Consider the following 144,179-nt stretch of genomic DNA (forward strand, 5'->3'; position numbering starts at 1 on the left):
TCTGGTACAGGTGGGTGGGACGTACCAGACGTGGGGAGCAGTGACCAGGTGATGGAACAATGGAAAGAGCTCAGCCCCCCTCCCCCTGACCCCACATGCTCAGAGGCGAAGTGTTGCCCCTTCAGCTTGCACGTGGGAAAACAAGCCTTGCCTGAAGGTTCAGGCTGCGTGGATTCCCGCGTCAGTTCTTCAGTTCTAGGAAGGCTTATGTTAGGAAGGGGCAAGACTTGCCAGGGGTAGACGGCATGTGGTTTTCAGCAGTTATTTCAGCCACATCCTCTGGATGTGGAAATCTCCCCTACAGAATGCTCCGTGGTTGCCATTGCACTAGGCCTGCCGCTCTGCCCCCAACCTGTGTCAGCAGCCAGATGAGCACACTGGGTACCCACAGACCAACTAGCAGGTTAGCGAGTCCACCTGGTGAGCTCATTCATTATTACCCAAGCCCTTCCTGCTGCAGTTTCTCCCGCCCTGCCCTCACTGGGAAAAGCTGTCTCCATCTCTTCAAGGGAGCTGCCAGGGGTGTCCAGCTGACTCCGTACCCCCAGGGGGCTCCCCACCCCTTCTCAGGAAGCAGCTACAAACCCATTGTCACGTATCTTCCACACCCCTGATCTCTGTGGTTGTGGACTGGCCTAGGCCTGTGTGGGGGGCACCCTCGGGTTCCCAGCGCCCAGCACTTTGTAGCCCCACCTCAGATTCCTGCCCCTTCCTGACATCCAAGCCTTGATAGGGGCAGGGACAGGAAAGAAACTGACCCTCCTCCCTGCCCCAGACTAAAAGTGACAGCAGCCATGCTGAGTCCTAAGGCCCACGGTGGGTACAGGAGGCCTGGGCTTGTAGAAATGGGTCCTCGTTCGTAAGGCTACTTTGAAGTTATGCTAGGCAAACACACTGATGTTGAGAAAAGCACAAGAAAACGCAGGGTTCGAGACCACCCTACTGCAGGACCGTCAGTGGTGGATGCGGATCCATTGTGACATATTGTCACGCGGAGTGTCGGTGCCTGCGCCACTCACGGCTTCGTGAGCCACCCGGAGCTGGGAGGAGGGTGGGGGAGGGCGGGGACTGCTTTGCACTATAATTTGCTTGGTGTGTTTGTTTCTAATGCACAACTTGCTCGTATAGTAAACGATCTATACCTTTGTAATATTTAACTGTAAAATGGAATTTTGACTTATTTGTTAATATAACTGAAACACGTTGAAGGATTCCAGTCCAATACCAGGCTTCATGGGCGGTGTGGGAGGATGGAGACCTTCCCCCACTGTGGCTGAGGGGGAGCGGGGCGGGGTCTCCGGGCAGGAACAGGACGAAGCCCACTGCCCCCCATCAGCTGCGCCGGGAATGGCCACAGAACCCAGGCCAGGGCAGCAGGTGAGGCTCCGCCCGCTGAGGCTGGGGCGCCAGAGGAATGGCGGGTAGGTCTGCGAGGGGCACCACCGCTCCTCCCCTCACAAGTGGCCCGGGATTTTTCACGAGTAAACGAAAGAAAGGGTGCAGCTCTTCCAGCTCGTCCCCAGGCTCAGAGGTGGGGATGGGGAGAGGCTGGGGGAGCATTGGCCGCTGCAGTGAGAGCTCGCCCCTCTGGGACCAGCGCTTGCTGGCACAGCGGCAGGTTAGTGGCAATCAGAACTGCAAAGCAGCAGCTATGACAGCTCCCCCGTTTTGCAGATGAAGCGACTGAGGTGCAAAGAGTGGGTGTCATCTGCCTGTGCACCTCCCAGGAGTTGTTTGTGGCCGAGTGAGGACCGCAGCCTGGTGTGTGTGTTGGGGGGGGGGGAGGGGTGTGGGTGTGAGGGTGTGGGGGGCCTGTCTTGCCAGCATGGTCCCCACACCCCGCCACCCCGCCAGCCAGGAGGCCTAGCCCACCATGCTTGTCTAGTTGGATCTTGTGGAGGGGAATTTTCATAAAACAGACCTTATTTTTGAGTGAAAGTGCCCACTTCAAAAACTAATCCCAAGATTTAGCCCTGTTCAGTTAGGTCGGTCTGCCTGAAACCCAACACCCAACAGGAAGTTCCATTTCCCCAGCCCAGCCCCGCCCCCGCCCCCACCCCCAGTGCCCGCTCTGCCTGAGGGGGGCAGCAGGTTCTTCGGGGCGCAGGATCCCAGCCATAGCTGCAGAGTTCCTCTCTGGGGTGTGCTGTGAGTCGCATCTGCCTGGGCGAGCAGGGCTGGCCCAGAAGCAGCGTCTGCAGGCTGACACTCTCCTCCCCTACGTGTGTTTGTGTATCTGGGGCGCTTTGTAGGGATGATGGAGATTATGAAGTGACCACAGTTTAAGCCCCTCCCCACCAGCCACACTTGGCGCCACAGCTGATGGGAGAGGAACTGGGTGCTCCAGAGCCCTTGACTCAAAGCTCCATCACCTCCACGCCACCAGGTACAGACCACTGCACCCAGCTTCCTCAGGGGAAAACTGTGGCACAGGGAAGTCGGGTACTTGCCCCAGGTCACACAGTTTGAAGGTTGCTGGGGGAAGCACTGCAGTAACTACAGTGGCCTGCAGGTGGCAGCAGAAGGGGAGAGTGGACATTCCTCTCCTGCCTCAATTGCTGCCAGAATTCAGGTTAGGTATTAGGAAGAACTTCCTAATCTCAGGAAGCCCACCCCTGGAAGGGTGGGGGAAATGTCCTGATGTGGAAGAAGTGTTTTCTCCCCTTCTTTAGCTACAATATGTGGCTGTGGGAGGGCCCTAGCCCTCTGAGTCCCTTTTTTATTCAAATCTTACATGGGCACCTACTGAGTTCCCGTGTGTGGCAGAATCACAGGTCCCATGGTCCCTAAAGGCCCTATTTGGGACGAGGGTTTGCGCCGCCTGAAAATTAGGTTGACATCTCTAGCCCAGCAGCCCCAGCTTCCCGGAGCCCTGGGCCCCCACATCCCCTGGGCCACCGGTGGGAGCCTAGGACATGAAGCAGTTGGTCCAGGATGAGGAAGCCACCTCGTTCCAGAGTCCGGAGGCCCTTGGACCCCAGAACTCCACTTCAGAGACTCTAGGAGTCCCTCCGACTCAGGCCACGTTGTAAGTTTCTCCAGTGCCCCCCACTGCAGCCCCCACGGCCCAGGACTGGCTGGCGATGGGCTGCGAGAGTGCTGCAGGCCTCGGGCCCCCGGGTGGCCTCCCGCACCCGGGGCTGTGCTTGGCACCTCCTGAGGGGTGAAGTGGCGGACCTGCCCCCTGGCCTCGGGGAGCAACCCCGCACTGCTAGGCTTCTCGCCCGAGGATGGCTCTGGCTTTTATTCCAGAAAAGGGCAGTCCTGGCAGGGTTTTGCAGGCCTGAGAGGATGGTCTGTGCCCAAGGAGAAAATTCCGAGGGTCTGAGGAGTGGGCTGTGAGGGCTGTCCCGGGCCTGGGCCGGCCCCAGTGTCACAGGGCAGGACCAAGCTGGACACAGACCCTGGCCGGCCTCATTCCTCCCTTGCCCTGGAATGCACCCCATAAGCACAGCCACCCAGGTCCCCCCAGCAGGGCCCATGGGCCAGCTCTCAGCCCCACCAGACACCCTTGGTCGACCACATGAGCAAGGAATGTGCCTCAGCGGTTGGCTCATTTTGGGGTCATTAATGAAATGAGCTGTCAAACGGACGGGGGTGGAAGGAGCCAGTGAAAGAATGAACTGTTCCTGTGGAAACCCAGAGCTCCCCAATCCCCCCCACGAGGGCTGGGGAGCTGGAAGGGGGTGAGGGGCCGTATCCCCAACCTTCGCACCCACACTGTGTGGTCCAGTGGCTCAAGGAGCCCGGAGCCGGATTCCAGGCTTCCTATTTTTAGTTCTGCAGCTAAATGCGTGCTGTTTGTTTTATATATTTATATTCACCCGCAGAGAGGGCCTGCCCTGGGCCAGCTCGTAGGAAGCCCTCTTGCGGAAGGGCGGGGAGCAGCCCTCGAGCCAGCTTTCTGGGCCACCCTTCCTTTGTGCCCATGCCGACTGCTGGAAACAGTGTGGCCTCGTGGGTGTCCTAATGGGTGGCAGCTGTTTGGGCCACACCACCCTACTCTGCGCTGTGGGCCTGGTGTCTGCGAGGCCTTGGCCAGAGTTCGTTCACTCACTCACCAAACATAGACCCAAGCCGCACCCCACCCCCAGGTGCCAGACAGCAAGAAGAAAAGGCACATAAGTCACAGCCGTGCCCTTGAGTTCATAGGGCAGAGAAAGAAGAAAACGGTGCTACCCCATGGGATGTTTGGGGGGCTGAGACAATGCGGAGAGATGAGTAGACTTTCCAGAGAGGCAGCAGGAAGGCCTTCTAAGCAGAAGGAACCACACGGCCTGGAGGACAGGAGTGTGGCTGAGCTGGAGAGGATGGCGTGGGAGGTGGAATGATGGCAATGGAGTGGGGAGGTGAGCAGGGCCAGGTCACAGGCGCTGAGGCCAAGCTGAGGGGCTCGGGTTTGGTCCTGGGGGCCCTGGGAAGCCCGGGCGAGGTGCCGTGGCACGTTCTGGTGGGTTTGTGGGAGGGGAGCGCCGTGGCAGTGTGGAGCGTGTGCTGCGTGGGGTGCTGAGACCTGTCCACAGGCTGCTGCAGTGGTCCAGGCAAAGGAGAGTGAATCTTGTGCAAAATGGTGCGCAGGGGAGCTAAGTATTCCTCAGGTATCTTTAGCACTGCAGTGACAGGAAGGACCCCATGCCCCTACCCTCAGGTTTCAGTGTCTCTCAGTTCCTTGGGGTCGTGGCATTTGATGGAACCTCTGTGGACACGGTTCTGTAATAATAGTTTTTGTTATTGCCAGCTGTGCAGTACCACCAACCCTGCCCTCCCCCTGACACCCCCATCCCCAGGTTTTTAGTGAAGTTTCATGTCCTGCTTCGGGACTGCCCCTGACCACACCTGAGGCCGCGTGCAGCCTCTTCACTAAAAGGTCCAGGGCTCAGACTTCGGTCCAGTTACCCAACTGTTCTCCATACATGACCCAAAGATGCAATGGCTGTAAGACCCTGAGTCTGAGGTTCCCAAGTGCTATGTATTACATTTTAAAATCACATTTTAGCTGCTGTGGTTCAATGGATTGAATGCTGGCCTGCCAACCAAAGGGTGGCCGGTTTGATTCCCAGTGGGGGCACATGCCTGGGCTGCAGGCCAGGTCCCCAGTAGGGGGCACAAGAGAGGCAACCACACGTTGATGTTTCTCTCCCTCTCTTTCTCCTTTCCTTCTCCTCTCTCTAAAAATAAATAAATAAAATCGTTAAAAAAATTCTCTAAAATCACATTTTAAAATTACACTAAATAATACACAATTATGGAAGAGAAAGATATTATAGATTACCAACAAGAACACAAGAAAAAATTGTTCTTAATCCTACCCCTTCAAGGATAACCATTGTTAATATTTCAGCATTTTTCTCCCATTCAGATCTTTATTTTCTATAAATATGTAAATGCTTTCATAGGAATAAACATTTTTCTAGCCAGGTACACATTGCATATACACCTTGTCAATTAGGATAATTTAAATATAGAAATAAAAGTAATGTAGAATGAAATAACTGGAAAGACAGGGTTATGGTTGTTTAGTCCTTTATATTTGGGGTGGTTTTTTAAAAAATATTTTATTTATTAAGAGAGGGGAAGGGATGGAGACAGAGAGAGAAACATCAGTGTGTGGTTGCCTCTCGCACACCCCCTAATGAGGACCTGGCCTGCAACCCAGGCATGTGCGTCGACTGGGAATCGAACTGGTGACCCTTTGGCTCACAGGCTGGTGCTCAATCTGTTGAATCACACTAGCCGGGGCTATTATTTTTTTTATGTTTTTGAAGTCTTCTGAATTGAGCACATTTGTTAAAGGTCTAGTGAATTTAACTTCTAGACCTGGATAAATATCCAAGCGGAATTGCTCAAGAGTGCGTGCTTAGACCAACTCATTTGACGTTAGCTGATATGTCACCTCTTCCAGGTAGCCTTCCCTGATAAGCCCATGCTGGGTTCAGAGCCTTCTCTGGACATTTATCTTTAGAATAACAACAGCAAATGCTGTGTGCCAGGCACTGTATGAATATTTTACCCTTTTTAGCTCAGCCTGTTAAGGTATGTACCACCATTACCCCCATTTTACAGAGGAGAAAACTGAGGAATAAGGATGGACTCCCCTCTCAATCCTAACAAGGGCAGAGCGATACCTGAAAAGGTCCAATTTAAGTTTCCCATCAGCTGAAGGTTATTGGAGGCTCCAAGGAAGAGTTCAATTAACTTGACAAAACAGGTGATGTTCTGCACCCCTGAGTCTGTGCCCCACGACTTAGACTCGCTACAAAGACTGATCACCATGGGGAAGAAGAAAGGAAAGAGAAATGAGAAAGTGCCTTTTTTTTTTTTAATGGAAGCAGCAAGGACACAGTCTCTGCAGCCCTTTCTCTGTTTCTGAGAGTGATTGTGTCCGCCTCTCTGAGTCGTGATGCTAACATTCCACAAATTTTGAATTCAAAATAGAGAACTCACCATCTCTGGACCCTGCGGTGACCCCCACCCATCCTGCCCCACTCAAGGGGACGCCCTGTGAACGAGGCCCCGGCCTCTGGGCAGCCCGACTCCCTCAGCCTGGGTACACACACGGTGGGAATATCGGCAGAGGGGGTGGCAGCCTTGCCCCGCCCCATCTCACACAAGTTCCATTTCTTTTTCCATGGAAACGACTCCGTCCTAAATCACTGACGCCTGAAATTAGAAAAATACGAGGCCCATATTATCATAAAACTATTTTAACACAGCAGGGCCCCCTCCGTAGCAGGAGGGGTGGCCAGGAGCCGCACAGCAGCCCCTTCCAGCCGCAGCCCCTGGAAATGCTCAGAGGGACGAGAAATTTGGTTTTCATTAGCAGTGAATGTGAAGAGTTCTGTCGCTCTGAATGGACCTTTGATTCTGGCTGGCGGTGGAATCTTTCCAGGACCCAGTGAGTTTTGTTTTGCTTTGTTTTTTTTTCATCTAAAATGGGCCAGGCCCTTCCAGCTTATATCTCCCTGAACTACACGGGCGCTGGGCAACACCCCAACCTCTTGACTTCTAAAGTCAACAGCCGGGGCGGGCAGGAGGGTCACTCGAGACCATTCGGCTTTATTGACTCTGAGGTTTTATTAAAAATGTTATGTTTCCTTGAGGTCTGCGCCAGACCCAACAAAAAGACCAGCCGGGGAGGGGCTGGTACGGGCCGAGGGGATTCTCACCACCTGGAAGACGGCCCACCTTGACCAGCCTTCTCCCACCCAGGGACCCTCAGAAATGGCCTCCACTTTGGAGTCTCCACAGAAAGCCCTCTTTCTTCCTTTCTGTCACTTCACGTGGAGGAACACGGGCCTGCTCTTTCCCTCGTTCCACATGCACTGGTGGAGCCCCTCCTGCTGTGTCTGGTGCTCGGGATGCAGCCGTGAATTAGTCAACGCCCCCCATTGGACAGAGGCCACGGACAAACAGGTAAGTGCAGGGTGTGACACGATTTCGGACAGTAGACAGGGCTCTGAAAAACGAAATGGGAGAAGGTGACGGAGGAAGCCGGGGGCTGCAAGGCGACATTGGGAAAGGTGGTCAGAGGTGGTCCGACTCCGAGGTGACTGCAGACTCCAGTGCATCTAGGGCAGCCCCGTCTCAGCTGCTGTGCTGGACGTGGTGTCCTTAACTGGAGCAGGTCGGCGGGGCGTCCGGAATTTGGGGTGCTGCTACTGACTTGGCAAAGAGTTTCTTCCTGATGTCCACCAGCAGAGGAGGCAGCAGCGCGCCTGTCCACGGCAGGGGCGGCCAAACACCTTCACTGCCCTGCCCGGGGGTCTGTTCACTGTTCCCCCTCTTAAGATCATTGCCAGGGACTGTCTTGTGTCAGGCTGCCCAGAAGCAGATGCAGAGCTGAGAGTTTGTGTGGCGTGGGCTTTCAGAAAGTGGACAGGGCAGGGAAGAAAGCTGACCCCTGGTGTCTCCGGGCTGGGGACTGGCCTCACGCTGGCCTCACAGGGCCTCTGGAGCATGAATTTCACCAGGAATTGCCCCCCAGGGCAGTCACACCAGGGCAGTCAGCCAGACCTTGTGGTTGGCGGGCCCCCTGCAGGGGTGTGACCTCCTTGCTAAGACCCCTACTGGTAGGCAGGGATCAGTGCTCCAGAGAAGGGGCAGATATGAGCTGTAATCGGCCTATACCCACGTGACGTCCACATGGTGGGCCTGGGCGATGTCTGCGGGATACCAGACTGATCAAGGACACTGTCATAGATGCTGCTGGAAAATGGCCCCCACACCAGGCCATCACCTCTGAGATAAAAGACAAGTGCTGCAAGGTGACCAAAAATTCACCCCCCCCAAAATAAAATGTCCGTGTTCTAATTTTTGAAACCCATGACTATTGCCTGGTTCGGAAAATGGGTCTTTACAGACATGATTAGGTTAGAGCTCTCAAGATGGGGATGACCCAAGCAGGTCCCAAATCTAATGACAAATGTCCTTATAAGACGCACAGAAAGAAGAGGATACAAAGTGACCGCAGAGGCGGAGTCTGGAGCCGGCGTCTCGCTGTCAGACTTCTGACCCCCAGCCCTCGGGGAAGACGCCTTTCTGTGGCTCTACGCCACCCCCTTGGGCCTCTCTGAGTTCTGGAGTGGCTGTGCCACACTTGGGGGTACACTCCGGACCTGTTTATCAGGAGACCACAGAGCTGTCGGTTTTCATTGTGTTAAAATACACATGACACGAAACTCACCATCCCGACCATCCAAGTGCACCGTTCAGGGGAGTCAAATCCGTTCACACTGTGATGTGCCCACGGCCATTCGTTCCGCCACTCCGTTCGTTTTATGCGACCGGAACTCCAAGTTCATGGAACAGGAGCCCCCACTGCCCCGCCCTTGCCCCTGGCAGCCATCATTCTGCTTTCTGTCTTGGTGACGTTAATTACTCTGACTCATATGGTGGGATCAGACAGTGCTGTCTTCTTGTGACAAGTTATTTCATGTAACTTAATGGCCTCAAGGTTCATCCATGCTGTAGCATGTGACAGGACCTCCTCGTTTCCTAAGGCTGAATAGCATATCATTGTATAACATACAACATTTTGCTTATCCATCTATTTTGTTTTATTTTTTAAAAGATTTTATTTATTTCTTTTTAGAGAGAGAGGAAGGGAGGGAGAAAGAGAGGGAAAGAAACATCAATGTGTGGTTGCCTCTCTAGCACCCCCTACTGGGGACCTGGCCCTCAACCCAGGCATGTGCCCTGACTGGGAATCGAACTGGCAACACTCTGGTTTGCAGGCCGGCACCCAATCCAATGAGCCGCACCACCCGCCAGGGCTTCTCCATCTATTTTAAATAACATTGCTATAAATATGGGTGTAAAGGTGTCTCTGCAGAACCTTGTTTTCCATTCTTTTGGGTTATGTATCCAGAAGTGGAATTGCTGAGTTATACACTAGTTCTATTTTTACTTTTTGAGGCACTGCCGCGCTGTTTTCCACAGTGGCTGTACCGCTGACGTCCCCACCTCGGTGCGCGAGGGTTCCCATTTCTCTGCACCTCCACCCACATTTGCTGCACCAAGCCACCAGTTCTGGGACAAAGAGACAAGCTTCCCTGCTCTTCGGGCCACTCGACCCAGAAGACAGCCAGGAATTTTGGGCGGAGTCTTCAGCAAACTCTGGTAGAAGAGCATTAGTGAGGACTCCCAGGATTTTCTGCAGCGAAGAACTATCCCCCCTTTGAAAAACAACCTCGGTGGGCAGCTGGGTCGTCAGAGACTGAGCGCCTGCCCATGCAGCACGGAGCAGCTGTACTTCTTGAGCTTCCGTCCTGACTGCGTGTTATCAGATCCAGCAGGTCGTCATATGGGGGTCACTACAGCAGCCGTTACAGATGGAAGTGACACGTTTGGAATTGGGACAGGGCAAGTCCTGAGAACTCAAGTAGGTCCCATGAAGAGGTGCCAGGTCCCCATGTCACCGTTTGTTGCATGTATACCTATCCCTCAGCAACACACGTGTAGCCTCTCAGTCACGGTTCCTAATGGTCAACTGTCCAGAAGGGTCTGGCTCATGGGCTGGCACACAGGACGATGAACAATGGATGTGGTCATCCCTTCATGTGGTGGAAGGAGGGCGACACACCAGCATTAACTCCCAGCTGGTCGGTCAGCAGCGTGGAAACAAGATTAGAAGATCTTAGGAGCTGGGGTTGGGGAGGCCTGCCTGGTGCGTGGGAGACCCCTCGGTGCTCACGGGGCTTTGTTCCCAACTACCGGCAAGTGAGCTGGGCTTTCGTTCTCCTTATGCACCCACGTCGGCCAGTCATCATCATGCGAAGGCGGCCCAGGCGCTTCTGGCTGCCGTGGGCGTGGGTGCAAAGCAGCTCTAGGAGCCTGAGGGGAGGCGTCCAAAGAGAGTCGCAGGTGCAGGTTGTTAGAAGCAAAGGAGGGGCTCGCAAAAATGGGTGTCAACTCCAGCCTCCTTCCCAGGTACGCCCTCCGCGCTTCCTGCCGCTCTGGGTGGCAGTGTCCCCTCTGAAATTGCTGTCCTTCCCAGGGTCGCCTTACTTGTGTGTAGGATCCCTGCAGATGCAGTTCGGGTAAGATGGGGTTGTGCTGGAGTGGGTGGGCTTTTAACGCGATGAGACCGGCGTCCTCGTGAGAGGGGCGGAGACACAGAGTTCATGAAGCCACGGGAAGAACAGGTCGTGGGAAGAAAACAGAGACTGGAGTGATGTGCCTACCGGTCGGGGACACCATGACTGCCAGTGGCCGCCAGGAGCCAGAAGGGAGGCATGGGACAGATTCTCCCTCACAGCCTCCAAAGGAACCAACTCTTCCAATGCTCTGATTCCAAATTTCCAGTCTTCGAAACTATGAGAGAATACATTTCTGCTGTTTTAAGTCACCCAGTGTGGGGCACATTTTTATGGCAGCTCCAGGAAATGAATATACCTGGACCACCTTGGTGACAGGTAACCGGGACAGCACACGGAGCCACCGAGCTCTGCCAGGGAGGTCGACAGGCCTGCACGTCGTCATTCTGCCAGAGCGACTCAGGAAGATACTTGCGTTCCAAAGTGAGAGAAGGAAGAACCACACACTTCCAGTGCCATCCGAGGGGCAAGGAGCTGCCTCCTCCGAACAGGGATCGGCTGGGTTCAGGCAGTGCCATTAGGTAAGGCTGGGAAACATACCCAAATGCTCCTGAGGTTGTTTTTGGAACCGAGTCTGGCCAGATGGTAGAGGCGTCGGGCTTGGCAGCTGGACCAAGGCCCAGGTGGGGGACGAGGAGGGAGCAGCTGGGCACCAGGTGAATAACTGGGGGAGGCCCCTCGCTCATGAATGCAGATGGAGGGAGAGCAGAGGAGGGTCTGGCCGAGTTGTCCCTCTGGGTGGGACACTGGCAGCCATATCACCTCCGTTCTGTTACCTGTTGTTGAACAGAACATCTCCCAGGCCAGAGGAAACTCTCAAAGAACAAGGACCCACTAGAAATGGTGTCTCCCCAGCCTTGCTCACTCCAGTGCTGTCTTGTCACTCTCCGCCATATCTGGCCATGTCAGCTAATTCCTGTTTTCCTCAACAGTTTTCTTTAAAACATCACCTCTTTCTAGTCTCTTCAACATCCCGACATATCCACATGCAAAAGAATGAGGCCGGACCCCCACTGCATGTCGTGCAGAAAAATCAGCTCAAACGGCAGCGAGGGCCGGAGGCTGGAAGACTCCCAGAAGATAACATAGGAGTTCAATCTTCATGACCTTGAATCTGGAAAAAAAAAAAAAACTTAACTATGACACCAAAGCACAACCAACAATAACAAAAAAATAGGTAAATTGGACTTCATCAAAATTTTAAAAAATTGGAGCATCAACAAACGCTATCGACCAAGTGAAAAAACAATCTGCAGACAGAAAAAATATTTGCGAATTTCCTGTCTGATGCGGGTTCCAGAACATTTAGAGAACTCCTAGAACTCAGCGACAAGTAGATAAACACCCTGATGCAAAAATGGGCCAAGGACTTAGACGAACATTTCTCCAGAGAAGTTATGGAAGTGGCTATGTGTGTGCATGTGTGCATGTGTGTGCATGCATGTACATGCGTGTGTGCATGCACATGCGGGCAAAGCCGCTGTGGTAGTGACAGGGGCGGCCTCCTGGGGTGTCGCACGTGAAAAGATGCTCAGTGGTGCTAATCACTAGGGAAGTGCAGATCCAAACTGTGATGGGAAACCACTTCACATCCACTAGAATGGCGAGAATTAAAGAAAAAAGAAAATAGCAAGTGTTGGTGAAAATGAAGAACTCAGAAGCCTCACACTTGGCTTGTGAAGATGTAAAAGGGTACAGCCCCTTTGGAAAACAGCCTGGCAGCTCCTCAAAAGGTTAGACACAAAGTTGCCATGTGACCCAGCAATTCCGCTCCTGGATGTAAGCTGAGGAGAAATGAAACAGGTATTCAGCCCCGGCTGATGTGGCTCAGTGGATTGAGTGCCAGCTGCAAACAGAGGGGTCACTGGTTCAATTCCCAGTCAGGGCACATGCCTGGGTTACAGGTCAGGTCCCCAGTAGAAGGTGTGCAAGAGACAACCATACATTGAGGTTTCTCTCTCTCTCTTTCTCCTTCCCTTCCCCTCTCTCTAAAAATAAATAAATAAAATCATTTTAAAAAGAAAAAAATAGGTATTCAAGCAAGTACTTGCTCACAAATATTTATAGCAGCACTATTCACAATAGCCAAAAGGTGGAAACAACCCAAAGGTCCAACAGTGGATGAATGGGTAAAGGACATGTGGTACGTCCATTCAGCAAACTATTCGTCAGCAATAAAAGTGCATGAAGTACTGATTTGTGCTACAACATGGATGAACCTTGAAAGCATTATGCTAAATGAAACAACAGGCTGCATATTACATGAATTCATTTATGTGAAATGTCCAGAATGAATAAATCCGTAAGGACAGAAAGTAGACTAGAGATTGACAAAGGCTAGGGGGAGAGGGGAAGCAGAATGACTGCTAAAAAGTATCCCTTGGAGGGAGGGGCAGCGAAAATATTCTGGAATTAGTTGTTACAGTTGCATAACTTGTGAATATACTAAAAACCACTGAATTGTATATTTTGTATTGCGTGGTATATAAATCATATCTTATTTTTTTTTAAAAAGTCTGCTTTCAAGTCTGGAGAAACGGGGACCCACTGGCATGACCGAGGCATTTACTCTCCATGTTAACAGGACCCACCTCAGAGTAATGCCGTCATCCTCAAATTTTAGGTTTCAGCAGAGTCTCCTAGAGAGCTTGTTAAATTTCAAGCTGCTGGCCACATGCCCAGGGTCTCAAATTTAGCAGGAGCCCAGGAATTGGCATTTCCAACAAATCCCCGAGGGGTCAGGGCCCTGCTGGACCCAGCCTGAGAACCGCTGAACTAAGTCCTGGGAGGTGCTTTGCGTCTGGCCCCCGATCAGGGCATCAGCATCGCCTGAGCGAGGTTTCATTATTCCCACATCCGGACCTGGGAGGTTTGCCGGACCAGCCTTATTATCTTGGCTTTTCAGTTGGGGAAATTGAGGCCCAGAGAAAGTAGTCATGGGGTCATCAGGACTGGAGGTGGCAGGGGTGGGACTTGCACCTGAGGATCCTGGTCCAGGACCAGGAGACTCTTCCCTGGCGGGGAGCCAGCACACTGCCCTCCGAACCCCAACACCTCCTGAAGCACATGTCAGGTGAGGCCCGTTCCAGACACCCGAACTCCCTCCCGCTCCTTCCCTCCCAGCACGAGCTGCCATCTCCCAGGTCCTTCTGAGGTGTTAGCTGAACCTGCCGCTCTGGATCCATTTCACTGGGGACGCAGCTTCCTGCCACCCCTTTCCCAGCCTGGAGCAGGTCCCAGCCCCGTCCTCCCTGCCACTCCCCGCCCCCTCCCCAGACCCAGGCCTTGGCCCTAGCAGGCTGGTTGTCACAGAAGGAAGGGGAAGGGCGGGCCCCAGGCTTCCAAAGGAGTCAGGTAACCTACTCCCAGGGAAACCTTCAGATCTCACGGGGGAGCCACTTCACAAGGTCATCTCATCGCTGTTGTCAGTTTCACAGAGAAGTGGCTTTGTCAGGCAGGGGGTCTGTCGTGGGCTCATTCCGTCCCATACCTCCTGGGCACTTGCTCCATGCCAGGGTTGTGCTGGGCTTCAAGGGAACACAAAGGTGATGAAAACCCAGTTGCACAAGGTCACAGCCAGGTCGGGAAAGCAACGCAGACCCTTAAACAGTCTCCCAGGGTGTGTCTGAGGCGTGACCCCATAAAGAACAGCTTGAACCATCAACCCCCAGAGGGCACAAGCCCAGGTTTGGTCTGCACCCAGAGGGACTGTCCCAAAGCATCCTGAGGACCAGAGGTTCCCCCACAGTCCCTGCTCTGTCTTTCCAGGTTGGGGCCAGAGGTAGTGGCACCTGGCTGACCCCATAAAAAATGAGCAGGGCATCACCTGTTTGGGCACAAGCTGACCTGTGAGACTGCCGGCCATGAGGAAACCAGGCCCTGGGGCTTAACCATCAAGACACGCTGCTTTGCCAAGGAAACCACTTCAGCAAGGGACGGTGTTCAGGAGGGCAGCAATGCACTGCATTTCAGCGACTCTAAAAGGTACCATTTCCCCTCTAACATCTCTGAAATCGGGGTGTGTCTTCACCGCGGCTGCTGGCCGGGAGCCTCCGGACGGAGCTGTTTCAGGCTCGGGCCCAGCATCGCTGTGGTGTGATGTGTGTCTCTAGCGCGGAAGAGCATCCTGGAGACCACAGAGGAGTGTCCTTCTAACTGCATGGAGCCACGGCTGTGGGCGCAGGGTGGGGAGGTGGATGTGTTCAGCAGCACCCCTCCCATGGGAGACAGAGTGGGGGCCCTGGCTCCTGGCCCAGCGCTGCGTTCTTCCCAGAAATGTACTTCAGAGTGGTCCCCTTGGGGCAGAGGGGTAGTGGAGGGCACAAAGGAGCCTTCGAGGGGTGTTGGACCCAGCCCTGGTTAGAGCCAGGGCTGGGCCATGGAGGGGGATAAAAAGCTCTGTATCGTAGCACCTGCCAATTCCCATGGTGTCAATATTCCCCGCATGGCCGAGGTCAGGTGACTGACAGTTTAAAGATGGTTTGCAAAATTCCCGACTATTTAACAACCACAGATCACGGAGGCGCAGGGACACAGGTAAAGACTCATCAGAGGTACTAAGATATGTGCGCCTTATCATATGTCAGCTTCAGCTGCAGGTTTTTGAGAGAGAGAGGACTCTGAGTCAGCAATGCTGGCAGGCCCAGAAGACCAGGCTGTGAAAAGCAAGAGCTGAGTCAAAGCAGCATTTTACATGTAAGGTTTATTTTCATGTAAATTTCATTGTATTTCATATAAATATTCCTTTTATGTATGCACAAGAGTGATATATAAAACACACACACACATATATATGATAGGCATCTTAGTTTAATAAAAGAGCTCCTTTATTAATAAAAAATTCTAAGTGATAAGAGTATTGTCTTAGTTTATATGACAGTACTTTTATTTCCTGTGGCGTATAAAATAGTGGCATGTTCATATTTAATGGTGTTGCGGATTTATTGAAATATAGTCATTCTTTTATGAGTATTCTCAAGAGTCGGCTAGAACACTGAACTAAGAATCAAAAGGTGAGTTCTAGGTCCGAATTTGCTGCTGCGAGACCTTGGGCAAGTCAGTCGGTCGTCCTCTCCAAGCTTCAGTTGCTCTGCTTCAAAAGTAGGGATAATAACACTGTTGACCTCATGTAGCTGCTGGGAAGACTGCAGGAGACACAGTGTGTAGTTACCGTAACAATAGAAGCAAAGCACACTGAGAACACAGCAAAAGCAGCAGCGTGTCGTCGCGGTTGCCGCTAGACTGGACTGTCCAAGTCCCCCTCTGTGAAACGGCCCCGAGCCCCGGGTTTGCTGGGAAAGTCCACTGAGCTAGCAGAATTGCTCCGCAGGCGGGAAAGTGCTCTGCTCACGCCAGGCGTTGTTAGGAACAGTCTGCAGGTTGTGGGCAACAGACACAAAACATACCAGGGTGACAAGACCAGGACAGGAACCATCGCTCAGGGGCAAAAGTGAAAAGGGAACCTCAAAAACACGCATCAAGGCTGAAAGCCCACTTCCACTCTTGGAAACATCTGTCAGTCCGTGGTTAGACCTGCTGTCCTAGCCTGGCCTCCTGGCCGTTTCGGAATGGAGAAGTGGCCATGGGAACAGCCTCTTCGTCTGAGAAGAGCTGACATCAAGGCTTGGGCAGAGGGTCAGGGAGAGGCGTCTGAAGCCGAACTGAAAGCGCTCCCAGAGAGGCACCTCCTGTGGCCCCACCCGATGCACAGCTGTCCTGTGGCCAGACCACGTGGCCCCAGGGCCAAGGACATGGTCTTTCACAGCCAGGAGAAGCTGCGTTCCAACCCCAGCTCTGCCCCTCACTGGCCCCGTGACCCTGACAACTCTCCTCTTTGAACCTCAGATTCTCCTGCTGAGAAATGGGGACAATAAAAACCTACTTCCAGGGTCGTTGGGAGGATTAAATCAGATAATGTCTGTAAGGCGAACTGCAGGGGCCTCAGAGAACATCCCTTTGACGTGGTGCCAGCACCAGGCAGACAAGCCAAGTCCACCATCCTCCATGCCCCCGAAAAATCGGTGGAACCAACAGGGCAATTCACGTTCCACGTGACATGGTTTGTGCTGGACAGAGAGGGAAGCACAGGGTGCTGTGGAAGGGCACCGGGCACTGTGGCCCGCGCGGGGATGCTGGGAGGCTTCCTGGGAGAGCGGCGTCACATCAGACGGGTGAAGTTAGCTGCGCAGTGGAGGGTGGACGGGCATTCCTGGGGCCAGGACGGCAGGGGCAGAGCCAGGAGGCATGGAGTAAGCACCCGTCCTGCTCACAGGGCTCCTGCTCCAAAGACAAACCCCTGGGTCGGGCGTCCCGGGGAAACCGGGGTTCTTCCTCATTCCGAGCCACAGTTGGAACTCAGCTGGCAGAGCCGGGCTGCTGCTCTTCCCTCTCCGGTTGCAGAGTGAGCTCCCCAGGGCCAGAGGCACTCACGGACTGCTGCCTCTTGCCCCAAATACTCGCCCTCTCTGTGTTGCAGGGGACTTAGTCTTCGGGCTGCATTTCCTGGGCTCCTTCGCCAGCAGGAAACACTCTGGTCTTCTCTGTCCCTCACCCACACCAGCTCCGCCTTTCCTCGGGGCTCCAGCTCCTCCCCTCCTTTGCCTCACCCTCATCCCCACCCCCAAACTGTCTCATTGGTTTCCCAGTGGGTTGTCTGGCCCTGACCTCGGGAAAGTCATCTCCAGGGCCCAGGACCTGGGCTGCCGTGTCTGCTGCTGTGCCCCCGGGTCTGAGAGAGGAGCGCGGCATAGGTACCCGTTTCGGAAATGAATAAGCAGCTCTCCACGGTTTGCAGAGTCTTGTCCTGTCTGCAAGACGCTCGGTCCACACAAGCCTACAGGCCGGTGGTTTCTCACCACCGCCCCCCGCTTTTGACGATGAGTAAAGTGAACCCCAGAGAGGCGGAGGGACTTGCCCGACATCACAAAGCCACGAAATGGCAGAACTGAGACATGATTCCATGTCTTTCTAACGCCAAATCCCTTCTTCTTCAACGTCATAAATTCTGTCCCTGTTGACATATTCTTTGGGCTGTTCCTCCCTGGGCGTGAATCCCTGTCCAGCTGCCCAATGGCTGAGGTCGCCCACACTGTTCGGGGGCCAACGATTCCCCACAGGGCGTTCAGAGTCTGCATCCGCCTTTCCTCTCTGGGCTTCAGCGGGTTTTTAATACTTTATTTATTTATTTATTTTTTAAAGAGGAAGGGTAGGAAAGAAGGAGAGAAACATCAAGTATGGTTGCCTCTCCTGCGTCCCCTGCCAGGAACTGGCCTGCAACTCAGGCATGCGCCCTGACTGGGAATTGAACCTCGACTGTGTGGTTTGCAGGCCCGCGCTCAATCCACTGAGCTACACCAGCCAGGGCATGGGCTTTGGTGTTTTCATCTGTGAAATGGGCGTTATAATAATTTATTCCTCAAAGTCTCCAACTGAGCCGGAGTTCAGTGAGCACAGACATAAATAAAATCGTTGTTATTTTATTTATGTGCATATATGTTAAAATAGTTCCAACACAAAAGTAAAACCTCAGTACATTCTCATTATAAAAAATGAAAACATTGCAAACAAAGTCAAAGACTTCCTGGCAGCCATGGTCGGTTGGACGGTTCCCAGATCTTTTCTTCCTCATCTGGACAGATGAAGGGGACCCATGAGATGAATGTCACCATCCCGTCCCGTGCCGTTTTAACTCGATCTTCCCCCTCAGCCCTGTCTCAGAGATGCCCCGTGTCTTCCCTCCTGCCTTCCACTTTGACCTCTGCCTGTCTGTGACGAGAGCTGGCAGGCAGTATCTCCAGTTTGCGGATGGAAAGACTGAAGTTCCCCAAAGTAAATGACAGCTGTCCAAGGTCACACAGAAGGAAGGGGTGGGGCCACATCCCAAAGCAGGATTTTTGACTCTGTTATGGCTGAAGACGCGTCTTCTGGGGTGAACTGCCCACCCAGGGACGGACCGCTCGGCACAGCTCCCCTCGTGCGTTCTTTCATCCATTCGTTCAGCCTTCGCCAGGGGCCTGCCACCAGCTGGGGCCTCCTGCTCCAGCAGAGTTTAAACCTGGCCTGGAGCAGCTAGCACGCCAGAAGGGGATGAGAAACCTACAGCTACTCCCAAGACAGTGCAAGTCACGTCCTTGCTGTGGAGAGAGAGATTCCAGCAGGAAGAGGAGAGGAGACCCCACAGGCATCTTCATGTCTGAACTGTTTATAGTTTTAGAGACAAACACACATTCTTTTGTTACTAAAAAAGTAAAAAGCACAAAGCCAGTGGAAATTCAGAGACAGCGGCACAGCCGGCCAGGTAAAGCCAAATGGGAGACCCCGTGACTCGGGGCTTTCCAAGGGGGCCCCCAAACCCTGGGGATCTAAGACACCGGCTCCCAGGCGAAGTCTCAGGCTGTGAAATTGTACAAGGATAGCGAGGAACTGTCAGCAGCTCAGGCCATTGAAAAGGCCCCCGAAACCCAGAGGGCATTTCCTCCTGCAGTGGATGTATTTATTTTACGGATCTGGCCAAACGGAGGGGAGAAACCCAGGCCACGCAGCGGAGGGGCCGAGAGGAAAAGGGGAAAAAAGAAAACAGCGCGAAGTGGTTTTTTACGAGCAGCACTAAATGCCCCACACGGCCAGTCTCCCGGCCCACTAACGAGGAAGACTCCAGAAAGTCTGGGGAACTGAGTCAGGGGAGCTTCAGGAAATCAGGTAAAGGTGGACAAAAATGCACGTGTGCCCACACACACCCTGTCACACATGTACACACACGTACACTCTCACACACATTCACATCCACACATGTTCTCACACACACATCCACACTTTCACACCCTCACACAGTGCTTTCACACACATGTACACCTCACACATGCACACATACCCACAAGCATGCACACACTTACACACAGTCCCCCACATTCACACACACAGAGCTGCGCTGACACACAAAAGGAGCTGGGGGAGAAAACAGACTCTTTGAGAAATCATCCCAAGAAGAATCCCTTGGTTTAGAACTTCCCATGGTCAGGGCCACGGGCAGCGAGGGAGAGGCAGCCACTGCCAGGGCTCAGGCCGGCTCCAGAAAACTCCCCAGGTGCAGTCACCTGTGGGGGGCACCAGGGTCTCACTCCCTTGTCCTCCACTCCCCCTCCCGCAGGGCCCGGGAGCTGAACCTACTGCAAGACCTTGTCCCCCCACCCCCACCCCTACAAACACACCCCCACTTCAGTTTCTTTTCCTCTGGGTGGAGGGCATCTGGACCGACCATCAACACCATCCAAACATCCTCTTGGTTTTCCACAGCTGCTGGTCCCCAGCCCCGGGCTGCGGTAGGAGACACTTTCCCCCACACCTGGCGTTATAGGTGGACCTGAAGATGCTTGTAAGTGCCAAGTGCTTGTGCCCCAGACTCTGTGCACAGAGTCTTGGCAAGTGGGCCGTGTTATTTTTCATGTTATGATATTAGCATCAGCAGGGACCTTGGGAGGGCTGTCTCGGGGTAGGTGGGGCAGGGAACAAAAGGACTGAGGAAGCCGGAGCAGCAGTGCTCAGGGAGAGCAGAAGAGGGTCCCGCGGAGATGCCGGTGGGGCCTGGGGGCCAGGAGGGAGGGTCCATTGCAGGGTCTGGCCTCGTGCAGCAGAGGGAGGGGTGCGGGCCGGAGTCGTTCCGCTCAGACTGGGAGTCAGACCGGGAAGCTGGATGTGGACAAGAGCCGGGACAGTGGGGTGACGGAGACAGCGCACTCGCTGCTGAGTGTGGGAGTGGGAAATGGCAGGTTCTGTCTCCAGAAGGAGGGGTGGGGGGATTGGAAGAAGCTTTGCCTCCAACTGTGTGACTGTGGGCTCACTGCTGACCCCTCTGTGCCTCAGTTTCCTCTCTGGGAGTCTGGGGGTCCCATCCCCACACAGGTCTGTGGCTCAGTCTGACATTTCCGACTGTGCCTTGCTTCACCCGCGGCCACCCCTTCTCTCTTCGGAGCCTCCGTAACTGGGGCAACAGCCAACAATTTCTGCTAATGGCCTCTCCTTCCAAAACAAACAAGCCAGGACTCACAATCGAAGTGTGTGTTGGGTCTGCCGCCCGATCTCCTCTAAGCCCCGCCTGATCTCTTTTAGGCCCAGTTGCACAAATCCTGGCCACGTGTGACTGTTGAGGAACAGTGCCAAGCTCTGGTGCAGCTGTAGAGGGATGTGTGGTTGAGAGGACAGGTGATCAGGCAGGTCCCAGACTGGCGAGTGCAGACTCCAAATTATTCGGGGTGCACCCCAGCCTTGTTCGAACAGCCGGGCCCCAGCAGCGAGTCTGCCAGAGCGAACAGTGGGATCCTCCAGGAGGAAGTGCAGGTCTCCGCCCAGAGCAATGGGAGCCGCTCTCTGAAGGACGGACAGGCCAGGGACAGTCACCAGAGCCAGCGGCCTCCGAATCTGCCCCTAGCTTGCACTCCCTGCCCCTTTAGGGGCCCAGGCTGAGAGCCAGAGATATCACCCCATTTTCTAGAGAAGCCCAGGGCAAGTCTTGCTCCCCAGCTGTCCAGGACTGCTCCCCTCGCCAGGGTAGCCAGGCTGGCTGGGTGCTGCGTGGGACACACCCGACCTCGCCTCCTTCCCACCAACCCTGCCCTTCGTCTGATGCTGACCCCACTTCACCTCCAGGTGACACACTGCTCCTTGGGGACCTAAAGGTCTGTACACAGCGCTCGACAGTGACAGTGGCTGAAGAGGCCAGGACCCAGTGGGGTGGGAGGCACCTGTATGAACTCAGCTTCAGCTCCCCCCCCAGAACTAGTACACAGGATCCCCAGGGCCCTGGCCCTGAGTTGGGCTCCCGGGCCCCTGACAACTGTGCCCCTGACGTGTGAGGCACAGTCCCAGGAGCCACAAGTCACAGGATGGAGCCCTGGTTCAGCGCATTAGGAGCTGTGCAGCCTTGAACAAATAATCAAACCTCTCTGGGCTTCTGTTCTCATCCCTGAAGAGGGGATAATACTGGCACTTACCCTATAGGCGGCATTGGGAAGCTATGAGCAAATTCGGGACAGCACTCAGGGCAGGGCTGGGTGCAGAAGCAGCACCACTATGGCCGTGAGGCCGAGGGCCGCCTGCTAACCACTGCCTCGCCCACTTTCAGGCTGGAAGCTCTGTCCTGCCTTCCTGGCCAAACTGCCCCTCCCAGCCAGAGTGGCCACGTGGGGTTGCGTAGTGGGTGCACTGCCTCAAGTTGGGTCTGAGATCCACCCAGACACCACTGCTAAGGCACTCGGGAGCCCGGGCCCAGCTTGCCCCAGCTGCTGCCAATCAAGGGCTCCGGACCCACGTGTGCCCGGCACTCCAGCCCCAGCTCAGCTCATCTGGAGTGGGGGGTGTGCATAGTGTGCACGTGTGCACAGGAACATGCCTGTGCCCACCCCGCCCCACACAATCCACCTCCACGGTGCACGCAGGCTGTGGAGACTCTGCCCGACAGGGCCACCATCTATGGGGGTTGCAGGAGCAGGCTCAGCTAGGGAGGGAGAGAAGAGAATGGTGATCCACTAGGGTCATGAAACTGTATGTAATGTATATAGTGGGAGGTCAACTTGGGAAATCTGAAAACCAATTTATTATTAGACGATATTAGAAAATGGCTGTTAAGTTCCTTAGGCACTGGTTATATAGGAGAATTCACATTCTTAGAAGATGGATTATTTAGGGAGCTGTGTCATGGTGTTTACAACTCACTTTGAAATGTTTCGGCCAAAATATAGATACAACGAGCTAGAGATCTAATATCGGAAAGTAAGAGAAATAGGCCACATGTCACCAACTGTCACACTGAGACGGGTGGTGTGCGGATATATATTGGGCTATTCTTGCATCTTTTTCACAATAAAAACATTGAAATGATAATTTTTAAAAAGGAAGTGGGGGTGGGGTCTCTTGGGCCATTCGAGGTCACTTTGTCCTCTCCCAACCTGCACTCTGTCTCCACTCCCAGGAGGGACCCTCCTGGGCGGACCTGCCTCCTCTGGGAGTGTGCGGGCTCCTCCCAGGGAGACACATGAGAGCCACTCAGAAGCCAGTGACCTGAGAAGGGTGTGTGTGCATCACCCTCCAGAACGTGACAAGGAGCTCACGTCCCCATCACCTCCTCACTCTCAAGTTACTCCTTTTGGGGTGAGAAATTCTAGAGAGAGATGTTCCCTGCTGTATGTTGCACAATAAAAATGGAAATAACCTAGCTGTCCATCAGTAGGGGATTGGAGGCCTACAGTTAATAATTGTCTATCTGCACATTCTGACACAAAGCTATGTCCATGCTATTCCAAGTGAATAAGCAAGTTGCAGAAAAATCTGTATCATATGTTTTTAGAAGAAAACACCACATCTAAAAGATCATTGTGTGTTTCTAGAGCAAGATCTGGAAGTGGTCCACTTGCACTCTTCCCAGAGGTCACTTGTGGTGAGCGAAGACGAAGAGAAACTTTCATTTTTCACGTCAAACACATTGTTGGAATCTGCTTTACAATCTGAATGACACATGCCTCAGAGCTCTTGCTACATGTCAGGCTATATGGTAATGCTACCTAATATTCTACCTGATACAAAGCACCTACTATGTGCCGAGAACTGTTCTAAAGGCTTCATGCGTATTAACTCATTTCATCAACATAATTTAATTCACACGTTATTACCGTCTTTCCCAGCTAGAGACGAGTGAGGCCCAGAACAGTTAAGTGACTTGCCCAAGGTCACAGAGCCAGTAAGAGCTGGAGCTAGGGTTAGACCCTGGGCAGTCCCTCTCCATCAACAGTGCCACGGCAACTCCATTACATCACGTAGAGGCCCAGAGACAGGCAGTGCCCAGAGTGTGGATGAGTTGGCCAGGGACTGGCAGGGGAGAGGGGGCGAGTAAAGGCCAGTCCTGTCATCGGCGGGGCTCCTGGTCCTGCTGTTTGTAGGTGGTGACGACTGAGTCCGGAAATCCCGTTTGTTTCACGCGTGCAGCAAAAGGAGGGTCCAGCCTGAAGACCCCGGTCCCAGCTGGGACTTGATGGCTCTAGGGCTCACCCCATCCCAGAATCGTGGGGGCCTGGACGGAGTTGTCACACTGTCCTGGAGCTGCGCCTTATAGTTCTGAGAATGAGAAGTGGCCCGCACTCTTAAGGAGACACACCCAGAAGTTAGCAGGGGCAGATCAGGGGCGTGAAATTGTGGGTAATTTTTATTTCCTTCTTTGTACTTTCCCACAGTTTCCAAATTTTTATTCGGTGAACATGCCTGGCTATTATTATTAGAAAAAAAGTAATGTACTTTTTTTTCTTGAGAAGAAAACAAAGACATATCGCAGAAAGTATTTCAGCCAGTGAGAGTAGACTGTGTGGCCCTCGTTCAACCAAGAAGAGGAAATGGGAGAAGGAGGGAGGAGGAGACCAGCATTGGTTGGGTGCTCACTTCTACGGCAAGTCTGGTGCCGGGGACGCTGCATCCATGATCTCTTCCATCCCGACAACTACCCCGGGGTGCAGCGCTACAGCACCCACTGTACAGATCGGGATACTGAGGCAGGGAGAGGGCAAGTGGCTTGCTTTATCCACTCGCCATGTGCCTTCCCGCGAGGTGGCAGAAAGTGCGATTTCAAAAACCAGTGTGTTTTAAAAACATCCAGAGCACCTATTACCCAAGGCCTCTTAGGGAGGGGTCACTGGTTCTTGGCGACACAGCTGCCCCTCCAGTCACTGCTGTGTTGTGACCCAGAACAGTGATCGATGACTATTGTGCGCCATTTTTTTTTAATGACAGAGGGTTGTTTTATGTTCTGTGTATACGAAGTTTTGTCTGGTGGCGTTAATGCCCGAGGTAGATACAGGGGAGGCGGTCTCAGTCTACTGTTTGGTGGCCGGGAGCACTGAAGACGGTACAGTCCTTGGGAAGCAGCAGGTGACGATGGGGCACGCGCTGTAAACAGGTCCAGAGCTTTGACCCAGGAGTCCATTTCCAGGGGTCTGTTTCCGAGAACGACTTCCTTCATCAGAAACAGAAAGCCACGTGTGTAAAGCCGGTCACGGCAGCGGTAACTGCAATAGTGAATCATTTATAATCCAACCGCGTGCTGGGAGGTGCTACGGGCCAGCGATCTTGCAACAATGGACAAACAGTCTGTCTCTACGTACGTGGCAGCCAGTCTCCAAGACGCCACCACGCTCTTTGCCTCTTGACAGTCACACCCTTACGCTGTCCCCTCTCAGCGCCGACTAGGGCTGACTCGGGGAGCTACAGGATGTGGTCACAGTGACCACGTGTGACTTCCAAGGAGAGGCCATAAACACTTTCCACCTTGGTCTCTTCCTCATTGGTTCTGGGGCAAGACGGCCACCATGTTGTGATAAAACCGGAGCCAGGCTGCGGAGAGGCCCATGTGGGGGGACTGGAGCCTGCTGTCCGAGGCCACGTGTGTGTGTCCTCCTGGGGACAGACACTCGTAAGCCCCAGCCAAGCTTTCAGAGGACGGCGGCCCTGCCCGATGTGTCGTGCGCCACCTCAGGAGGAACCCAGCTGAACTGCTGCCGAAATTCTTACCCCACAGGAACTCGGAGGGGTAGCCGACGTTACTGCTTTGGGTCCCTAGGTGTGGGGTGATCTGCTCCGCAGCTGAGGACCAACACCCCTACAATGCATGCATACCACACAGCCATGACAACGAACACACTGCTGTTACAACAATCTGGGTGAATTTCACCCTGATAACGTGAAGCAAAGGGACATTTTTTGTGACTTTATTGATTACAAAGTTGAACACTCAGAATGAGCCTGTGCTGTTGGAGTACATTGGGGTGGGGAGGGGTGAGGGACTGGGAGCCATCGGCAGGGCCTCGGGCGCTCAGCCTCTGCCGCCGGGTCTGCGGGCTGCTTAGAGCAGGTCACGTGTGTGTTTAGTTGCAAAAGGTCATCAAGCTGAACATTTGTGATCGGTGCGCTAGTCTCTTTGTGCACCATATTTCAATACAAACACATTTAAAAACGACCGTTTTATAGGTGCAGGAGCAGCTCTGGACACCGATGGCCGGGCTGTGGCCCTCAAAAAGGGCCGAACCTCAGGGGAGCCCGCGGGATGATTTGGGGCCTGGAAAGTGCACACCCCCAGGGGAGGCAGGCGGAGAGAACCGGGGTGTCTGTACTGTGGGGCAGGGAGTCCAGGTCATCTAAAGCCTTTAAGTATTTCATCGAGAGTATGTCACTGTCTTGTCAAGGAGAATAAAAAAAGTAAAAGCCGAGAGGTATCAGACGGTTCCCCAGGGTGTCTAACCAGAAACGAAAGCACAGTCCTCTAAGGAGCGAGCCTTTTATCCACTACAAATGTGGCCACCAGGGTAACTCCTTCCCAGAGATCTTTCAGATTGTTCAAGCGTGGTTTCTCCTCACCATTTTTGTTAAAGCAGAGAAGTGGAGGCCTGACCCCAAGGCTGGAGGTCCGGCTGGGTGGCAGCGACACCAGGCCATGCAGGGAGAGAAGGTGCCGGTGCCACGGTGGGCAAATGGGGCAGTAAGTATCAATTTGCTGTGAAGGGAGAAGGAAATTCGTGGCTCAGAGGATCCTTCCCGGGCCTGATAGGAACACAATCACTGCTAGGAACAGAATCAGAACAGCAGCCTCACCCTCAAATCCCAAAGTGGCTGCAGACTCAGAAGGACGTGGAGGAACCTTCACAGATCCCTGAACTCTGAACGTTGGATTTCCCATAATCACTCACCAGGATAGACTCCTCATTGTTCCCCAAAGAACTTACACATTCCAATACTCAGGTAGTGTCCTGAACACAGTCTACCTGCAGCTCCTCCCACATGTCGGTGGCAAAATCCGTCAGTGGCTCCCCAACTTGTCATCCTCCAAGTATAGCCTTAAAAGGTGTCCCTGATCTGTCCCCGCACTACAAGGCAATCCATGCACCTAGACTGGGTCACCTCCGGCCTCCAGGCCAGGGTCCCAGTGCATCCCTTACCTGGGAACTCCGTTCACCAAGTGATCCATCCTCACAGGGTGAAGGGCTTCCTAAGCTTCAGCGCTGGGGAAGAAACCACGAATGACCAGATCTGTGCTATGGAAAAACAAAAACTTCCGGTGGGATTAAAAAACGCAAGCAAACTTAAAAGACAACGGTGAGAAAATGTTTATAGCTAATGCCACAGACAGATGGGTAGAACATTTCATTGATAAAGAACCCACATAAATCCATTTAAAAAACAAAGGGACAATGGATAAAAGGGCAAAGGACATAGTAAAAAGCAAATATAAGTGTCAATATACATTTGGGGGAAAGAAAAGAGTGTTCAGTCTCCCAAGGGCCAAAGAGATGCAAATAGCGATCGGATAGCATTTGGTCGGCAGAGACTCCGCCCCCTCCGGGACAGAGACTCCGCCCCCTCCGGGCCGGCTAAGGTTCAGAGAGATGGCGTTGTCTCCGGGGACGCTGGGGTGTCCACTGGCGAAACACGTCCACGAGTCACTTCATGACATTTGTTGGAAGCCTGAATCATGTTCCTAGTTTTTGTCCATCTATTTTTTAAAAACGTTTCCTTCAAAACTTTCTGGCAAATATTTTGATGATATTTATCAATCTGCTTAAGATGTTCATGCATTCGGCCCACATTTCTGACGGTTTCCCCAGAAGCTGAACTCCAGCCAAGGACGTCTGCACCGGGATGTCCACTGCAGTGCACAGGAGTAACAACAAGAGCTGGAAGCAGCCTACCCGTCCGCAGGTGGGGAAGGGGTGAGTCCATTTTGATGTGTCCACGTGATGGACAGCATTGGGTCAACGGCCTGTGATAATCAAGAATTCCAGATGATGAGGAAACATGCTCATGATATAATAAATTTGTGATGGAGAGTCAGCCCTAAAATTCTTTTTTTAAATACATTTATGTTGTCTTTTTTTAAAGATTTTTTCAAAAATTTATCCTTGGAGGGGAAGGGAAGGAGAGAGGAAGAGAAATATCAATGTGTGGGTTGCCTCTCCCCCGTCCCCTGCTGGGAACTGGCCTGCAACCCAGGCATGTGCCCTGACTGGGAATTGAACCACGGTTGTTTGGTTCACAGGCCCGTGTTCAATCCACTGAGCTGCACCAGCCAGGGCAGTCCTAAAATTCTTAAAGAAAAAAATAAATCCTAGCCAATAGGCTGAAAAACACAAATGGGTTGCCTCTGGGTGGTGAACTTGGGGGGAATGTGTGTGTGTGGTCCTTTACCCATTTCTGTACTTTCCAAAATTTCTACACCTGCAGAATTACCTCGATAAACAGCTCTTTAAAACTGAAAAAATCTTCCTCCTTGATACACTGCCGATACACCTAGTGACAAGCACAAGCCGCTGTCCCCTCTGTGAACTGGCACAAGGTAGGCTCAGTAATGCCCATGAGTCAGTGACACATGGGGCTTTTAAGTCTTTTGTGCGTTATTTCCGACCTTCTGCTTTTATTGCCTGGTCGTTAGTGTTTATGTCTTTTCTCCCTGGCGATCCTGGAAGCTCCTGGAAGGCAGAAATCACATGTCTCCATTCATTCACACCCAGCCAATGCCTTGCACCCAGGAGACTGCTCAACACTGTTATTTTGTAATGAATTGGGCGTCTCATTTGGTTAAGTGCGTTTTAACACGAGATAAAGATATTTTACACAGGAGATAAAGACTCTGGGTGCCGAGGATTGTCAAACCCATTCTTTCTGAGGTCAGGGAACTCCCTGAACTCCAAGGAGAGGGGATCAACATGCAGTTCCAGCTGCAACTCTGCCCCTAGCGGGTGGTCTTTACCTGTTTAGGCCAAACCTGCTGTCCCATCCTGAGAACTCTTCTGGAGGAGTCCCCTTTCTGCAGCTCCTCTGGGCCTGGGGCCAGTCGCTCACCCTCAGTTTCTTCACTGATGAGCGAAGATGCTGGAGTATTTCTAGCTAGCCAGCCATCACCGGGATATCTAAAAAGCATCTGAGAAAGAAAGTTGGTTTAGAATATTATGTCGAAAGGTACCTTTAGAACATTGCAGAATATTTTTTAAAAACGCTCTACTGATAATCAGATCAATACAGCACACACCAGTGAATTGGGCTCCCATTCACTTAATTTACATTTTTCTCTTTATCCCCGATTTTTAAAATAATTTAAAAAGGCAATCTTGAGATTCTGGCATAGAATTCTTGGAGCATTAGGAAAGATCAGGAACAATTCCTTGGCGGTAAACTATCTAAGACCATGAGATGACATCGTTGAAATGACCGTTTCCAGTGAAGGGAGGAAATGGGGAGGGAAGCGGACTTCTGCTCCTTCCCGGGTCAGGAAACCTCCAGTTCATCCAGTGCTGGCTTACAGCGACCTCTGCAGACTGCCGGGAGATGAGCACCTGTCCCTGAGCCGCGGCTGAGGACAGGCCCCTTCTGCTCCGCCCGCCTTCCAGGATCCCCTCTCACCAAACAGGATTCCCCACACCCCGCCACACACACCCCTTTTACACAGAAATGGCACACCAGTGCACGGGCGCATTGGGCCCGCCAGCCCTGTTTTGCAAAGCCCCCGCTTTGCGTGCTTTGCAGGCTGGAGCTGGGCAGGCGTAGCCGCGAACCTCGTGAGCTTTCTGCTAGAAAAAGTCTTCTTGGGGACCTCGGGGCCGCTCCACTGCCGGGCCAGGAGCTCCGCCTTCCCGAACCCCACCTGAGTTCCTCCCCACGGAGAAAAGGGGACGGCATCAGCATCGAACCCAAGCGTTCTGGTGGCCAGATTACTGAACCTCTCCATGCTTAAATTTCCTTATCTAAAAAAAAAGGGGGGGGAGGGTTAGTAGCCCTCCCCACCTCAATAGATGATTGACAAGATTAAAAGATTTGAAACACCTATTTTTAAATGTATAATACATACATATAAGCTCAGTACATTAACTAGCACATAGTGTTTAATGAAAATTGTTTATTCTTATTTGACTGAGGAGATCAGAGAAAGAGGGAACATTCGAAGACACTGAAGTAGATTCGTTTTTTATTTTATAAGAAATGGGATCCGAAATACGTCACTGGCTTTCCCTGGTTTTCACGAAAGGACCCCCAGCGCCAGCTCGGCTCCCTCGATGCCACTCGTCCCCCCGGGGAAGTCTGCAGAGGGACCTTCTCCCTGGAGACGTGTCACCGTTCAGCTCTGAGCGCAGGGCCCCTCTCCCGAGAGAGGCTTCCCCTGCCCGTCTGATTCGCTCTGCATTGACCTGCTGGGCGTCGGCGCTCTACCTGCCCGAGCTCCGCGACCCAGCGCCTGGGCGGTGGCGGCGCGCCGCGGGTCCTGGGCACCAGCCTTCAGTCGCTGGAGCGTTAAGAGGCCTCTGCGCTCGCGGGGTCTGGGGGGAGCGGGAGGAGCCCGGGGACTAACGGCAGCACAAGCCTTGCTCTCCCTCCACCCACTGCCACCCAGACCGGGTAGTTTCGCCTCCCCCAGCTGCCTTGCGGGCTTACGAGAACTCAGGGCGTGCAGAAGTACTAAAGGTCTGCACGCGTCGGGCGCACCCGGCTCTGGGTTGATGGGGGCCAAAACGGGGTCCCGCCCCGCCCCCAAAATGTGCGAGCAGCGTGGGGGAGGGGGCTGGTCCAGCTCCTGGTCGGCGGTGGGAGCGAAGGTGCCGATCAGTTACTGCGCGGGGCGCGTCGGTTCTGCACAGGAAGGAGGGAAGGAGGCCGGAGGTGCCTTCGCTTCGCGCAGCAGCCCTGACCGATCTGATAAAGAGGAAGGAAACCCGCGACGCGGCGGAACCCAGCTGACAGCTCCCCAAACTGACGAGGCCCTGCAGCTGCCACCGACGAGTTTGCAGCCTTGGGCCGAGAGGAGGGGCGCCGGCCCCCCTGCCGGTCATTGCAGGACCACACCCATCTGGTGAACTGAAAGCCGGCACCGGCTGCGGGGACAGGGCGGGCTAACGCCTCCTGCAGCAGAAGGTGGTGAGACGGCCTGGGGGTGCCAAGCTTGGGTGCGCCCGGGGCCTCTGCCTCCTGCTCCGTGCAACAGGACCTGCCCCAGAGGACAAACACGAAGATGTTTTTGCTCCAGCCGGAGCTCTGGTTCCCGGGCAATCCACACCTTGGCCGTCAGGGCTCCACCCAAATGAGAAAAACAGAAGCACTTCCAAAGCCTGCGGAGCCAGGGCTCCGGTTTTGATTCTATCGCTAGCGGTGTGACCTTGAGCAAATTTCTTATCCCTGGGCTTCTCCATCCATAAAATGGGAATCAGAACCTCTACTGCAAGCTCGTTAGAGACTGAGTGCTGTGTAAAGTGCTGAGAATAGTTTCTGGGTTTTGCACATGTTTGTTACATTAAAGTTTTTTAATTTCAGTTTAGGCTGTGGGCTTGTTGCAATGACTGTAACTGGTTCCTTATTCTGGGGATTTTCTTGCTGCCTTTCAGGCACATATTTCTAGTTTAATGCCACTGCGATCAGAAAACACACTGGGTTGGCCAAAATGTGCATTTAGTTTTTTCCATACGATGACTCTAATGGTGCTTAGTTGTCTTGAACTTCATTCAGAACAATTTTGTTAGATTCTGTTGTGACAGCTGTCATATTGGAGTGCATTTAAAAAAATCAAAATTGGTGAATTTTTATGCAGCCATTTTAATACTGAAGATGGAAGAAGATACACAACATCTTGGGCATATCATGCTTTATTATTTCAAGAAAGGTAAAAGTATGCCTGAAACACAAGAAAAGATTTATGTACCCTGGCTGGTGTGGCTCAGTGGACCGAGTGCTGGTCTGCGAACCAAAGGGCCGCCAGTTCGATTCCCAGTCAGGGCACATGCCTGGGTTGTGGGCCAGGTCCCCAGCAGGGAGCATGCAAGAGACAAGCACACATTAGTATTTTTCTCCTCTTTCTCCCTCCCTACCCCTCCCTTTTAGTTATTTAAGTAAATAAAATCTTTAGGAAAGAAAGAAGATTCGTGCAGTGTATGGAGAAGGTGCTGTGATTGATCGAATGTGTCAAAAGTGGTTTGTGAAGTTCCTTGGTACAATAGACGTTTTGGTCAGATAATTCACTGCTGTGGGGCCGTCTTATGCATTGGAAGATGTTTAGCAGCATCCCGGGCCTCTACCAACAGCGGGAGAGAGCTGACATACTCAAAATACCCAAATCAATAAAGTTATTGGTGAAAATTAAAAATGCGTCTTTTATTTTACAGAAAAAACTAACTGGACTCTTGAGCCGACTGAATACTTAGTATGATTTCATTCCTTTGAACCTCGCTGATGCTTTGCTGTGTGGGCCAGCAAATGGTCTGCTTGCTGGCACTGCCGTGGCCCTAGAAAAACAGGCTGTGCGTTCTGCCGTAGTTGGGTGTAGTGTTCCAACGTCAGTGAAGCCAAGTTGGTTAACTGTGTCATTCAGAGCTGCTACCTCTTACTGGGTGTGTGAGGGGCGGGCGGCGGTGCCTGTTGAGGTGGTTACTGAGAGAGCTGTTAAAGCCTCCAGTCACGACCGTGTATTTGTCTAATTCTCCTTCAGCTTCACTTCTGCTGTGTGTATTCAAGGTTACTAGAGGCACGCAAATTTAGAGCTGCTGTCTTCCTCGTGAAGAACACTTTCGTCATGATAAAGGGACATTATAAATGTACTGTATAATGTCCTTCTTCATCTTCAGTAATACTTTTGGCCTCAAAGCCTGCTTTGCACGAGAAATGGTTACATCTGCTTTCTTTCATTTTCTGCCAAAGGGTGAACTACTCCAACCTTTCATTTCAACCTTTCTGCATCCTTACAAAGTTTGTTTCTGATGAATGTCACATGTTGGGTGTAGCGTCTTTAAAATCGAGCTCGACGCTCTCTGATTTGCCGTCACATTCTTCAGTCCACTTACACTCACGTGACCACTGGTGACATGGGGTTTGTAAAGAACCTTCTGCGGCTTCTCCAGCTTCCTCTGTCCCTCTCATCTAGTCCTCTGGCCCTTTCTTTTGAAGTCATTCGATGTTTTGGAAAATTCCAGGTTCCCCTTGAATCTTAGATTTTTAAAGTTATTTATTTTTGTAATTATCTTAGTAGTTATCCTAGAATTACAATGCTTATCTATGATTTATTATGGTTTTCTTAAATCAGTACTTTTACTTACCAAATAACATAAGGATCATACAAGTACCTGATTTACCTTCCTTCCACCCTTTACCACTGATATAAATTCTATTGGATATTTTATAACGGAGTATGTCTTCAAGACATTGTTGTTGTTTAAACAGTCAAGACTATTTGATATTTGCTTACACACATATTCACCCTTTACAATGCTCTTCACTCTTCCTTCCAGTTCTATACTTCCTTCTGGGGTCATTTCCCTTTGGGTTGAAGTACTTCCTTTAGTATTTTCACGGCACAGGCCTGCTGGTGCCAAATTCTCACCGCTTTCGTCTGTCTGAAAATGCCTTTATTTTGCCTTCACTTGTGAGAATATTTTCACTTACATATGGAACCTAGGTTGGCAGGCTCCTTTTCAGCACTTTGAATATTCCCATCTTCTGGCTTCCAAAGTTTCTCTTGAAAAGGTTGTAGGTCTTTAGATTTCATGACTTGGAATATTTCTTTCCAGCCCCTTCTTGCCTGTAAGGTCTCTTTTGAGAAATCTGCTGACAGCCTGATGGGGACTCCTTTGTAGGTGATTGTCCCCTTAGCTCTTGCTGCTTCCAGGATTCTTTCCTTCATTTTAATTTTGGCTAATGTAATTATGATATGCCTTGGTGTGTTTCTTCTTGAGTCCAACTTTTTTGGTACTCTCTGGGCTTCTTGGATTTCTTGGAAGTCTATTTCCTTTGCCAGATTGGGGAAATTTTCTTTTATTATTTGTTCAAATAGTTTTTCCACTGGTGGTTGTGACTTTCCCCCTTCTGGTACCCCTATAATTCGGATATTGGAGTGTTTAAAGATGTCCTGGAGGTTCCTAAGCTTCTCCTCATTTCTTTGAATTCTTGCTCCTTGACTCTTTTCTGTTTGGCCATTATTTGCTTTCTTCTGGGCCACTTCATTGATTTGAGTCCCAGTTTCCTTTTCATCTCTATGGGTTTCCTGTGGAATTCCATTCATTTCCCTTAATTTAGCCTTCATATGTTTCTCTAATTTGTGGCTATAATCCACCAGATCTGTGAGGAAGGTGATGACCAGTGTTTTAAACTGTGCGTCTGAGAGTTTTGCTATTTCTTCGTCATTTAGATTTATCTCTGGGGCTTTGAGTTCTGCCTGCGACATTTTTGGTCTGTTCTGGCCCTTTAAGTGGGAAAGCGGCGCCTTGGAGTCCCAGGTCGCTGGGTTGTGACGCTGTATGTGGGGGCGTGGTCAGAGCGGGGAAATGGCGGCGCCCTCTACTGCCGCTTGCCGCGGGGACCAGCTGGCCCCGGTCCAACCGCTCACTCCCTCACTCGCTCGCAATCAGGCAACCACAGTCAACTCGCTGCCACCGCCTCCCCACTGTGTCCTCTGTTGTCGCTCACCCGGTGGGCTGCTCGGTGGCTCACTAGGTCCAATCCTGGGTTTGGAACCCGCGCGACTGGATTTGCACGTCTGGATTCCGCGCCCGGGTCCGACCGAGCCCTCCTTTGTAAGTCCTCACCTGACGCCGGTTTCGCCCCTTACCGGTCGGGCTGAAGAATTTGTTGTTAGCGGACTTCCGAAAAGTTCAGTTTTCCGTATTCTGGTTGTGTTTTCTGATGCTAATATTTAGTTGTCCCTAAACTTGGTTGTGTGAGGAGGTACGGCACATCCAGCTAAACCTCCATCTTGGCCCAGACATTGGTTTTATTGTTACTCCTTCAAACGTTTTGTGTTCTCTCTCTCTGGGTGTCTTTGGAATTGTCCGGGTTTTCAGCAATTTGACTATGATACTCTTAAGTTTAATTTGTTTTTATTCCACATGGAGTTTCTTGAGTTTTATGAATGTGTGGGTTGATAGGTCAACCGTTCTGGAAAATTCTCAGCCATTGTTTCGACAAATATGGTTTCTGCCTCAGTTCTTTTCTGCCTGGGACTTCAATGACAAGTCTCAAGATTGTGTTCCTCATGTCCCTTACGCTCTTTTCTGGTAGTATTTGTCACTGCTTTGTTTCTGCGATCTTTTTACTCTCTTTGCTTCGGTTTGGACTTGTATCCATCAGCCTGTCTTCAAGCGCTAGTCCTGTCTTCTGCGGTGGCCCTTTTTCTGAAGCTATACAGTGAATTCTTAACTTCAGATCTGTGCTTTTAAGCTCTTTCTAAAAAGAGAGCTTTACTGAGGTATAATTTATGAACTGTGAAGAATGCATCCATTTTAGGTGAACAAAAGTAAATGTGTTTTAGTAAATTTATGGAATTGAGCAACCATCAGCGCAGTTCTTATTTTTGCTTTTTCCCTTTATAGAATTTATTTTGGATGACATTCAATTTGAACTTTAACTCAAGCACTTCACTAATTTGCCAATCAACCTGATGATACACTGATTATCCAAAACTTTAGCAAGGCAGAATTGCTCTCTTCCCATTTTTTTATATATATAACTGATATATCATGAAGTTCAGCCCTTCAGATTATGCATGTCAGTGGTCTGCAGCAGTCACAAAGGTGTGTGATCATCACCACTATTTAATTCCACAACACAGTCATCCCACCAGAAAGAAAGCCCCTCCCCACTAGCAGTCACTGTCCACTCTTTCCTCCTGCAGCTCCTGGCAACATCCGTTTATTGTCTGTCTCTACCCACTTGCCTGTTCTGGACGTTTCCCGTAAGTGAAATCACACAATATGTGGCCTTTTGTGTCTGACTTCTTTCATTGAGCATAATGTTCTTAAGGACTGTTATATTATAGCTTCTTTTTATGGCTGAATAGTATTCCATTTTTTATTTTTTTTAAAAAGACTTTATTTTTAGAGAGAGGGGAAGGGAGGGAGAGAGGGAAACACTGATGTGTGAGAGACGCATCGATCGGCTGCCTCTCGCACACCCCAAGCTGGGGACCTGGCCCGCAACCCAGGCAATGTGTCCTGACTGGGAATCAATCTGGCGACCCTTTGGTTTGTGGGCCAGCACTCAATCCACTGAGCCACACCAGCTGGAGCAGTATTCCATTTTTGGATATATCATTTTGTTTATCCATTCATCTGTTAATAAATACTTGTTTCCATTTGGGGGCTATTATGAAGTGGCCCAAATTTGGTTCAATTCTGATCATAAACCTAGGAGAGGGATTGCTGGATATGTTTAATTTTTTGAGGAACTGCCCAACTGCCTTCCAGATCAGCCGCACCATTCATTCTACATTTGCCACCAGCAGTGTATGCGAGTTCTAATTTCTCCGTGTCGTTGCCAGCACTTACAATAGTCCATCTTCTTGATTGCAGCCATTCATGAGGGTGTGCTTTGTGCTTCTGATTTACAGTTCCTGACAACCAATAATGCTAAGTGTCTTTTATGTGCTTATTAGCCATTTGTACGCATATCTTCTTTGGAGAAATATCTATTCAACTCCTTTGCTCATTTTTTAAATTGGGATGTCTTTTTATTGAGTTGTAAGAATGCTTTACATGACTGGAGACTAGACCCTTATCTATAATCCGTATTCAGAGCAGTTTCATCATTGCCAAACGAACCCCATGCTGTTTGCAGTCAATTCCGTCACTGCCAGGCAACCACACAGCTGCTATTTCGGGACGGTCTCTCCATCCTATATTAAGTTTCGTCTCCTAAATATTGTGAGATTGTGGGAGCTCTCACTCTGCCTTTTGGAAGCCCTTTGCTTGGCTTCTAGCATGCCACTGGGCTTCAGCAAGAGTCCTATGAGAAATCAGCCCCATATTTGGGGTGTCTCAGGCCCCCATGTGCCCTATGAACCAAGAGCCTTGGGATTTTCCTTTCTCCGTGCTGAGCCCCTCTGTACAGACCAAACCCAGGCCTCAGTCCCAGGCCCAGAATCAGCAAACGCCTCCCAGGGGAGAAAATGGCCAGACCATCAGCCTGCCTCAGAAAGACTTCCTCCTCTGAAATTTCAATGTATTGTCTTTACCGCTTCCACAGTGTTCTCATGTTTAGAACACTGCATTTTAATTCCGTTTCTGACAGTTGGAGCAGGAGTGTTGTGTTGCTGTGCTCTGCAATTTCCTCCCCACGACTCACTGGAAGCTTTTAAGTCTAACTTCGGATGAGTTTCCTCTCCCTCTCCACCCCAGACATGTTAGCTGTTTGATGAGACAGTTCTTCCACGTAAATTTCCAAAATCCATTTATCTAGTTTCCCAGAAAAGAAAAAACCTGTTGTGATTTTGTTGGAAATATGTTCAATTTACAAATTACTTGAGACAGAACTGAAGTCCCTGTAAGTTCCCCCCCCCCCAAACATGGCAGACCTACCCACTGAACAGAGCACCGTTCTGTCCTTTCATATTATACACTGTCCTCCCTAAGGAACTGTGCATTCTTTATTGCATTTCACCCTGAATATCTTAGTTTATCTTTTAAAGCACTTTCTATTTCTTTAGGCGAATACATTCATCACAAACAAAAGGATACATTAACAGTTTCCCACCCAAGTTTTCCTCCAGAAGAAACCAACATTCCTAGTGTATTCATTGCAATATGGTAAATATTAATACACAGTAGTTGTATCAGTTTTTGTTCCTCATTCTTGTTTTTAGTAATCTGGCTGAGTTTGCTTGTGATTTCTAACAGTAGGTTTAGATTTTGTTTGTGTACATGCATTCATCTGCAAAGAACAATCACTGGCCAGTTCTCTTCAGTGATTTTAGTGCATTAGCCGGGGGGCCTCTCACACAGGCGCTCTGGGAACCAGCTGGGTGACGGGGACAATGGAGGGCCATCCTGTCTTGATGACTGGGCTTCTGTTTCATAGTTACATACGAAATTCGCTATAGATTCTCAGCAGGTGTCTTTATCAGGTTAAAATATATTATCTCTGGTCCTATTTTGCTAAGAATGAGTATCATGAAAGTTTTTATGGAATTATGCACCTACTGAGACGATCCAGTTCTTCTCCTTTAATGTGTAATTGTGCTGAATCACCCACTTGTGGAAAAAAAGTCATCTCAAATACAACACTTTTACCCCAAGTTGTTATTTATTTTCATGAGGGGGGAGAAAAAAGAACTTTTTATGATAGTGAAAATATACTTTATTTTAATACAACAGCTGCCAGCAATATACTGGTTCCAGAGAGACAAAAGAAAATACAAGCATTCTCTAATAAGCTTTCATCTGCCTTTTCAAGTAATTCTAAAGAAAATACTCCAATTCTGTTCAACATTATGACTTAGGGAGTTGAAATTTTTTTTCCATGATAAAAATATAATTTTGACAGCTCCCAATATTGGTAATTTGTAAAGAATGGAATAAAAAAAGCCCATATAGTATATCAATAATGAATGCTTCCCTCTCTTTGAATCAAATACAATTATAACCAGTGTAAGAAATTGGTTGACAATAAACTTGATGAAAGTTGTATCAAAATGTTCATGAAAAAATACAGTTCCATTTCTTATCACTTTTACCTTATAGATATTTTCTAAGTGGATACTTTAAATGCACAGAAATAAAAGCTATCTACATGCAACTCTGGAGATTCAAAACTCAACGGAAGTAAAACTGCCTGAATTCTAGAGGCAACCGACTTAGGGTAAAGAATAAACGTCAGAAATCTCAACTGCTCACAGGTTTACAGATAACTGTGTGAGCCAAAGTTACCAAGAAATAAAATCTTGCGTGAATTTTATCACAAGTCAACAATCCTAGTAAAAGATAACAACTGTATACAAAAATTTGCATTTGCATTTATTTTTTTAAGGAAGTCGTCAACTGAAACAGCAGAGAGCTTTCCAACTGTCCAACACAAAACTTCCCAGAATCCCTTGGGAAACGGGCAGGGCCTCCATGCAGATGCCAACCTCCTTGTTGGTTTAAATGAAGGAGATGATACGGTAGTTGCAGAAATAATATCAGGTGATTTCCACTACGTGAACCCACACACTACTACATGGTTACTTTTCTCCCCAAATCTCCTAAGACTTAAGCTATGAACTTCCTACAAATAGCAGATGGGTTAGACAAGCATTTGCTGGGATCATCCTATTTTCTGGCTTTTGTCAATTTGCTAATCTCAATTCCATTGGACTAACTTCCCTGATAAACTAATAAGGTCTTTCTATACAGAAAAATAACTTTGCCCTCATCAAAATCCTAACTGACCTACCTTCCTTGGCCATCGAGAGGACAGGCAAGAGAATCAGGGGATAAATATTTTTTTAAAGGTAGAGAATAAATATCCAAGGTAAAAATACTTCACAACTGAGTTTCAGAACGTACTTTTCATCATCACTCTCCTTTGAGGAATGGTGGTCCTTCCTCATCAGCCCTCCACTCCACACCACTCAGTTCCCCATTCACCGGGAAGCACGGACACCCCTTCTTCTGCATCTTCTGCTCCCTTTGAGCTTGGAGGCAAGGTTCGGTATCACCTGCATGCCAAGTCACCACTATTTAAAAATTTAGAGATGGAAAGTGCTGATTGGCTGTCTGTGTCCTGGCGCAGACGTGCGTTTCCCCCACTGAAGCTACTGCTACAGCATCTCTGTAGATAACCTGATAGTGCTTCTTCCTGGAGCCAGATGAATCAGCATCCGATACTCAACTGCAAGAGGTGGGTGCGCACTTTTGATCGGCAATAAGGAGTTTTAAGAAAGGTAAAGCAAATCTCCCTGAGCCAAATGGACACAACATGGAGCTTTTCTTATCTTTCTCCACTAAGCTAATTCCTGACAGGTTAAAAAATGCAGTATGCTCATAAAAACCCGGCTGCTTCCATAAAGGCAGTGTTTACTGAATGTCAGCACATCAAAGGGAGGAGATCATTGCCATTTTAAAGCAAGACACTTATGATTTCCGAAAATAACCTATGAGAAATAGCACTTCTTAAACAAGTTAGGCATAAAAAAATTACCCAAAAATCTATTGTTAATCACAACCCCAGCTTTGGAGCAATACTCAGAAGGTCTAGTTTTATTTTTAAAATGAAAAAATACATGGCAAGCTTTTGTTTTATTCTCCCCAAGTTCACCCTCCCTTGTCGGAGCACACAAGTCACTCCTGGTTTGAGACTTCCGTTTGAACGGCAAACAGACACGCCGAGTGCTGCTCCTCAGTCTGGCTGCGGAGAAATGTAACTGAAGGAAACACTATGATCGACATTAGGCAAAACCGCAGTGAATGCACCCTCACCCTAACAACCATAATTTAGTCCAAAGGAGGGAGCCACCCTCTACCCAATGTTGAATGGCAAATGAGGGTGGGATGGAAAAGCTGCCACTCTGTGCGTTTTATCTCATTTTTAACACAGGGTGGACAATGCAGTCTTTAGATTACCCACATTACACGTGCTTTAGAAACAGAAGTCTACCTGACTGTTTGACAGACCCACCCCGTTAGGTCAATTTCTGTGTTAATTTCTACCTTACTAACCACTGTGCTGCTAAAGCCAAATCAACTAAAATACCAGTATATGTAGTGTTGCTCAGAAGACCTACAAACAGCAAGGTGCACATCTACCTGAAAAGGAGCCTTTTAAAATAAAGGGAGAGAGTGGTAGCATTCCAGATGAATGGCACCGGGCAAAGTACACAGAGCAAATACCACATCCAGACGGAGTATCAGGTGCCCACTGGCTTATTGTGTATGGATAAAGTTCTTGAGAAAGATTGAGAACATTATCCCTCCCTCTAAACTTTTAGCTTCTCCATAGGGTCAGATGCTACAACTGGTATAATGGACAGATGCTTTTAGGAAAAGTGAAAACCCACATACGAAGTAAAACAGCAAAATCTCTAGTGACCTGGGCGGAAGGCTCCCCCCTCCGGTGGTGACCCCCTTCAGCACACATCCGGGACAGACTAAACCTAGACGGAGCGGTGTTTTGATACAGTAGCAATCCTTTCATATACTCTCACTGAGTATTACAAGACTCCCCCAAACACATAAATATTCCTGTACCATGCATTATGCACCAGTGTGGGGCGGACTGATGAGGTCATGGTTGCTATTTCCACAGCTGAACGCCACACCTCAAAAGTCCTGCCGTCAATACACAGTGAATGGACACCACGGTGAGGGCTCTGGGGAGGCGGCAAACTCCCTCTGATGTAACAAGTTTGTGGTGAAGGGTCTCCAATGAGAGGAGAGGAGGGTACGGGGCAGGGGAGGTAGGCAGGGTAGAAAATTTTAAAATAATACTGCTTAGGAGTGTATGTTCAAAGATAGCTACTATACCTCATCTATCCTTTATCCTAATCTTGAGTAACTGCCATGTTCATGCAAAATAAAGTTTCTACTTTATAGGAAGAGAATCAGTCTGTTAGGAAAAGCATATTCGTAATCAGGATGAGATGTGAAGACATCTCTCTCATAGCGCTCTTTTACTTGGTAAGTCTTTTGGCTACATCACTATACGCTATTTCGACCTCCTTATCGCTGGGGCAGGTATTGGTGAACTCATCCCTACTATAAGCATTAGTTAGGTATCTCCAAATGCCGGTCATCCTTTTTGGAATATCAAAGTTGCGGTATTTTTTGGCCACCACCTGAAATACAAAGAGATTAAAAATTAACATTTATTTGTCAGGTTAACCAGAATATCTTTGATTTTAAGAAAAACTGAGTCTGTGAATCTCTAAGAATGGCTTCTATTTGAAAGCTTAAATGTCCTCTGTACCTCTCTCGTTAATTCCGCCAGAGAAGGGGGGGCTGAAATTAGAAGTCCCCTTCATTCTAACTGGACTCTTAAATACTGATGAGGACAGCAAACCACATGAGATTCCAGGTGCGACACTGACTGCCGACCCTGTGCAGCTGCCCGGAAGGGAGGCCAAGGGGAACCATGGGTGCACATCAATTCTCTCAAACACACAGTTTCAGATCTGTTTGCCTTGACCTCGACCTTTACCGCATGACTAGCGTGCACTGCAGTTGTCCATCCAGCAGTGTCTCACACGATAAATGAACAACAAATATTTCTGCCTTGGAGAGAAAAGGCCAGGGGACCGCGGGACAGAATTTAATGATACGTCACTGCTGCAAACTGCAATTCAAAGTAACCTATTACACCTTTGAATGCAGTCACAGAAAAATATTCCTCTTTCTCCTGTGCTTCAATTTTAGAACAATTCCCCATTTAATTAACTCTACGCTGTTTCAATGATTGCCTAAACAGCATTAAATCGCACCACTCGGGGTTCCCAGCCCTGCGTGGGAAGATCGGGAAAGCTTACACACAGAAGTGCCGTCCTAGTTCGAATCAGCCGGGGCCCGCAGCCCTACCTTGACGATGTGCAGTTTGGGCAACAGGTTGCAATCAGCCAGTGTCATTTCATTGCCGTCCAGGAACTTCCGTGTGGAAAACTTAACGTCCTCCATACTGTTCTCGTCGATCTCATCCAGGAGGGGGGAGTTCAGGTACTCATCCAGTTTCTGCAGCGTCTTCAGGAGGCCTCGCTCCAGCGCTGGAAGAGACGCGGGGACACCGTGAGAAGGAAAAGCGCCCGAGCCCCGAAGCACGGCTCTCTCGGTCAGGAGCTTCGTCCAACGCCTCCTCTGACAGTGACACTAAGAGCAGACACAGTTCCTGCTCTCCTGGGGGGGGGGGGGCAGGTAGTGTGAGACAAACAAATCAGTTCCGACAGACGGAAAAACGAGTATGAGTTTCAGATAGTGGCTGCTGTAAAATCTTGTGGATAACTAAATAGCCCACATACGAACACATTATGGCCCAGCATGATTGATGCTTAAACTGGAAAAATGGGTAAGAAAAAGCAAGCCCATTATTTTCAACCTAGGGAAGAAAATCCTGCCCAAAGAGATTTTTTACTCTCAATGTTTAAGTCCGACTCCCATGAGAATATTTGGACTTTGCACCAGCAAACGTGCTAAGAGGCCCCGGTGCAAAGAGAAAACCTGGAGTCTTCGTGCTGCCTCGTGTGACCCAAGACGCCAGCGACAGTGACTCGCATGACAACATGAAAACCAGAGGTCGGGTCAGAGAGCCGCACGAGTGTCTCCCGAGGCCAGTAGATCGAGATGCTGTAATTGTTATCATTTAGAGAGAAGTAGCGACGTCATTAGAAATATGGAGTAACCATAGACACACCTTCTACTCTCCTTTCTTAACGTGACTTTCCGGAGCCAGCTTCACCCCCATTTCCAGAATGAATGAGCTCACACAAATGATTGCAGTGCTTGACTGTAAAAGTTAAACCTTATGAAGGGACATCTATGCAGTCATGAATTCGAATAAAGTTGGACCCACTATGGGAAAAGGCAAAGTCTCACACGCCGCCTGTGAGGCATTTTACCGGCAACACAATGTACCTCTTCCTCCAAACGGGCCCCGCCCACTCATCCCCTGGTCCTTCCGAGCAGTGCAGGCAACAGACGGCGGTCATAGCTGGGTAAGGGGCTGCACACATAAAAAGGGATGCTCGGATTTTTTAAAGTCGGTGGGACAGAGAAAGACAAACTCAGAGGGACCTCGTCTGGCTGTGCTTCGCAGGTGCTGCGCTGTCTGCAGAGTGAAGCTCTGCGGCAGCCCGTGTCGGGCGGGCTTGTCGGCGCCCTTTCTCCAACGGCAGCCGCTCACTTTGTGTCTCTGTGTCACATTCTGGTGATGCTTTTGCACTATTTCAAACCTTCTCAGAATCATCATATTCATTCGGTGATGTCTGACCAGTCGTCTTTGATGTTACCATTGCAATGATTTAGGGCCACCACACACCGCACCCATGTCACACAGTGGGGCTCACGTCACACAGTGAGTCTCATCGGTCCCTGCTGTGTGTGTCCTGACTGCTCCACTGCTAGCGCCCCCCAGTCTCGCTCCCTCCCTGTGGGCCTTCCTGTTCCCTGAGACGCAGCAATACTGAAATGAGGCCAATTCATAACCCCACCATGGCCTCTACGTGCTCAAGGGAAAGAAAGCATCCCATTCTCTCTCACTTTAACACAGAAACCAGAAATGATGGCGCTCAGTGAGGAAGACACGCTGACAGCCGGCAAAGGCGTGCTGAAAGCCAGGGCAGGCCGAACGCCAGGCCTCTTGTGCCAGACGATTAGTCAAGTGATGAATGCACGCGAAGGAAAATTTGTTGAAGTTCTGCAGCTCATGGATCAAGGAATAATTTCGACTTTCAAGTCTTATGTAAGAAATACATTTGTAAGGCTATAGCTGCCATAAATTATGATTCCTCTGATGGATGTGGGCAAAGTAAATTGAAAACCTCTGGAAAGGATTCACCATTCTGGACGCCATTAAGAACGTTCATGAGTCATGGGAAGAGGTCAAAAATAGCGTTAACAGGCGTTTGGAGGAGGCTGATTCCAGCCCTCACACATAACTTTGAGGGGTCTAAGACTTCAGTGGAAGAAAAACTGCAGATGTGGTGGAAACAGCAAGAAAACTAAAATTAGAAGTTGAGAGAGCCTGGCGACGTGGCTGAATCACTGCAATCTCACGATAAAGCTTAAACGGCGGAGGGGCTGCTTCTCATACGGTCGGGCAGACAGTGGTTTCTTGAGATGAAACCTGTGCCCGGGGAAGATGCTGTGAAGACTGCAGAAATGACAGCGGAGGGTTCAGAATATGCCATGACATAGGTGGTAGAGCAGCAGCAGGGTTTGAAGGACTGACTCCAGTGCCAAAAGAGGTTCGACTCTGGGAGAAATGCTACCAAATGCTCCGTCTCTGCTGCGGAGAAATTGTTCAGGAAAGGAAGCCGGTCAATGGGGCAAACTTCCCTACGGTCTTATTTTAAGCAACTGCCTCCCTGATGAGTCAGCAGCCATCAATACGGAGTCAAGACCCTCTGGCAGTAAAAGATGATGACTCATAACAGACCTGCAGGCGTAACAGGCTGCAGTTTGAACATAACTTTTATACGTGCTAGGAAACCGAATGTTCCCGTGCCTCACCTCACCGAGATGCTCACTTCACTGCAGCGACCTGGAGTGGAACCCACAGCATCTCCAAGGTCTACCTGTACCATATTATCTAACTTACACGTACAACCTAGAAAACTAACAAACAAAACTGACAGATACAGAAGAGAGGGGTGGGTATCAGAGGGGAAGGAGGTCGGGAAGTGGGCAAAAAGAGGGTGGGGGGTCACGTGCACGGTGACAGGCCGTAACGAGAACGATCGCGGTGGTGGCAGCACACACAAAGATCAGGGCACTGTGCCGCACACCCGAAACTAATGTAATGTTGCATATCAATTTTACGATAAAAAAAATTGGGATAATGATTAGAATTGCCTTAGTTGACATGATAGCTAAAAATGAATGAAAGATGCATGAAAAAATTTTAAGAGCCAGTATCTGATAATTGAACACCCTGTCATTTTTAATATGCTTTAAAAAGTATATTAGTTATGTTCGGTCCTTCATATGGGCACTTTCTATTACTATTATATTTTAAGAGCTTTTTATTTTTAAACTTAAGGCTGGTTTACATTAAACTAATAGTCTACAAAATCATGAACTTCTTCCTTCTAGTTCTTGCTATTAAATTCATGTATAATCCCCACTTTTGTACTTCCTCTGAACATCCCCTAAAAGTTACGGCGCTCTGCCTAAGCACATATCGGGCACTTGGTCAGCATCTGGCCCAGACTGAGATAAGACAATAATTAAGTAGAAAAGTTTTGATTTCTTAATGTACGGATAAGGTTCAAAAGGAAATTAGATACTTTAAAATGTAGAACAGACACTTTTAAAGTCAGATGAGTGACAATATTTCCACTTGACTGTTACATCTTTGTGGAAAGCTGAGAATGAGGTAGGCACTGCATATTGCTATAGAACATAATAGCCATTTTAAAACTGTACAGAACTGGTAATAATTTTTACTTAGGTGAAAATCAAACGAACTGGAATCGTGGTATTGGTCAAGTTACAGGCAACATCAAGATCAAAGAACTACCTATGTTACTAATAAAAGGTCACTCTAGCATAGCCAGGACCAAGCTAGTTTGTTTCTTAGATGAAACCGTGGGGCAGTGGGGCACCGGGACCTCGTGAAATAAAGCTGAGGACTCAGGGAAGTTCAACTGAAGCGAAAGGAGTGACAGGGAATCGGGCCAGTTAGAAATGAAAGATGAAAATACAAAGGTAGTAAATATCACTCTTCATTAATTATATACAAAAGCTACTGATCATGCATACAAGTAAGCTGAAATGTAAAGTTTATAAATTAACAAGAAAATGCAATGTGAGAAATAGCTAAGTTAGTAAGGAGCCCAGGGCATGATGGAAAACCTTTCAAGGTTGTACTCAAAAGGAAAAAGAAAAGAAAAAAAAGAAAGAGACAGCGGACAGCGGACTCTAGAAGAACCAAGATCCAAAGTGCTTGTTACCCAAAGCTGGGAAAACAGAAGGCATACACGTGAGACGTAGGACTTGCTCCCTGGCACGATTACAATGAACAGAAGCACGGCCCGTAAGGAAGGTAACCCGGCCTGAACGCAAACACTGAAATAACACCTGAAATGCGCCTGAGTGTACGGCCGGTTTGAGCAAATCGGTAATCTCCAACCTATTCTAAATCAACCCTTTTTCTGAATTAATTCAAGTATATCCAATAGGAAAATAATATTTACAAGGTTTATACCATACAATGCCTATCAATCCAAATGTAAGGCACGGACTAAAAGTACACTAGCAAAACATTACAATGATTGTTCTTTCTGTAACTCTGGACTTAGCACAGCCCCTGCAATGACGCTGAACTAGAATAGCAATACCTGATTAGAATGTTCGGTGCTTTTTCATAGTTAAGAATATCAGAATAAAGGGTGTATTAGTGAACACAAAAAATGCTGAGTTGGTTTGATACAATTTTTATGTATCGATGTAAGAAATGGCAAACAAAACAAAGAAAAAAATAGAAGTACCAAAAGGTACTAAAGAGCACCATGCAATCCACACAAGTTTTGAAGACAAAACATCACACAGGAATTGGAAATTGGTTAAATTAAAGAAAATGCACAGACTAACCACTAGGAGGCAGTAGCAGGCCACCGGAAAGGAGCTCCTTGCCTTTTGCAGTAGGCAGCACTATTATTCTCCAATACCTCTGGAGTAACAATACCAGTATCTCCAAGATGATCTTTCAAACGCTCTCAGAAATATTAGTAAGTGCGATAGACCATACAGTCAGTTTTAATTAATCATGAAAATCAAAACTTTTTTTTTTTTCACTATGAAAATTCAGTAAAATTGAAAGACTAACCACATACACACACCAGGTCAGAAGTGTGAGGGAGGAAATGACTACTTTCATGTTACTGGGAATAAATAGTTACTGGTATAAACTTTTGGAGAACAAAACATTTTAACCTATTTGGAATCTAGCACAAGGACATTCACTGGCAGTGAAATCTGTCATAATAAAATAACTTGACACAATCTAAAAGTCTACCAACAGAGATATGGTTAAATAAAAATCCATATTATGGAATATTAAGCAGCATTTCTTTAAAAAATGAAGTAGATTCTATACTTTTAAGAATTCCCACCACATACTGTGAAAAAGACAACTGCATAATGCAGATATATAAATATACATTTATGTACATGGCAAAATTGCACAGAAAAAAGGATGCATGCTGTAGGGAAAAAGGTTACATCATGTGACTTACGGGGCACTGAATTTTTATTAAATTTATATTTACATTAATTTAACTCTTTTTAAAAGATTTTTATTTACTTATTTTTAGAGAGAAGGGAAGGGAGGAAGAAAGAGAGGGAGACACCAATGTGTGGTTGCCTCTCGCATGCCTCCGATTGGGGACTGGGTTAATTTAACTTTTTAAATAAGCAGGTATTACTCTATTACCAAATGAATAAATACAAAGCAGAAACCATTGAACATAACAAGTCCACATCTGTTGCAGAAAAACAATATAGCCCTAGCTGGAGTACTGGACTGCAAACCAAAAGGCGGCCAGTTTGATTCCCAGTCAGGGAACGTGCCTGGGCTGTGGGCCAGGTCCTCAGGAGTGAGAGGCAACTGCACATTGATGTTTCTCTCCCTCCCTTCCCCTCTGTCTAAAAATAAATAAATCAAATCTTTAAAAATAAATAATAAGATGAATTATATATTTCATTTACCCATCCATCAATCAATTTATCTAGCAATCTTCCTATCATCAGTGTTTCTCTTTATTTTATTCTTTACATCTTATTTACTTGTACCTAATCTAAGCACTGGCCCTTCTTCTTCTTCTTTTTTTTTAAGATTTTATTTATTTACTTTTACAGGGGAAGGGAGGAAGAAAGAGAGGGAGAGAAACATTAGTGTGTGGTTGTCTCTTGTGCGCCCCCCACTGGGGACCTGACCCGCAAGCCAGGCATGTGTCCCCACTGGGAATCGACCCGACGACCCCTTGCTTCACTAGCCCAACAGCACAGCATCTAGGCATCTAATCCCTTAGCTCAGAATGAGGTCTAAAGTTATCCAAACCTTTGTAAAGTACTGGATTTTGTAAAACATTTCATAGGCTGGTAAAACTAATCGAAGACCTGCCCATCATGATTTACCATATAAAATGCCAAATCCATCTCAATGTAAGATGTTTATTGTTTGGAGGAATAAGGAAGTGGACCATTCATTTCCTAGGCTTATTTAAGGCATTTAATAGCATGAAACAGTCAGATAAGAGACCTGCAACACATATACGTAAGGGAGATCCCATTAAGGTCCAAAATTATTTGGAACATTTGTTTCCTAAAGTCACATGGCAGGGACAGGTCCCTGTGGGGAGAAGTTGCCTGGCAACTGGAATTCTTATTTAGCAATAGGTAATTTAATACAAGGCCTTTTAAGTTATGCACTGTGCAATCCACTGTGTTGTCTGTTCTTATTGGTTACAAAATTCTAAGGACAGTAAGGGTAGGTGGCTACTAAAACAGTAACAAATTGATAGGAAAAAGCAGAATACAAAGATATACTTAAATGACTCACTTTCTCCCCTATTTTCTCTCAGCAATCCCATCCACCAAAAAAACACCCCAAAACCTAATTTTTTTAAGCAAACACATTTTTTTCCCTCTCCACCAAGTGTCAAAAGAAATTCAACCACCCTCCAGCTTCCAAAATCCACAAAGAGAAATAAAAACACTATGACTTTAACTAAGAGAGTCTGAAGACCTATGCAGCAAGAGCATCTGAGTATATAAACAATGTCATGGAGAGGAAAGGCAGAGCAGAATATAAACCGTCTGTGGAAAGGAGGGGCCCCAGTGTCACAGCCTACTTGGTGCATAAAGTGCTTACACAGAAATATCAGGGTGGGGGGAAGTCAACTCCTAAGGAAAGCTGCTTCCAAGCCAGGGCAGCCTCTGGAACACATTTCATCGATACAAGCCAGGCCTGAGCACCAGCCTTCCTCCCCCTCACTGCAGAGCGCATTTCATTCAATGAATATTCCGGGAGGCATTGAAATTCAACACTAAATGATAAAATGCTGCGACTTGAAATTTTAATAATAAAAAATAATAGCCTGAATAGCTTGGAAATGTGTTTACTGAAATGATAAAAGGAAATCAGCAAGTGTTTCAATTTTTAAAAAACTGTTTATTCTTGTTTAATCGGCACTGATTCCTTCCCCCACCGCCCCCCCCTTTTATATTCTTGGTCATTTGCTGCCATAAACTTCTATGCAAAAGAATCCCACTGGGCTGGTCAAGCACCTTCATTGTCCACAGTAGGGTCAGAGACAAAAAAACAGCAACAGCAGTCACTTCAGATCACCCTACACTCAGAACTTTCTACCATAATTAAACTTTGTAAGGGTGGTGCTGACCAACAGAAAAATAAGATGTCAAGAATTTTGCTAACAAGTGCTCTGCCGTGTTACAAAGCTTTTCTACTATGAGAAGACACACTTGTGACACAACAGCTTCTTTTAAAAAATTCCACCCTGGCTGGTGTGGCTCAGTGGACTGAGTGCTGCCTGAGAACCAAATTGTCACCAGTTCAATTCCCAGTCAGGGAACATACCTCGGTTGTGGGCCAGGTCCCCAGTAGGGGGTGTGTGAGAGGCAACCACACACTGATGTTTCTCTCCCTTACCTTCTCCCTCCCTTCCTCTTTCTCTAAAAATAAATAAGTAAAATCTTTTAAAAAGTTAAAATTAAAAAAAAAAAATTAAATCCACACAAATGTATGAGGCATGCAGGCTGGGTGAAGAGGGGTAAAGGGGAAGAAATTAGGGGACACCTGTAATATTGTCAACAATAAAAAAAGACATACATATTTTACATATTTAAATATCACGTAGTCATTATTTCTTCCTCAAATAGGAAATATAGTGGGAAAAACTCAACTGTCTAAAACAATGATGGATTAAAGTGTCTTTAGGAGCTGGCTTTTTTGGTTATTGTTGCTACTCTTAATTAAATACTAATGCTTTCTCTGTACAGTTTTCTCCAGAGAGAATAATGCTTAACATCCCAAAGAAAAGAAAACAGAAAATTACTGACTGGTGTGGGTTAAGACAATGTTCATTAAATGGGACCTCTTTCAAAGAGGCTTCCCTCTAATGCACCAAATGGTAGTCTGGTAGACAAAATACGACTGCCCTTTAATAAACAAAATAAGAAAATCACATCCACATTACCTAAACAATTCTCACCAGGAAACTATAACTTGAAATTAAAATCCTAGTTTTAGGAATGCAGAGAAATTTGCAAGTTGTTTCTTAGAACAACTCCAAAGGTTGCTCTTTAAGCGTATTTAGCACAAAAATCCACCGAGGCTGATTTTAGAATGCTGGCACCCAGCGATAAACAAAAGATTCAGTAATGGCTTAAACTAAACTCTATGAGTCCACTGTTTTTGATGCAACACTAATTCTTTGCATAGCTCCCTGCACAGCAACTTCTCAGAAGAATACGATAACCAATTCTTTCGATGAACACTTTATCACACACCTACTATACTGCCAAGTGCTGTCCCACAAACGAGATACACAAAAATTAGCAATTTAAGAACTTGTCCTGGCTTATCATCAAATCCCTGATCAAGTCTGAATGCCAGTTTTTAACACTTATTGGAATATCTGGATTCCAAAGTACTCAATTACAATCAGTCACAATAGGGTTTTTTGGTAGCCCTCCCCCACCCCCAGCAAGTGTTAATCATTTCTTCCTTTCTTTCTTTTTTATTTTTATTTTTACCTTCATTAGCCTCTGGCCTTGAGTTCTTAATATATGCAGAGAACTTGGCAAAGATGTCCATCCCAGCAGTATTTGATTCTGGGTGTTTTGGGGAAAGCTTTAAGTACCTAAATGGAAAAAGTGAGAATAGATTATAGATCCTCCGAAGATACATTAGCATAAATTCCCTCAATCAATAAACCATTGTGCTAGCAGTTACTAGACATCTTCTAACAGTTATTAATCCAGAAAAATGCCATCATCTGTTTTCTATGACACTTTTAAGGTGTGCTCTTTCCTTTGGAAACAAAGCTCAGGACAGTTTTTATTCCCATGTTAAAATTCTTGGCAACCAGAAGACATCCGCACTTCACCTGCGTTTTATAAACCAGAAGGCTGGGGAAACCGACTACGCCTCCGGAGACTCGTGCCAAGACAAAGGGCATCTGAGAAAGAGAGCCATCGGGGACATTAAGAGAACTTCCTGTGATGACGGAAACATTCTACATCTGATCTATCCAATACAGTAGACCTTTAGTGATACGTGGCTACTTGAATATGAATTTCAAGTAATGACAATTAAATCCAGCTAAACACTTGCTCTCTCAGTTGCACTGGCCACCTTCCAACTGTAGAGCCTTCTTAGACAGGAGCGCTCCCCAGACGCTGGCTGTGCTGAGCTCTGCACCAGCCCCAGGCGCAGGACCAGACAACTCTGCAAGCAGGAAAAGTCTAGGCTGGCCTGGGTGTCTTGTTCACCCACAGTTGGTTGAGGATAAAAACGGCACGAGGACAAAAAATCACTCACGTACTTCAGATCACCCTACACTCAGGATTTTCCAGAACCTGCCATATGCTAAATTTTGTAAGGGTGACATGGAGCAACAGAAAAATAAGATGTCGGGAATTTTGCTGACAAGCGCTCTACAAAGAGCGCGGGTGTTGTTACAAAGTTTTCCTGCTTTGAGAAGTCATTAGTGACACAACAGCTTAAACACACACACACACACACACAAATGCGTGTTTTACATATTTCAATTTCAAACACACATACCCACAGATTTCTTCCTCAAATTGGAAAATACATGTTTAAAAAGCTTAGTGCTCCACTCTTTCCTCTTGCCCCAGCTCCAGGGACTCATGGCCAGAGGAATTCGGGCTGGTTGAGCCACTTCATGGACGATTCATCAGCTAAATGGCCCTTCCCAAATTTCGCTGGAATCCGGGCTTGGGGCAGTGAGGCTTTAAAAAATATCTTAAACCGAATTTGTCATTTAGATTTATTTATATATTTTAAGGTGCCGTCTTACCGCTTTTCTTTAAATTAAAAATGAAGATGAAGTACTTACAGATAGAAATTTAGTTCAGTTGTAAGGTCCAGTTCCAGGTTAGTTTTATAATCATTTTCTTTTTTTTTTCACATTTTACTATTTTGAATTCAAGAAAAGGTATACCTTCTAAAAACTGGACATCTATTTGGGTAAGAAGAATATAAGTATCTTCTATATGGCTAAGAACCACATGGGTAAGAAGAATATAAATATCTATTGAACATCTATATGTTCATCTTTTTAACATCTCTCAGTTTTTAAGCTTAAAATTTTCTCTTATAAACAAAATCATTTAAGTGAGTTTTCCAGTGAACAATTACAGTCAATGAATTTCACCTGAGTTTACACAGCATGCATGTACATTTCCCCCCCATCTACAGAAAACTTGACCTCCACACACGTCTTTTCCTTCCTGCCTGAGCTGTAACAGTTAATCCCTGTTTCAACAAACCTGGGTTTCCCTCGACTGTAAAAACAACCGGCCTCCAATTTAAACGTTTTCACCGCTGGTAATACAGTACCTGCATTGATTCATTCCAACGAAAAAACAGTGCAAGGAACAAACGTGCTTCTTCAATACCTCTAAGTCTTTCTCTAGCCAAGTTTCCAAAATTAGCCTTCTTTACCCCAACCAATAATTCGTTGTACCAACTTTTTCTAATGAGGTAAACTTTGTAAGTCTCAAAATACCTTACAGGAAGGCAGGCTTGAATTACAGATCATTTATATGTTCAGTATCCATACATATATTCTTTTATTCTAATTATGAAGAATCTGTTATGTGTCAGGCCTTGCGCTGCTGGGGACGTAATGATGAGCACACAGAGGCATAGTTACTAGAGACCCATTTAATGAACAGGTAAGAATGAAGGACTGTCAGTCAGCATCTCCTTATCTGTATGAAAATAGATGCCATTAAAAAATTTTAAAAGCACTGTTCTTAAAAGCAGCTAAATGTGCCCTGTTCCTCCCTTCCGAGACAAACCATTAAATCTGTATTATGAATTTAACACATACAATACTTTAATACCTCAATCTCTCTCATTTTGCCTAAAAGGAATTTATATTCCAGAAAATGTATGCATTGGCCCCAAAGTCACCGGATTAGTTAAAAATATTGCCAAACTAAAATCCAGACTTCCTGTCCCCAGGCACAGTATTTTGTTGTCAGTGTTGTTTTGCAAATGAGGTTCTAAAATTTAAATCCAATTCTGAACCAGAAGTTCCCAATTTAGCTGCCAGCTTTTTTTGCATCCCCCCAACACTGGATTTTAGTCATTCATTCATTATTATTGGTTTTAGCAGATAGCTTGATAAAGCAACAATTTTCAATTATTGTAAATATTCATTTTAACATTTAACAAAAGAAAGGTAAATAATTAATAAAAGGCTATGTGTCAACAGCAGGACATGAGTAGCCAGGGTACTGAGGCTTCAGATTAGCCCCTCACTCTGTTACATCACAGACTATTAAGGTAGATTAAGGTAGATCTTTCCTTTTAGGAAGGATCTCAAACATTTTTCCTTCCTCATACTAATATAAATTCTGGTTATATAGCATATTAAATTACCCTTGAGAATTCAATTTTCATTGCCAATATTTTTCATTTTAAAAAAAGGCTTATTAATAACACTTTAGAGATCTCCTCTCCAAAATTATCTCGCTTTCTCTATCCTTGCATCCTTTCTTCAGTAATACACAGGCCTGCTTCAGCTAAAAATCCAGTTTCAAAGCTTTTTTGAAAGCTTTTTTTTTTTGGGGGGGGGGGAAGGGTGTGGAGAAGGCAAAGTACTTCATTCAAGCAAGGGGAACTAAAAATAAAAATAAAAGTAAAAAAAAAAAACCATAAACGCTTTTCCTACCGAAGAAAGAGAAAGTTTCTTTTTAAAACCTATAGTTACCTTAACCAGCAAAACTTGCTTCACTTAAGCTTTTCGTTAGGCTCTAAATTCAAAACAAGTCCAGAACAGACAGTTGCCTGTATTTATATTTGTTGTGATGAAATCATAAGTACTCACATAAAAACACTCTGTTCTCAGTGTCACCAAATGCCAAAAACGTGTTATTAGAAACGCTACATTCTTGTACAACAATTCTGCCTTTTCTCCTCACCCTGTCTGGAAACAATAAGGCTTTCGACATGGGTGTGAGGAAGACGGACCACAGTTAAGGACCTGAAGATCCCCTTGTCCTGGAGAGAAAGGGCAGTGGGCCGGGACGGTCCCTGAGTGCCACGGATCGATAGAGGAAAGGGAAAGGGAGGCATGTGAGGGTCCCAGGCACATCTCTGCCCACCCCCCCCCCGACACAATTCTGCACTACACGGGCCACACTGTTTGATGAGCACGTCACGCTGGGGGTTGCAGAGCCCCCGGAAGAAAAAGCACACCCAATCCAAACGTGCTGTTGCAACGCATATAAATAAAAACTCACCGTAGTAAACCTCACCTGCTTTTTAAAAAGGATTTACTAAATTCACTTTGACAACCACCTTCGGCCCAACTTGCTCATCAAGTAAAGTCAATTGTCTGGGATTTCTCTCCTACCCTTCCTCCATGCTAGAGCGAGCCTTCGACTCGGTACTCTCTAGAGTGGGGCCAGGACGGGTCTGTGGCCCATTAGGATGGGGGCAGAACAGCAGGAGGCGAGCGGCTGAGCTCTGCCCCCTGTCTGCCACCCACCCTGGCAGTCCGTGGAAAAATTGTCCACAAAACCAGTCCCCGGTCCCTTTCAAAAAAGTTGGGCACAGCTTTCCTAAAGCACAACCCCAATTAAAGACACATTCTACCTTTTTTATAAAAGTAAAACTCAACGAAATGAGACACAGAAAGAAGACAATAGGAGGAACACGGGTTTTGGGAGTCATAGAGACCTGGCTTTGAAAGTATGTCGGCTCTGCCACCGTTAACGCCGGACAAATTATTTGGACTGCTCATCTTCAGTTTCTTCACCAGGTCTTTGAGAGGGGAGAGATCAGCCACAGAATAACCCACAACGCACAGGACAGGGCACGTGACCCGCACTTCAGTGTTAGCGGCAGCAGAGGCATTAGCAACATCAAAAATACTGCCTTTTACATTAACGAACTGCACAGCTATTCAGAAGCTCTCTTCAGATTACAACTCCTAACATAAAAACAAAGAAATGGCCCTTAGAGAGAATCTAGCACACTCTGAGCCCTTTATATCAGGAAGACCTGCAGGTTTTAAATGATTTAAATGGAAGGAAAAGAACACCTTCAGTGAAAGCCTCTCTATGAATATGACCAAACAAAATGGGGCCGCAGCTTCTCTGTACAAAGAGCAAAGCGAAAACGTCCACTTCCAAAGTCCAATGCGAAAAGCTACCGTGTCTTACAGACACACCAGAGCGTGCTGATGTGGACTGTATTTATCTGAGTGTCCAGTCCCTCTGAGAAAAATAACAAGAAGGAACAACAAAAAATCATTTTTGTTGTTGTCAAAGGGGGCAAGAAGAAAATATGAGAAACCATCCATTTGACTGCAGTGGTACATAATGGTATCAGCACACTGATTTCAAAAACGTAAACGTCTGGAAAGAATTTACACATTCAACACCTCAGACAAGGCTTTAAAACAAAATGCAGTTTTCTTCAGAGAGACTGGCAAGCCATTCCCACTGTTTCTCTGCTTATACGTTACTGTTGACACCGCGGTCTACAGTTACAGGAGAGGAATATCGCTTTCATTACTGTCCGAGGACAAGGTGGCAGAGGTGGAACTCTCCTCGGGGCTGACAGCCCTTGAAGAACAAAAAGGGATCCAGTGGGTTCCTGATGCAGGAATCTTCCGGAAGTTGCTGCCACTAAGTTGAACACACATTCATAACAGCTCCTTACCGATGTGTGTGGACCTTCGACTTATGTTTACCAAGATGCTGGTTCTGATTTATGGTTATTCTACTAATACGCAAGGCCTGGAGGAGAAGTCAAGATACGGCTTTGCTAGTGTTGGTCTGAAGAAACTGCACTGGGGACGGTAGGAAGGTGTGGACTCCTGGTGGGTAGGGATAAAAGAAGTTTAAGGCTCCTAAAAAGACAGGAAGGAAGAGAAAGGATAAGCTTTTATAATACAGGATGAAGAAAATGAAAGTTTAAGCTTAGTATAAGATTGCTAAACAGTGGGCAATTCTGTCCACAATTAAAAATGGGCTATTTGTAGACAGAGGTCCACCTTCAAGAGCCCAAAAGAAACACTATTGATTCCAAATGATTCTTACACTCGAAATGACTGTTACTCCTTCACTCACATGCCGAATGCCACTTTGTAAAATTAAAGTTTAATTCAAGTACCATCTCTTCTCTAAAGCCTTTCCCAATTGCACTCACTTTCCCACACCACCACCGCCACCACCGCCCACAACTGACTGTGCTGCAGGAAGCATGTCTTATTCACTGTTGTGTCCACAAGGCTTTGTTGCCCGGTAACGATGTGCCAAACGGATGAATGAATGAATACTGAGTAATTATTTTAGAACACTCTGACCCAATAATCCCACTCCTAGGAAATTTACCTCCCTATGAAAAATAAGCGACGTTAACTAGCAAGGAAGGTTTGGGTTGGAAGAAAAAAAAATTCAGTTTTCAGGATAATGAAACTGGAAAATTCTAAAAGAAATCAATAATGCTTTAAACCTATGCTAAGATTACAGTACAATGCAAAACTGCATATTTGCAATACAGGTCATTGTCATGCACGTTCATCTAATCCTCAACTGCACGTTACATCACAGGCTACAGTACTTTAACGCTATTAACCACAGAGGACCTGAGGCCCTAGAGAAATATATAAACAGAAAATGATTCTCAGGGACACAGTCTGAAAGTCAATTCCCTGGGGCGGCAGCCTCAGAACATTACCTCTAAAATGACCTGATGGGATTAACAAGTACAGCTAGGCAGTTACAGAACAGCCACAGGGATGCAGAGTGCAGCACAGGACATGGAGTAGCCAAAGAACTTACACGCATGACCCATGGACATCAACACGTGTGGGGACTGCCTGAGAGAGTGGGGGGTGCTGGGCAGAGGGGGGCAAAGGGGGAACTGTGACAACTGTAGTAGCATAAACAATAAAATATAGTTAAAAAATAAAGAAATAAAATGACCTGACAGAAGATCCCCCAGCAACCTGCGGCCACACCTATGTAGACACGCTGCTGGGTTCGGGTTGAACGTGACCTTTCCCACCTCTTCTCCTCCCCAAACCTCCCTCTCAGTTTGGAGCCTACACCCCTCAGACACCCAGCCGGTCCGGGCCTGTCGCACTGCCCCGAACCTACTTTCACCGCGTGCCCTGCTGCTTCATCAGGGGCCTGCCCGTCCCAGTGCGGCTACTGGCCTGGCCAGAAGCCACTTCTGACATCTGAGGAGCAATAACTGTGATAAATGAAGAGAAGTCCCAGTCACTCCAATTTAATGTTGTGAGAATTTAACTCAAGTACCACCAGGAGAAAGGCCTCTAAGGGGCAAATAAGACAAAGCTTTGAAGAGATGGCAATATTTCCATCTGTATTTTCTCTGATACTCACTTGGGAGGGCATAAGACTTCTTCAAGAAATTCTTCAATCTTGTTTACATCCGTTTTGACTTCATTGTTGAAAGTTATAAATGGCGGGTGGGTCCCAGGAGCCAAGTTCTGCAGGTCGACAGGCTTCCTGTTGGGATAAATACAGTGATCAACCTCGGATCATTTCTTCACTCTAACTGAGAAGGCAACAGCACCTGAAATTCTCAGGGTGGTCTGCCTTTTAAAGTATGTAAAAATGAATAGAAACATTTTTTCTACTAAGTATAACAGCTGCAGTAGTACTCTGAGAAGAAGCAAACCTCCACAAAGTACATCATTTGTAAGAAAATTAGGAGAAATCTTTCTTTTAACCCCAAAACAAAGCCCCTCATTCTCATTCCCAGTTTAACTGAGGTGCTCATTGGAAACGGTGGTAGAGCGAAGGGGAAAAAAACTGAGAACTGGGAGAGTCAGCCTGTAGTCTCCACCTGGGTACCGACTGGCTGTGTGAAGATGGGGTAAACCCTGATGTATCTCGGCCAACTGTGTGTGTGCGCGTGTGTGCACGTGTGTGTGAGAAATAAGAGACAAGAGCAGCTGATTCCTACAGTCCTTTCAACCTCCAAATTCAGATGCCACCTCTTTTCCATTTTCCTAGAAGTCAAGACTGTACAAGGAGAAAGATCCTTTGTTCAGATCTGACTACCTAAAACTGAAATTGCCTCAATACCTGTAAGACAGCATAACCAAAGGTAAGAGGTAAATAGAACGGAAAAAATATCACAGTGAGTAAGAAAGGCTTTAAATACATATTAAAGATTTTATCCAAATTCATTTTAGGAGTCATCAAGAAATCAAATAAATGTGTGTCAAAAGAAGTCAGTAAGCAATAGATAAAATAAATGAACACATGGAAAAATATCAAGAGACTCAATTACCAAATTCAAAACTAAACAATGAATATTCTTCCTATAAGTTAGGAAAAATTGAAAATACATAGAACACTGATAAAGATGGCAAAACCAGTAAGCAAACAACCACTAATAGCAAGGAACATTAGTACCACCCCATTAAAAAGCAAAATGGCTCACCTAAGCCCACCGATGAATCCTGGAATCTACATGACCAGATGCAGTGTGCACCTTAACGATGCAGAACGTGCAGCTGAACCTGAATCTAGAATCACACCTGTTTGGGCAGCTGTCTCTCCAAGTGTGGTCCAGGCTAGGGGGCCCTTTCACTGTGAGGACCACTGAGGTAAACACATCCGCATTATACTGCACTGGGTTTTCTATGGCCCACTTGGTGAGTGATATCACGAGGTACAGCATACACAGGCACAGGCATGAAAATAAATATCTTCTATTGAGGCGGACAGATATGCAAAATGTAAAAAAATGCCACTCTTCTCACTAATTTTTAGAAAATATAGTAATTTTATTATTGATTTAAATTTTATATTAAAATTGTTTTGCAATAACGAATCATGCATTAAGAAAAAGATCAAAACTATGAACATGAAAATGATAACAAACTCACAACTATTAACAAATGAATCTAAAAACTAAAACTAAAACTAAAACAAACTAAGCAAACAAGCAGAACAGGAACAGAATCATAGGTATGGAGATCACATGGAGGGTTATCAGTGGGGAGGGGGAGGGGGTGAGAGGGGGAAATGGTACAGCGTTCAAGAAGCATAATTGGCAGGAACAAAACAGACAGGGGGAGGTGAAGAATAGTATAGAAAAATGCCCTGGCGTAGCTCAGTGGATTGAGTGCGGCTGCGAACCAAAGTGTGGCTGGTTCGATTCCCAGTCAGGGCACATGCCTGGGTTGCAGGCCAAGTCCCCACTTGGGGGAACACAAGAGGCAACCACACATTGATGTTTTTCTCCTTCCTTTCCTCTCTCTCTAAATATAAATAAAAATAAAATTTTTAAAAAATAATAGAAAAAGCAGAAGCCAAAGAACTTACATGCACGACCCATGGACATGAACTAACGGGGGCAGTGGGGGCGGGGAGGGGCGGGACTGCTGGAGGGAAGGGGCTACCAGACAGAGGGGAGCAAAGGGAACGAAACTGGAACATTAAAAAAATAAAGCATTCATAAGTGTTCTGTTTAAATGAATTAGTAAATGAGTTACCTTTTTAAATGTTTTAATTTCTTTGTTTTTTTAAATACATTTTATTTCCCTCCTTACGACAGATGCACAGAATTTGAATAAAATAAAGGATATCTGAAAGTGTATCACGAAGGTGAAATACGTCGTCATTAACAATAACTTCAAACAGAGGGCACCCTGAGCCCTGTGCTCGGCGCATCTTACCGACAGCCTTTGGCCTCACCCTTCACTCTCCATTTCACTTCTCCTCCCTCCCCACACCCCACCGCTTCCCATCCCTGTCTCTCAACTTGGATTTAGAAAGTGCCTCCTCTCTCTATCACATTCTCATCAATGATACAAAGACTTAATTATTCTATTAGTCCACATTTTCTAGCTCAGGGCCTCCCTCTCCCCAAATTTTGGAGCCTATCTCCCTCCCAGGGCAAAGAGAAGTAAGACGTGTTTCCTATGAACCTCTGTGAGAACCTAAGCTCCAGGAAGGACTTTTAAAAGTCAAGATTCTGCTTTGATTTTCAACTCCGGTCCTTTTACTGAGCATTCTTTACTCTGACAAGGGAAAGAGTCAGCACGAAATGGTCAGGACGCATGAAACCTGAGCAAGTCTTCCAGATGCACATCTATTTAAACAGGCCCACCTCCAGATTTCAGTACCTTTACAAGCACTCAACTCCAAATCAGAACTACTCCTTTTCTATTTCTCATCCCACTGCTTTCTTTCACTTATTCCTTTTCAGTCCTCGTCCTGACCACCTGTTCTTCTTTGACCATTAAAGGGCCCAGCATACCCACAGCCACAGTCATCTTTACTCTTCAAGTCACCCACTCACGTGTTCACATTTTTCCAACTTAAAATTTACTTCCTCCTCAACTCAGGAAGAGTCCAGAAACCCTGCCTGTTTAGGGTCTGTACCTCTATTTTCAAATCTTAACATCTTAAAGGTTTTTTTTTGAAGGTAGCAAAAGGATAAAAAAAGGACAACAGTATCTTGTCAAAGCAAATAGGGTTAATAAGGTTTGCACAAAATACACACGAGAAAGAGAACACACACATGTCCCATGCCTGGGGCCAGGAATGAGTAAGCATGTTCTTTAATCTTGTCCTATCCACCGAGTCACACCAGCCAGGGCATCTATAATAAATTATGACAGCTTTTAAGCCCTCCTAACAAAAATATTTATTAGTGGACAAATAAAGTTAGCATGGTAGAGAAGAAAAAACCAAAGACTGAATTTTAAAAACCTGATTAAAATCTCAAATTGAATAGTTCTGCCATTCACCAGCTACGTGACTAAGTCAATCCCGACCGCCTCGGGTCTGGATTTCCTCATCTGTGCTGTGGCTCTGAGACCTGGTTTGCCTGCGGCGAGCAGATCAAATAAGGCACCAGAAAGTGAACTGCACCCAAGCCTGTGAATGGCAGTTATGACTGCTTTCAGGACCACAGTCACAAACTGTTTGAGGGTGATGGTTCAAAACTGATGATCTAGCATTAACTGGTCGGTAATAAGCGATCTGATTAACATAGAGGCATGTAAGTGAAGTGAAACCAGGTATATGATTCCCAGGTTTCCACTAATGTTGGTGACTAGTGGACAGTCCATCTGGTTTCTGCTGAAAGGCTACATAGATTTTTTTAAGAAACCAAAGTGATAAAACTATTTTCCAGAATTAACTGTTAAGATGAAGGACAACCATGTTGTGTCCTTATTCCAAGCGAAAATAGGTTTGAGAAGAAACTTTAATGACTCTAAGTGGACTAGTGGACTTCAAATAAACGGACACGTGGTAAGCACTGAGGTGACTCTGAAGGTGTATCAAGTCATCAGGCCAACAGAATCCAAGACGCTTCCACTTCTAGTTCTCACCTGGCACTCTGAGGCCTCGGGTGTTTTGTTTGACCCACAAAGGCTCGTTTTACAGGTGCTTTACACAAACTTAACATTTCAGTAACTCCCTGTGAGAGAGATGAAAATGAACGAAGAGGCAATGGCTAAAAAATTCAAGAATCTTTGGTTTTATCATCAAGGACTTTACTAAATATTCAACAATTCAGTCAAACGAATTCAAATGTTTCCCTGAGTAACAGATATCTAGAAAAAGCAAAGTACACAAAATCCGTGCCTTGAGAGAGAGCATGAGTGTACTTCAATGTTTGTTATTTTTAATATTACTTACCAAAGTAGTCCTTTTTTTAATAGTAGCTTTTTAGATCAAAAATATATTCCATTCTCTCCCTCTTCTTCCCAGATGAAGAAAAGGAAATAAAGAGAAACAAACTAACCATAAACAGAGAGGAAAAGAAAGAAATGAAAAGGAGGAACCTTATAGGAGCTAATACTTTAAGCAACATAAGTGGCTTAACTTCAATTAAATTTTAATTTGGGACACTTGCAACAGTTGGACCACGCCGGGCTGCTGGCTCAGTCCCAGCTGCTCGGTGCCAAAGGAGTCGGGCACAGCCACGGCACACTGAAGCCCATTCTTAAACATGACCTGTCTGTAACTATCTGCCTCACTACATGAAGAAAAATACGTCAGGTAGTGAGTCACTAAGAGGTTTCTATGTATCTAGAAAATACTATGTATACAGAACTTCCACTTCCCTTTTGAAGGTCTTGATTTTTAAGGCAGGCATAACACTAATTCACACTAATCAAGAGAATATTGGACACTATAAAGCAATTAAGCAAAAAAAAGCAACACCACAAATCCTTTATTGTTCCAATTTACTCCTATTAATTATTCTTCACTGGATCTGCTATATTCTGATAGGAAGGTCACTAATTGAATCAGTGAATTGTGGACGCACTCAAGCTTGCGCCAGACCCTGGTTACTAAGCATCTGTCTATGGTACCAGCTCAACCAGTGACAGCATTTTATTTACTTTGATTCAATGTGGCATACTGCTAATCTTTGTCTACTTTAATGTCCATTTGTGGAGCGATTGTTTTAAAACAAAATAGCACCTGTGCAGGTCTCAAATACAGCTTCTGTAATTCTTCTGTAACAGATTTTATTAACATGGTTTGTAAGTGCAGTTTATACTGATAACAGGTTTAAAAATATTCACTAATATTTATCTTCGAAATTATCTCAAACATAAAGAACATAAAGACATGTGGCAACAAAATTCTCCCTTGGTGTGACTATACATCTGTCTATCCCTACGTCTTCCTCTTTTGCACAAACACATACACGTGTGGAGTGTACCTATGATTCAGGACGCGTCCTCAGGACATAGACCTTGAATTGTTAGGACTGTTCCAACAGGGCTTCATGTAGCTCAAGTCAAATTTACACTGGGGAAGGACAGAGTTTGTATTGCACTTTGCCGACAGGCCAGCAGCAGGAGGTGGGTGATCTCTCTAAAAGGCCGGCCTGCTCCACTCTGTTTAGCTTCCCTGCACGTCCCGGTCGCACTGCTGTTTCTGAAGATCCACCTGGAAATCACCACTCTCGGCCTGTTGGAGGTGTTTTCAGACAGCTGGGACCACAGAAACATGATAACGAAAGCAAACTATCTGAAGGATCTGCTTGGACATTGGATTTTGTTCTGGGTTTCCAACTGCCTTTTAAGATGTGCGGAACTATCAGTTTTATCGTTTCACTGTAACACCTTAAACTTTTACAGAATTGTTAGAAGTTGAAACTATCGTAATCTTCTAAAACTTTACGCCATTATTATGGCAACTTACACGTGGGTCTGACTCGCACAATGCTACAATTAGTATGTTGACATTTGAATCAGAAAGAACTCAGTTGTGATAGTGCAAAGGAGGAGACGGTTACAGCGTTTAAAGTAGGAATGAGAAAATGGAAGCGCACCTTTAAAAATGGCCTCCAATTTACTTTTTTTCTCTGACAATACCATGGGGTGGGGCGGAGGGTAAATTTCAGTCACTGGTAATACTGCAGATATCACTGTTTTTATAATAAAAAGTTAATTTCTTAAAGTTATCATTTCTACTCTCATTTCTCAAAACCGGAAGTTTACCCCAGCAAGTATGGGACAAAATATGACCCCATTCGGTACATCCACGTCAGTGTTTCAGCTCCTCTCTCGTTCTCTCTCCCTCCCTCTCCCTGTCCTCATACTCTCTTCCTTGCCTACCTCTCAGCATAATTATCTCGGCTCTACAGATGCTGATCTCTGATCTAGGGACTTCCAGGCTGAATGGAGACAGTGGAAATCTTCAAATAAAGACCTTGATCACTGCCAGAAACCTGTCAGCCTGAAAGGCTTTGTAACACCGTGTGATAAGAAAGTTCTATTCAAGGAACAGGTCTGAAATGATCTGATAAGAGTAGTAAAAAGTGCCCTGAACAGTGTTTAGAACATAATAGACACTGAAGAAACGTTAGCTCATTTTACCCCTCCTTTTCCCTGAATTTAAAAATGAGCTAACTGACCTCCCAGATGAGGCGGCTTGCCCAGGGCCCTGGACTCTCTGCAAACGGGGCCGGGTTTCTACCACACACAGCCATTTCCCTTTGATGACATGTGACAGCATTTTTACATGTGCACCCCCAATTTTAATGCTTTCACTTACATTTATCTGAAGCTTTTGTTGAAATAGTGATTGTTGCTAGAAAACCCAAATTCTTTTGAAGCCTAGGCAGTTCTTTAAATCTAAAAGTTCTATAATGCAGTTGTGGCAGGAACTGAAAATTAGCTTTAGAAATGACTCCCACTCCAGCACTGAGGCAGCACTGGCGGGCGAGCAAGGGGAGGTTCTTCCAAGTTTCCCGGGGGCACATGAACGCCACCAGCACGGTCATTAACACCAACTGCGATTCAGAGAGAACGTGTCGCACAGTGCCGGAACGGCTTGTTTTTTACAGATGAAATGTCACGTAACAATAATTTTTTCAGAGCATAGAGTGAGCTTCTAAATAGCTGTCAGGAGAGTTCTATTGCTCACCACTGGTTTCTTCCAGGATTAGTACTTTTCACTGAGCAGTTAAGCAATTACCTGGAAAAGCAGGAAAATAAACGCAGTAGGCGTTTTCTCCCCTACAGCTTTCTGAAGACAGTCCTATTTGGTTTTAAAGTTAAGAACACATGATGAAAGGTACTCTTCACTACAGGATTTTTATTCCTCTGTGAGGACTTGACTTCTTTCTGAGCCAATGTTCACTTTCTCCAGGGACTGTCTCTTTGAAATCTAACTAAAGACTGAAAGTGAGTCAACTCACTGAAAAAGATGGGAAAGATAAAGACCGAACCTAAATACAAAGCTATCTGTGAAAGGAAGTTGATGGCTAAGGGTGGACGGGACGCACCCTCACGTACAGCTTGTGTACTTTCTTTCAACCGCCCTTAGGAACCATTTTTAAATACACAGCAGACCTAAAATTTCTACAGAGAACTAAAAAGGACAGGCCCCCGTATTAGTGTTCTCTGTTGATTTTACACAAAGCCTGAGGAAATAAACATGCATTTTCTTTGAGTGGTAGTACTTTCCAAAAGGAGGCCCTGAATCTTTCCTTGGACAAGAGTTCCCAAGTGTCACTTTTGACATGTAAGGCACATTACTCTTAAACGTACACAAATGCTCAAGTATCAACCGACTTACAGGAATAATGCCTTAAAAGGTTTGCAAAAGTGAAACTGATGACTTTGAAACAGCCCTTATGTGTTCGCTTCCTTTTCTGAACCAGATTCCCATTGTTTATGGTGCCGTCACTGGTATGTCCCACCATCCAGCACTGCACTGAGCTGTTCAAAGAATTTTTGGAAGCATGGCCATCAACTCACTTGCTCCAACCCAAAAATGGAATAGGAGAAATCGTGTATTTTAAGACACAGCAAGGGTGTGTGCCTGGCGGCATGGTCTATTTTTAGGAGTTATGTTGGGGAACTTTCTTTGTGAATGCGTGGATGGAAAAAACAGTAATCAAAGGGTCACTACATGAACTATTTCATTCTTATAACAGCTCGGTCTGATGGGAACGACGTATGTCTTCGAAAGAGCCTGTAGTTTTGACCCTCACCGTCCCCAAGGCTTACCTCTCCACGCGTATGTGTAACTAATGGGGTTCCTGGAAGACTTCATGGCTTATTTTTAATAAATAAATTCCAAGTCTGCAATATTTCAAGTAAGTGCGCTAGCAGTAAGAAATAAACTGTAAGGAACTGCCAGAGGTCCCGGGGAACAGTAACCTAGAACTGGGCGTGAGAGTACAGCTCTCATGTCACGCTCACGCTGTGGTACCCAGAAGAGGGGTCACATACGTAAGTTCTGCCATCCATCGAGTCAGTATTCTCTTTTCTTCAATACTGCCCATAACTAATACGCTTAAAAAATAAGCAGCAAACTATGTTGTGTGTGGCATTTCTGTCAAGGGGAATATTATTTCCACTGCTGAATCCTAGATTTTCTGTTGGTATAACTGTTTCTGATCCTTGATTTAAATCTTTTCTTTTTTCAAGTATGCAAGTTCTTCACCTCAGGGGGAACACATGTTCCTGAGGAAAAAGCCAACCACGTATCAGGGTGGAGAAAGGGACAGCTCTCCGACTACCAAGACCAACCCCCGCCGTGGGTACCTGCCCTTACTGCACGGTTATATTTAACCAGCCCTGGTTACAAGGATCCCGGTTACACAGGCCATTAGGCCACTTGTTCAGCAAACTTGGGACCAAGACACCTGCTCTGAAAGCCTCTCGCGGGTCCATGTTTACACTGCAAAAACTCCACTGCATCCACACGGAAAGTTATCGCCTGGTGCTGCTCTTGAAATTTAAGGTAAACATACAATAAGGTCCTAAGAAGACTGCATGGCCACATGCAATTAACTGACATTGTGAGTTCCCATAATACTTAACACAAGTTAAATCTGTCCACACTCAGTCAAACTTTACAATGCACTGTCTTTAGAGAACAGATGCAAATAGAGTGAAGGGCTTAAGCTGACCCCAAACTGCAAGCACGTCTTACCTTTTCAGGTCAACAGTGGTGACACTGAACACAACTCCTTTGAGCCACAGAATCATGAAGAGCCTCTGGGAGAAGGGGCAGTTTCCTATGCTTTCACCATCACTGCCGGCCTGGGGAACAGAAGCAAACGTTACAGAACAGGTCGAACTGATGACACCCAAAATAACAGACTTTTTCCTGAACTTTTCATCAAGGATACAAGAAGGCAGGGAAAGTTGCACTGTGGAAGGAAGGGTGAGTATTCAGGTTTTATTATTCTCCTTTTCCATTCGCCTCATTCTCTTTTTTAAAATGGCCAGTGCAGCCCTAGCTGAGTTGTTGGTTGTTTGAAGCATCATCCTGTACACCAAAAGGTTGCAGGTTCAACTCCTGTTAAGGGAACATACCTAGCTGCAAGTTCAATCCTCAGTCAAGGCTCGTACAGAAAGCAACCAACTGATGTTTCTCTCTGACATCGATGTTTTTCTCCCTTTCTCTCACTCTTTTCTTCCTCTCTCTCTAAAATCAATAAACGTATCCTTGGATGAGGATTAAAAATAATAATAATAAAAATTAAAATGGCCAGTCTAGTATAGCAATGTCCAAGAGAAGTTACTGCAAAGACAGAAATGATCTCTATTACCACTGACCAATGTGGTAATCATTCGTGGCCTGTGGCTAAGAAGTATCTGAAATGTGGCCAGTTCAACTTAACTGAATTTTAAATTTTTATTCACATTTAATAAATTCTAATTTAAACGGTCACATGTGGCCCATGGCTATCATTCACACAGGACAGCAGAGGTCTAATCAGTCTTTAGGGGATGCAGAGACCCCCGCCCCAGGGCGAAGCCTATCATGGGTTTTATGAAATGTAGATCACTTTTCGTTCTATGAGATAATACTCTTTTTTTTTTTTTTTTTTTAGTTTTTAGGTATTTATTTCTACTGAGAGGCGGGAGGAGGAAAGACAGGGAAACATGATGTGCAAGAGGAACAGCAATGGGCTGCCTCTCGCACTGGCCCACAGCCCAGGCATGTGCCCTGCCTGGGAATGGAGCTGGCGACCTTTTGGTCCACAGTCCGGCACTCAATCCACTGAGCCACACCAGCCAGGGCAAGGTAACATTCTTTATAGGACAACATAAAAAGGGAAATTTGTAGATGTGTCTCTCTCTGAAGAGTTAAAATAATTGCCAGCCTCCCCGAATTGTTAAAAATATTCATTATAAAATTTACATGTCCTGTTTTACACATTCCTTCAGGGAGAAAAGAAAATAACATAGCTTTACAATGAGCTATTTGTAATCCACTTAATGAATGCAGCAGTTGACTTCCCCGAGTTCAACAATGAGGTAGAATTTTCCTAAAAACCAGAGTGGAATAAATCTTCAATTCAATCATGTATGTCCCAAGTTTAAAAGGGAGGGAGGAGGGGAAGGGAGAGGCGGGCTGGGGAGCCAGCTGCTGGAAGAGAACATTCTGACACCTGCTGGGGACCAACCCGGCCCTCCAGCCCTCTTCAGCAGGAAGTCTATGAAGAAAGCCAGAAACAACTTTCAACAAGTCATCCAAAGATGCCCGTAAAAGTACTGTTTACTATCCTAAAGTAACTCTGAAAAACCTCAGGAGCCCTTTGAGTAAAATGCTACATGCAGCTAAGTCATTCATTCCTAACTAATGGTGAAATGGGGGGTGGGAAAAAAACAAAAAGTTACCCGTCACACCTGATATAACTAGCAAACACACACAGGCCCATAAGGGTTCCAGAACCCCAGCCTAATCAGACAGCATGGGAGAGTTCTAACTGGGACTGAGGGGGAGGGTGGGTCATTCTTTATCAGAAACAAAACACACACAGAATTATAGCCAGAATGGATCTGATTAATTTCTAATACTATAACTTAGGCAAAATTTACTTCTGAAAGAAGTTCTAGTTCTCCAATTTGCGGGGCTGTCCAACCCACAGCCCATGGACTGCATGTGGCCAACACAAAGTTGTAAATCTACTTAAAACCCTTTTTTTTTTTTTTTGCACATCAGTTTTCCTTAGTGTTTGTGCATTTAAGTGTGGTGCAAGACAATTCTTCCAGTATGTCCCAGAGACGCTAAAAGGTTGGACACCCCTGCAAGTTTAGAGTAAGAACAACCTAAAGAAACCATTTAAATAATATTCCTGAACTGGAAAGCATTATGCTAAGCGAAATAAGCCAGGCAATGAAAGATAAATACCATATGATCTCACCTTTAACAGGAACCTAAACAACAAAACAAACAAACAAGCAAAATATAACTAAAGACACTGAAATAGAGAACAGGCTGACAGTGACCAGAGAGGAGAGGGGAGGGAATTCCAGGGGAAAAGGGGTAGGGTTTACAGGAACCAATATAAAGGACATGTGGACAAAAACTAGGAGGGGTGGAAATGGGAGGAAGAAATGGGTGCATGGGCTGGGATGGGAGTAAAAGACAGAAAACCGCACTTGAACAACAATTAAAATAAAATAAAATAACCTTTATTTACAAAAGCAAAAAAATTAATTAATTAAAATGAAATAATATTCCTGAAGATTCAAATTCAGAAGAATTCCTAGGGGAGGCCCAGAAATCCTCGTTTTGTGAGAGGCACCCTCACGCACAGGGGATCACAGAGTTGGGCATCTGCTGGACACCCCGGGAGCCGCTGGTGCGGGAAAGTTAAGTCGATACTCCTTCAGAGCACAAGCCAGTTCCCAGGACTAAGTCATTCTGCTATATAACAAACTGATACTCAAAGGTGCTTTTCTGAAGATGCTCACCATCCAAAGTGAAGTGAAGAACACACAGAGAAGTGATAACATACAAGTGAGTTTATTACAGATAAGAAACCGTTAACACATTCCCCTTCTATACGGCTTGATGACTAATATATTTACACAGGGTTGTGGCTTCAGACACCCAGATTTTATTATCATTGTTTTGCTTTTTTCCCCTCCCAGTTTTAACATGCTTAGCAGCAGAAGCATAAATACCAGAAAAGGATACCAAATTGAGACTTAGACTAAAAAAGCAGTAAAGTTTAGTAGACACAGAACAAGTCTGACTCAGTGCGCATCCTCTTCCATTTACTTAATCTGTAAAATTAACCTTTCCCAAACTGCCCGTCATAGCACCGTTAAAACAGTTCCCCTGGTAAAGATGATGTAATAAAGATGCCACATGTAGAACCTGGAAAACACATTGTAAAAAGCAACTGGCCAGAGAGGAAAACCACCACCCATAACGTCCTGCGAAGGCCGAAGAGCAGGCCCGCGGATCTCACACACCATCTCCTCCTGAGGACCTGGTCAGGGTACAGATGCTTCTGTGCTCTCACCTCCTTTGTCTATGATTTTCTAGGAAAGTTTGCCAATTCTTGCAGGTGTTATCAATCATAAGCCATTACGTTCTCACCCTCCTTATAAAACTACTTTCCTTTATGCATTCAAAACTAAAAGCATACATACTCTAAGACAGAACTAAAAAATTGCCTCATTAACTACTCCCAAAACTCATGAAAATTCAAATAAATTTGGACATACAACTTTTCCCAATTTTTAATAGCATTAGAAAATTGAGAGCTACCAGACAGATGTTTTTGTAAAGAACCGTGAAACTGGAAAACTTTGGATTTCTAGAAGTCCAAGTCAAAAACGTCCTCCCTTAGCCCTGGTTGGTGTGGCTCAGTTGATTTAAGTTCCAGCCTGAGAAGCAAAGCATAACTGGTTCAATTCCTAGTCAGGGCATGTGCCTGAGTTGCCAGCCAGGTCCCCCAGTGTGGGGCATACAAGAGGCAACCACACATTGATGTTTCTCTCCTTTTTTCTCCCTCCCTTTCTCTCTCTCAAAAAATAAATAAAATCTTAAAAACAAAATTGAAACACTACAAGTCAGTTTTCCTACCCTTGAACTGTTCAACAGTTTGTTACTTATTCATCTAGATTTTTTCTATATACATATATTTTTTCTTTTAAAAATGATCACTATAAATACATTTTTATGATTTATGCATTTTAATGCCAATTTAATGTGATCAACCTGCTGGAGGCTGTCGTGCTCCCCAAGACGGTGTCGAAGAAGGCCAACGAGGAAGCAGAGGCTTTCGACCCCCTTCCTAGTAAAAAGGAGCACCCCCCCCTCGCTGCTGGGGTGGAGGTCAGAGGAGGTCTAGGAGACAGTGGTCAGGACGAGCACCATCAACCAGAAGGGGCTGAGACCCCCTCAACCGGAGTGTCAGTGGGGGCCCCACACGAAGCTGGAGCTCACGCCCCCACCCAGCAGTAAAGAGGAGCCTCACACCCTGGGTGTCCGTGGAGGCCGGGTGGGGAGGCCGGGTGGGGCGTCTGGACTTCGATCTCCGCCTCGCTGGGACAAGGCGGTGTCACTGTACTTCCCCCTCCTGACCCCCTCTACTGCAGCGACGGAGAAGTTTACAGAAGGTTTAAACAAGACGCAGACTCTCATAATACAAAAACATCCAGGTGTAAACTGAAAATCACTTGTATTACAAGGAAAAAAGGTAATCAACAGAAGTCAACATCAAGATGACAAAGATGTTAGCCCTGGCCGGTGTGACTCAGTTGGTTGGACCGTCATCCTGTCATCCCGTAAACCGAAAGGTCACGGGTTCAATTCCAGCTAGTGTTCAGGTTTGATCCCTGGGGGGTGGGGGGTGGAGGGCTACGAGAGAGCAACCGATTGATGTTTCTCTCTCATACTGGTGCTTCTCTCTCCACCCCCCTCCTTCCTCTTTTCCTAAAGCAATGAAAAGAATGTCCTTAGGTGAGAATGGGGGGGGGGGGAGAAAATAACAAAGATGTTAGAATTATCAAAGATTTTAAAGCAGGTGTGATTAAAAAAAGAAAAAAACCTTCAATGAACAATTTTGAACAGCTTGAAACAAATGAAAAAATGGAAAACCTCAGCAAAGAAAGAGAAGACGTAAACAAGAACCAGATGGAGATTTGAGAACTGAAAAATACAATAAATGAAATGTGAAGTTTAGAGGACAGGCTCAAAGGCCACATGGAGGTGACAGAGGAAACAATTACTGAACTAGAAGCTCGAGCTACGGAAATTACCCAGTCTGAACAACGGAGAAACAGTGCACTGAAAATGGAAAGCTTCCTGTATATTTCCATATTTTGATGTAATCCGTCTAAATCAGTTTTGAAGGCTTCCTTGGATGCTATTAACCTAACAGTTTCGCATCTGTAAATTATTCTGTAGAAACACAGATGCGCAAAGGTAAGTAAGAGGGAGGAACACGGAAGCCCGGTTAACATTGGAACACTGGAGACCACCCAATGCCTATCAGTAAAGGACCCGAGAGACCACCCCCTGGGTGGAGGTCCGGACTAGCCATTTAGCCCTTGCTGGCCTGGGTGCAGGGAGAGCCGGTGTTCTTTTTTCCGTGGGGTGTGGGGTGGAGCAGCTACTGCCCACAAGCGCCCTGATTTGCTTAGGCTGCCCCCTTCCTGGCTGTTTGGTTAGAGAGCAGACTTTTGACAGAGTTTGTCTGAGGCTGTGGGTGTTTCCGGTTGCCAGTGTCTACAGCCCCCAATCTGTGACATACGAGGGAAAAACAAAAAAACAAGAAAATGCACCACCTTTGCAAACGCACAGGTCTCTCGGAAGTACTGAATTTAAAAAGCAAAATTAAAAAATGTATAAGATGTGGCCTATCCATACAATGGAATATTACTCGACAGTAAAAATCAATGAAGTATTGACACATGCTATAACTTGGGTGAATTTTGCAACATTATGCTAAATAAAAGGAACCAATCACAGAAGATGACACCATGCACAACTCTATTTACATGAAAAGTCCAAATAAAGCGAATCCACAGAGACAAAAAGTAAAGTAGTGGTTGCCTAGGGCTTGTGGGGCGGAGGGGGGAAGACCATTAAGGAGGAACTGCTAACGAGCACCAGGTTTCTTTGTGGAATGGTAAAAATGTTCCAAAATTAGACTGTGGTGATGGGTGAGCAACTCTGTGAACAGACTGAAAGCCACTGAACTGGACACTTTAAGTGGGTTCATGGTGTGGTCCGTGACTTCTGTCTCAGTAAGGCTGACTCAGAAGAACATAAACAGAGACTACAAATACCAGTATACACAGGCTGGACAAGATTTCCATTTAGGATACACAGTTTTAAAACTATGACTTCGTATTACAAAAAATATACATGTCTACGATGTTTTTTTAAAAATCAAAAAACCCAAATAATCAGAGCGAAAACTTGAATGATCCCAATGACACGGAAGTAACCACCAATTCCAGATACAGGATGAGTTAGCATTCCTCTGGGTTCTATTCTTATAAAGGGGGGAGCTCCGTGTAACCTGCTATCTGGGTCTCCACTCGCTACTCCACATTCCCCACCCCCTCCCTCGGGGCCTCTGTTGTAATTTTTTAATTGCCTAATACCAGTATTTAATCAGAAATGGCCGGATTAACTCCTCCGTTGCAGAAAACAGGTCAGCAGCAGACGCCACAAATACTTTAATGTTTTACTAATTAGAGGTTAAGGAACCGCTCACTTAGAAAACCTAGCTTAATCAGTTCATAGAATGTTAGATCTTAAGCCCCAAGGAAGAAGGGCTTCTTCAGCTTCCTTGCTTTCTATTTCTTTGTGTGGGGGGCTGGGAGTGAGGGGGTGATGAAGACTGGGGGCAGAGAGGCTTCCTCTTAAGGTTAGAATGGGCTCCTGACCATTACATCATTTCCCTTCACACATTTTCTAGGGAATGCATAAAACAAAGTGTTGCCAAAAGAATGGACTCAAAAACTTTATGGTCTCACCTTTAAAGTGGAGTCTATCTAAATTAGCTGTCTACCTACACAGAACAGTTGGCTTTGATTTAGATTAGCCTAAAAGTCACAAAACAAAACAACATGATAAATGGGCGGTCACCTGGTTTCTATCCTCTACTTCTTTGGTTTTTGCTACGCACATGCTAGAACAAAACTCTAGAGTCTAAAGGTTTGTTTAATAAGCTGTTATCCTTCCACACGGCCTGCAGAGCATGCGGGACACAGCATGGTTTAGGATCAGACCAACCTGGGTTGGAATCTGACTTCACCACTCACCAGCTGTATAATCTTCAGTAAATTAGTTCACATCTGCGAAACTTGACCTTATGCACCTCTTATTATGAGCATCAAATCAGTTAGGGTATACACACAGTTCCTGTACGTGGTAAGAGTTTAGTAAATGTCACTTAACTTTAAAGATGCTTCATGCACAAAACTCAGGCATTTACCTATCCCAAATAATCTATTAAAATCCAAAGTCATCAAGATTCAGTTACTAGGGTGCTGTTGAATGAAATAGCTAAAATTCACAATTTAGTCAGTTTTTTTTTTAGCCAAATGCCATGGTTTAGTAATAACTTTTTTTTATGTAAATTCTCTTAGAACATAGACTGAAGATGGACCGAATTTTTTTTTTAAGATTTTTTTCTTTATTTATCTTTAGAGGGGAAGGGAAGGAGAGAGGGAGAGAAACATCAATGTATGGTTGCCTTTCGTGCGTCCCCTGCTGGGAACTGGCCTGCAGGGAACCAGCCTGCAACCCTGGCATGTGCCCTGACCGGGAATTGAACCGCGACTGTCTGGTTCGCAGGCCCGCGCTCAATCCACTGAGCTACACCAGCCAGGGCTAGTAATAACTTTAAAGCGCATTCTCCCACCCATAACAATCCAGAGTTAAATCTGTTGAATGGAAGAGATAACTCATCTCCCAGTAGTTTGAAAGGTTATCTGCTTCTGTTTCATTTAGCAGATGACCAATTATGAATCAATAACCTAATGTAACCAATAGTTACATTTTCTTTAAAAAGCCTGTATACATGTACGACAGGCTTCACAAATGGGTCATGCAGAAGTTCCCTCTCTGCCCGTCCCAGGATGCCTTCCTCAGCCATGTTCTTCAGGGTCTGCACCGCCACACCATCACCCCTCCATTCATTTGGTGCAACATGGCAACATGAATTTGCACACTTAACATGACTAAAACCACAATATCCTCCATCCGAAGTGCCCGCTGCTCTGCCTGTCCTTCAGTTAAGCTCAAGGCTCACCTCCAAGTAAACTTTCTAGATCCCTGCAGCCCAAACCAATGATCTGTTCTCTCAACTTCGATTCCAGCTCCTCAAACTCTGTCAACAAAAACCATCAGAGGATCTTGTTAGAATGCTGATCCTCATTTAGTAGGTCTGGAGTGGGACCCAGGATTCTGCACCTCTTCCAGATCCCCAGGGAATGGCAAGCCTATGCCACCGATCATGACCTGCCCATGATGTGTCACACTGTTACCGAGTGTTATTCCTTCACTACTCACGCCTCTGCACTGTATCTGATTCTGAGCTAGACTGTAGTCTCACTGGGATGTCATACTTCTAGAAAGTCTCTTCATAGGACAACTTCTGTTGTCCTCTCAGTAATCTCTATTATCATATTATCATTACATCAAATGAGTTATCATGAAAATCTCTTAAAATATTGCCCAGCACTAGTGAGTGCTCAGTAATGAGCATCATATGCCAAGTAGAGAACAAATTCCTGACTTCATGGAGCCTGGGGGGAGAGGGGGGCAGAGAACGAGGTGATGGGATACCACTGAAGGGGTTTTGGTGCATGGGGCATACGAACGTAAAATCCCATTTTTATTTTCAGACAATAAACAACACTTGCTACCGCAGGGAAAACAGGCTGGGGGCATGGAGCTGATGAAGAATGGAAGGTGGGAGACCTACTGCAGAAGTTCCAGTGGAATGTGGCCTGGATTAGGCAGAGGCAATGCACATGAAAAATGCCTAGATCAGCCCTGGTGGGTGTGGCTCAATGGACTGAGCACTGGCCTATGAACCAAAGGGTCACTGGTTCAGTTCCCAGTCGGAGCACATGCCTGGATTGAGGGTCAGGTCCCTCATGGGGGGCATGTGAGAGGCAACCACACGCTGATGTTTCTCTCCCTCTCTCTGTTCCTCTATTCCCCTCTGTCTAAAAATAAATAAATAAAATCTTTTTTTTTAATGCATAGATTAAATTAAATTTGTAAAGTATAATCCCAATGTGGATGGCTTGGATGTGGCAAGTGAAGAAAAGAAAGAAATCAAGTAACTCTTAGGCATCTGATTTGAGCAACTGGGTAGAAGAAAGCCTCAAGATGGGGGTGAGTGTGCCTGCCCTTTGTTGGAAGATAAAAGGAAAATCCTTTAAGAGATAATAACATGTGTAGCCTTGGCTTGAAACTATTTCCCAGGTGTGAAAGGCTACAAGCCAAAATCAGCACTGTTAACACTTCGGGACACATTTGGGGAGAGGCAGGGGCAGGAATATTAACCTCGTACACCTCTGTACCATCTTATTTGTCTTCTTTTTCAGATTTAAGAAAATGTATTTAAAAGAAAATATTCCAAATGTTTACACATGATAACCTTCTTGTCCCTAGTCACTGCCAAAACATGAAAACTGCTTAAATACAAGAGAGCTGCTTTTCCCTTCATATTGCTTTTAAAAATGCTGAATGCAAAGTAGTCAAAAACTACTAACTGAAATGACGATGACAGCCAAGACAGACCCTGTCGAACACTTCTGCTCTGCTACATGTTGAAGCAAATGAAAACGGTGGCTCTAATCTGTACTAAAATCAAACCTGAAATGTCTCAGCCAGAACACTTTGTTGAAACAAAGCGTCGGGTATACAATGACCAGACTTGCCATCTCAGCAGCCTGAACCGTAACACAAACAAGTTCTGCTGGATGTTTACGGTCACTCCTCCCAGCCTCAAAATAATAGGAGCAAGGCTCTTCAAGCAAATTATAAGCCACATAATTAAAAATACTGAATGACAAGAAAAAGAAGTAGCCAAAGGCATATGACCTTTTCCTGTTGGATCAGTCCTGAATCTATTCCCCGTAAAACCTACAAGGGAGGAGGTTTACTACAGGAAACGAAAATGTCACCAAAATTGCCTGGAAAGAAGTTAACAGCTACTGTTTAACTGAACGGTTTATTTCTCACCTGGTGTGTACTACATGAAAGTTATTAATATACATTAATCCTCAATAACCACACGAAGTTAGGGTATTGCTTTCCTCACAGCTAAGGAAACGGATTGGGACACACTAAGGATCTGGCCATATGTCACACAGCTGAAGAGTGGCAGAAGGGAAGTCTGAACTCGGAGGACCAGCTATCAACCACTCGTACAGTTTCCTGCACCGAGGTAAGAGGGAGCTGCTGGATCTCAAAGGCTTGGTCTCACGATTCCTATGGTACAACCACCATCTCTCTCTCATGGACATCACCCATCAAGTAAAATAAATGGCCTGAACCACAACCATTCCAGCGTAATCCACAAACATTATTTCAAATTTTCTAGTAGCCCTATTTTTTAAAAAGTAAAAAGAAACAGATTAATTTTAATAGTATTTTATTTTAGTCAGTATATCCGAAATATTATCATTTCAACATGCAATAAACAAAGAGTGTCTACTAGACACTGACTTTTATAAAAGGACATTCTTTTCCTTGCACTAGATCTTTGAAACCTGGTGTATATTTTATACTTACAGTATATCTCACTTCAAACTGGACACTTTCAAGCACTCAACGGCCACATACACCCGGTGGTGGCACCTGTCAAACTGCACACAGAGGAACAGGCCTCTGAACAACCAATGTCACCAAGACCGTGCGCCAAAAAGGGCATGTACCGGACTACCCGACTCATCACTCAAGCTCCCAGACATTATTTATTCTGATTCAAACAACTTTGAACGAGTTTGCTTATCTGGCTTAGCAAATCACGACAGATTACAATAGAAAATTAAAGGAAATGGGCTGCATCAACAGAGCAAAGGAAACAATAGAAAACACACAAACACACACACGCACCCATCCGTGCATGCGCACACACAAGGGAGGTCAAGGTTCAAAAAGCAGAGCAGCTGAGGCCGCTCTGCAGAGGCAAAAACAGGCTTACACGGCTCGCTAGTTCCCCAGGCCATGGCTATCTTTCTAAATTTGTATTCAGAATGAACGCTCACATTAATTGGCAGTTAAATCAGCAATTTAAGAAGTCAAAGAGTTGTTAACATATTTCAGAAATATTTGTTTGAAATATTTTTAAATCAATTTGAGAACTCTGCACTATTTTTGCAATTTTTCTATAAATCTAAAACCATTCTATAATTATAAAGTTAATTTCTAAAAAACGAATTTGAGGCCTGTCGTATGACCAAGTAGATCCCATAGGATCAACCCTCGGCCCCAGGCCAATGACAACTTCAGGCAAAAAAAAAAAGCCACTTGACACTGGAAAACGAACAAAAGCAGGCAGATACAGGAGGGGCGTGGACACTTGGAAGAGGGAAACAGTGTGGACAAGTTTCCCCAATTTTTACCTTTCAACCTTGCACCATGCAGGGCAGCTAAAACTCCAATGAAATTCACGGTGCTGGGGCTTGAAGAACTAAAGGACAGAGTTCAGAGCCCCCATCACCACTGGGAAATAAGGCAGAACACCATAAAAAAAGAAAAGAGCCCAAGAGAGGGAGCCCTAAAATCTGCAGTTTGAGTTCAGCTGAGTTAACTACCTGCTTGGAAAAAAAAAAAAAGGGAAAGGAAAAAAAAAAGACGCCCTGACCAGTGTGGCTCAGTTGGTTGGGCCTCCTCCTCCAAAGCGGAAGGTCCAGGCTTGATTCCTGGTTAGGGCACATGCCTAGGTTGTGGGTTCAGTCTCTGTCGAGGTTTCTATCCGTTTCTTTCTCCCTCCCTTCCACTCTCTCTTTAAAAAAAGAAAAAAGAGGAATTTAAAAAAAACAAAACCAATACTGCTCAGAGATGAGCAGAACACAACATTTGCAATATCCAGAATACAATCCAAAATTATTCCCCATAGGCAGAAACAGAAAAACATCACCATTCTCAAGAGAGAAAATAATCAGAGACACATCCCACACTGATCCAGACGCTGCCATCTGCAGACAAGGACTGTAAGTTAGTTATTATAAACCATGCTTAAGGATATAAAATGAGAAAATACATTCATGATAAAGGAAGACAGGAGATCTCAGTAGAAAGGGCCCGCAAAAAGAATGAAAGGCAAATCTTAAAACTAAAAAAATGCACTATCTGAAACTTCTGAAAATCACTAAATGGTCTAAACAGTAGAATAGAGAAGAGAAAAAGGATCTATGAACGCGAAGACAGATCCAAGAAGTACTCAAATCTGAACACTAGAAAAACAAAAAACAAGTGAAAACATCAAGAGAGCCTCAAAGACTAGTGGGAAAATGTCAAAAGGTCTATACTTTGATCTGAGTTAAATTTTGTCAGGAGAGGAAGAGAATAAGGCAAAAAAATTTTCAAGAGACAATGGCCAAACTTTTCCCAAATTAAGACAAATGTACAGATTCAAGAAGCTTCATGAACATCAAATAGGAGTAATATAAAGTCACACCTAGGTTTATTATCATTAAAATGCTGAAGAGCAAAGAAAAAATAAAAACTTTCTTTAAAGTAGCTAGGGAAAAAAGACAACATACTACATATGAAGACAGAAATGATTTGAATGACAGCTTAATTCTCATCAAAAATACAAGAGGCCAGAAAATATGGAACAACATTTTTAAAGTGCTGAAATAAAACCAAAAACAAAATCACCCCAAATCTTGTATCCAACAAAAATATCTTTAAAGAATGGAAGTGAAGAATGGAAATGAAGACAATTTCAGATAAAACTATGTGGAATTTAAATGTCTGACATTTAATAATTAATTTTAGAAATATAGGAGACTAGTAATGTTTATTATATTGCGTTGGCCAAAAACTTTTTTTGGCCATTTAGTTTTTCTCTATAAAACAAAAGACATTTTTCACTTTCACCAATAACTTTATTGTCTTTGATACTTTGAGTATGTTCACTGCCTCCCGCTATTGGCTTCTAGTGGGCGGAGGCCAGGGGCGCTGCTGAACATCTTCCAATGCATGAAACAGCCCCACAGCAAAGAATCATTTGGCCAAAATGTTAACCGTACCAAGAAACTTCACAAACCACTTTTGACACATTTCATCAGTCACAGCATCTTCTCCATACACTGTACAAATCTTTTTTTTTTTTGCATTTCAATTGCATTTTTACCTTTCTTGAAATAATAAAGCATAATATGCCAAAATGTTGTGTATTTTCTTCCATCTTCAATATTAAAATGCCTGCACAAGAATTCACCAATTTTGGTAAGTTTTTTTTAAATGCACACTGTAATGACAGCTGTCACAATAGAATCTAACAAAATTGTTTTGAACAAAGTTAAAAACAACTTAAGCACTACTAAAGCCATTGTATGGGGAAAACCGAACAAATATTTTGGCCAACCCAATATTAAGAAATGCTTATATCATTGAAAAAATGTGCCTTTTATGATTAGTTATTCTCACTGTTGGTCACATACAAAAAACAACAACAACAAAACAGTTACCTCAAATGTTTTCACCAAGCCTCAGTCTTTTAACATCTTCTAAGCAGAGATAAACTCACTAATTGCCAGCCTTCCCTTGTTTATCATCTGAAGCCGAACACACTAGGGTTGGATAAAATTCTTAAGCAAGTCAAAATCCAGCAGCCCACTTTCTCTAAGGGCAGTTTAAAAATATATATGCACTAGTATAGACCAGGCTCAGAAAGAGTCCTGGGAGTGAAAGAAAACAATGAAGTGTTCAAAAAATACACTTCTTCCCTAGTCGTGCTATGGCAGCTGCCTAACTTTAGTAGCTAAAGGTTATCTCTCTTCATAAACAAGTCCCAAACCTAGAAATGACAAGAGTTCAGCAGTAGAGTCAGAAATCCAATTATTCCCTTTGTAAAAAAATCTAAGTTCTCCAGCAAGGTTTTTTTTTGTTTTTGTTTTTAACGAGATTATACTTTGGGTAAACAAAAGAAAATAAAGAATGCAAAGGATAAATAAGATATGTGAGGGACTTTAAAAACAGAATTACATGATATGATTACATACAAAAAATTGGCTATAAATATATACATTAGAGTATGTCTTCATACTGGACCTTTAAATGACTAGGAACAATGGATTAATAATGATTAACAATGAACAAAACACTGCAGCCGTAAAAATGCCATAGAATATTTTAATATAAAATACTAGCACTCAAACATGAAAGAATGAACCTTTCTGTGGTATTTTATTTTGAACTGTCCATGTTTAAAATTTTTGTTAAAATATACTGCCAAATAAGTTTCTTTTAAAATTATATACTCAGCAACATATTGCAACCATGAAAAGTGAACATTCAGAACTCTTGTCTCTCTTCTTGGCTGACCTAAAATCAACTTCAGATATCTGAATAGTACAAGATACCTTGCTTATTGAGATTTTTGCTTACCATTTCTTTTTTTAATCCTTACCCAAAGACTTTTTTTCCCCTTGCTTTCAGAGACAGGAGAGAGGAAGGGAGAGAGAAAGGAGAAAGAAAAGCACAGGTGCCAGAGAGAAGCATCGAGTGGTCGCCTCCCCATAGCGCCTGGACAGGAGACCTGACATGCCTGGACCAGGGATCAAACTGCAACCTTCCAGTTACCCTGAGTCCCAACCAACTGGGCCACACAGGCCAGGGCTCTGCTTACCATTTCAATGCACGTGTGCCTTAAATATGATAAAAGCAAATTTTCACTGAGAATAGTTCTGTATCTGTTTTCTCTTAGACATAACAAAACCTTCCCTCTTTATCTTTAAGGTGGTTCATTTGAAAACTGTATTTTTTAGTCAAAGAATTCACTCTTGAATAGTTTCCATTTTCCTAGCAAATTGCCCCCCTTATTACTGAGAATTTTTATTAACTCTGTTTATATTTGCTGTCTATTAAACTGCTTCTAATTATGAGAATTTAATTACCTAGATCTGACTTTGAAATCTCAGGTCTCAACTTTCTGCCTGGGCCTAAGACAACCAAGACTAAAGCTACTTTAGTACATAAAATAAATCTGGACTAGACTGGACATCACTTCTAAGAAACACACCCATTTTTCAGATGAGAACAACTTGAACCTGGTCTTCCAGTTATATAAATTGAAGATTCTAGACCTCTAAACCAATCTGTTATTAAGTTTAGACCAATATATCTAGTAAGTAGCTGGTCAAAAAACCCAAATTACATGTCTTCAGTTCAATAACTGAATAGTATTTTTTCTCTGTCATTTTACTGTGAAAAAATATAGAACACAACACCAGAAAGAGACAATATTCTCTACATGCTTCTATTCACAGACTTGGAATACTTCCATTCCCTTCTTGCCTGCAAGGTTTCTTTAGAGAAATCAGCTGACAGGCTTATGGGAACTCCTTTGCAGGTAACTACTTCCTTTTCTCTTGTTGCTCTAAAGATTCTCTCCTTATCTTTAATCTTGGGAAATGTAATTATGATGTGCCTTGGTGTGTGGGGTTCAACTTCTTTGAGCTTCTGGACTTCCTGGAAGTCTATTTCCTTTGCCAGATTAGGGAAGTTCTTCACTATTTTTTCAACTAAGTTTTCCATTTCTTGCTCTTCCTCTTCTCCTTCTGGCACCTGTATGATTCAGATGTTGGAACATTTAAAGTTGTCCTGGAGGTTCCTAAGCCTCTCCTCACATTTTTGAATTCTTGTTTCTTCATTCTGTTCTAGTTGTTTATTTCTTCCTTGTGGTCCAAATTGTTGATTTGAGCCCCAGTTTCCTTCTTGCCACTGTTGGCTCCCTGTACACTTTCCTTTATTTCGCTTTGCATAGCCTTCACTTCTTCCTCTATTTTGTAACCATACTCAACCATTTCTGTGAGCATCCTGATTACTAGTATTTTGAACTCTGCATCTGATAGGTTGGCTACCCCTTCATGGCTTAGTTCTATTTTTGGAGCCTTGATCTGTTCTTTCATTTGGGCCATATTTCTTTGTCTTGGTGCACCTATTAGTAAGGAAAGGAGCCTTAGGTATCTGCCAGGGAGGGGCAACCCACAGCACTGTGTGGCGCTGTATGTAGGGGAGAGGCCAAGAGGGACCAGTGCTGCTTGCTCAGTTTTCCGCCTGCTGTCAGTCACTTCCCCCACCAGCCACAAGAAAGTTAGGCCCTTCTGGTGCTGATTGCCAGGTAAGTAGGTTTGTGTATGTTCTAGGACCCTATGGGTGTCTTCAATGAACTCTCCTGTGAGGCTGGGAATTTCTCCCACTACCGTCACCATCAAAGGTTTTAAGGCTTTATTTCCTTGCACTGGAACTCCGGGTTGCACGGCTCCCAAGTTGTTTCTCCCAGTTTATCCGCACCACCCGATCTGCCAGCCACTGCCTTCCCACGCATCCTCTCTGCCCCAGCTGCCTGTCTCCGCCCCTCCTGCTGGTCTGGATGAATGTCTCTTCTTTAACTCCTTGGTTGTCAGACTTCCATAGAGTTCGATTTTTTGGCAGTTCTGGTTGTTTTTTGTTTTTAAATTTGTTGTCCTTCTTTTGGTTGTACAAGAAGGCAAAGTGTATCTACTTACCCCTCCATCTTGGCCAGAAGTCCCCCCCCTTTTTTTTAATTTGTGTGTTTTAAAGAAAGAATCCTTGTAAATGGTTTGGGGTTTTTTAAGGGACAAAGGAAGGCAGATCGCAGGACTAAACAGCTTCATAATTTTTTAAGTGAGCCAAAAGTTAAAAAAAAAAAAAACACGAAGAAGAAAAAAACAAAAAACCCAGACCCCAAAGCACTGGCTGATCTCACCAACTCTGCTTAAGCAACTTCATAGCTGTGACGTCACTCCTGGATTACAGATCTATATTTAGTTTATACCTAATATGGGTAAAGGCCCGAACTAACAGCCATTTCCTCTGTCCACAAAAAGAAACTTCCTTGCTTTTTTTCTATCAACAATGCAAAGCTTAGTGAAGGCCCCTCTGAAGGAGGAGGTTAAACACACACACTCAGAAAAATATTAACATCTTAGTACATTATTTTTTTTAAACTTGGACCACTTTAACACTTCCAAATTGGGAAAATAATTCTAAATCAAGTAGGTGATGGTCAAGTCTCGCTAACAAGTTTATAAATAACCCCTTTAAAATAGTTTATAAAATACTAATTAACCAGGACCCAAAAATGCACATAGGTGAGGTAATGGAAATGTTACGGTTTCCTTTCAAATTTAACCAAAAGAACTGAAAGCAACCACTCATCTGACAAACCACCTAGACTCACTGGTGGTTTAGAAATATATTTAAACAGTCTCCGGACTTTTAGTTTTTGGTCTTTTTTTCATTTTTCCGGGTGACTGAAGAGAACAAATAGTAAAAACAAAACTCTGGTGGGTAAAAATTCAAGTTTCAAGTAGAAAGAAGGAATATAAACAAACTTAAAAACTCTTAGTGGTTAAGAGTCGGCTCCAGATCACAAAGACCCTGGTACAAATCCCAACACTGCTTCTCCCCAGCCCTGCGACCACACGCAGGCAGTGGCCTCTGCGAGCCTCCCGCGTGAAATAGCATCGACAGCGCCTCCCTCAGAGTTCCTGTGCGGATTAAACTAGCCGACAAGCACAGGGCTGGGCACCTATGTCTGGTGCCTGGACCACAATACTATCCATTACCTATGGCTATTATTCTGACTTGCACAGAAAAGCAAAAAGGTACTGTTCATTTTTAAGTGTCGGTGTACTCTGACACAGGAATAAAAGGTTTAAAGAGGCTTGTGATATTATTATAAAATAAAGGATACTAAAGTCACTTTCTGATCCTTACATTATCTATCAATTACAGCCACGCTACATTTCTGAAGTTTTATCATCATCCCATTGTGGGATAAGGTGGAAAAAGGGTTTTGAATCTTAGGGTCTAGAAATAAATTAGGAACTAGGAAACTTCAACTCTTTCTCCCTTACCCCTCAAAAATTACCAAGCATAAAACCTATAAACCTACACTTTCTTCTGCCACAAATTAAACAGAGAACCTAATCTCTCCTGCGTTTCCCCTAAAGAAATGCCAGTGAATACGTCACCAGTTCAACTTTATAAGTGAATATCATAAAAATCAAGGAACAGTGAATGTCGCAGCAGCACAGTGAGCTGCGTGAAATAAATATGGATTACCCACAATTCAAAAGAACTTCTACAAAACCACTAGATCCTATATGCCACAGATCAGTCTTTACTTCTTTGGTTCTTTCATAAAAAAGGCTGAGAAGGGTGAGGGAGAAGAGTTGGAAAGAAAAGAGAAACAGGAAAAACATCCCCCCTAACAATGAACCCTCAACTTGAGCTGCAAGCACAGAGAGCGCTGCTGCGGCAGCCGGTCAGAGACGGCAGAGTCCAACCTGGCTGGTCATCCTGGTCGGCGCCAACGGGCCCGTGGGTCACTGGAGTTAACTCAGGAACAAACTCAAGTCTACTCTGGGGCTTTTTTTGCACTAAACCTGCTCTTCTGATAAAGAATAGAAAGTTCCCCAGCCTAGGGACAGCCTGGCAGATTAAAACCATATATATTGAATATATAAGGTAACCATGAGCCAATACAGTCTTAACTCAGAATTCCAACAGGCCCAAGGAATAAGAAGAAAACAAAGCTTACTATGTATCAAATGCTAAGAAGTTTTCTTATATGGACTCTTTTAATCTTTACAAAAGTCTAAGAGGTAGATACTATTTATTACCCCAGTGGAGACATTGAGGCAACTAGTGAAAGGGCAGAACCAGAATTGAAACACTGTCACTACAGTGTTGAAATGCTGTCACTACACTGTCGTTACTATGACAACATGACAATTTCCAAATGACAACTCAACTGCCTATGTGAAATAGTAATTCTAACCATCTTCAACACTGAAGTAGACTAGTGCCTTACATGGGGAATACAAATAATTCTTCGAGTCAGAACTGCTCCCTGGTTCTGACTTTGCAATATTGGACCACAAATATTACGAAGAACACAAAGAACCTTTTTACAAGCAGTACCAAGGCAGCACTGTCATCTGGCACAGGCATCCCTGCTGCATCTTCAGGACAAGGACTGCAACTCTTCATCCCAGTGGCTGTCAAGGCACATACTCCGGGCCACATCCACAGTCAGGAACTCTCCCTTCAATCCTTTTTATTTTGCAGCGGGGCGGGGGCGGGGGGGATAAATCTGTTCACTTCAATCTAAGAGTCATTTTTTTAAATTATCATCCCAGCTGGAGCCCGAACCTGCAGCCTAGGTATGTGCCTGGACCGGGGATGGAAGCCAAAGCCTTTTTTCGGTGTACACAACGATGCTCCAACCACCTGAGCCACCGGGCCAGGGCCAAAACAGAGTCACTTTGAGACACTAAACCAAAACAGCACATGTGAGCTGAACCCAATGACTTGCATTACATTCTCAGCCTATTTCTCAGGCTTCTTGTATGACTATTTCTATGAATTTAATAAGCATTTGCTCTTACAAAATCATATGATGCTTTATTTCTTCTTTTCCCACCAGCCTCCTCTGGAATCAACCCTACGCAAGGGGAAAAAAAAAAGCTTCTGTGTACTCCTTCAGCAAATATTTTACTAAAGAACAATGAAATGAATTAATACAAGTAATACACTTAACACAGTGTCTGGCACATAGCGAGCACCTCATAAATGTTTCCGTTATTTCAGTTAAGTATGTGTTATGTCGATTTAGTATGAAATACTCCTGCAATTGGAAAAGGCAACAAAAATACAAGTCAGTGGGAACGAGCAACAATTCTAAATATACACCAACCAGACCTCCAAGTCTGTGTTATGATGATTCGTGGGAAATATTTTCCCCTCTAACATCATGATGTCTAGTGTTCCTTCCAACATTATAGCTCGAATGGCATATATATATATATATATATATATATATATATATATAATTTTCAAATGCTTTCCCTTAACATGGATCCCCCTCCAGCTACCAACCTGTCTCTTCGGATTAGCCAAGTTTCCCATTACAGCTGGCTTTACACAGTGAGTCTACTCTTCCCTCCTGTTCACTCTTCCAGCCGCTCTGCTACGGCTTCCCCAGCACCATTCCACCAAAGCTGTTGCTAGTAAGGTTACCAGTGGCCTCCAGGCTGATAAATCAAATAGCTACTCATCTAACTTGACACAGCTGGTCATTCCTTCCTTCCTAAAACCTTCCCCTAGCTTCCTGGGTACTTCACTCTCCTAGTTTTCGCCTTCGAATTACTGCTCTATTGCAATACCTCTTGTTCTCCTCCATTACCCAACACCTAAGGGTTCACGTGCCCTCAGAATTTGGTCCCAGGCATTTTCCCTACTCTTCACTCATCCACAGAATGCTCTCACATACCTTAAATACTATGTCTCAAATCCCAAATTTCCCTACCCTGCCTAGACTTCTTTCTGAGCATCAGATCTGTGTATCCAGCTTTCTAGTAGACATCTCCATGTGACATTTCGGTCATCGCAAACTCAAGTCAAAAACTGAACACTGTCTGTTCCCCCTCCGTATCAACAAAAGATACCTGTTTCAACCAGTGATTCTAATTAGGCACCTACATCATTTCTCACACGCAACTCCTTTAATATCTTCCCAGTGACTGCACCTTCAAAACGTCCATTCTCTTCTCCCATCATCACCCTAATCCTGGCCACTATCATCTTTCTTGATTGCAATGGCCTCCAACTAGTCTCCCTGCTTCCACTCTTGCCTCTCTTCAACTCATTTTCCAGAGTGGCCAGACTGCTCGCCTTAAAATGCAAATCAGATCATGCCACTTCTTTGCTTAAAGCCTGTTGAAGAAATGCTCTTTATACTGAGAAAAAATTTCACATGATACAAGAATCTCCATGAAGAAGCTCATCCATTTCTCACTCTACACCTGGCATGTTCCCTCTATTCCAGGCACACTCTCAATTGGTTGGATTTACCAGCAGCCTTTACATATGCCAATTCCTCCAGCCTGGGATGCTCAAGCCCTCATTCCCGTAATACGATTCATCCTTCACGTCGTTCCTCAGAAGTCCCCACTGAGCTTCCATTGTAATCGAGTTTCCTGTCATTCTTTCTCAGGATGACCTATTCTTGTCTTTAATGTAATTATATACTGTCTTTGTGTATTTAATGTAAGCTTCTCCCATAAACAATAGGTTCCATGAGTTCTTAATATATTATCATTTTGCCCTCACTGGTGTGGCTCAGTTGGTTAGGCGTCATCCCACAAAGCGAAGGTCCCTGGTTCGAGTCCAGTCAGGGCACATGGCTGGGTTGCAGGACAGGTCCCCTGCTGGGGCGTGTGCAAGAGGCAACCGATTGGTGTTTCTCTCCCTCTCTTTCTCCCTCCCTTCCCATCTCTCTAAAAGAATTAAATAAATAAAAACTTAAAATATATACATATATTCTAATTTAATATGTCAAAAACTAAGCTCTGGATCTCTTCCCCATCAGAACTAGTTCTTCCCAACCTTCCCATCTGAGTTAATGAAATTCATCATTCTAGTTGTTCAGAACAAAAATCTTGGAATCACCTTTGACTCTTTTCTCTCACGGTCCACATCCAATCCATCAGGAAATACATCTCCATCTTCAGAACACATCCAGAATCTGACTACTTCTCTCACCTTATCCAAGCCACCATCACCTCATACGTGGATTACTGAATAGCCTCCTACACAGCCTCCTAATTTCCTATATAAATGTCCTGTTAAATAGAAAACAGCGCCCCTATCATTCTCCATACTCTTTATCCTACTTCATGTTTCCTCACAGCATGAATCACTTTCAGACATACGTTTGTTTGTCTCCCACAATTGAATATGAATGCCACAAGGTTCACTTACATACTCAAGCCACTAGAAGAGCGTCTCACCGTTGTTAAACAACTGCGTGAAAGAAGAACACATACTATTCTAGCAGGCAGGAATTGGACTTGCGGGGAGAGGTGGATGAAGTATTTCAAATAAAGGAAACACCACCAAAATTATTCCAGGAAGGCAGAGAAGTACATGGCATATTCGAGACCAAAGCAGCTAGACTAAGGCTAGCTAGTGGGAGATAAGACTGGAAACACAGATCGGGATCCTAATGTGAAAGGCTTTGCCAGATAAATAAGCTTGTATCTAATTCAATAAACAACTAGAGCAAGTGGGATCCATTTAAAATTTGAGTCCCGAAGTATTCATTTTATTTTAGATAGATAAAAATGATAGAACATGACATATAACTATTAAGGGAAAGATAAAGTTTCTTTAAACTGATAATAAACCATACTTAGTAGATTCAGCAACACAAACTACCCTTCAGCTGTTAGTATACAATGTCAACACTTTATTCATTTCTAAGTCAATTAATTATCTTATTTAGTTTGCCCAGAAAGTATTCAATTAATGTTTGCTTCCATTATGATCCCCATACTGCAATCAACTGTTCTTATATCTTCCAACTACTACATAGATATTGAGGGGGAAAATTAATACTAAAAAATAATTTGGATTTTCAGAACATAGCACAAAGGGAGGGTGTACCTTCAAACCATTTAATCAATACCTATAATAAGAACAATCCCAAGTGTTGACAGATGTCACAACATAAAATAGCTTGCTTTCCTCCAGCAAAGATCAAACTGGGTAAATGCTCCTTTAATGCTATTTAGGAAGATAAATCCAGATACAATCTGAGTTTCTGTGATAAAAACTAAATCAAGCAAATTTTCTTTAAACCCACTCAATACATGTTATGTGTTAGACTGCACTTGGAGTGCATTTTTCATTCATCCTAGTATTCTGCTGTTATGAAGAACATTGAAATATTATATATAATCTCTGTTCAATAATTCGAGCAAGTTTATAAACAAGATGAGGACACAACAAAATAGTAGCAGTGGCCACTTCTAGAAGAAAGGTTTGTGAGTGATTTTATTTGTGCTTTTCTGTGTTTTCTAAGTTGTACAGTAAACGTGTAGCTTTTATAATTGAAAGGAAAAAAATTAATATAATGCATACCAATGAATATCTTAGGAAACAAAAAAGAAATTAAATTATATTTCAAATTTAGGGCCAGCCTTTGAACTAAAACAGACTAAGGTTAGTTACTACTTATACTGAGTCATTGTTCTTTTTTGTTTGTTTTTAGCCTCCCCTGAGAACATTTCTTACTGCTTTTGGGGGTGCAGGGGAGGAGGGAGGGAAGGAGAGAGAAACATCAGCTGGTTACCTTTTCCTGTGCACCCCAACCAGGGATCTAACCCGCAGTCTGGGTTTGTGCCCAGACCAGGAATCAAACCTTGACCTTCAGTGCACCTGTGTACTGCATGACACTCCAACCAATTCAGCAACACCAGCCAAAGCAAAGAAGCCATTTTTTTAAAAAGCATATTTGCAATCAAGGCTCCTGCCGACAATTACAAAATGTAAATGAAGTCTATGTTAATAACAATTATCAACAATTTTACATGATTTAATGAAAACTGAACAAGCCCTAATTTTTACACCAAAATTTTAAAGATTTTACTTATTTATCTCTAGATAGAGGGGAAGGGAGGGAGAAAAACAGGGAGAGAAACATCAATGTACAGAGCTACACTGATCAGTTGCCTCTTGCACGTCCACAGCTGGGGACCTGGCTTGTAACCCAGGCCTGTGCTCTGACTGGGAATTGAACTGCCAACCTTTCAGTTTGTAGGCCGGTGTTCAATCCACTGAGCCACACCAGCCAGAGCTAAACCAAAATTTTAAATTCCTGTGTTCAATAAAATATGCTATAACCTAGAACATCAAGTAACATAGAACTTCACAGTCTTCATAAGTTTTTGTCTGGAAACTTTTCAGTTCAGTCCTGGGCATGTGTACATTCAAAGCCAAAATTTCATTTAATTGACCACCCTTTTCTCGTGATCAGTCAAGGGAGTCTGGTCTCGCAGCTACCACGCTCCCATGTTCCTAAGCAGCACAACAGACTGACTGGGTTGTCTTTAGTGTTTAAGGGACGCTCGCCCTGGTCAGCCATCTACCACCTGGTTTCCATGCCCAAAATAAAGCAGCTCGTTGTTAGAGGAAAACGTGCATAGAACTCACATACATTTAAACGTTCATAATCACCTCAGCTTCCAACAAATGGTTGTTCGGTATTGTATTCTCTAATGTTTGTTCAGATTCTTTTTGTCTTCTCTCACACATTCCAATAAATAACTACGCAGCCTGGTGGTAAATTTCAGTACGCAAATTATTACAGTTGCTTGACATTTTTACAATTCTATTATGAAAACTAAATCCTTTTCATAAGAGGAAATTATTGTCCATATAAAGTTAGAAGTAATCATTTTATTACAAAAAAAGGGGGGGGGACCTGTTATACCCCTTGCTCACAATCACTCTGTATTCAGCTTCCACAAAAGCAAAAAGAAAAAATCTATGAAACAAAATACATGCATGATGGCCCTGGCCCTGGCTCTAATACTGTTACTTCTTCAAAACATTACCATTAAAATGTAAGACGCTCCTAGTCCATCTTTGGCATAAGCATCAACAGTCTTATTTACCTACATTACGATATTTTCATAAAGTTAGACTACTAAAGTTTCCTGGGCTTATATTTTAACTAGAGGAAGAAAACAAACCACATAGGGCTACTTGATATTCCCAGTACCAATACTTGGGACTGAGCACTAAGGGATAAAAGCCAAGACTCAGTAAAGGACAAGCGGATTAAAAGCTCCAAGAAAATTCACCAAGAGATGTCCCAAATTAAATTTATTTCTGTTAAATCATACCCGACTGGTTTGTAACCATGACTTAATGTCACTTTCCTTCAGAAACTCCTTTTCCATTCTCTACAACGGCCTCTAAAAGAGGCCAACCCAACAAAATCTTAATTCCTGTCTTAATCACACTTGCCATCCTGCCTGACACACTTCCCGTTTATGGACTCACTAATTCCTTATTCAGGAGGCACCGGTGAGGCTCCAAAGCTCTAAAGAAACAGGAAAGAGGCGAGTCTGGCTCATCGTCCTTTCACTGGCTTCCAGGCACCTCAGGATCTCAGTCAACACCCTTCCAAACCGAATGTGACTTCCGCTGACCACCCGGCCGGGTCCTCCGCATCGCCTCTTTTCAACTGCTATTCATACCGTGTCCTGGTTTTCTCATGTGTTCAGCCCCCTTGACCCAGAGGTCTCCTATTTTTTTTTTTTAATTTTGTTTCTTCCTTTCCAGTGTGGGGCCCTTTCTCTCAGATTTTTACATCTAATCAAAATGATCACCTTGGCCTTTGTTAACAGTAGCATTGGTAAATCTTTGGTAACAGTTCAAATGAAACTTGGCAAAAACAGAGTTCCCATTAATCTCTCATTTCTCACATTCATTTCTATCTCCTGAATTTTCCCCATGGAAAACCTCAAATGAATGACAAGCCAATTACATCCAAGGTAACACTATATTGATGTTGAGTTCGTTTTTGTTCAGTCATGAGAATAAAGTTCTCAGCATCATTTCCCATAGAAAATTTATTTCACTTGTCTGTGTTTAAAAAGAGGAAGCTGAAGCCTGCCCTTGAAGCAGCACATGGAGAACTCCCACTTTCTCCTGGCAGAGCAGCTGAGAGTTTGCCCGCTTGTATGATCCATTCACACCTTCCCAAATCCACTGGGAAGCTACTGAATAGACAGCAACCCATAAGATAGAGAACTGTTGTGAGGACAAGTAAGGCTAGGAAAACTGTATGTAGTAGCAAAAACTTAAATTCGGTCTTAAAAGTCTCATCCTCAACTTTTAAATGACTCGTCTTCCTGGCACTGTGGATTTGAATCATTCCTAGTTCCTTCTTCTATCAAAATTATCTAGGTAGCAATCTACCTATTGCTTCCTGCATAAAGAGTCTACAAATGGTGTCGCAACTAACATTCCCATTCGTTGTTATTCCCAACACTTCCTACACTGGCTTTTCCAAGGCCAAGTTCATCTTTCCCCATCTCCTAACCCAACTTAATGTAATCCACACTTGAGTCCTTAAGCAGGCACCATGAAAGGGCTGTTCAGCCTTTGGCACCTCTGCACCACATTGGAAGAAGAGTTGTCTTAGGCCACACATTAAACACATTGTGACATGTAATCACAAAAAGAACCTCATAATCTTTTAAGTGAATTTATAACTTTGTGTTGGGACACATTCACAGCCGACCTGGGTTGCATGCGGCCCCTGGGGCTACAGGTTAGACACCCCTGTATGTTTGGTTTTCTTTCCAATAAAATGTATATGCCAAAAGATAGGAAATGTTTAATCATTTCTTATGCCTCCCATAGTACTTAACTCAGTATTAGGCACTTAGTTCATGTCAGCAGAAGTCACAGGTGATCAGACGGACGTGACTTTAATGATCATCTAGCCCAAACCTCTCTTCTATACTTTGTTTATATGAATTATGCTTGACAATCAGAATGTCACCATTTACTTTTTTGGGAAAACAGTTCTTAACTCTTGGGTTAGGAATCTGCAGGGGGAAATCTCACATACATCTTTTATGTAATGTCAAGGTTTTACAGAATTAATGAAGCCATTTAAGAATAATATACTATCAATAACAACTATGGGTGTTTACTGTATGCTAAGCGCTATTTCTAAAGCTTTACACAGGGTGGTATATATGACTGGGTCATATTTTCTGGCATTCCTTGCAGTTAAGATGAAACCATGCAATTAAGTTCTCCCCAGTGAAGTAGGAAAGAAAGTGACAGACAGAACTTCTGGGCCGGGGCCCTAAAGAGAAATATGCCTCCTCCATACTCTCCACTTCCTGCTGGCTGGGCCAGGACCTCTCGGCCACCAGCTCTGACTCCTCAAAGGACAATGCTCTGGGGTAGGTGGAAAACAAGCTGGGAAGAGCTTTAATCCCTATACGACTCTCAGGAGGAAAGCCACCCCAACATCTAGGACACCCTAACGGGACTGCTAGGCAAGAAAAAAATTAACTTTTACCTTATTAGAGACACTGTTTGGCATGAATTATTTATTGCAGCAGCTTAGACTACTCCAATGAATACACACAGATTACCAGTGAGCCCCCTCAGCAACCCTATGGAATTGTTACTCTTACTATCCTGATACTAGAGGTCAGGAAAATAAGGCACCAAGAACTTAGGAAATCTCCTCAACACGACTGGAAGCCAGGTCTAAGCCAGGCAGTCTGGCTCCAGGGTGCAAGCACATTAGAAACCCTGCCAAACATCTCAAAAGAAACAGCTATTCTTACGTGTTAAGCCACTGTGCCCATGTTTGTTTTGTTTTGTTTTGTTTTTATAACCACCACCCCAATTTCTTACTGACTAGCAGGGGTTTCTGCATCTAAATATGTACAAACAAAATGACACACAATTAGCATGCACTTGCTCCCTGTATACCAGTCACTGTTCTATGTCACATACATTAACCAATTTAATCCCATGAGGTTGGTCTATTAATATCCCAGTTGTGCAGATAAGGCACAGGAGGGTTTAAACAAACTGTCTGGAAACATGATTAGTAAGTGAACAAATAGGATTAGAAACCCAGGCTATTATGGGACTGAACTTTACCTCACTGGTTGGTGGTTCCCAACTGGGGCTGGCCATTATCAAAATATACACCTATCAGGTCGCTCAGGGTGTAGGAAGTGAGCACTCTCACTGTTGAATGTGACAGCCTTTGTGAACCTCTTTACTGTTTTGAAGGTCCCTATCCTTAACCAGACAGCTGCTATTATACGCACTGGTAATGGGGAGTCACCAGACTCACCAGCAAATAATTCCAAAACAATACTCCTAAAAAAAGGCAATGCAGCTTTGAGTCTGGTCACATTGGGTGGCTGGGCGGGGGTCCTAGCCTATTTCTCCTAAATTTAAAGCTACCTAAGCAGATAGGCTCAATATACTTTTCACTCATATGCTTTAAGTGTAGATAATAGTTTTCTGCTACAGAAACCTTTTGGCAGAATAATTAACACTGTTTAAAATACAACACTGGACAGCCATGGCCTCTGCCCCCTCATTGCTTTCAAAATAACTACACTGATGAGGGTATTTCCCCCATTTGCATTTCCTGCATATAGGTTTTGAGAAGAAATGAAAAATACTCTTTATCACAATGTATCTGTCCCCCCACCCCTCCCCCTTATTTCCCTTTGAAACAACAATACTGGTTTACATCAGCACAAAGTTTTGCCTATGCTGAATCACAGGACAAGCAAAAACATTTCACCTCTTGCTTCACAAACAAGGAAAGTCAGTCTCCGGGAGGAAAGCAACATGCCCAAGGCAACCAAGCCAGCAAGCAAAGCACCATGACTCGAGTCCTGGTTCTCTGCCACCACCGCGGTGAGAAAGGCTTACAACTACTGGTAAACAGGATGCTTTTAGCTGGTTCACAAATATTTTTTGGCCATTATACTTAAAAGAACCACATCTAATCCATACTTTCACAGGCATTATTACTTAAGGCTAAGCTATGGTTTTCAAGAAATGAGTTGTATTTAGTAAACAATAATACTGATATACGGCAAATATGGAAAACTGGTAAGGGGTATTCAAGTGACTCACGTGGGGGAAACAAATGCACCACCATGACCCTCTCCTTCTAATTTATGGGTTAAATTAACAATAAGCAGGGCATTAAGCACTGATCTCTTACTCTCTAATTCAACTACTTCGTTTTTTTTCTTGTCCTATTGTATTGGCTAGGACCTCCAGCACCATACTGAAAAGCAAGCATTACTGATAGTCTCCTTATCAGATCCTAAATGTAATGCTACTTCTAAAGTTTCACCACTAAGAATCATGTTTTTTGTTTGTTTTTAGTAGAGACACTGTTTCTGAGTTTATGGAAATCCCCTCCAGTGCCTAGCTCAGTAAAAAAATTTTAACACTTATCTCTGACCCACCCATTGCCCTTCTCCAGACTGCCTTCCACCCTTTCTCTTATTTCAGCTTCCTCCCTACATTCTCTGCACCTCGGAGCACTGTCTGCCACCCAAAGTAACTGAGACTCTTTTAAGATATTCTGGGGTTTCTAGAACTATCTGCTGTTTCAGTTACCTAGACCAAAGCGTCTCTAAAACTGATAACCTAAAGAAAACCCTAAAACTGACACTGTTTCGAGCCCTTGCGGATCAGTTCTTCTCTCCCTATCTCAAACACCCCCTTCAATGTCTTTCCCTCCTTAAAAGGGTCCTGCATTAAGAATTCGGGGGAAAATGAAACAAAATTGTTCTGGATTTCTGTTAACTTTCTCTTCAGAAAGTTAGCTCTGAATCAGTCTGCTGAAGTAGGTGACTCAAAGAATCTAGAGGATTTTAAAGGTTTGAGGGAGGCAGCTGGACCCACATGTTCTTCTACTCCTTCCTTTGCTCCAGTGAAAAATATTAAAGAAAAAAAAAAACCGAGAGAAAGGGGCAGGGATAGTATTTGTAAGCACACAAGGTAGTTACAGAATATAACAATTGAACAGACCGGAGGGGGGGGATCAACCCTCGAAAGCCCAAACAAGTTATGAATTTCTTTCCCTCCCTCACCATCTTTTCTTTCAAAACAAAAGAGCGGACACAACCTTCCCGAGGCAGCAACACGGAGGGGAGCAGCCAAAATGTTGCATCATACAAAACATTCCGCGTTTGAGAAACAAGAAAACCAGATGGTGGTTAAAATACCTAACGCAGGAAAACCAAGCTGGGAATCTCGGGCTTTTCCGGAAGCCCAGGAATGTCTGCTCTTTTGAAAAAAAGAAATTAAGACTGCATGGACAATTAAAGTTACGGTTTCATACCAGCGGGGAGAAAAATGCTCTTTCAGAAAGCGTCCAAAGTTCAGTTCATGTCCCCACTGGTTCGAGGGTTCGGCTCCCTGGCTGGGGGTGGAATCCGAGGGCTGAGGAGTGGGATGGGGGGGGGGGGCGTCGGGCGCCCGGCGTGGTGTGGTGACAGGAACTCCGAGGCCCCAGGGGGGGCAGCTGGTCCCACAGGGACGCGGGGCCACCGTCTAGCGTCCGCCGGAGCCCGCGCGGCTGAAGGCAGTGACGACAGCCCCGGAGTGCTAGCTTTCGGCGGTCCCGGTCCCACCCAGGCTCCCTGGGGCAACCTCGGCGGCGAAGGCGCGGGTGGCCGGGAGACAATGGGCCACGGGTCCGAGAGCAGCGCTTTCCTCATCCCCCGATGCTGGGCGCCGCGCGGGGGCGCTGCAGGGGCGCGAGGGTTGATGAGCGTCCCACGCCCAGGGACGCCGCCCCCGGCAGCCGGCCGGCAGTTGGGGGTGCAGCTGAGCGGGACGGGGTGCGAGCGCTCTCACCTTAACGAAGAGCTCAATGATGGGATCTTTGTCTTCCTCCTTCAGTCCGTTCAGCGGCATCGACAACGCCATGGCCGGCTTGGTGGACTCCGCGGACACTGGTAGCGGCTGCTGCTTCTGCTCCCGGGGTTCTCTGGAGTGGCCTCCAACCGCGCTGCGCCTCCCAGGAGCGCGACTCTGGGGCTGCCCCAGCCCGAGCTGCTTCAAGTCACCGGGCGGGACCCAGGGGCGGGGCCTCGATGGGGGCGGGGCAAGACCCGGAGTCTCAACTCTCCAGAGGAAATGGGACCGCCGGACCTTGGGGGGCGTGGCCTCGGGCGGGAGAGTAGACCACCGCCCCGGCGCCTAGAGGCTGCTGAGGGGGCGTGATCAGGCTCGGGGCGTGGCCTACGCGCTGGCAGAGGGTAGGACCTTGAGCCACTCCCCCTGAGGGGGAGGGAGGAAGATCCCCCGCAGGCCAGAGCCTGACACCGCCTCCCGCGGCAGCTGGGGCGCGGCCGGGCAGCTGCTGCTGGCGTTGCGCCCCATGACCTCACACCTTCAGCCTGCCTGGGGAGACAAGTAGGTTCTCCCCAGCTGTAGCCTCACGATTCATTTGCTTTTTCCTGAAGCGGCCACTTCCCCAACTCTGTTAGATGAGGCTGCTTTTTCCAGGTCAACTTTTTGGAAAGTTTTCATCCCCTTAGAAACATATTTCCTCATCTGAGGTCTTCGTTTTTCCCTTTGACTCTCTCATCACTCCTCCTTTGGGAGCCGGCCTAGCACCCAGGTGAATCTGATGAACACTTCAGTTGCCAGGGGAATACATCCCAAATACTTAGGAGGCCTGTGTTCCGAGCCCCGGATGATAAAAGTAGGAACAGGATCCCCCTCCTCTCAGAACTTAGTCTTGAACTGCAACCCCAGCGTCTGCAGGCCGCTAAGGACGCCCAAACTATTTATTGTCCATGCTTTTCCCTCCTGCCTGGACTGATTTCTTCCCTCCAGTCACCTGGCAATCTTGAGTGTGCATCAGCGCCTGAGTGCTACTCCCATATCTGCGTTATCCAGTTCTCTGATTCTCCTCCAGAGAAGGGAAACGTTCACATCTTAACAAGCACCAGGACAATTTTAATGTAGCGATCCTCTAACCAGAAAAATTGCACTGAGGACAGGGGCTGTGATGCTTTGAGCCAGTCGGTGGCACCCAATCAAGGTTTGCTGCTGTTGAATGACTGGGCAAATGTCGTTCCTTCTGGAGATAGTTACTTGTTCCCACTTCTGATTCTGTAATATTTGACTCACAGCTAGCTACTCCTCCCCCACTTCCCTGGTTAGGTTGGATGATGGGTCCCAGAACTGCCAAATATAGTTTGTCTCCACATCTTTAGTGTATAGCAATAAGTTTCACAGATGATTTCATGTCTGAACAAATTAAATGTATGCATAAAATACAGTGAAACCTACAAATCCCTCCTCTTCCAGATCAAAGCAAGTTGCTCACATATTCTTGTAGGGACTCTGATAAAGAGGCAGCGACTCAGGAGATTAGAATCACGACATGCTCTGGAGTCAGACTGTCCTGAAACTTCAAGGTCCCTAAACCCACACCCCTAAGCCTCAGTTTCATTACTCCTAAGGCAAGGACAATTACTGGTCCTTGAGTCTTGTTCAGTCAGTGATGGCTGTTATCGCTGCACTGGCCTTCTGTCGTCCCCGCTCACCCCTGACGGCCAGCATCATATTCGGCTTCCTCTATGACCAGCTTGTTTGTTCAAAAGAAGCACCAGGAGGCTGCCCCCTAAATGGGGACATGAGCCAAAAACAAACTGACCGCCTGACTGGACTCTGAACTGAATCCAGCGTTAGTTTCTTACAGAATCACAAGCTATTCCAAAGTTCCCTTTCAGCCTTCCTCCTCCTGACTACCTGAAAAAGAACCGAAATGATGAACCAAAAAGAAATCAATGATGCTTTGATCTTGGATCAAAGCAGATCCAAGAAGATCCACATCTGAAAGATCAAATAGAACCTCAAAGAAGGGCCAAGGCTGGCCCTGAGGCAAAGGACTACTTCAGGAGTGCTTTCAGAGGTGTGTCTGAGGGTTTATCAAATTTACTTTGAATCAGCGAGTATTAGCTGTGATGATGACCAGGATGATGACCAGGGTCTGGAGACTAAGCGGACCAGGGATTTTTTCAACCCCATTGACTAAACGCAGATCTGAACTGGGAGGAAGCCAGCGGCATTGTCCTCCACCACAGAGCTCTGAGAGGGCGATGCTCTCCCAGGCTCACCCAGAGGCTCTGATTAGAATCCTGTTCATAGTCACTCACACCAGCATTTCCCAAGTTCCACCCCTGTATGGCTCATTCATTCACAGGGATGGCAAAGCTGGTCTGTGCAGGGAGACAGAGGGAAAGAATGTTTATACAGAGGAGGATCCATAAGCACACTGCCCCGAGTCTCATCTTTGAACTTTGAAAGGCACGTATATTTTGCATTCTAAAGTCATGTTTTTTATAACACACACACCAATCTTGAAGATGGGCGGAGATGTGTTCTCCCTCCGCACCCTACACACCCTTCTGACCTAATCTCTTACTACTCTCCCTTTGGCTACCCACCCCAGCCAGGTGGCCTCCCTGCTATTCCTTGAACCAGCCCAACACACCCTTGCCTCGGGGCCTTTGCATTTGCTCTTCTCCCTCCACAGAACATTCTGTTCTCAGAATTCCTGCAATTCCCATTCCTTTGCCTCCTTTAGGTCTTTATTCAAACTCTGCCTTCATGGAACCTCCAGAAGCCTCTCCCGATGACACACTCCTTCCTCCCACTCCCGAGTCTGTGGTGCTGCTGGATGATGACGGTCTCAACCCCACTTTCTGCAATTTAGGCAGTAGAGTCAAGTGTTAGGGACAGTGGACTCTGGGGTCAGACTACCTGGGTTCCAGTCTTGCCTCTGTCATTCACCAGCTCAGATAACTTGTTTAACCTCTCTGCTTCAGTTTCTCCTCTGTAAAATGGGTCTAAAAATAGTACCTATTTAAGAGGATCGTTGATAAGTAAATCTGTGTTAACTGCTTGGAACAATGACTGGCGTGTGCTAAGCGCTCTGCAGGGACTAGCGATTGCTATTATATCCATCTGTCCACAGTCTCAACCACTGAGCTCCCATGCTGCCTGCCAGACACCTAGCTGGGTGGTTTTACATCTAATCACCTTTATTCCTCATGGCGTTTCAGAAAAATCATTTCCATTGTCCCCATTTAACAATTAAGGAGGCCCTGGCCAGTGTGGCTCAGTTGGTCGAGCATTGTCCCACAAAGCAAAAGGTCTCTAGTTTGATTCCCTGTCAGGACACACCCCTGGGTTGCGGGTTCAGTCCCAATACCACCCCCCCCCACCCCCCCACCCCCGTCCAGGCGTGTACAAGAGGCAACCAATTGCTGTTTCTCTTTCACGTTGATGTTTCTCTTCCTCTCCCCCTCCCTTCTCTTCTCCCTAAAATCTTTTTTTTTTAAAGATACCCTTTGTAGAATTAAAGAAGTTCTTTTAAAAAAAAACAGTTAAGGAAAGCGAGGGTTGGAGAAGATAAACGTAAGTTATTCAGCTGGGAAGATAGTGGAGCTGGAATTCACTCCACTATCTGGAATTCAGACCCACGACTATCTCTTCACTACACTGTATACTAAGGGGGTGTGGGAAAAGGTCATCTTCTACCCATCCTTCAAGGTCCAAGTCAAATATTCCACTGCTCCAAGGAACTTCTTTGTGCCAACACGTTGGTCTGGATTCTGTATCACCCAACGAGAGCAGTCAGGGTGCCAGTGTGATCTTCCCCAGCAATCTGCCTCACTTGAAATTCCAGGTGGGCAAGTTACTAAGTCATGCAATTTTTCTCATTCTGTAACAGAATGTAACAGGGGGAAGGATGAGGAGAGCAAAGGAGGTCAAATACAAGGTGGTAGAAGGAGAACAGACTTCAGTTGATGAGAGCGCAATGGGGTATACAGATGTTGTATCACAACAGTTGTTTTACTGTTTAGTTGCACACCTAAAATGTATATCATGTTTTAACCAGTGTACCCCAATACATTTAATTTAAAATACATAAATAAAGGTAATGCAAAATTTAAAAATTTTAAACCAAAATAAAAACAGACTGGAGGAAGAAAAAAAAAAGCATGCCCAACATGGGACTAGAATTTAAAAAATAATGAATGAGCCCTGGCTGGTGTGACTCAGTGGACTGAGTGATAGCCTGAGAAGCAAAGGGTTTTCGGTTCAATTCCCAGTCGGGGCACATGCCTGTGCTGTGGTCCAAGTCCCCAGATGGGGGCGCACGAGAAGCAACCACACGTTGATATTTCTCTCCCGCTCTTTCTCCCTCTGCTCCCCTTTCTCTAAAAATAATTCAATAAAATCTTTAAAGAAAAGGAAAGAGAAAGAAAATGCTTTGATAAACCAAGAAACATAATCTATTCTTAGTATAAGGAGACTCAAAGTCACCATGATACTTGGTGTTTCTATATGAATCTAAAATTTATTGTGATACTCCTATGTCATTTCTGCATGACCGTATGTCATCTTTCTGCAACTGTGTATCACATATGCATTTCTCTCTGGAAGGATACACAAGAAATTGGTAACAATATTTACCCTCAGAAGAGGGAACTGGTCACTGGGGACCGAGGTGTACATTTGTTTACTATGTACTATTTTGTTCTATAACAATAAACTTTGTTCTATGGGTATGTATTACTGACCCCAAAAAATGATTTTAAAAAGAGAAAAACAGTTGAAAGCATTCTGAGTGCAATGAAGTCTAAATTGGTGGACAGTCACCCTTCCAGTTCTGCAGCAGGAACCCTGGGCAGGGCTCATCCCCCTCACCATCTCGGCTGCCGCCCTGTCACGCAGTTGGAACAGAGGCGCTCCTGCCTCCTTGCTTTGCCTCTCACCCCTTCCCACCACAGCCAGCTGCTTCCCCGTGGGGACCGGTCTTGAGGACGGTGATCCAGCTTCTGTTCTGTGCCTGGTTCTCTCTTTCTCACCTTTCTTCTCTTCTCTCTCTCCCTCTCTCTCACATTAATACACACACACACACAAACACTCACACTATTAAAATTATTTGGGCACAAAGCAGATCTGTTCCCCTGGGGACAGAAACCCTACCCTCAGCTTCTTTCTGCGCTGCTCGCCTGGAGACTGTCTCGTCTTGGGAAAGTTACAGGTTTCGTTTTGTCACTTGGAAGCTGCTGCAGCCGGGAAGGGAACCAGGGAACCAGAACTGACTTGGAGCCAGGACCTTAATTAGATTGGATCCCTGTGGAGGCCATTAGCCTCTTGCTGCAGCTTGGCAGAGAGGAAATATTTCCTCCCCTACCCCAGTCCCCACTCACACACATCCCAGCCAAGATCTTCAATGGTCTACTACCCAAATAAGGTACTGTATTAAGTTTCTAATTATTATTATTCTTCCTTCCATTTGAACAGCTTGTTACTGCTTCCAGACGCTAGGAAATACTCTGAGTATTGTGAGTGGCCTCATTTGATCTCTTTATTCACTCATGCCACAAATTTTTATTGAATGCCTACTATGTGCCAGGTACTGTTCCAGACCCAGGACAGATGGCACCTTGACTTTCACAGAGTACATCTATGTGAGAAGTCATGCAATAAACCAATACCCATCCCCATATGCCTATGTCAGGAGGTCATTAGAGCTACGAAGAAGAATAAGGCAGAATAAGGGAATGGAGAGGGGCGTTGGAGGCATGGAGTGGGGACAGCCTTTCTGGTAAGATGACACTTCAGGGGTAAAGACTTGAAGAAAGTGAAGACAGTTTCTGGGTAAATAGTGCTTCGGGCAGAGGGAACAGCAAATGCAAAGGCACTGGGGCAGGAATTTCCTTGGTGTGTTAGAGAAACCGCACAGAGGCAAATGAAAAATCAAAGGTCCAGTTTGGTGAGTTGTTTGCTCAGACCTCCTGCCTCCAATTCAGTGGCTCTCGTGTTCTTCTCTGCCTGATGAACACTAAGAAGGTTTATCCAAGAGCTTAAAAACACTCCTTCGGCTGGATAACAGAAGGTGCCCCACGATGATAGATAACCCAGTCCCAAAAGAAGAAGATGGCTTGTACGAGGATATCCATATATCCATACATTATCCAAAAAGGCAAAAGAATAAAGAAAAACTCTTTAAACATACTAATCATTAACCCTGGCTGGTGTGGCTCAATAAATTGAATGCTGGCCTTTGAACCAAAAGGTTGCCAGTTGGTTCAATTCCCAGTCAGGGCACAAGCCTGGGTTGTGGGCCAGGTCCCCCCAGTGGGGTGTGTGTGAGAGGCACCCACACGTGGATGTTTCTCTCCCTTTCTTTTTCCCCCCATTCCCCTCTGTCTAAAAATAAATAAATAAAATATTTAAGAGTACTAATCATTAGAAGGAAGAACTAATGTTTTTTCACCGAATACTGTGCTTGCAACTCTCCCCATTGAGATTCCACGTATGAGGAAATCGTGGCCCAGGGGCAGAGGTGTGGCTGCTTTGAGATCACACAGCCGGGGGCTTAAGTTCAGGTGCAGTTTTATGCCTGTCTGCCCTCTAGACCGTCAGCATTGTGAGGGCAGCTCCACATCCCTCTCCTTCACCTTTGTACGACTGGCACATCCCACAGGGCTTGACCCCAAGCTGATGCTCGAAAACTATTGACTAACTGATCAAAGGTCTCTATCTTCAAAGCCTGTTCTGATTCTGATACTAGCAAAATATGATCCATCCAATCACTGAAATATTCTGTTAGAAATGATTATTTGCTTAGCCCCGGCAGATGCGGCTCAGTAGACTGGGTGCCGGCCTGCAAACCAAATGCTTGCCGGATCGGTTCCCAGTCAAGGCACATGCCTGGGTTATAGGCCAGGGCCTCCGCAGTGGGTGTGCGAGAGGCAACCACACTTTTTCTTTTTTAGATTTTATTTATTTATTTTTAGAGAGGTGAAGGGAGGGAGAAAGAGAGGGAGAGAAACATCAACGTGTGGTGGAATAATACATAGTGGTCAGAAAAGATGTTGAAGGTGACTGAGGATGGAGCTGCTGATGGGGGCAGGAACTAGTGGAACCAGCGATGAGGATGATGGCACTGTGTCTGGTGGCCTCCCCTCAGTGCCACTCGCTGCTCCCTTGGGCCACATCCCCATCCCACCCCCGTCCCATCTCCAACTTCTTAGCCAAACCCAACATAGCAGCCTGGAGGCTCTGAAATAACAACAATGACCAGCAGTAGTATTATTATTAGAGTTTACATTATTATTAGAAGTGTACCGAGCACTTAATATGTACCTGATTAAGTACCTTGCCTATACGATCTCATTTAATATGTACGAACAACCCAAGTCAAATATTATTGTGGCTCCCCATTTTGCAGAGGAGAAAACTGAGGCTTAGAGGCATTAAATCACACACCCAATTCAAAAACCTGGTAAGTAAGCAGGCAGAGCAGGGACTTGAACCCAAGTCTATTCTGACTCCAGATGGTGCAGTGTACGACACTGTCCTGCTCCCTGCCGACCCCTACAGCCACCCCGGGGGCAGTGCCCTGACTTCAGCGGTCTTCCCTCAGATGCCTGTTCTGCCCTTCGCCCCTGGACCTAAGACTATCGATTTGACCTTCAACATAGAGAAATAGCTTTCATCACAGAGCATCCCCATCAGAGCTGATGGCCTTGACTAAGATGAAGTGCCTATTTCCTACCGCTTAAAGGTTCAAGGACAGCCAGCTGTCACCCCAGGAGAACCTTGGGGTGCTAATCCACTTCCGAGACGCTTCCCTGACACATCAGGGCAAAACCCTACTAGCATCTTAGCGCACTACAGCAGCATTATGCAGGGTCGGACATGCTCCTCTCCAGCCATAATGTTTGATACGTTTCTTCCTCATCCTTGGGCGTTGACAGTTCATTTATTTGGTACTTTGAGGCCTGAACAATCAGTCCTTTAGATCGCAGCTAGGTAACAAACGGAGGAGGCATTAAACTATTTGAAATTCAAGCAGGCAACTGTATTTTTTTAAAGCTGAGCAATGTCCTTCATGCTTCAGAAGAATAACAAGTTCCCCAGCTCTGAACTGTGCCGAGTCTCAGCAGCGTGAGACCTGCAAGCAGAAGAAAGGGAAGCTCAGCCAGCGATGTTTTCCCAGCTGCATCCCCTGCCCCGGCCTCCACCTCCCTTATTTGGTGGTGGTTTGGTGCTACATAGAGGCTGGGCTTGTTTGTTTGTTTGCTTGTTTGTTTTCCACATGAAACAGTTGCTAATCTCCTTACACAGAGCTACACTTATTGTGATGTCCTATTTGGACCCAGACTGCCAGTCTTTGGGTGGACACTGTACACACAGGGAGACAGTCCCTGACAGGAGGACAACAGCCTCGCCCGAGCTGATCACAAACATGGGCAGGGGCCTGAGGCTGGAGCTCAACTCTTGTTGCCCACCCACCCTGTCTGGAGTGCCCCTTCATTTTCAGATGAGGCTTCCGAAGGGGTCCTTCTTTCCCTCTGGACCCTCCTAGACACTTCAACAGCTAAATCCAGACAGGGCAGAGACCAGAGTCCCTGTAGTCACCCAGCACAGCTCCAAGTGGGTGAGCACGTCCAAGGCCCGCAGAGTGCTGATATAGTACTCGAAGAGTGGCCTCATCCCAGAGCCACGGGTCGGGGTGGGGGAGGGGTGGGCAGGGGAGGGAGGAGCTGGACAAGGACAAAGAAGCTGAAAGGAGGCTGGGCACCTCTTCCTGCAGATCAGAAATAACGCTACAAGAATCAGCAGGAAGAGGATATTTATGTGACCTTAAAGTGTCCCCACAAATTGCTTATTACTTGCAAGGGGGGAAATCATAATTTATACCACGGAGAAACCCGATCACCCCTGAACCAAGGTGATTAGAACGAATCGGACGCCCTCCAGGCAGACAGATATAAGGGGTGTCTGGAAGTGGCACCCCACGAAGCATCCAATATGAGTTCTGTAATATTCCAGCCGGGAATGCAGAACCTGGACCTAATCACCAGGAGGCATCGGACACGCCCAAAGTGAGCAACATCCTCTAAAGTAACTGGTCTGTATTCTTTGAAATTCCAGTGCCATGAAAGGCAAACAAAGGCAGGTCGCTGCTCCAGATTAGAGGAAAATAGAGACCTGACGACTACAAAACAAAAACAAAAGAAGACGTGACAACTAGACGCAGTGCACGCCTTCGGCCTGGAGCTCGTACTGCAGGGAATAAAAGTCTGTAAAAGTGCTACTGGGTCACCCTGCCCAGGAAGCTCAGCTGTTTAGGGTTTCAGGTTTAATCCCCGGTCAGGGCACGTACAAGAAGCAACCAATGAATGCATAAATAAGTGGACCAACACATCGATGTTTCTTTCTCTCTCTCTCAAATCAGCTGTTTAAAAAGGTACTGGGTCAATTGGCAGAATAGGAATATGGATAGTAGATTCCCAAATTTCATAGCTGTGTGGTGATTACGTAAGAAGGTAAGTTTACCCTTTGGAAGTACATACTGAAGGGTTGACGGGTGAAGCGGGGTGTGATGTCTGCAATCTACTCTCAAATAGTTCAAAAATGGTGACATAACGGCAGGTGTGACTGTACCTACCTATTTATCTATCCATCCACCTGTATCTACGAAATCTCTACCCAAAAAGAGAGAATGAGAAAACAAGCACGGCAAAGTGCAAAACTTGGTGAATCCAGGGAAAGGGTCTTTAAGAGAGTTCTTTGTACTATTTTTGCAACTTTTCTGTTAGTTTGGAATGATTTTTCATTAAAATAAACATCATCGGGGCCCAGAGGGAGCCGAAACTGGATCTCCAACTAAAGTCCTGGGAATTCCCCCCCCCCCCCGCCCCAAGTGCACGGTGTGGGTGGCGACTCATTCTGCGACCTCTCCTTTGAAGGACTTTTCTGTGGCTCCCTCGGCTTCCCTCCTAATAGTCAGGAAGACACTCCCACCAGCTTAGGTCATCCTCCCTGGGGCCGCTGAGTCTGGCAGTGAGGGTGGAACCTTCCAGGCTGGCCAGCTCAGAATCACCGAGGCACCAGCTCACCCCCTGGTCTTTCCAAAGTGAGAAGGCAAGGGCTTCTGAGCCCCCGGGGCCCACTCTGAGGGGGAGGTGAGGAGGAAGAAGCGCTGTTGTGCGGGAGCAGGGACTCGGCCCAGCACCCCACCTCCTGTGGTCCTGAGTGGGGCTAGGAACCAGTGGAGCCGGAAAACACCTTTGCTGTTTCCTGCTTGTCAGGGGGTCCGAGGTCACCTGTCAAGTGCTCCGAGGACACCTGTCAAGTGCTCCCTGCTCAGTTCGTTGTGTAAATGTCTTTTCTGAAGAGGCGGCATGTGCATTAAGGACCCCAAAGCTAAATTCAGACGGCCTGGCTCAGGCACTAGCAACTCACTAGCCCCTTCACCCCCACGAGCCTCGGTTTCCTTCTCTGGAAAGTGGGGACAACACCTTGCCTCATAGGTTCCTTGAAACTACTGAAAGGAACACTTTGTGCAGGGAGTTGGCGCGCTGAATAACCCACAGATGCCCGCTGTTACTATCATTATTATTAACCACAGGCCCTGCCCTCCCAGAGCCCGCCAGCTGGCCAAGAAAACCACCAACTTCAGAAGCGATAGAACAAGCCTGATGACGGCTGGGATCGGGGAAGTACACCCGGCCACCACGCGCAGTGACAGCACAGAGCGGCCGCAGCCACCGTGGTCGTCTGCCGTGGGAGAGACAGGGTGGTGTCCCGGGGTCAGGGTGCTCCACACGCATGCGGACTGAGCACGGGCCGCGTGCTGGACACGGGTCAAGGCCCTGTGAATACCACGAAACAGGCTCTGCTCTCACAGAACGTCGGGTCTGGTGGGGAGCTCGACCACCAGGAGACAGACAAATGCATAAAACGGTGGGTAGTGATGTGCCATGAAAAAGTAGAACGGGCTAAGGGGATAGAATGTTAACCCATCTCTGAAACGGGCACACTACACGCAGCTAACTCAAGCCCTCATCACAAAGAGGAAGTGAAATAACGTGTGTGGGGGCAGGGGGAGTAGGTAGAAGAGGAAATAGGGGGAATAAATGGTAATGCACAAAAAATTTTTAATGAACTATTCAAAAACAAATAAATAAAACTATTCTTTGATGCCTGTCCCTCTGCCCCCAACAACAACAAAAAAAGCCCTGGCTGGTGTAGCTCAGTGGATTGAGCACGGGCCTGCAAACCAAACGATCGTGGTTCGATTCCCAGTCAGGGCACATGCCTGGGTTGCAGGCCGGTTCCCTGCAGGCCAGTTCCCAGCAGGGGACACATGAAAGGCAACCGTACATTGAAAAAAAAAAAGAAGAAGAAGAAGAAGAAGAAGAAGAAGAAGAAGAAGAAAAAGAATAATGTGTAGAAAGTACTCAGTAGTCCAGTGTCTGACATGGAGTTAGATGCTTCATGTGGTTTAGAAACGCTCAAAAAATGCTTATTGATTTGAATGGATTCTTTCACTTATTTATTAAGAATGTTTTAGGGTTATTTAACACTTATTCATTAAGAATTTTTTGAGAATTATTTAGTATGTACCAAACCCTGAGTGAACATCAGGATGACATGATCCAGCCGCGGTGTTCAAGAAGCTCATAATGACCCTGGCTGGCGTGGCTCAGTGGATTGAGTGCCGGCCTGCAAACTAAGGGGTCACCAGTTCGATGCCCAGTCACGGCACATGCCTGGGTTGCGGGCAGGATTTCCAGTAGGGAGCACGTGACAGGCAACCACACAGTGATGTTTCCCTCTCTTTCCTTTCCCTTCTCTCTAAAAATAAATAAATAAAGCCTGTTAAAAATAGTCTTTTAAAAAGCAGCTCATAACGGTCCAGCATGGGAAGGGCCTTGTATTACCCTACGTGGCCTCTCTCTCTGGTGCAGAGGTGTCCTGAGAAACCAGTGAAGAGCCGCTGCCTGTCCCCTGGTGGCTCCTGCAGTTCGATGGGGAGAAGAAACCTTACCAATATGAATGCTTTGCAAAGTGGGGCAGGCAGAGGGGCGTCTTCGCAGTTTCGCTCCCTCAGCTGCCCGGTGCCCACTTCTGGGAGACTCCCTGGGGCAAGTCAACCTTCCAGGGGAACCAGTGTCCCTCCGAATGGGGTGGCTCTTAAAGAGCCAGCTCAGAGTATGGGAGTAGGGGAGTCCAGAGATGGATCCCAAGGATGACAGCTGTGGAACCGGGGGTATCTGGGTTGTTCCTCTCTTTTTTTTTTTTTTTTTCATTTTTATGTATTAATTTTAGAGAGAGACATTAATTTGTTGTTCTGCTTATTTAAGCATTCATTGGTTGATTCTCATATGTCCTCTGACCAGGGATTGAACCCACAACCTTGGCATATCGGGGCCACCTGGCCAGGGCACCTGGTTGCTCCTCTTGACTTAACACACACACACACACACACACACACACACACACACATACACACTTTTTTCAGAGGTCACACAAGCATAAGGTAAGATAAATAAACAATACTTCAAGCAGCCCCATGGACCCGACAGCACCCCCTCTCCGCCTCTCCAGCCTCTCATTTGCCCTCTGCAGGACCTTGGCCATTTTCCTGGGTGGCCCTCCAAACACATCCTATGCATGTGTGCATTGGCTTATGTGGATATATCCCATGGAGGAATTTTAAGAATAGATTTTAATGTTCTTCTTTTGAGGGGAAGCCCATTAAAAAGCAAAATCTGTTTATTGTAGAGAATACTGGTGGAGAAAAAAAACACCAGAAAGTAGGAAGGCAGAGTGAAAAGCTAAGCTGCAAAGGCAATCACCCCTACCGTTTTCAACCCCTGGTTTCCATTTTAATAAGAAAAACAATTAACCTTTGAGCGACATGGTAGGCGCGTGGCTTTGCATTCTTTACTGTGTTCCAGCTGCCCCCTCCTGATGGCGTATTTGAAATAATGAGCCTTATTGCTACTTCCGATGGTAAAATGGAGACTTAGAGAATTCAAACCCTGTGAAGCAAGATCTCCTGGCCCTAGAGCCCCTTTACACAGCAGTTCCCCTCCTCCTCCCTGTCTCTCAGGCCCAAGGAGGGAGCCGCTTTCCTGGCCCTCAGACAAAAGCCCTGCTCCCCACCTTTGCCAGATCCAGTCTGCAGGTCTCCTTGCTGAGCCGCCACCCACCCAAAACCACCCCCCACCCCCCACCCAGCAGTGACTCAGGGCCCGATGAGTCTCCTTTCACTCCTCCCTGCTGTTCTCTCTTGCTAGGATGGGGGACTGGCAAGGAAGTCCAGGGCATGATTAAAGCACCGGCTTTGGGGTCAGGCTGCCTGGCTCCACAGCCCAGGTCTGCCCTTGCCAGCGGTACAACTTTAGGCAAATTCCTTAATCTCTACACGTCTCGCCTTCTCTATCTGTAAAATGGAGAGTGACAGCACTTCCTCATACAGCTGCCATGAGGATTAAATGCCCTGCAGGTAGTGAGCACTCAGTTCGGCTAGCGGTTATTGTTCTGGTCCTCCCAGCCCAGAGGTGACGTGGGGAGGATCAGTTCTCAGTTCTCAGGACCTTGTCTCCAGCCTCCCTGCTCAACTGCCCCTCCACTGCTCTCAAGCCCCAGCTTCCCCCACAGGCCCACAGATCTTTGCTGACCCTCTTCCTAAGCTTTCCTGGCTGAGGAAATCTTGCTCCTATTTCAAGATTCAGAGGCAAAGCCTCCAGGGATCCTCCCAGAAATACACCTCCACCCTCAGTCCAAATAAACCTCTTCCTCTTCTGGATCCGGCACCACCGGACATTAAACGAGCACATTGTAGTGAAGTTATTTATGTAACCCAGGGTCCCCCCCGCAGGTCGTCCAGCTGGCAAGGGTCACTAGTTTCCACAATACCCTATGTCTTGCCCAGTCAGACTGAAGGGAAGTCCTTAAATGTCTGGCTAGGGGCACAGTCTCTTCCTGTCCCTGGGGAAGAGTAAAGATGCATGGTACTCCAGGTATTGCTGGAAATTGTCTTGCCACCAGTAAAGTAGGGGCCCTTAGACTGAAGCCAGTGTGCCCAGCAGGAGGCAGAAATCTCCCAGGTCCTTTTGTTAATAGGAGAAACCTGGCTCTTCTTGCCGACACAGTAAAGAATTATGGATCAGCGAGCCTATTTGCATGTAAGCAGGGTTTATGAGCAATATATACTCATGGAAGAGAACGGGCCTTGCTCAGGTGGGGGAGAAAGGCATAAGTTCAGGGCATGGTGAGGGCAGCAAGATCAGGGGTGGCAAGAGCATCAGGTCCTTTGTCCTGAGGACTTATATCATTGGCGGGATGGGGATGAAGAAGTTACATATTGATTGGGGGGTAAAGGTGGAGCCAGATTTCTTGGGGGGCATGACTCTCCAAACATAGGTATGTGTGGGGGCTTGTTAGCGCCGATCCTTATCTTGCTCCAGACCCCATTTGTTCATCTTGTAAAACAGGTACATGACCGGAGACAGTTAATTAAAGTTGGGGCAGTTTCCCAAAGTTATTTATGGGCTCTTTCTGTAAGCACTAGGGACTCCTTTGGAACAGACAGTGACCAGAGGTATGCAATTAAGCAAAGTTGTTTTATGGGCTTCTTCTTTGGACACTATGGACCCCCTCCTTCTAGACTTTGGTATGAATACACAGTTTCAAGGCTTTCTTTCCCAGACAGTGGAAACCAGACACAGAATTTCAAGGACTGCCCTCCTCCCATGCTAACATAGTGTTACATGTGATGTTAGAACACCTGGCAATATTCTCAGACCAGGCTCAGGGCTGCTGAATTAGTGGGTGAGACATGTCTCCCTCCTCTTCCCTGCCTTGGTTTACTATCCATCCTACCTAAGTGCTAAAAGGCATTGCCTGGCAACCAGGATGCTAGATGCTGGCCAGCAACAGCAGTGTAGCCTCAGAGCTCTTCCTACGCTATGTTTCGCCTCACTTACATCATCACTGAACCACTGAGTCAACTAATCATGAGGCCGAGAGTGCCCTGAGACTCTGGTGGGGAAACAATGAGTTCCCTCAATGTTTAAGCCATTTGAGCTGGGTGTTCACATCTCCACTGATCATAACACGGGAGCTCATATTCAATTTATTGAGCACTTACTATGTGCCAGGCACTGATCTGAGAGCTTTACGTGCATAAACTCATTGAACACTCACAACTACCTTCGTGGGCAGGTGCGATCTGTGTCATAGGTAGTAGCACATTTTCTGGAGTGAGGCCGCCTGGGTTTTCACAGCTCTTCTACTCACTGTGTACACATAGCCAGCTGTTTTGCTTCAGTCTCCTCATCTGGAAATAGCACCTACTTCGTGCGGTTGTAGTAAGTACTAAAACAGGGTAATCCACACGGGATGCTTATGTCAGTGCCTAGAACATAGTAGATGTGGAAAAAGTGTGTCTTTATATTATTATTTCCATTTCCCAGACGGAACCAAGGCTCGGAGGTTCTCTGATGGGACCTAACGCCACACATGAAGTAAGTTTGTCAGACGCACATATTCTAGCTCTAGACCGTGCTGTCCCCACTGCCCCCGCCAGGACATCCCACCACCCTCCAATACACCTCCGCCGCGAGGCTGGGTGCGGCAGACCGTCTGGAAGGCTGGTGGGGCCCATGGAGGGAGCCACCACCAAACAGCCGAAATTTGAATAGTAACTCTCCCGGCTGTTAAAAGTCCAGGGAACGTTTCCACCCCAGGAACCTCGGGACTTTCGAGACAGGTTGCTCCTTCTTCGGGCTCTATTTCCCTACTCTCACGCCCTCCACCTGCTCTCAGGTCTCAGGTCGCCCCTTACTTCCTTACCTGAGGCCTCCCCACAGCCTTCCAGACCCCCGGGCCTTGGCCGAGGCAGGGCGAGGTGGGTTGGTGTGCCTCTCGCATGCAGGGCCCCACTAACCTATTTAGCTAATCAAAGGCCCTCCTCTTCCTAAAGGGATTCTGTCACACACACCCGCTCGCCCCCCACCTCCCCCCACACACACACCCCCACCACCCCCGTAGTCTGAGCATTTGCGGCTCTGGGTGGTGAGGTGGATTCAGGCCCTTCCCTCCCGGCTCAGCCTTATTCCAGTGAGTGTCCAGAGAACAAAGGATGAATTTAACATACTCCTCGCCTCCCCAACCTGGCTGCTCACCCCACCTCTCCATAAATCAGCCCTGAACCCAGGCCTCTTGGCCTTTCCTGTGCTGGGCTCTGGAAAAATAGCAGGTCGTGAGAGTCGCCCAGGCCGTTTTTGGACTTGGCTGAGTGGCCGGTGTTGGCTGGCCGTCCCCCGGGGGCCGGGCTCATTGCTCAGTTCCCCACATCCTACAGCCACCCCTCCCCACCCGGAGGAAGGGAGAACCCCGTCCCAGGAGATGAGTAATGGTTGTGGTGGATGGGCGGGTGCATGGTGCCCCCAGCTCGGGAACAGAGGGCTCAGGGCAGAGAAAGTCAGGGTTATCCCTGGAGCTGCCTGGGCTTGAATCCCTGGACACGGGAAGTTAACTCTCTGCTTCAATCGCCTCGTCTGTAAAGAAAACGAGGGTAGTAATAGTCCCTCCCCCGAGATTACAAGGAGTAGATGCATTGACACCTGCAGAGCACTCAGAAGAATGCCGGGTACATAAAAAGCACTAAGTCAGAGTTTGTCTCATGAAAAACATAAACTCAGGAAACATTTACGGGGACCCGCCATATGCCAGGCCCAGGCGGGGCCCTGGGGACAGGGTTCTGAGCAAGAGTGAGAAGGACCCAGTAGCTGCTCTCAGAGGGAGGGCACCTGGCCTCTCCCCTGGCGGGATGGAGCCATTCATTAGGGGGTGTGGAGGCTGGATCTGTTAGCAAACAGCACCCGGAGTCAAGTCTGAACTTCACTGAACAAATGGGGAAACGGAGGCCATGGAGGGGCAGGATGTTGCCTAAGGTCTTACAGCTGGAGAATAAATAACAACAAGCACCAACACTTATGGAGCACTTAAAAATTTTTAACATTTATGTATTCATTTGAGAAAGAGAGAGAGAGAGAGAAACATCGATTTGTTGTTCCACTTACCAATGCATTCATTGGTTGCTTCTTGTATGTGCCTTGACCAGGGATCAAACCCATAACCTTGGTGTATTGGGTCTATGCCCTAACCAACTGAGCTACCCAGCCAGGGCCTGGAACACTTTTCATGTGCCAGATACACAGTTGTATTGTTATACTTCTGTCATTGTCCCCTAACACAGAGATATTAAGTAATTTGCTCCAAGTCACACAGCTGGGAAATGGTAGAGCTGGGCCTGAACCCCAGGCTGCCTGGCTGTGCACACAGCAGAACGAGACTAATAATTAACCTCTGTTTACTGAGTACCCACAACACGTACTACAAAATACATCCTCTTCTTTCATCCTCACGCGGACTAAAGTAGGCACCGCCGCTGTCCCTATTTTATAGACAAAGGAACAGAGACCCCGGGAGATTATGTGGTTTGCCCAAATTCTCATGACTAGGCAGCGGCAGAGCTGGGGTTTCTAGAAACTAGGCCACCCCAGACCTCTCCCTTCCCAGCGGCGTTCTCCGGCCTGGCTGGAGCCTGGGTCAGCCCTCTCCGTCCCTTCTGGGCCGGGGGAGCGCGTGCGGAGAATGCACAAATGTAGAGGGCCCAGTTTAGACAAATGAGCATTATGAGCGGAGGCCTTCTGCCAAGCGGAGAGAGCCCTGTAGTGCGGCCAGAGCCAAGTGCATGCCGAGCGGGACCAGTCACAGCCGCACTCCCTCCGCCTGACCCCACAGTCCAGGGTTTTCTGGGAAGACTAGACTCCACCAGGCTCAGGTCACACGCTTAGGTGAGGGTTGAACTTTACAACAACCTTATGGAGAAGGTCCTAGGATTGTCCCCATTTTGCCAGGGGCAGGGTAGTGGGGTATTGAGAGGTCTGAGTTCAGAGCCAGCCTGCCTGAGTTCCGACCCCAGCTCTGCCGCCTGCCAGTCAGGGCCTCCAGCCACACAAGCTCCCCGGGCCTCGACCTTCTCACTCCTGGAGTACGGGTAGTGATAGTACCCACACTTCAGAGGGTGGATAAAAGAACTGGAGGTGCTAGGGCATGTAAAGGGCTTGGAGCAATGCCCAGCACATAATAGGCACTATGTGTTTGCCATTTTGAGGAGATCGAAGCTCAAGGGAGTTCTGTGACTGGGCCCACCTCCCACGAGCGCCACGTGGGAGAGCCGGGACTGGAATTCAAGTCTGTTCAGCTCCAAAGCAGCCCTCTCATCACACACTGAGGACACTGGGCTCCATGACGGATGAGCAGGATTCCTGGATGGAAGGGAGACAGGCGTATCAGGCTGAGCAAACAGCCTGAGAGGTGGGCACGGGCCGCAGAGCAGCCTCGCAGTGGCGCCAGAGTCAGACTCCCTTCCCCACAGCGCCAGCACCCAGCCCAGGACCCCCCAGCTGATGGCAATTCAGATCATTCCACAAGCATTTCCTGAGCACTTCCTATGTGCCAGGCCAAGGTGCTGGGCACTGGGAAAAGAAAGAGAAATCACAGTTGTGCCCTAAAGAAGCTCAGTAGTGCCGATGCACAAATTCATCTCCTCCAGGGCACTGGAGCGCTATGGTCCAGCTAGAGTGGACGGGAGCAAAGAGCAAACGCTCCCTTGGAGGAACTGGGGAAGGCTCTACGGAGGAACTGGCGTCTGAACTGCCCTTCGAAGGCTGAGCAAGTGCAGAAGGGGAAAAGTGAGTTGCTCCCTGTCTGAGAGCCTGGCAGGAGTCAGAGGGTACATGCGGTGGTGGGGGAAATAGCAAGTCCCATGGGTCCTGAGCACAGCAGATAGGACAGCAGAAGTGGTTCAAGGCCAGAGTAGCAGAGCCTCTGTATTGGTCAGACCCCTTGGGTTGCAAGAAACAATCCCAAAAAACACAATCCCAAGACATTTAAATGAACAGGAAATCTGTGGGCTCAAAACACTGAAAACTTCAGCTTATCTCCTTCAGGTAAAGTTGGATCTAGGAATTCAGTGATGCCTCCAGGGCATGGTCTCCCATCTCTCTGCTTCTCCCTGTGTTAGGCTTTACTCTGGAACACACCCTTTCCAAATGGAGGCAGCTCCTGGCTGATACCCTCTGAATTCCAAGCCCAGTGGAAGGAAAGATTCATTTCTCCAAATGTTTAAGTACAAGTTCTGGAACGGAATTTCCTCAGCTGGTTTGGGTCACGTGACTGTGCCCGAGTCAATCCCTGTGTGTGAAGAAGGGTGGAATTCTCCGATTGGACAGATTTTGGTCACATGCCTATCCCTAGGCATCAGGCCTCACCCCAACCACATGGACTGAGAGAATGGGGGAAGGATGGCTTCCCAGGAGTACAGGGGTTTAGAGATCACAAGGAAAAGGAATGGTGCTGAGTGGGCAAAAATGACAGTGTGGGCCTTGAGGTCATGGTCCTTTGGCAGTGGGGAGGCTATAAGGGATTTAATTGAGGGACTGATCAGCTTAGATTAGAGTGGGTGGGGCTTTGGGAGTGGAGAAGGGGGAGGGGATGGGAGCAGAGATACTTGGAGGAATATGCAAGTCCCTTTAAGAGATCCTGGAGGCTTGGGGCAGAAGGTGTGGAGAAGCGGGGAGATGCAGAAGATGCCTGGCTGGGATGCCCCGCTTGTTACTTGAAGGGCTGTTTCAAAGACCAAAACCACGTCACCCTCTTGCTATGGCCCTGCAGATGTCAGCAAGGGCGTGGGCTGAGGGCCCAACTCCTTGCCCCCCAGAACCCCATGACTAACCCTTTCCCTCCATCTGCCCCCACACTTACTTGCCACCACCCCCTTCCATCCCCCCAGGCCCCAGGGAATCTATTCTCCTGAGGTCCCTCTCGTGGGGCAGTCACCTGGACATCAGGCGGTGATGGGGGAGAGGGAGTGCTGAGCACCTCTGACTCTCTCAGCCTTAGCAGCCCCTTCCTTAGTTTCTGACCTCTCGCTCTTTGCCCCCGGGGCCTGGGACATCACCCCGTGGGCTCCAGATGGGCCAGCTCCTCTCCCTGGTGAAAGGAGCCTTTGTGAGACCTGCCTGAGAGCTGGCAGAGACTGGGCTGGCACACGTGGCTCTCCCAGAGGGTCCAGCCATTCCCGTCTCTGGCTGCTTGGGCCTGCCCAGAGAAGAGGGAGGAGGCCGGCAAGGGCTGGGGCTGCTATGGCGGGGTGGGGGCTGGGGGACTTCTGGGCCCCCAACAGCTGGGCCCCGAGGATAGGCTGCTTTCTGATTTCCATCTGCCTGGGGTCTGAGGGAGGAGGCTGCAGGGAAGGGCTGGCCACTAGAACCTTCGGAACCGTGGAGGAAGAAGGACTCATCAGCTGGGCCCCAACACGTTGGAGCCTTTGCCAAACTGAACCCTGTTCCCCAGCAGCCCAGCCAAAGCCGCAGAGCCCTGGAGGGAGAGACAAGGCACGGAGACCATCCAGGACAGGTTGTGAGCTTTGGGGGTGAGTGGGGAGAAAGGGAGGAACTTAGGATCTTCGTTTTCACCACAGACTGCAGGACGCCTGCCAGACGAAGCCTATGGTGATGGTGTCGACAGTCCTTGGCTACTATTTATGAATACTTGCTAAGTGTTGGGCATGGTGCCAAAACCTTTACATACGTTATCTCATTTAACCGTGAAGGCCGGCGTGTCTGGTTGTGTACAGTTGTCCAGGCTGCTCACTGCCCAAGGAGACCCAGCCCAGGGAGCTACGTGAGGCTGAAATCCGCCCGGTTCCACACGGCTCCACTCACCAACCGTGTTCCTGCAGATCCGTGTCTGCACAAAGGTGCCATGCTCCTATGTTACAGCTGATGAAAGGTAAGCCCCGAGAAGACGGCATGACTTGTCCAAGGCCCCATAACTGGTGAGGGGCAGATCTGGGATTAAAATCGCGTCTGTCTGACTGCAAAGCCACCCCATGCACCGCTCTGCCTTCTGTGTTCAGGCCCGTTCACATGTGTCCCCCTCCACCGTCTTTCCTCCAGACCAGCTGCTCAGAGCCCGCTGCTTAAACAACAAAAAAAGAAAGCATTGGAAGGCTCTGGGGCTCACCAAGAATGGAAGGAGGACTCAAAAAGGGCCTTGAAAAGGCCAGAAACCGGGACTACTCCAGGGATCCAGCAGCAGGCCAGTGGACAGTGCGTTTAGGCTACTTATAATAAATACTAAAGCTGGCCCTGTTATCAGAAGAGGGAGCGGTTGAGGCAGCCCAAGACAACCATGTCCGCGTCAGGGAGGGGGCTGGCCTGCCTGAGTCAGTTGAGCTCTGGTGGGGAAGCTCTTTGCAGGCCACACAAGGCAAAGGGAGCAATCAATGTGTGTCTCTCCTGTCCAGGGTGGGAAGTAGTGTGAACAGCGCCCAGCTTCTTGTCCTGGCTTTTTGCCACTGACTGGTTACATGTTTTTGGGCAACTCCCTTTTCCTCCTGGACCATTTTATCTATAGAAGAAAGATGATCGTCTTTAAGGCCAATTCTTAGCTCACTAAGGTGTGAGTAACCCATCCCTGAGGAATTTTAGAGATAAGAAGTTCCTGGAGCAATTGCTCAACCTGAAAGAGCGAATTCTAAATGGTGGAATTTCAGGCATCCGTGAAGACGAGGCTGGGCGGGGTCGCACCGGTCACCAGTGGAATCACGCGCACCTGACCTAAGAGGCTGAGGGGGGGGGCAGCACGTACACGGGGTACACAGGGCCCAGTCTCGTGCCTCCAGAGCCCCTGTCTGTCGTGAGAGGGCTCAGCAGCGGGAGGTCAGTCATATTCGCCTTTGCCATCGCACTTGCTAGAGGGACTTCAGGCAGAGGACAGCCAGCCAATGGAGACACGGAGCCTCTGGGCCACTCATGTCCCAGTGACTTTGTGGAAGGGACACAGAAATTTGTGACAGCAAACGAAGGCGCTGTGCAAAGAGAACATCAGTGGTTCTCTCGGGGCCTCAGTTTCCACCTCCATCAAACGGAGGTGAGGGCGCTGCTTCTGTGCCAACCCCATGGGGCCCCTCTGAGGGTCAGATGGGACGATACACAGGAAGGAAAAGCTGGAGATGGACTAGAATGTCGGCTTCGGGAGGTGGGGCCTGTGTCGGTCTGGCCAAGGCAGCCTGGTGTCCAGCACATAGTGGGTGCTCAGAAAATAGTTGTTGAATATTACAAGCTAACGTGTAGTATGTACTTATGTTTCAAGCACCGCCCTAAGAGTTTTCTGTGTATGTGCTCTTTTGATCTTTACAGGAATGCAGTGCTGTTATGAAGATAAAGAAACTGAGGCACAGCCCTGACCAGCGAGCGTGGCTCGGATGCTTGACCACTGTTCCACAAACCAAAAGTGACTCTAGAATAGGAAGTGAAACCGACTAGTCTTTCAAAATTTGGGCCACTTCTACCGCATTCCATTGCTCCAGCCGTCACAGACCCGCATTCAAGGCGAGGGCATGGAAAAACCTCCCCTTACAATGGGAGGCGTGCCAAGGCATTTGGGGATGTTCTGGAACCATCACACCCCCTGATCGCCAGGGAACGCCATTGCCCCGGTCACCTTCAGTTCCTCTTTCCACGTGACCTGCTTCTGCCAAATTCTTGATCTCGTTCAGCCCTTGTCTCCCTTGGAGGGACTTTCTACCCCACGGGCAGCCTGAAGGTGGAACGCAGCTCCTCTTTCTTGACTTTCCCAAGATTTTGTGTAAAAATGTGGTAGGTTTAAATTTTTTAAAACTTATTGATATTAGAAAGAGAGGAAGAGACAGAAAGAAACATCAATTTCTTGCCCCACTTATTGATGCATTCACTGTTGATGCTCGTGTGTGCCCTGACTAGGGATCGAACCTGCAACCTTGGTGTATCATGATGATGCACTAACCAACTGAGCTACCCACCCAGTGTAATGTGTGGTAGATTTTTTACTAACTCATGGGTGATGGGTGAGGGGAGTTGCACTGCATACCGCTGTATACCAATGACTTAAACCTGAGCATCAGACTCTCTGCTCTCAAGAGTCCTTCAGCTGTCCTGAGCCCTGTCTTCCTCTTGCCTCCACTCTATGGTCCCACCTGATTGCCAGTCTCTCCTCTGCCTTCAACTAACTCTCATCTCCTCTTTCATCGCCCTTTCCGATTCCACTTCCTTTAGTGCCCTCAACAGCCAAGTCCTCTGCTTCCTCTCCTTCCCGGTGCAACCCAACGGCACCCATTGGGCCCTCTTCCCACAATTACAATGTCTTCTGGCCACAAGACCTGCTGAACACCGGCAGTTCCCTCCCCTAAGAGGAATGCAGTTGCCAGAATGTTCCCCTTCTCCACTCTTAGAGTTGGAAGGGCCCCGAGAGATCCTCTGGCTCAACATCTTCCAGACCATGCTCCTGGAAGCGGGATTATTTCCTCCTACCTTGGTCAAAGATGTTCTGTAGAGGCAGCCTGGCCAGATGAGCGTGGGGAATTCCGGGTTCGGGTGAGGCGGTCCTCCTCTCCTGCAGCGCCGACCAGCACCTTCCACAGTCCCAGGCACACTCCGGTCACTTGTGTGCTGTGTGGTCACTAGCCACGCATGGCTATCAAGGCCTTGAAATGTGGCTGGTGAGGCTGAATTTTATATTTTAACTGATTATAATTCATTTTAATTTGAACAATCATGCACAGATAGTGGCTACCATGTTGGACAGCACAACCTCGGAGTCTTTAATACATTTTTTAAATAGATTTTATTGACTATGCTATTACAGCTGTCCCATTTTATTCTCCTCTTTCTCCCTCTCCGCCCTGCACCCCCCTCCCACCAGCATTCCCCACCTTAGTTCATGTCCATGGGTCATACACATAAGTTCTTTGGCTTCTCCATTTCCAATCCTATTCTTAACCTCCCCCTTCTATTTTGCACCTACCATTTATGCTGCTTATTCCCGGTACCTTTTCCCCCATTCTCCCCCCTCCTCCTGCCCGCTGATAACCCTCCAGGTGATTCCCATTTCTGTGATTCTGTTCCTGTTCCAGTGGTTTGCTTAGTTCATTTTTGTTATTTTAGGTTCAGTTGTTGATAGCTGTGAGTTTGTTGTCAGAGTCTTTAATTCTAAAAGTGGCTTTTCACAACAAATTTGGCTGACGTTGGGATCTCTGTCTCTTTGTCACGTTGTGCTCAGCAGCCCTTGTTGTGCAGTTTGAGAAATGCTCCTCTGGGCCAATTCTCATTTGACGGATGGGGAAATCGAGCCCAGAGAGGGAAGGGGACTTTCCCCAGGTCACACAGCAAGCTTGATGCCCAGCAGAGGCTTGAACTCAGGCCTCTTCTCTCTGCTTAATCCAGCTGTCTCTGGGTCTTTTGCCAGCTTTAAGGGCTGAAGCCAAAGGAAGGACAGACACCAAGTTTATTTAATGTTCAGCTCTGCAACAGGAACTGCCACGTACCTGGACTCCTATTGTCCTCTCAATAACTCCATGAGTAGTTACCCCAATACACACAAGGGAAATCTGAGACTGAGTCTTGGTCTCATACGGAGAGGAAGAGAATTGCCCAAAGCCATATACGTGGCCACCTTTGCAATTAGCAGAGTTGTGTCCGCAAAGCGCAATCGGCAGGAAAAAGGTGGGGAAACACCAGGAAAGAGAAGAATAAGCCTCTGTAAACAATGAACACATAATTGGGGTGGGGATAGGAGCACAGGGAACTGGCCTAGGCCCAGAGGAAAATCAGAAGCAGAGAAAACATTTGCAAAAACTAAAGCTAAAGATGACCTTAACTCTCCCTCTCCGGGGATGGGCGGCCTCTGGTCATCAGGCAGCCATTCTATAGGCTGGCTGGCAACCAATGGCAAGGCGAGGAGGGGCTAGTGTGAATGCTCTGGCCAACAGGGGCAGCCCTAACAAGTTGGCAAATGGGAGAACCAATCAGATCCTCTCGAATACGGCATTTGGATTTACAAGGTGTAAAATTGTTTATAGCAGCCAACCCCACGGAATGAGAGAACGGTTGGGTTTCCTTGACTTAAACTTGCGCAAATGCTGCAACCACAGACATGAGCAATGAGTAATGGCAAGTTCTAAAGAAGGGAATGACTTCAGAGTCCTCAGCCAATAATGAGTAATCAGGGACAATGGGTGATATTGTGCTGTGTGGGCGGTAAGGTCTCCATCTCGGGAGATAGTCAAGACTTCTTGTTTGGGAAGATGTGGGCTAGGAAGGGATTAGATCATCAGAGGGAACTGGAAGGCATTGCTTCCTCCTCCCTCCGCATTCCTCTTAAGAGAAGCCACCCACACCCCCATTCTCAGGGCCCGCCCCCACAGTACCCCGTGGCCAGTTAGGCTCACTGTCCTAGAATTGAGATTGAGCCCCAGACACACAGGTCTCTGGTGGGTGTCTGAACTTGACCTGTGTAGCTGGACCAGAAGCTTGGTGAAGGCCAGTGGAAGCAAGGAAAGAGAGAAAAAAAAAAATGGGTGCGCAGACAGGATGGTGGGGTGGGGGCTGTGGGTAATTTAACTTTTTATTTTCTGGTTTTGTTTCTGGCTCCTTGGGAGCTCTGGCTGCAGTTTCCTGGGGTCCTGCCCCACCCCCGCCCACTTGTTTCTGTGCCAGCTCAGTGGGTTCTGTCTTTGCCACTGCAGCGAGGCATGCATGTGTCTGGGTGTCTGGGTGTGGGGGAAATATATTCAACGTTGTGCCTGCAAGAGCTTGTGTGGCTTGTGAAGATACGTCCTTGACTGTGGATAAGCCACTTTTCTGTGACCTGCACCTTCCCACCCGTGACCTGAGGGGCTGGAGAAGACAGGGGGCTCCGTGTTGAAGGCCAGCTTTCTTTTGCCATGCTAGATCGCCTCAGGAAAACAGCACTCATTCACTGAGTCAGTCGTTCATTCTACAAATGTTTATTGACTGCCTACTATGTGTTCTAGGCCATGGGGAGGAGGCAGCATATAAAACAGATGAAAACAAACAAATAAAACCATTTGTGTGAGACTGGCCTCAGTTTTCCAAACTGGAAAAGCGGGGTGGGGTTGGACAAAACTCTCCTTGAAGTTCCTCTAGGTTGTAAGTGTCTGTGACTCACAGAGCTGTTCTGGTAGTGCTTCTTGCCCAGAAAACCTGCATCGGTACTGCAGCCTTCAGGGGGAGGCTGGGCGGGAGGCCCTGAACAGGAGAGGCAACGGCTGCTGGACTCAGGTTGCAGGTCTGCCAGCTGGCTTGGCCCTCGCTCCGTGCCCAGCTACTGGGCTTCCTAAGCAGCCAGCCTTCACCTGTTCCAGCTCAGCACTCCCTATTTGGTCTGGGGCTGCCCCACTGACCACCCTTGACCTTTGGGTATGATAGAATCCAGCAATACCAAGAAGGGTTTGAATACCAGCACCATCACTTTCTGGCCGTGTGACTTCCAACAAACTTCTTATTCTCTCGGTGCATCTTTGTTTTTCCCTGTAAAATGGGGATAATAACAGCATCTTACTCCACAGGTGAAGGGACCATGTATGGCAGGCGCATAAAGTATTACTTTATTACACACAGGCTCCCAGTGAAACCATGGGGCCGGCCTGGGATGCACAGTCGGAGCCTCAGTTCGCTGCTCTGTGGAATGAGGAAATAAAGGTGGAAGCAGAACAGGCAAAATGCCTCAACCTGCTTTGGGGCTCGGCTCCACCTCTGATGAGCTGGGTGACTTTGAGCAAATCTCTTGTCCTCTGAGGCAGATCCCTTCCTCCTTGGGAGCAAACCCCTGATGTTGTTGCCCGCCCCCCACCTGCCGGGCCTGCAGCAGAGCCCTGCCCCAGGAATGGGCTCCTGGTGGGTCTTGGCCATGCGGGGGGGGGGGGGGGCTCACTTACCCAGTGAGTGGGTTAGGTGATTCTGGCCAATGAAAAGTGAGGGGAATTCTACTGCGAGCCACTGGGAGAGTCTCCTCCCTCTTAAAAGTGGTAGCAAGGGAGGAAAGGGTTCCCTGTTTGCCTCTGGGTACTATGGTTGCCCCCGAAACTACTGCAGCCATTGTAGACTGCAAGGGAGACGTGGGCCGAGGCACAAAGAAGGAAGCCCCAAAGAGGGGAAGAACCTGGGTCCCTGAAGGCCTGTGGAGTCCCTGGATTAAGAAACTGGAACTTGCCCTGGCTGGTGTAGCTCAGTGGATTGAGCATGGGCCCGTGAAGCAAAGGGTCGCCGGTTCGATTCTCATTCGGGGCACATGCCTGGGTTGCAGGCCAAGTCCCCAGTAGGGGGCCCATGGGAGGCAACCACGCATTGATGTTTCTCTCCTACTTTGTCCTTCTCTTCCCCTCTTTCTAAAAATAAATATTTTTTTAAAAAAAGAAACTGGAACTTGGCAAACAACTTGTTTTTGTTTTTGTTCTGTCAGATAAATGTCGTTCAGCCGCTTTGGGTTGGCTTTTCTGTTCCTGGAGGCTGACAGAGGCTGATGGACCCTCCTGAGCCTCAGTTTTCTCGTCTGTGGGATGGAGGCAGTTCCCACCTCACAGTCACTGTGGACATTACAACAGAGAACGTGTGTGAAAAGTCCGGTGGCCTCTATATCACACGGGGCTGCCCCTGGGCTTCCTCTGCCCTGCCCAAGACCAGGGACCTCTTGGTCACATGGCCGACTCGCGTCCTGCCACTGCCGGGGCCCCAGCAGCCCACCGCGCTCCCAGACTTGCCTGGGTGGCCCCCGTGGGCCGGCGTGATGAGAGGCAATGCATATAGAAACCCAGCCACGCCGTGAGTCAAGGGACCAGGGCTGTGACCCTGGGCGCAGGGGCAGCCAGACCTCGGGTCTGAGTCACACTTTGCTGCGGCCTTGAAGTGTGTCTGTTGCAAACAACTGCCGTGAAGTGTCCCTGTCTCAGCTGTTTTGCCTGTGATCTGGGAATGACGGCAGCAGCTGCTTCACAGACGCACCATGTCTGAATGAGCGAGTGTGGTCAGGTGCTTGGCATCAGCGGGCACTCGAACATGGACATTCCCTTGGCCCTCAGCTCCCCAGCTTCTGGCCTCCCAAAACCCTGTGACTTCAGGGATCATCTGGTCCGTTTTTTCGTTTTTTGTTTTGGTTGTTGTTATTGTTTTGGGAATGCAAGTTCTTCAGATAAAATCTTCTGTAAAGGAAAATTCATAGCAGCTTCCTTTGTAGTAGCTGAAACGTGGGAACAACCTAAACGCCATGGGCAGAGTAGGTCAAGTAGGGGTGTTAAGGCCACTCAGCATGAAAAGGGAATGAACCCCCGATATGTGTGCCAACATAGAGCGATATCAAAGTAGTTATGCTGAGTGAAGAAGCCAGACAGGCCCTGGCTGGCGTGGCTCAGTGGATTGAGTGCCGGTCTGCAAACCAAAGGGTCACCGGTTCGATTCCCAGTCAGGGCACATGCCTGGGTTGTGGGCCAGGTCTCCAGTAGGGAGCATGTGAGAGGCAGCCACACATTGATGTTTCTCTCCCTCTCGTTCACCCTCTCTCTAAAAATAAATAAATAAAACCCTTAAAAAAAATAAAAGAAGCCAGACAAACGAGTACGTACTGTAGGATGGCATTTATGTAGAAGTCTAGCAAATGCAAACGTGTGTGATGAAAGAAAACAGATCTGCCGGTCGGGGGTAGTGGGCCGAACTAAGAAGGGCTGTGTGTGTGTGTGTGTGTGTGTGTGTGTGTATGTGTGTCTGTGTGTGTCAAAACTTACCAAATTGTATACTTTAAAAATGCCAGGTTTTTTTGGTATATCAGTGTTCCCTCAGTTACACTGTAAAAAGAAAACAAACAAAAATCTCCCATGAAAGCCCAATGCGTGAAAGTTCAAAGTGAAGAGGGAGCAGCCAGGGCGGGGCGGTGGTGGTGCGTCAGGTCACGGCCTTGGCCTCTCTGGGGAAGACTCTGAGGAATGGCCACCATCACTTTGAGAAGCCACAGATGCTTCTGAGGAAAGGTGAGGGCTGTGCTTAACATCATACAGACTGAGTGGAGGGGAGGCGGGGACAGGGGCGGGGCTTCCTTTCTGTGGGGCCCAGGCTCCGTCCCACAGGCCCTGGGGGTCGAGTGGGTGCTCACGAAGGACCTGGGGGCTGGCCGACCGCACCATCAGTGACCGGGTCTGACTTCCAGTCTGTGCTGCGTTTTCTTCGGACGAGACCCTGAGGGGCGCACCGGCTCAAGCAGGCCCGGCCTCTTGTCCTCTGGGGAGCTCTCTGTCCAGCTGGGAGCAAGAAAGACCTAGGATTCAGGGAGAATCAGAGACACAAACTTAGAAAGAGGGCGTGGGCATGAAGGCCCAGGGCTGGAGTCCCGTGCACCGCCGACCAAGGGGGCAGCGTGGGGAGAGGGCGCCGCTCCTCCAGCAGGGGCGGAAGAAGGAGTGGGGGGCAGCACTCGGTGGCAAGTGTGGCAGGTGCCTGTTGTTTAAACCCAGGACAAGACGTAAACAGGATGCCCGTTCCCGCTGGCAAATGCCCCTTAGTTCGCAGTGGAGACACTGAGGCCCAGAGGAGGAAAGGGACTAAAGCAGAATCAGAGCCCAGTCACCCCAACTCCACATCCCAGCCACCTTCCTGCTATCACCCAGAAGGACAGCTGGTCCTCCCTGCTGGTGTCCGGAGTTCTCCTTGGGAGGACAGGCTGCAGGGGCAGCCCCGGGCTGGGTCCTAAGCCATGAGATCAGAGCAGAGCAAGGACGGAGGCTGAAAGGGGAGGACAGTTGACCCGTCCTGACCTCTCTGGCAGATGCCGGGTCAGGTGATGACAGATTTCCTCTCTGCTGAGCCCTCTGGAACGCTTGGAACTCAGTGGTGACAGTCCAGAAGTTTCTTTTCCCCCGGAGGGCCTTGGAGTCAAAGGAATGTTCTAGATAAGAACCCAGGGCCTTGTCTTTTCCTCTTGACCTTTCCTCTCCTTTCCTGGGGACTTCATGTACGCCAAGGGTGGAAACAGCCACTCGGGGACGCTTGGCCCACGGGGTCGGCCCGCCTGCTTCCTGCCCCAGTCCCTGCACGGGGTGGGGAAAAACGGTGACTTCTGACACTCAGACCGCCCGTGCAGCACACAAGCAGCGCTCACGCGCGTGCCCTCGTTGACAGTGCTTTCCCCGTCCTCACAATCAGGGGAGAACGACCCTCCACTTCACTGGCAGGGAGACCAGGGTTCCGATAGGTGTGGGATTTACCTCTGCCACACGCAGTTTCCATTGTTTGTTCGGGAATCAAGTCTCCAGCCTCTTAGCTTGGTTCCCCCGCCTCCCTTTCCCCACCTTCTGGTGAAGCCAAGGGGGAGTGTCCTGCGACAGAAAACAGGGACAGCCTTGGAGACAGGCTGGGTCTGAATCCTAGCTCCTCTTTTTTCTTTCTTTCTTTCTTTCTTTCTTTCTTTCTTTCTTTCTTTCTTTCTTTCTTTCTTTCTTTCTTTCTTTCTTTCTTTCTTTCTTTCTTCCTTCCTTCCTTCCTTCCTTCCTTCCTTCCTTCCTTCCTTCCTTTCTTTCTATTTTTTTAAAGATTTTATTTATTTATTTTTAGAGAGATGGGAAGGAAGGGAGAAGGAGAGGGAGAGAAACACCTGGCCCACAAGCCAGGCATGTGCCCCAACCGGGAATCGAACTGGCAACCTTTGGGTTCGCAGGGTGGTGTTGAAGCCACCGAGATGCACCAGCCAGGGCCCACTGCCTACTTTTGCTGCATTTTCCTTGGACCAGTGACTTCACCCCTCTGGGTTTCAGTTTCCTTCTCTATAACAGGGAACTAATGGTAACCACCCATGAGGGCTGCTGTGAGGATGAAACAAGATGACCACACGTAGGGTGCTTGGCACTCAGTAAGCAGAACACACTTTATAACAACAGCAGCTTTGCCTCAGGCCCTGGATGGGGGGCCATGTCGTCCTGCAGCTCCACCTTTTCCTGTCTCCTCATTGGCTGCTGTGAGAATCAAAGGAGATGACAGCTAGCAAAGGGGGGACATGGATGGACTTAGCGCCACTCAGGAATGAATGGCCACACCAGACCCTGGTTGTCTGAAGTGAGGCTACTCCTTACCTTTCGTGTCTCTCTGGGCAACACGAACTAAGAAAATCCTAAAGCACCCTCAGACTTGTACTCCCCTTCTAGGTTCACGAGGGAGGACGCTGAGGCTCAGAGAGGCTCAGGGACTTGCGGAAGGTCACACTGCAAGGCAGGGTGGAGGCTGACCCAAAACTCTTCCCACTTGACCATGTGATTCTTCTGCTCCCCTGAGAGGGGACTGACCCAGGGAGACCTGCGATGGTCCGTGTTCGGGGGAAAGTCCAGGATGCAAAAGCTGTGTCTCAGCAGGAGCAGCCAGCGGAAAGAGGAGTGTGACCGGTCACGAGTCCACAGGACGGCATGGCTTTCCCATGGCTCTTTTCACCAGCGGCCCTGGGACTGGGACATAGGCTTTGCTGTGGGATAAAGGGCCCGAAGCTGTAAAAGGTCTGTCCTTCCTCTTGCAGAGCCTGGGCCCAGTTCTCACCATATACTGAAAAGGGACACAGTCTGGAGAAGGGAATGAGGAAGATGAAAGCGTTTCCCATGAGGCCCTGGGGTCTGTGATTTGCATTGATTAGAAAACCCGGTTTAAACTGGAGTAAGCGTTAAGGGCATTACCAACTCCTGCGTTGGGAGAGTTCGGAGCTGCTGGTTCAGCAGCTCAAGGATAGCAGCAGTGGTGGTTTATGGCGAGCCCACCCATTCTTTGCCATTCCCTTCAAAGGAAACCTAATTATCCTGCCCTTGACGTGGGCTGGACTTAGCGTCTGACTCCAGAGCCCCTCCAGATCTTTCTCTTGCTTCTAGAGAACAGAGAAATGTGGAAATGACACTGCGCAACGTTAGAGACTGGGTCATACAAGGCACTGTTGGCCCCTCGTCTCTCTTCCACTCTCCTCACTCACTCCGGTAGAAGCCATCGGCCATGGAGAGGCCTGCGGGTGGGGAACGGAGGCCACCTGCCAGCCACCATGGGACTGGGCCACTTTGGGAGTGGCCTCTCCAGCCTGTAGATGGCTGCGGCCCTAACCAGCTTCCTATCGACCCACAAGAGACCCTGAGCCCGAACCAGCTTTCCAGGTTTCCCAATTCCCAACTCTCCACACCGTAAGATAATAACAGTGTGTGGTTTCCAGCTTTTATGTTTGGGATGTTTAGTTACACAAAGAGGTAACTAACAGAGCCACAGACTGGGTTCTATTTCATCTTCCTCAGAAGGACCTCTTTTGGCCATAAGAATTTGCTGCGCTTCCAGCCCTCACACCCCCTCCATGTTGTCCTCGGAGTCGGGTGTCTCCCCGAGTTCTCCCACAGGAGCAAGCAGCAGCTTCTGTCCCCTGAAAGCCCTGCTGATTTGTCTTAAACCACCATCTCTGACTGAAGAGGTGTCGGGTTTTGTGACTGGGGAGGTGGCCTGAGCCTTCGGAGTCCAACACTGCCCCCCCAGAATGGCATGGCCTCCAACGGAGCCGGGCATGGCTCCTAGGGGGCAGACCTGCTGGGAAGCCAGGTAATAACCACAGCGTCAAGGTGGCAGTGGTGGAGGAAATTTCCCCCGGGCCCAGAGCATCCTCCAGAGTGCAGCGATGACATGGCTTAGAGGTTAAGGTGTAGGCTCTGGGGTCGGACAGCATCCAAGTCCCGCCTCCATTGCTCACCAGTGAGCATGAGCCTTCTGTGCCTTGGTTCCTTCCTCTATAAAATGGGGTTAGAGTGCCCAGGACTGCAGGTGGAAGGCAGAAATAAGGTGCAGCAAAGGTTCAGTAAGTCCTTTACTCATTCCAGATCTTCGCTGAGTGCCCACTGCTGCCCAATCACCTCCTTTCCTGGCTGCAGGAAGGGGGACACTATGGCCGCACCTTTATCTCGGTGAGCCCAGCGCTTGGCTCACCAAGCAGACGTGGATGCTGAGCTGAGCGGAAGCTGAATCATTTGGAAAATGTTCTTTATGGCTTCCAGGGGCAGAAGTAAGACCCAGGTCAGTGTGTGGAAGGTGTGGGACCAGAATTCAATTTCTCCCAGAGAAGAACTTTCAGATAGTAAGAATAGAGCTATCCACAGGTCAGAGAGAAAGTGAATGAGGCATTTACTGGCCTCGCTGCGTGCCAGGTATGGGGCTCACTCGTCTACAGGTCCTGTCCCGTCTAATCCTCACAACCTTACACGGTAAATGCTGTTACTAACCCCACCCCTCAGGTGAGGAGACCGATGCACAGAACAGCTGAGTTTGGTTATTTACTCTCACCAAATGTGTGCCTCCATGCCAGCCCTGGGGATTCACCCATAAACCAAGGAGACAAGCAAGGAGCAAAGCCGACACATTAGAACCCAGCTGGGTTCATCTTCAGAGCCCAGGGCGTGACCATTACACAAATTCCTTCCAGAGCAGGACTCACTCCTCATAAAGGAGTGAGTTTCTTGTCCCTGAAAGTGTGCAAGTGAGAACTAGAGAGAGCTGGGGGCTGGCTGGTTGTGAAGGAATTCCAGCTTGGGGTGGACTGGGGCCAGGGGAGGCCTTGTGTCTGTTCCTCAAGTTCTGGAATTCTCCAGAGAACGTCTGAGCCTGGGGCCTCTTGCTTCCAGGAAAACACGCCCACCCCTGCTCGCCCCCAAATAAAAACCAACAAAAGGGGGATGGAGGCACAGAGAAAGAGGAAGAAAATGGGGGAGCTGCAGGCAGCCAGGCCCATGACGCCACCTAGCGGAAGAACGGGAGAATACCGCCGAAGCGGGAGAGACAAAATGGAGCAGGAGCAGACGGAAGAGTGCGCCCCTTGGGCTGGGTCAGAACCGGTTCTTCCTCGGACCCGACCCTCCAGTACGTAATAACACTACGGATGACGTCAGAGATATACACTATAGCAGTGATTTTCAACCTTTTTCACCTCATGGCACACATAAACTAATTACTAAAATTTTGTGACACCAGAAAATAAACTTTTTGTCGACTTGACTATATATAGATATAAAAGTTTATATATAACTTTATCTAGACATCTAATTTTGATTCATTCACGCTGGACCGCTATGGTTGTGTTGGCTGGTGTCTTTTTTTTTATTTGACAATCTAAGGGAAAAGAGGTCAGTGCCCATCACTGGTCAGGTATTACATGTTTAAAAAATTCTTGCAGCACCCCACTTGGAAATCACTGCATTATAAAATATAACATAAGCCTTCTTTTTCATATTTAATCTCCCTGAAATCATGTGTCCTTACAACGAACAGGATGCACTGTTTAAGAGATGGCCATCCATCCTCCAATCGCCAGCATCCAAGATCTGACGACAGAGTCCCAACTGCCACTGATGGAGCCCTGGTGATGTGCCAGGCATGTCCCCATGCATTACCTTATTGAATCCCTACCCAACGGACAGAAGAGGAAACTGAGGCCCAGGAAGGTGCCGTCACTGTCACTGGCCCCGTCTCACAGTATCCCATCCCGTGGCTGGCTGAGAAGCTGTCCACAGAGCATCGTCCTTGGCCACTGCTACACTGCACAGCTCCCCTACCTGATGTCCCCTGTTATATGGCTCTGCCCCCACCCTCCTTTCCTGCCGTGGGCCATGAGCTCCACTGGGGTGGGGACTGCATTTGACCTTCTCTGCTGGAGAAGTTCAACAGGAAGACGAAACACTGGTGTGACCTTTGAACCGGGCACAGGCAGGTAAGAGGCTGCCCACTCTGTGCTTTGGAATGTGCGATCCGCTTGCCTTCCCTGCCCCCAGCAGCTGCTCCAAGGATACAGCCTCGAGATGGAAATGCGTTGATACCATCTCGAAGGGTACGTGACTGATTCCAGTGCAGGCCCCCTGGGTATGTGACTGAACCCAGTTAATTCCCTGTATAGAACTTTTAAGATATTAGCAGCATGTGCAGAAAACTGCTCGTCTTCAGGCTGCTCAAGATTAGCCTCTAAAGTTCCCTTGCTTATTAAAAGTGCCACCCACCTGCCAGTCTGGGGCAGTCTGCCTTTTCCTTCAGTAACTCCCTGCCCTGCGCACGTGGGGCTGGTTCAGATAACAGCTGCGAAGCTCCCAAGGGGCTTGTGACCCAGCGTCACCTCATTTAATCCTTCCCAAACCCCTACGAGCTGGCATCATTATAACCACTTTACCTATAGAGGCAAGTTTGGATAAAGAGAGGCAACTACATTTTTAAAAAAATGGCTGGATAAGAAATATACAAAAGGATTATAAACTAAACAAAAGAAATATACAAAAGGGACAATGGAAGCAGTGTTTAATGTTGACATGGGGTAAATTAATTTCCAAATTTCCTAGTTATAGAAAACATTTAAAATGTATTCTGCAATTTTAGTTCCAGATTTGCCCAATGGAAAAAAAAATCACACACTACACATACACGGTAATTACACTAATATTTGTAGCTACATATGTACTTATGAATACACAGGAAAAAAATCTGGTTTGCCCTGTATTAGAGGGGAGCTCAGTGCGGGTTAGTTGTAATGAGCAGAATACTTAGCCTGAGATAGGCGTCCTTGGTTTGGATGATGGGACTGTCAACAATATTTTTTTTTTACTATATTTTTGTTTTCTGAATTCTCTAAAAGCAAGCATGTATATATTTTGTATAATTAGAAAACATCATCTTAAATACACTTACAAGTCCAAAAAGAATTTGGACATTAGGAGGTAAGAGAGGACATTCCAGGTGGAAAACAGCAAGAGAAAACGAAACTGGGGGATTGCAGGATGTGAGCCTTAACCCAGCCTGGAGCACCTGGTAGGTGCTCAGCCAGGCCCCACTGAATAGGTAGGCCTGCTGTTCTGTGTGGGCAGAAGCTTCCACACTTAAGCCAGAAGGGTCCCTGGTTGGGCCCCAGCAAGGTGCTTGAAAGAACAGATGTCAGGCTCTGGGGTTTATTTACAAAACCACCTTTTTCATAGACGGGGTTTTTCCTTCCCTGTTACTGACATCCACTAAAAGCTGCTCCCACTCCTGCTTCAGAGGCACCTGGCCAGTTTTACGTGGTCTGTATCCTTTCACCACAACAAAACTCAGGCTGGTTGACTTTAACACCCTTGGTGGTTATTGTTATAACAGATACACTGAGGAAAACTATCGGGTTGTCAGAAGGTATGAGAGACAATATTAATTAGATCTGCATCTGTCTGTCACCTTAAGTCACACTCTCCCTGAGTTCCCCGATCTTTGTAAAACGGGGACAAATTTTTGTGTGACCACTGCTTCTTCCCCCAGCCCCAGTTCCCCTGGAACAGCTGAGAGCCTGCAGAACACTTCCCAAGTGCATTATCAGCTCCACTCTACAGAGATCCTGACAGCCCTGGATATAAACCTGCAGCCACAGGTGTAGAAATCTTCTTAACTCGATACCAATAAACTTAAAACGGCACTATGCTGTGTTGACACATGAGATGCCCATCATTAGCCATCAGGGAAATGCAAATTGAGTCACAATGAGATACTGTCACACCCACCAGGATGGTCACAGACACAATGACAAATAAGAAGCATAGGTAAGGCCCTACCCCAGTAGGACAGTTGGTTAGAGTGGCATCTTGACACCCCAGAGTTGTAGGGGTTCAATCCCCGGTCAGGGCACATAAAAGAATCAACCAATGAGTGCATAAATAAGTGGAGAAACAAATTGATGTCTTTCCCTCCCTAAAAATCAATCAATAAAAAAAAATTTTTTTTAAAGTGTAGGTAAGGATGTAGAGAAATCGGGACCCTCATACACTGCTGGTGGGAGTGGTAAAATGGTACAACTGCTCTTTGGGGAAGTTTAGCAGTTTTTGAAAAGTTAAAGGGTTATCACATGACCCACCGATTCCACTCCTAGGTATATGACCTGAAACACATGTCCACACAAACGTGTACGCGGATGTGCTTGGCGGCTTTATTCCCAGTACCCGGAAGTGGAAGCTGGCCAACCGTTCCGCTGATGGAGGGATGGAATGCGGCGTGTCTGCGCACGTGAGCCTGTTTCTTACTCAGCAATAAACAAACACGGTGCCGTGGCGGAACCGTGAACACTGGAATGGTGACGACGGCTGCGGTGATGGCTGCTGCATGCTGTGAATATACTGAGCTGCACTTTAAAATAGCGAGCTTTATGGTGAGAAGTTATCTCTAAAAAAGAGAAAATTGCACTGAATAGGGTTAGGGTTGATTAAAATCCGTGTTAGGCATCTGAACTAAAATTTGCCAGTGACTAGGATGAACGCATGCCTTGTTAGCTAACATGAGAACCTTTATGCTTTCAGTGCTGTGCGTGTGTTCACTAACATGTCTTCTGAAACTCTGGGCCCGAGTCCATCACTCTTTCCCCTAGGGGAGCTGGCAGCACTTTAGAGGTCAAGTGGCTTGACCGAGGATACACAACAAACCCACGGTGGAGACCCTGGTCCTCCTGACTCTGCGAACTATGCTTTGTCCACTCCAAACTGTCTTCTGCATGTTCACAAGAGCCCTGGTGGACAGACACTCCTCGAGGGCGGCTACCATCTTGTCATTGCACTTTCTTTGCCTCAAACCCTGCTGGCACCTGGCAGACACAGAGATAACGATGGTCGATTGAACTTACTCATTTACCCATTCACCAAATATTTGTGCTTCTACTCTGTACCAGGTCCTGGGGACACAGTCAAGAGCAAGACCAAGTTCCTGAGGACCAAATTACATTCCATGTAGTAATAGTAATTGCTATACATGAAAATAGCTCTGGCTGGCGTAGCTCAGTGGCTTGAACACCGGCCTGTGAAGCAAAGGGTCACTGGTTAGATTCACTGTCAGGGTTGCAGGCCAGGTCCCCAGTAGGGGGCACGTAAGAGGCAACCACGCACTGATACTTCTCACCTTCTCTTTCTCCTTCCCTTCCCCTCTCTCTAAAAATAAATAAATAAAATATTTTTTAAAAAAAAGAAAAGGAGGTACGGTAGGCCGTCTGAGGAAAAGACAAGAAAACCAGCCAGAAGAGTAGGAGGCGGTGCCTTCCAGGACGAGGGAACCACAGGAACGAAGCCCTGGAAGAGAAGTCAACTCCGGTGGGTTCAAGGCAGAGCAAGGCAGCAGGCGTGGCCTGAGCAGCCTGGGGAGTTCCTGCCACAGTGCAGTCAGACCAGTGTTACTGGGTCTGGCGGGCCATTCATGGGAAGAAATTTAGATTTCACTGCGGCTGTCCGAGGGTTTTGAGCAATACGAGAATCTGACTGAGGCTCTTGGGAGTGAACGGCTTGCATGCGTGTTGGAGGATGACGCCGCCACTGGCAGCACCCACTCGACTTCGAGGCTGAGACACTGGACGGAGATGGATAAGATCGGAAGATGGTACTGGGAAGATTCCGCCCAGCCTTGCTGCTGTGGCTGAGCGGGCTGAGCGCCGGCCTGTGAACCAAGATTGCTGGTTCCGTTCCCAGCCGGGGTACATGCCTGGGTTGTGGGCTGGATCCCCCGGCTGGGAGCACGCAAGAGGCACCCCATCAATGTTTCTCTACCTCTTTCTCCCTTCCACTCTCTCTAAAAAATATATCTTAAAAAAAATTCTATCTTAGACATGTTCTATTCCAGATGCCCTTTAGACATCCAGATGGAGTTATTGAGCTGGACACAGGGGTCTAGGTCAAGGGTGTGTGACTGGAAAGACATGCGACACATCAGAAAAAAAAGATGACATTTATAAACTCAAGGACTACATGTAGGGAAAGCCACCAGGAACAAGGAAAAACCCCACCATTTCACATTTGAAAGGATGAGTAACTGTTACATGAATAAATGACTGGCTAGAACCAGAGATGGGACATGGGCTGACCTGCTCTCATCGGGACAGTGAGCAACAGCCGTCTCAGGAAGTGCATGTTCTGTGCTTTTCCGATACCACAAAACCAGAGTCATACAAAGACCCATGAAAACAGCTGCACACACGTGCAATTACCGATCACGGAGAGTCACCCTAGAACACCTTAGTTCGGGCCCTGCAGAAGCATCCTCATTAAGCTTTTGCCTAAGAAAACAACAAAAAAAGTAAGTTTTCCTGAAATTTAGACATGTAGGTACTTTCTCCCTCCTTTTTGCTTCAAATGCCAGAAATTAAAATCAAACGAGCTGCCCACGTGCCAACCTGCTCCCGGTCCCCGACTCCTGTACTTCCTTCACGTGTGTTGCTATCTTACCTCCTTCGATATTGTCAATGCCAAGTTCCCTCCAATTATTTTGCTTTGCTAATCTTACATGCAAAAGACTTGAGTGTGGATAGCCACACACTGAGCCACCCCCCCACCCTCGCTCCAGCCCGCCACCGCCCTGTACCCACTCCCTGGAACGTGCCGGGCCCCTCCTGCACCTGAGTGCGCAGCCGCTGCCACTGCCGCTGCCTGGAGCACCGCCAGCTGGCCCAGGCCTGGGCGGCCCGCCCTGCCCGTTACGGACCTTCCAACCGCACCATGCTCTTCCCACTCGGAGCACTTACCGTATGAATTATTAAGATAAAGATGGTAAGACAATTTCACCACCTTTTTATGTCCCCAGCCCAACCCCCACCCTGCCCAACGTGCCCAGGGTTATTGTCAGACTTCTAAGAAAGGCAGGTTTCCTGCAACATTGAGATGAGTAAGTTCAAGCGAATGGCCAACATTTTTAAATTTAGAAATTTATTCTGTTTAATCCACAAGCTTTACATAGCTTTAGTTTAAAAAAAAATCAACAACAACAAAAAAAACAGTGAAAACAAGACACCATTTCAAAAGTCTGGGCCCTTCCAGCCTTCCAAATACAAGAGCTCTGGAAATTGTGTATACTAATTGTAAGAATAAGACAATATTATGAATGGAACCATTTCTTAAAACAAAGTTTATGTAACTGAAGGATCCTTCCTCGGACTAGTTAATTGCCTTTACAAAAAAACACAACAGAACAGAATGAAATTCCAGTGTTCCAAATCAACTTGTACCCATCAGCACTCACCCACAGTGCCCCTGTCCCGGTAACAGCCTTTGCTGGCTGTCTCACCCCAGAGCTGGAATCCTGACTCATTTCAGCAGAGACTCCACAGGCAACGGGAAAGATCGTGGCATTAAACGTTAATTTATACTTTTGTGGTAGTTCATCAGTGGTCTTATTTCTGGGCAACTGCAAAACCATACAAGGTTGGAAGCATCATAACTTAGATGGGCGCTAAGACTCAAATGAGAAGTAAAGAAAAAAAAGGAGAAAAGGAAACCTCTGGGAATAGCCAGGGGCATTTAAACAAACCATAAAAATGCCAACAATATTTAAAGCCCCTTTTTTAAAAAGGGAACTTATTTTGGCTTAAAATATTTCACTCTAAATGAATTTATACCAGCTGTCAATGAAAGAATGTCACTAATACACTGTGGACACCTTTTGCAATGTAAATCCATGCCCTTTTTTTACATGGTGAACTTCAACCTAGCAATTATTACAACAAATGTTATAGTCTAAAGCTCAAACACAATTTAGCATTTTTGAAATTGGATTGAGTACAAACCAAATAAAATGTACATCGTAACAAACATTTCCACCTAAGACTGTGGGGACACTTGAGCCTTCCTCATTGATCTCAGGGCCTTTTCACGCAGGTGCTTTTCTAAGTCGTCAAGGTTGTCTTCAGCTTCACTTTCTGTCTCCTGGAAAAACCCGGAAAGGTCACAGAGTTAAGTCTGGACACACTATTAGGAGATACTAAGTACAGAGTAAAACCGAATTGTGGTGACAGCTGTACAATTTCATGAATATACTAAAACCCATCAAATCATATATTTTAAATGGGTAAATTATGTGGTATGTTAATTATATCTCAGAAAGGTTATTTTAAAAATACACATTAAGCTTTTTGGCAGCCATTCATATTCCTATCATTTGTCTTGGCAAATTTCTGTCCTTGGCAGGTCATCGAGAAACAGATCAAAAGAGTTAACAGCCAAGTAGCCAATTATTAAAGAAAATAAAAATAAAATTTAGCTATCCATATAAGCCACGGGACAGTGCCTGCCGCACCTTCCTGGGCTCTGGCTCCGCCTCAGGCTCCTCCTGTGCCGATGTGGTGGCGGGAGCAGCAGTGGCTGTGGGGGCTCCAGCGGCTGCAGCCGCTGCAGCCACAGCCTTTTCTTTCTTGTGTTTTTTGTGTTTCTTGTGCTTCTTATCCTTTTTGTGTTTCTTGTCCTTCTTTTTCTTCTTTTTCTTCCCGCCCCCTTCCTGGTCTGAATTCTAGAAATCCAGAAATATAAACAGCAATAAATCAATCATTAAAATTCTGTTCAATTCGACCTTTTCCATCCCCAAGGAAATGACTGAAGGGACTAATCTTGAGACTTCATCAGGCTTCAGGGGGAAAACGGCCCAAGGCCAGTCACCACCAAGAAAACTATTCCTAGAGATGGAAACCACACTAACAGTGAAGGTAACTGATTTTTTACATTCTCACCCCACCAACTGCACAGTGAACTGGGTTTCCCGACCGGAAGCTGGGACGTCCAGTCTCCAAGACTGTGGTGAGTCAGGGTGACCTCCAGATGCAGGGACAGTGGCAAGTACAACAGAAAGGGAGTCTCAGTGCTCAGACAGGCCTGAGCCGAATGGAACTTTGGTTCCTGAATCTACCAGGTTGGCCAAGAGGTTCATCTGTTTTTTTCCCTAAGATGGTTCAACAGCATTTAGTTGTCTTTAAGTTCACTGAGAACAGTTTTGTTAGATAGTATTGTGACAGCTATCATAATCAGTGTGCATTAAAAAAATTATCAAAATTGGTGAATTTTGTGCAGCCATTTTAATATTCAAGATGAAAGAAAATGCACAGCATTTTGGGCAATTATGCCTTATTATTTCAAGAAAGGTAAAAATGCAACTGAAATGCAAAAAAAGATCTGTGCGGTGTATGAAGAAGGTGCCGTGACTGATCAAATGTGTCAGAAGTGGTTTGCGGTTCGTGATGCAGATTTCTCGCAGGACGATGCCCCACAGCTGCACCACCAGCCGAAGTTGAAGGCGATCAAGATATTGATCGAGAACGATCAACGTTATGCTACACAGGAGATAGCTGACACACTCAAAATACACAAATCAATGAAGTTACTGGTGAAAATGAAAATACATGTCTTTTATTTTATGGGAAAAAAAAACCATGGACTTTTTGGCCAACCCGGTATTAACAATTTGACCTCAGATAATTCTGCTTGACTTTTTAAATGGCCCTTTGGTCAGTCTTAAACTGTGTGTGACAATCCTTGACAATGCTGCTGTGATGACCAAATGGGTGTATGCATTAATCACCCACAATACTAGCCTCACGCACAGCAAGTTTCAGTACAGCTATTAATAAATAGCTAGGTTGAAATAAATACATGCTGGTATCCTGCGTACTACCTGACCACTCCTATCTCTAGAATGGAGGTGGTCTGTTCTTCACTGCACATATGCCAAGTTTACACAGAGGGTAGGCCCTCCTATAACTGAATTTAGTCTACAATTCTTTAAGTTCACATTTGTAAGCAATTACTTAGAATTCCCCAATCCATCCAATTAGTTTGCACAATATAGTCAACTATGTTTAGATGGACACTTATATAATACGAAAACCTGTCCAATATCAGATTAATGGTTCACAAAAGGTACAGAAGATTTAAACCCCAATACTTTAGTACTCCAATGATATTTAAACTTGACAATGTAAAAAACACAAGTGTTGTTCTTATGTAGCTTGCCAAAGACAAGACTGTATGAAACAATAAAGTACCTTCCATTCCATCTAATACTTCACAGATTGCGAGGTTCATTTTTGATTACGGAAACAGTGTATGGCTGATCCTTAACAATGCAGGGATCAGAGGCTGCCAACCTGCTGTGAAGTAAAAACTCCAAATAACTTTCGACTCCCCCCAGATTTAATCACGGCCATCCCTCAATATCCATTTGGGACTGGTTCCCAAATTCTGAGGACACCAAAATCCATGGGTGCTCATGTCTCTCAAATAAAGTGCCATAGAACCAGCCCTCTGCACCCATGGATTCCAACCTGTTTTCGATCCACACTGTTGGCTGAATTTGAAGATGGGAAACCAGGGGATATACATGGTCAACTGTATATTTATTGAAAAAAATACATGTTCACTGGACCTGCATAATGCAAGGGTCAACTGTATTTCCATTGTAGAAAGAACAAGAACAGTAAAGTGCAATAAGGAAAATTAAAATCACTCATTACTCCCTAATACATAACCCACTACCAAACATTCTGGTATCTTCTTTGGGACACATACTTTTTTTTAACAAAACATGAATCGCATTACTATGGACACAAGCCAAGATCAAAAGTTTGATTTGTGTGATCTTAATTAGGTATCCCCAAATGTGTGAAACACTTAGGAGAAATATTAAGGCATATTTCCCCTAGATAACAGAACCATGGGCAATATTTTCTTTCATTTTTTTCTAGATTTTTCCCATACAGCCCAATCTCAACCACCTGGATCCTGGAGTTTGACATGATTAGATCACAACCTGGCAGGTGGCCAGAGCATTAAGCACGAACTGCTGACGCAACCGCGCCACTCCACGCGTGCCTCCTCGAAGTCCACCTGAACCACAGAAAGTGATGCTCCTCTGAGCCACCAAAGACAGGAACTTTTCTCTGCTTTCAGGTAACCACGTACAATTATAAAGGATGCCCAAAACAGGGCAGGCACATACCCTCACCGGTGATGGGCTCGGAGTCGGGCTCTTAGCCTTTTTGACTGGTACCGCTGGTGACCAATTGGTAGAGGGTGACTGAGACTGCACAGGAGATGGAGGTGCTGGGGGTTTCTTAGCTGCTGGCTCAGGAGATCCCGAGACAGATCGGGAGGATGAGACCCTCCTTACAGACTGAGGGCTTGGGGAGGCAGCTCTAGACAAGGGGGAAATGAAACAAAATGTTTAGTACCAGGAGATCTTTGCTAAGAGAAAATAACCAACTACCATTATCCAACTAAATAACAAACTTTAAATATTGTACAACGCTTATTTTGCTAGTTGACTATATTAACTAAAATCTGCATCATCTAAGTCTCCTGGAGAATAGTTCAAGACTCACAACCTTCCTTTCATTCTGTTAATGATTCTTTCTGTATGAAACTAGCAAAGCCAATCCCATGTATTTCATTTAAGACTGCTTTTTATCAGTCTTCACAGACATGCAAGAACTATTCTGTTATCACTTCAGGTTACAGTTAGAAGCATACCCTCAATAAAGCTGATACCCCAAAAAGCAGGTAAGATCCTATGGCATTTAGTTTATGCCATAAGGAACTATAGCTCTGTAAACAGAAAAGGCTCTCTGCATAGTAACTAGAATATGCCTTAGAAGTTTGTATTCACAGCTTAGTCCTTCTGTAATTTCTTAGTAAAGGGATGGGGTAGGGGAGGGAGAAAAAGCTTTGAAACACAAGGAGAGCTAGGTAAGCTAGTGTTCTTAACCAAAGAGCATAAAATATTTTTACTTCTTTGTCTTTTTGGGTTCCGGAGTCCTGGAGACTCTCCTAATGGGCCTGGTACTCGGAGACGGGGACTGCCTTCTTTGGGGTGACGGTGATGGTCCTCTTCGAACAGGGGGAGGACTTGAGGAGGTCTGCGGGGCTCGAGGCCGCGGTGAGGGCGAATGCCGTTTGTTTGGCTGGGGGGACCGAGCCTCCCGGGTGGATCGGCTCGGGGAAGGCCCTTTCCTGTGTTTCGATGACAATGAAGGGGAACGTCTCTTGGTGGCTGGGGAACTTCTTTGTTTGGGAGGTGGAGAATGGGAGACCCGACGCTTTGGTGGTGGAGTTGGCGATGCCCTTCGTTTAGGAGGGGGTGGGGGAGAAGCCGTTCTTCTCTTCGGAGGCGGAGAAGGAGAGTATCTCCTCTGTATTGGAGGAGAGTATCTTCTTGGGGAAGGTGAGCGCCGACGTGGGGGAGGAGAAGGAGTCCTAGGAAAAATATGCATCATTACACGGAGAGGTCCAACAAGATAAGGAAGCGGCGCACAAAGAAAACCAACCAGCACACACAGCTACACGGGCACACCTCGGGCACACGGCAGTCATGTCAGGTCACGGCATTAAAGCAAACATTTCACTAAACCAAGTCAAATGTAGCATTCTTTTCTACAGAACAGTGTATGTCCATTAATTTGAAAATATTTTACTGCTGAAAAATGCTATCACCTGAGCCGTCTCTTTGCTGGTGGAGGATCTTGACTTGGTGTTGATAAAAATGTAGTATTTGAAAGTGCAATAAAATGAGGTGTACTTGCCTGTAATGGACTAGCACCAGGCAAAGGGAGTATATTTCTAAGTGGAAATGCTATACCTTTATCCTCATTTAAGTAAAAATATTACTTAATAAACTTCTCTGTGTCATAAATGACTATGAAATAGGATATTCTGGTTAACAGAGAAACCTGCAGTTTCATAATGAATTCCAATTTGTCAAAAGCCGTTTAAATGCAATCCAAATGAAATCAATTTAAAGGTGTTTTTTTGGAGGAGAGAATATTGCACTGCTTTAAGAAGACTGAACATTCTTTGTCATCACATAATAACTGGATCATTACACCAGCAGGACTCTACTTGGTTGATGTACGAACTTTCCTACGTGGCTCCCTAAGTTGCTGTTTGGACTCTTACTGTCCAGAGTTCACTGCACAAGCTTTAAAAAGTATCTCTACCCCCTGCAAAGAGAGACTTGCATTTTCTGTCTCAAAAGACCATTTTTTCACCCTGGGTGCTGTGGCTCAGTGGATTAAGGGCCAGCCTTCAAACCAACATGTCACCGGTTCGATTCCTAGTCAGGGCACAGGCCTGGGTAGCAGGCCAGGTCACCAGTTGGCAGCGTGTAAGAGGCAACCCATCGATATCTCTTACACACCAATGTTTCTCTCCCTTCCCCTCTATAAACAAGTAACATCCTTTAAAAAAAAAAAAAAAAAAGGACCATTTTTTTCAATGAAAGTTCACTGCTAGGCAGAATGTGAATGCCCAGAATGTGAAACCCCTGTGGAAGTCTAACCTGGCCTTTCTCATAATGCTGAATTCCTACATAACACTCACTTGCCTCTTAGGAATTAGACCTAACGATTACACATTCAGGTCCAACTACCATTGGCTCTTGAAATGTCCAGGCCTTGAGCTCAAAATATTTTCCAGTCCAGACAAAGAATGAAGTTCCATTCTGCCGTTGAGCAATTTTAGTAACAATGAATCTCTACTTTGCCTGAAAAATGGGAACAATACCACCTACCAAGCAAGGTCATCTTGAAGATGAAGACAAAGCACATGAACACCTAGCACTGTACCTGGCACATGACAGGTATGCAAGAGTGGTAGTAGCCGTTATACTGCTTGGTGATGCCATTACAAATGTTCCCTGAACTTTTATTTTTGAAATCATTTTAGATTTAGAGAAAAGCTGCAATAACAATGAAGATTTGCCACTTATATAGCCACAGAAAAATGAACGGAACCAGAATCAACCTCAGTACTAACAGAACTAACTAAAATAGTACTATCACCCATTTTCCACTTATGTCCTTTTTTTCTGTTCCAAATTCCAAAAATCAGAATCCTATATTGCAATTAGTTGCCATGTGTCCTAAAAGTTTCTGATTTGTAACTGTTACTCTTTCATAACTGACATTTTTTAAGAGTATTAGTCAGTTCCTTTGAAGACTGATCTTCAAACTGGAGTTGCCTGGTATTTCCTAATAATCACTCCAAGGTTCTACATAATTGGTAAGGATACTACAGAGGTATCTAAAAGTTATGTGACACCAATGTGTATTACCAAGAATGTTGATTCCTTAGTTAAGACAAGTGTGTGCTGAGAGTTCTTAATACAGGATGAGGCAAAAATAGGTTTACAGTTTTGATTAAGTGAAACACAGAGTTTACTCTTGCATTATGAACTATTATATTGTTTTGTCAAAACTGTAAACTACTTTTGTCCTGTCCCAAACTTTTCCCTTTGTAATCACCAAGTGGTGTTTCCATCTTTGTACTTAGTATCTTGACTGGTACGATTCAGACAGCATCAAGTTCAACTACTGAGAGTGGACATTTCAATAATTTACTATATTCACAACCATTTTCGCCCCCACACCCGCCCAGCACCACTAATCCACTGCACAGATTCCTGTGTTAGAATTTTTCACATAAATGGAATCACGCAATAGACGTGAT

The 144,179-nt window shown here is 46.6% G+C and overlaps 2 protein-coding genes across 15 annotated transcripts in view; both read right to left on the bottom strand.

Moving 5' to 3' along the window:
* Nucleotides 1-38,353: 38,353 nt before the first annotated feature.
* Nucleotides 38,354-97,178, bottom strand: CLIC4 (chloride intracellular channel 4). Its single transcript, XM_037135962.2, has 6 exons — nt 97,013-97,178; nt 66,731-66,840; nt 57,680-57,805; nt 50,819-50,925; nt 41,909-42,090; nt 38,354-41,172 (listed from the first exon to the last, which is right to left on the bottom strand). The coding sequence occupies exons 1-6, from the start codon at nt 97,082-97,084 to the stop codon at nt 41,008-41,010; spliced, it is 762 nt and encodes a 253-aa protein (XP_036991857.1). The 5' UTR covers nt 97,085-97,178; the 3' UTR covers nt 38,354-41,007.
* A 39,427-nt stretch (nt 97,179-136,605) lies between these two features.
* Nucleotides 136,606-144,179, bottom strand: part of SRRM1 (serine and arginine repetitive matrix 1) — a 30,268-nt gene continuing 22,694 nt past the window's right edge. For all 14 annotated transcript variants that reach the window (XM_037135812.2, XM_037135811.2, XM_037135814.2 and 11 more), the window contains 4 exons: nt 141,465-141,929; nt 140,677-140,872; nt 137,989-138,198; nt 136,606-137,618 (listed from right to left, as the gene is read on the bottom strand). In XM_037135812.2, the coding sequence (XP_036991707.2) occupies nt 137,514-137,618; nt 137,989-138,198; nt 140,677-140,872; nt 141,465-141,929 (976 nt within the window). In that variant the 3' untranslated portion in view covers nt 136,606-137,513. The remainder of the gene's footprint in view (nt 137,619-137,988; nt 138,199-140,676; nt 140,873-141,464; nt 141,930-144,179) is intronic.

Source organism: Artibeus jamaicensis, unplaced genomic scaffold (genome assembly GCF_021234435.1).
Source record: "Artibeus jamaicensis isolate MK-2021 breed Jamaican fruit bat unplaced genomic scaffold, CSHL_Jam_final scaffold_847, whole genome shotgun sequence".
Classification (NCBI taxonomy): Eukaryota; Metazoa; Chordata; class Mammalia; order Chiroptera; family Phyllostomidae; genus Artibeus; species Artibeus jamaicensis.

Excerpts from the sequence above, each read along its gene's own strand:
- CLIC4 (XM_037135962.2), bottom strand. The coding sequence starts at position 97,084 with ATGGCGTTGTCGATGCCGCTGAACGGACTGAAGGAGGAAGACAAAGAT. Across the intron at positions 50,926-57,679 it reads GAAGTCTTATGCCCTCCCAA|GTACTTAAAGCTTTCCCCAA; the intron begins GTGAGTATCAGA and ends TTTTCCATTTAG. Across the intron at positions 42,091-50,818 it reads AAGGCCAGAGGCTAATGAAG|CGCTGGAGCGAGGCCTCCTG; the intron begins GTAAAAATAAAA and ends CGTCTCTTCCAG.